Raw genomic sequence first — 102,194 nt, forward strand, 5'->3', positions numbered from 1 at the left:
AAGCAAATGGACACACACAAAGTTGGTTAAGTGGCAAAAAAAGCATAGGAGAATTCAGGAATATGTAGAAGTTACATGGACATGGTTCTAAATATCGGTATCGTATCGCCCTTCTGTTGTGGAAGGAGAGAAATAGACTCTGAGAATACTAATGTACACTACACTCCCAAATAGAGAACTACTTCCCTAGACATAAAAAGGGCTATAAGTATCAATTGTAGTGATTCGTCATTGTGATTTTTGATAAATGGACAATTCTGAAATAGGCAACCTCAATTTTTATTTTATTTTTTTTGGTGTGGTGTGGAGGGATACTAAACTAAACAAGGACCAGGGCTAGGGTCTATTGCACCAGCCTGAGGACAGCTGCTAGCAGCCTCAAAACCTCAAAGTTGGTGGTCCATCTTCCACCATGACTCCCTATGTATAGAGGTGGTCCATCATCCACCATATAACCCAACGTGGTGTGTATGGGCATCACGTCCCTCCCCTATTATTTTGAAGGGAAAAAGAACGCTGCCCAGCAATGTCCTCCTACACCCTCTCACATGATAGAATGAAATAACAATCCTACCCTCCCCCTTGATACCGTGCACAGACTAACATTAGAGTTCTGGTGCAGGACCACACAGCTTGGCAGCAAATCCCTTTCTTATTTATAAAATTATTTTTAAAAAAATTAAAAATCTAAACGATTTCCATTGGATTTGAGCCACAATTGAAAATCTGCCCCATATTAAAATTAAGTTTTGAAGTCTTGAAATAAAAATTTTGAATGACATAACAATGATCTGTGAAGGATGAACGTGCATCATCAACTCTTAGCAATTCGTATTGTTTCATTCTTATTTTAAGTTTTAGGTTTATTTCACTTTCGAGTCCATAATAGAACTTCAGTTTCACGCAAACAGCCATTTGAGACACAAAGCAAAGAAGGTTGTTACAAACTCTTTTTGGCATTTTTTTTTCTCCTCTTTTGTTCATCGACGAATGGTCTAAATTACTCATGGAGAAGCCCTCTTATCAATGGTGAGGTCGAGGTTCATTGGACTTTCATTTTCATTAATGGCGATTTTTATTCTTCATTGGATTGCATCTTTAATTTAGAGAGAGAGAGAGAGATTGAAAACCTATAAAGTTCTCTCCACTAGGGGTGCAGAGAATTTTATAGGTTTTGAAAAAAAACCTATAAAGGTTTTTTTTTTTTTTTTTTTTAGAAAAAAGATACGCCCAGATACATGGGTAGCGAAATGACCCCAAACTCTGCCCGTCTTGTCTCTTGTGTCTGGGCATAACCTATGCCTAGATGCACTCCCGGACAGAGAATGTGCGTCCCTCCTTCTTTATGTATTGTATTATTTTAGTTTCACCAAGTGTTCCTTCAACCATAGTGAAAAACACCATAGGCATTTGAAGCTTGTCAGGTTGCCAAAGGGGAGGATGGTTATGATCTTGTCAATAGAGAGTGGGAGTATGAGTGTTATTATCACCCACGAGTCCAATCACACAGTAAGTTCACCCATGAAGTTTTTTTAATGGTGATGGAAAACTTTGGCCTTTTATTTTTGATAAATCCCAATTAGTAGACAGACATCACATGGACGGTTTGCTCAAACACCCTCTCCATGTGGTTTATGATTCTATTAAAAAACGAAAAAAAGTGATTTAAGATGCTCTTAAATATACTTGATCATTTAACCCTCTTTAAGGTAAGCATTTCATTGCACCTTGTTTTATTCCTGAAAGTTCTTTAAGTTAGGTGGTTAAATAATATTTTAAAAATAAATTTGATAGTGATATATCATTATGTTATTTTCAAAAGTTATATTGTCTTTTTTATTTTTCAAATACATATGTGAAATTTTTATCCCAAAAAAAAAATGCATATGTGAAATAATCGTATTTTACCTTCAATTCAAAGAAATGTGTTATTCTAAAAGAATTTTTTAAATATGTGAATTGTATCTTCACTTATTTGCCCTTCTAGTATAATACATTTTTTTTCTAGTGATGATAATATCTTGTTATTTCACATATGTATAAAAAAAAGTGTGAGACAATGACATCCCTTAAAAATGACATAATGGTTGTCACTCTCAAATCATTTTTAAAAACACTTTTTTACTCCTACACTTAAAAATCTATTAGGAATAAGACAAAAAGGTTACAAGTAGAGATATCATTCAGACCACCCCAATTCTAAAAGTGAATTTTCTTATTGATACTTTTTAAGGTGTCAAATAATTTATTTTTTACCTTTTTTGCCCTTAGTATAGCACATCATTTTATTCAAATAAGGGCAAAACCTATCATTTGCATACTTGAAAATGAGACAATAATAGTTTTTGATAATAACATAATGAAAAGTTACTTTCAAATTAGTGACTTAAAGATCTTTTAAAAAATAAAACAAGGACAATGAAAAGAAGATGTCAAGTTCTAAATACACCTATAGAAATATCATTTAGACCCTCTCATTCTAAAAAGACAAAAAGCATAAAATTATTGGGTACAAATTCTCCGTGGGGGAGTGTGACCCTGCATGTGCATGAGAGCTAATGGAAACACGCGTGAAAACATCAACAGGGCGAGCATAGAAACCTGTCATGGGGCAGTAATTTTCAGTAATTTTGTTCCCTTTCTGTGTCTGGGCGGGTCATGCTCCCAACAAAAACCATTTCCCCATTATTAATTCTTTTTCTCCAACTCTAATCAGAAGAAGATTTCCCCAAACAAAAGAGTGGAAAAATTAGGAGGATGTTTCTATAGTTCTATATATCAATTCCACCGTATGGGGGTCAGGACTCAAGATACCAATGTATACAATATATTGAAAATTATGGCCTACCAACCACTCCTTTTCCTCCACCACCACCACCACAACAGGGACAGGCTTTGAAAATCTTTTTCCAAACCCAAAATTGACATTTGGCCTGCACAACCTGGTTGGGTAATCAGATATTCACTAGGTCTCAACTGATTAAATTTCCACCATTGTTAGACTTGGACACATTGGTCACCAGCAGTGAATGATGATGGTAGGCGGGCAAACATATACTTTCACTTAGGCTAGACTCCAAGCTTTAGGTGTTGAACACTCAAAAACCCTGAGTCCACATCTGAGTTCAACAAATTGGGATTTTGTTTGGATTGGCACAATTAGATTTGGAATTTGTTCATAGTTTTGAAACCTATAAATTTGAAGACAAAAATAAATAAAATTTTGTTACTTGGCTTCATCAAAGAGTAGAAAGGATTTAGAATTCCCACTTTCCCAAGCATGATTATGGTTCTAACTATTTTTATCATTCGGAAGTACAAAATCGATTTAGAATGCATTCTAATAATGTATACCAAACGCTGCCTGAATCCGACACCAACCTTGAGAAGATATGAACTCTAATTATTGATATAATATTTTTTAAAGAAAAATTTTCATTTAATTTTAAAAAAAAAAAAAATACTCACAGGAGTCAGGACTCAAGAGTGGCTCAAGATTCTATTTGCCATGCATGCCATGAAAGGGAATCTCATGGCTCCAACTAGCAAAAGTGAGAGTAGATTATGGATATTTCCATTCCTTCAAAACCAGCCTTTGTCCCTTTTGGTTGTGGCGTGCAGTATGCATTGCTGGGCAAAGCATGGTTATTGCTTCAAGAGGGGAAAGAAAATTTTCTCTACCTCAGGACTGATGAGACCAATTAATTACCCATTCAAGTCAAAAGTCTACACCTAATCATTCCCGCAAATTAATAACTAACAACACCTATAAAGCAAAAATATATTTTCTTTTTCTCTCTCACAGTCAAGAGTCAAGACTCAGACCTGTCTGAACGGCTGTTCTACTGCTACCTCCCAAAATGCCAAGCCTTTGGTCCCCAAAGTTATTTGTGGTTAGTGATTTTATATGCAAGGTTCATTGTATGTGTTCCTAGTTTTTATTAGATTCTCAAGATTTCTGTGGTGTTCACATGCGGCTCTGTAAGCATGCATGAAAGGTGAATTTATTCATTCAAACACCACAAAGATATAACACCATTTCCTACTGGCCCATCCTCAATTCTTCATTTCTCACCATCTAATTCTTATCAACATTGCATTCTCCCATAAAAAATCAGGGCTTAACCAGTGACTGACATTTCATTTTCCCATCAAGAATAAGGCTTAACCACTTAATACCACCATAATGTTAAGAGTTTCGGTAGAACTCATCATCACAAGCTATTCCTTAAAAGACAAGATGCCCAAGTACTCCTTAAAGACAAGATGCCCAAGTACCGATAAATCCTCTATATTTCCCATTCATATTTGATGTGACTAAATTTTTTCGCTTTCTGCATGAAATCCCAACAATCTCTCCTTCCACTTTAGAGTTACTAAAATCTTCCCCATCTCTCCCTCTTGATTTTTTTTCCCAAATTTGGTCTTACCACAACCTACCCTACTACAACCTTGGGTTTGATGCGATCAAAAAATCGGGCTTAACAAGTGAATACCACTTCATTTTCCCATAAAAAATAAAGCTTAACCACCGAATACCACCCATCATGTTAGGGACTTGAGTATAACTCATTTAAAGTGAAGGTGCCCAAGTTCCTATAAAACACCACATTCCCATTCATATAACAGCTGAGACTATTTTTTTCCGCCTAGTGAAACACCAACACATAACTGAAGAGCTAAACTCACACTCACACCACCACCACCACCACAAGCTTTGCAAAGATTACATAACACAAAAACAATTTATGAGGCAGAAAACTAAAAGTAAATACACCCTTACATAGTTCAGAACATACATACAGATTACAAATTAGAGCTAAAAAGTAAAGATTGGACAATTACATAATAGTGACTTCAACCTGATCAAGCAAGAAAAAACCAGCAGATCAGATGGAGCTGAGACATATTAACATGACCTCATTAAGACCCTATACTTAACTGACTCTAACCTTACCAGACTCCCCAAGCTAACTCTGCAAATGTCAAAAACTCATTGCAGTAGCTACCGGAATTACAAATTTCTAAACTTTAAACCCAACCTAACTGAGCTAAGTAACAAGATCCCAAATAAAAAAGAGGGACTCGATGCAAATACAATAAAATTCAAGACAGGATAGCTTCCCAATCGATCTCCCATGATGGGTACTTCTGCAATATGAACTTCTCTGACTCATCCCATGGAGGCTCGTTGAAATCAGGGAACTTGATATCAGATTCAGGCGAAGACCCTGCAGACTCATCGCTCTCTGTCAATGATGGCGACGGTGCGCTCTCCACCTTACAATCCTTCGTTCCCAGAAAATCCACATTGCCTTCTGATGAATTATCCATACCCGTCATCAGCTGAGGTTCAGTTGTCACCGTCGAACTCGCTTGCGAATGCGATTGACCACCGTTCGCCTTCTTATCGGAAGAAAACGCAGGCTTCCCTACTTTCCCCTGTTTCTGCGAAGTAGCTAGGCTTTGACAAATCGCCTGAAGCTTCGCATCCACTGCGGAATGCAAGGGATCATAATCACCGAACTCTCCTCCGACGTTAATTTGATGTCGAAGATTGGGAAAGTTCAGCCTCGCAAACTCTCCTCTGAGCTTGTAAGCGGCCTTATCGTAGGCCAAAGCCGCCTCCTCAGCGGTGTCGAAAGTGCCGAGCCAAAGCCGAGTACGGTTCTTCGGTAGTCGGATCTCTGCAACCCATTTCCCCCAATGCCGTTGTCTCACCCCTCTGTAAAGCTTCGTGGGTTTTGGTGGTGAACCCACTTGCTTCATCGGGATTGCTTTCGGACTGAGGAAACTCAGGGTATGTTGCTGCTGCTGCCATTGTTTGAGCTTCTGGTTATGGATGGAAGCTGCTGCCATGGCAGCCATGTGTTGCTGTTGCTGTTGCTGTTGGAACTGGATCTGGGCTTGAATCAGCTGACCCTGCGTAGGGTTGAGGTGATTAAGTCCTATTGAAGAAACTGACTGCTCGAGACCAAATTGGCCTTGGATCGAGAACCCTGGAGAAAATATTTGGGTCGTCGATGTCGAGCAACAATCAGGGAAAAGCTGGGGTTGAGAAGAGAAAGAGGAGCAGGGGTAATAAGAAGAAGAAGATGATGGTGAAGAAGGAGATGGTGTAGTTGTTGAAGAGGTAGAAGGGGTTACAGAGGAGGTTGATGAATCACTTTTGATATAAGGTTCCAATGCTTTCATGAGCTCCTCTCTAAAAGGATCTGTTAATACAGAACTATTACTGTATACATCAATAGCTGCTGCCATGACTTCTGAATGAAGCAACAAGAAAAAGAAACTGTTACTCAAAAAAACAGAAACCGCAGAAGCTGTAAAAACAAAAACCCACCTGTTTCTTACCAAAACCAAAGAACAGGAGAAACCGAAATTTCAAACAAAAAACAGAAGAAATTTCTTTTCTACAAGTGATTATCTAGACCTAGAATCATCAACCTGAGGGACAGAAAAACAACCCTTCCAGTTGAGCAAATTTAACAGAAAATTAAAAGATGAAAAACCTAACAAAAGCTTTGCAAAAAAAATTCAAAAAACAAATGAAAGAAAACTGAATCTCTATTCTGAACCACCCAGCTTCCAAAAAAAAAACTCTTCCAAGTTTGCTTTTTCTTTCTCTTTCAAAATCCAAGAAAAACAAACCCAAAAAACCAAATCTTTGAAAGACAGAGATGATGACAGAAAGGGATACAGAGAAGCGGGAATCAGAGAGGGGGGGTATCAAGAAGAAGAGAAGATCAACCAGTGAGCCTTTGAAGAAATCACAGAGCAAACTATCACTCGTTTTTTTTTTTTCCCTTTCCTTTAGAATCTCTTTCTACAATTTGGTTTACTTATACAAATCTCTCGTCACTCTCTCTTTATATAATCGTCTTGGCCTTCCTTCTCTTTCTCTAACCTGCACTTCCTCCGTTTAATTTACGTTTTCTCTCTGCTACTGTTAACTTTATTTTAATGACATCAGAGTCCGCAAATCAAAAAGCGTCAGCTAATGATAGACCGACACGTAGAGAGAACAGTGAAGTTGACGGACACCTGTCCATTTTCAAACCGGCAGATGTCCTTAAACTTATACGTGGCACGCTCTTATACGTTGGAATGCTTGTTGACTATATCAGTTCACACTAGGCCCAGAGTTTTTAAAATTAATATTTGAAGCATTTTCCTGACCTACCATAGGTGATAGCACGCTTGGCTCTTTAAACCTCAGAAAAAAGAAGAAAAAAAATTTCAAAAAAGACAAAAAGTGAAGAAAAATGAAGTTTTTTAGTGGCACAATTGGGTTGTTCCAACTATATTATACTTGTGTTGCTCGGGGTGGGTCGGGCAAAAGGACCCGGCTTGATGTTGGATCCGAAAAAGAGTAATTAGACTTGGCCGAACCTTAATCATATGGGTTTTGCATAGCCCGATTGGGTTCACGTACTACCAAATTCATGTTTTGGGCCAAAGAAAACCAAGGTTTGAGGGCTAGGAATTGGGATTGGAATAGATTGACATTAATTTCGATCTAGTTATTTTTTGGATCGGTTGGAATCAAGATCAGGGCTGGCCGATTAAAATCTAATTCCATCGTTTTAACCTTTTATTTCTTGAATTGAATGATCATCAATGAAGGAATTTCTCTTTCACCATGGTTTAAGAAAAACTCGATCCAATGGATTAATGTCAGGCAATACATCAGGTCAGATCCTCATGGTTGATAACCTTGAGAAAGAACCGGGTCAGGCCACACCAAATAGGGAAAAGTGAAAATTGATGACTAGAGATTAAAGTTGGGCCATAATTACATATTGGGTCGGATCTCCAAAACGCCTCCCACCCATGACCCACCATATGAACCGTTTGTTTTTGTGGGGGCCTTGCAATTGGTTCCCCTAAGTTTGTGGCAGCTTTGTGCGTTGCATCAGCATTCAATATCCACATGCAAGTTCCTAGAAGTTTCTTTAAAACCGTTTACAGTTGCAAAGTTTGGGAGTTTGAAATTTATTTCTATATTCTTTTTTTTCCTTTCTCGGGGATCAAAATCAAATGGGATTTGGGGTTTGGACACTTTAAAAAAGGAAATAGTATATGTAGAGATAAAGGCCAGGAGGAGAGTGGGAAGCCTCTAGACATGTAAATATGTAATCCCTTTTTTTTAATTATCTTTTTGGGATGCTAATCTAGACATGTTAATAATACTTAAGTTAGTTGCTGTTAGTGTTGTCATCGTTTAAGTTTTCATTAAGTATTTTATTGTTGCCCATTTTTATTATAGTATTAATTGGGTCTCCTGTTACCAAATAACCCAAAAAAAAAAATTAATCAGGATATACCACACTATCTCACAAGAATAATTAAATTATTTTTTGAGAAAAAATATTATCTATGAAGAGACGTAGAAAAAGTCGGCTTAGACGGAAGAGGCTAAATTTTTTTTTTTTTTTTATTTGGATAGAAAGGAAAAAGTCTAAACACATCTCTGCATATCGTAACCTCTCTCTCTTGTTCCTTTGAAATGATCATTTTTGCTGTTCTTGCATGATACCTCGTTCTGCACCTTTATTGGTGTTGTTTGCTAGTTTAGTGATGACTATTCCTTTCCCTTATTATTATTATTATGTATGATTTTCTTTAAAGACATTCGTATTGAACGTGGCTTAATCCAATGGCTGGTTTTTTAAGGGTTTAAGCCGATTGCAAACAAATCTAAAAATCGATTGAGACCAAATACTATTTATATTTGCATCCGATTAGCTTTGCTAAGGATTAAGATAGTTTTTGAGAACCAAATTCTCGGACACATATTTCTTCAAACGGATGTGAATACAAATCAAATGAGTTTTCAACTATCGATTTACATCTCTGGTGGGGATTGGAGATGGAGTTGTGAGTCTAAAGGGGGTGATGTTGCAGTCTCACTCTCTGTGTTTCATGTGAAAATTGGGGATGACAAAAATTTGAGAAGATCAGAAAGTGAAGGGCTAAAATTCCCACTAAGATTGATGTTGAAGTATCAATCTAAAATTACACAGATGTTGTCATCATGAATCTCTTTTTTCATTTACTTATTTGTAATATATCATAAATTGATAAGGGTATTCTAGTATTATAAAATAATATTTATAATATTATTATTTAATCATATTTTATTAAAATATATACATCCCTCAAATAATATCCAATCTAAAATTGAAATATATGCATCCACATCCAAATCCACATCCACATCCACATCCACATCCAAATGCTTTAGAACAAATTCGAATGTTATCAAAAACTGATTTTTTGAACACAATTTTCTTAAATGAAAATAAATACCAATTTTTGACTATCCATTTACATTCCTATCCACAATGCTCTCTCACCTAACCTTGGCTTTAATCGGATTGTAATTAATTGCAGTTGGAACTTATAATTGAGGATTTTTAAGGCTTCCTTTTATCATATTAATAGAATAAATTAATAACAATAATAATCAAATTATAAATTTGGGTGAATGATGGAGATTGGAGCCGGAGATTTTAATATGGGAGAGTGTCAAATGTGTGCGGGCCTCAACCGGAAACTCTTCAATAATAAGTAATACGAAGAAAAAGAAGGTGAAAGGTTTCATACATGATCATTATAATTACTAAAGACGGCAACGTTTGAATCTTTGGATAAGAATATTTGACTCATGTCTATTATCTAACGGCTGAAATGTTGATCATTCACATTTCACAATCCTTTATTAAATTTGATATCTAATAATAATAGCAGAAAATGACAACTCTTCATTTGTGAGAGCAAAAAGTTTTTTTTTTTTTTTTTTTTTTGAGATAAGATGAAAGCAAGGATTTAAAAACACGGAATCATGATGTGGTTCATGAATTTCAATCATGGTATTGAGATTGATATCAGTTGGTATTGATATGGGTTGGTTGATATGGTAAAAAAATTTTGGACCATTTTACCCTCAATATGGACAAGAACCATATCAACCAAGTATTTGTGGAACCAATGATATGTTGACCATGAGTTGGATTGGTCCCGATCAATCTTGATCAAGATTTGAATCAAAATCGATCTAAATTCAACCCCGGAATCTTTAGGACAAACATCAGAGAAGCCAGCTTGGCCGGAATAGGTATCAACTGAAGCCAATTCCAATCTGAATCGATTGACTGATCCCATCTGATCCTAGTTCTAGAAACCGAGAGAGAGAGAGAGAGAGAACCGTGGTTAGGTTAAGGATTTAAAATGAGTAAGGAAGATGTTTTTAAATATAAAAAAATAAAAGGAGAGAGAGAGTGGGACAAAAGCGTAGAGTTAATTGCGGCGGCATGAGGTGGAATCTTGGAATTTAGGGCTGTAGTGAAACACCTTTTATACATAGTCTGTTGGTGCATGGACCCAAAATTCCAAAATCTGAAATTAAAAAAAAAAAAATCCCAAATCATCGTCTTGTTTTTTTAAAGAAAAGAAGAAAAAAAAAAATTGACGATGATGTGACGTGGCTCATTGTGTATCTGTGTATTATACTTACCAAATCTACGATTTTAGATTTTCAAAGGAACGGTCCCACCAACACGATACACATAAATTAGGAGCTTTGAGGGGATGGTGGGGCCAACCCATGGGAGACTCGTTGAGAGGGACCACTGGAGTAGGCCACTACTACTTCCACGGAGTGAGACGAAGACGTTTGGCAATGTAAAGTCAAAAGTTGCCCAAAGATTTTGAATAGAAAAAGCCCACATCTTTTTTTCTTTGTTTTAATGAGAGACATCTAAAGTCTGACTAACCATTCATATATTATATTCTTTTTTGACTACAGCTACTAGCCGATACGTATAAAAAAAAGCATTTAATTCCATTTCTCTTCCTCTTCACCATTCATTCTACCATCGATTTTCTCATTTTTATCAATTTTATTAAACCATCAAGTCCAAATCAATTAAGTAAACTTTTTTTTTCGATAAATATCAATTAAGTGAACCTGACTTTCTAAAAGAAAAAAATGGAAGAGATCCTTGTCTAGTAATATAGTATTGACATCAGAGGCATCAAACATTAATGTCATTATATATATATATCTTTAGCTTAATCCTACTTTTCCTTGCATGAAATTTTTTATTCATCTCTCAATAAATAAAAAAAAAAAAAAAAAAAAACAGTATTTTTTCATAATTGGACATTTTAAATCGATGCTAATTTTTTCCCACCATTTGAATTACATCATGTTGCAAATGTCTAAAATATCCTTGCTAGCATTTCTAAGATAAAGCGAAGAAATTTAGTCCGATATTAATGACTTTTTGGCTCCCTTCCTTTAAAAAAAAATATTTTTTGTTGTGAACAATGAAAGAAGAAAAAAGAAAAGGAAAATCTTAAAAGTAAACAAACGTAGCTCCACACAAAAGAGTTTGAGTAGTTAAACGGAATGAGCAAGTAACCAATGTAGCTATGCTAATCGGTAATCATGGTTCAAGTAAGCGGAATCGGAAACAAAATCAGTCTCTACCAATTCCAACTCTGATTTTGATGAGATTGAAATTTAAATCAAAATCAATTCCAATGATCCGATTCTGATTCCTCAAATAATGTTGGTAAATTGCTAAGCTAAAGAGTTTAAGTTGCATATGATTTGAATGAGGTTAGGGATACGTCTCTTCTTTCATTTTTTAAGAAGGAAGGAGAGAGGGTTGGTTGCCATAGATTCACGCCTCTTTTCTTCTGTTTTGTGTAATGTCGTCTTTAGTATTCTTTCTTTGATATTGATTGACATCATTAATTATTTCTTTTCCTTTGAGAAAGTCTACCATTTATATGTGCGGGCATATGGAACCAAGCGACCAATTTTGATTGATTTGAATTCTACTCTATGTTTGTATCTGTTTTTTTTTTTTTTTTTTTTTTGGGGGGGGGGTGTTTTCTGCAATCACATTTGATGATCGCCACTACGCCTAATCCGAATGACTTAGGAGTTGAGAGAGACAGCCATCGTGATCCACACAAATTATTTTTAAGCTCTTTTTAAAGTCTTTTCTAGAACACTTTATTTAATGACGATAATTACATGACATCTCTCCACCCTCTTGATTTTATTTTATTTTATTTTTTTTCTCTTATGCAGATAGTCTTTGATTAAACGTGGGAATGTGTTACCTGAGCAAGCGGGATCTGCATTAAATGAAGTTTGATTGGCATTTTTTGAACATAATTTACATATCAATTTTTATCCAAATAAAAATTTTCAAGTAGTAAAATAAAACTTTGAAAATCCAAAATATTAATGATCAAAATTACAATATCATCTTTTTGCATTGTATTCGTGCTCACACAAAGGAAGGGTGAAATGACAATCCACCCAGGTTAGATGCCCCAGTGTGCATTTCCATTGCCCCCTCCCCCCCCCACCACCCTAATTTGGCAAGGATCTTTTTTCCTTTTTCTTAATATCTTCTTTTGGCATTGTGTTCGTGCTCACACAAAGGAAGGGTGAAATGACAATCCACCCATATTAGATGCCCCAGTGTGCATTTCCATTGCCCCCCCCCCCCACCACCCCAATTTGGCAGGGATCTCTTTTCCTTTTTCTTAATATCTTCTTTTTGCATTGTGTTCGTGCTCACACAAAGGAAGGGTGAAATGACAATCCACCCATATTAGATGCCCCAGTGTGCATTTCCATTGCCCCCCCCCCCCTCCCCCACCACCCCAATTTGGTAGGGATCTCTTTTCCTTTTTCTTAATATCTTTATAGCAAAGGTTTTTCATGATACTAGATTAGAAAATTGCACCAATGAGAGGATAAGAGAGGGATCCACACTTTGTTTTAATAGAAAGAGTGACAATGTTAACCCCACAACTCGTTATGTGTGAGATCTTTGATTCAGAGTCATGGGATTTTCACATATCATCATTGTTACTTGGTCACATGGTTCGTACGAGTACATGAAAGTATCATCCTACCCTCTATGAAATCAAAAATCACATTCATGTTGATATCCTGCTGATGTTGTCATTAACCCGATACGGATACAAGCGTTACAAGACCTAACATTGATCTCTTGCCCATTATTATGTATTCAGTAATTTTGAGTACTTCACAAAAAAAATAAACAAATAAAAAGAAAAATTTGTGATGAAGAATTGATTAGTAATCAAATAATTAGTGAGTGGGTGATTATGATGGGCGCCTTTGCAAGTTGCATGATATTATCACGGGACCTTAGCAAGTAGTTTGAGATTTTATCATTGTTAATTTGATATCATATACTTAAGATATCAAAAGAAAAATAAATACTACAAACATCTACATTCTTCCATCCATCATCATCATTAATAGCCGTCATTTTGTGTTCTATAGAGAGAGAAGGAGAGAGATGACGTACGTAGAAGGTTTTAGGGAGGGGGGGGGTGGTTTGCGTGAGAGGTAAGCGAAGTTAGGATTCTCCCTCACGCCTTGGTTTCTCCACTTCTCTTTTTTCATCTAAATTGGCGTTGTTGGATTCCAGTAGATGCCGTAGACTTGGTACTTGTCTACTACTTTGGATTTCTAATGCCAATCCGACTGTTAATACCAACTAGACAAGTAGCTACACCGGCAGAGCGTGCAACGATATCACTACCCCTGGGGCCTGTGGAGTGGTGGTGGAGAGCAGGAGAGGGATAAGGAAGTGGTGATAATGGGCCCGGGCCTGGACCCATTGTTTGCTTCTTCCGGGGAGAATTGCTTTATATTGACGCGCTTTCGCGCTGTATCCGACGTGGATATCACTTCACAACTCCCTACATTAACTGCTGCTTCCTTCATTGCCACGTTGGCATCACTTTTAAAGACCCGTCTTTACTTACCTTCTCTCTCTCTCTCTCTCTCACTTTTGCCCAACTATATTGTCTTTTTCTAATTTAAGGGTTAATTTTGAGATAGTCAGAAAGAGAGAGAGTCTGAGAGTGTAAGCTTTTTCTTTATTTTTAATTTTTATTTTTAATGAAGAGTCACGTGAGCTGAGCTTGATTAGCTTAAACTTGTACGAATTAAACTCATGAGATGCAAAGTTTTGACTTTTTGATTCGCCACATAACGTGCAAATACTCAGCTACGAGGCACCTCGTCATCTCATGCTTTTACTTTATTTTCTTTTTCTTCTTAATTTCAAATAGATTTTGATTAAGGGTGTTTAAAAAAAAAATGAACGTTGGACAAAGAAAGAAAATGAGGGAATCCACCCTTACCTCTCGTCCCTTCCTCTTGAGTAACTGAATCTTTTATTCACTTTTCAATCCTCTTTCTTTTTTAAGAATATGTTCTTTCACCAATTTATTAAAAAAAAGGAATCTAGATCCAATTTAATTTTATCAAAGCAGACACAGATGGTAAGGTAACCTTTAAGTGCTCACCGTTGGTTCTTGAGAGTTGCACCAATTTCAGAGTTTTGAGGGTGAAGGGGTGGTGGTCCAAGTTCCAATTTTGTGCATACATAATTGGGTTCAACATGGACATTGGGGAAACTTAACACCTAGGGATGTAAATGGATCGAATTTAAATCGAATATGATACTACCTATATTTGCATCTGAATAATATTTTATCGGATTTGAAAAATGATTTTTCGAATATGGATTCATCTAAATTGAAATGAATATGAATCGAATATGAATTTCTGACTATCTATTTATAGAAGAACCAGCTTAATCATTCTTTAATTTAACTAAGGAAAAAAATAAAAAATAAAAAAAAGATCGAATTTTCCTTCACCCACGCTATAGAGAAAACTCTTATCATGTGGTGGCTGACATTCTAGTACAAGATTAGTGATGGTCGAATCATAGCATCAATAACCATGATTATGACGAGATGCTCTCTTCACCTTGGGTGGTGAAAACAAAGATAAAATAAAAAACCAAGAGTAAAATTTTTGTTCATCGAGAGTGAAGAGAATCTAGTCATTGAGGTATTATTATTCTCGTTGTTGTCGTGTAATTTTATTCAATCATCACTTATGGATTAAAAAACATTTTTTTCATCTTGGTTGAAAGAAAACCCTGTCTAACAACACAAACATAAATGTGTAAAAAGAAAATCAAGGGGTGATGTTCGATATTCTCTGTCTGGGAGTGCACAAAGACCCAAGCTGCGCCTAGACACATGGAGCGAGACATGACAGTCATTGCGATCATTCAAGGTGGTGGGTCAGTCATTTCGCCCGCTCCCCATATATCTGGTCCTACAACATTTCCCCAAAAATGAATTTTTTGAACTCTCTTCTCTATGGTTCCCTGGAAAAAAAAAAAAAAACAGAAGAATAGAAAATAAGGGAAGGAGTGGAGCCATGAATTGAACGGCGACTCCACGTGAGAGGCCACAACAGACATGGGGACTAACGGACGGAACATTAAAATTAAATTTTGCTTCCATTTTATATTACTTTTGAGTTTTGATGCGCTTTTAAACAAACCTTTTTTTTTTTCCTTGAATCAAAAAGCGCCAAGGCCACACTGCCCGTACTCGAGGGGATTATATTAAGAAGAAAATTAATAGATAGAAAACTGTGGAATTGATTTAGTGGGTTTCGTTCACCATTGGTATTACCTACCTATTGGAAGTGTCATATGCAAGGTTCAAAATCTAGGTATCGGATTCGGGATTGGTCATGGCCGAAATCTTTCTGGATCGGGATTGGATCAGTCTAAATTGGTCAAAAAACCCCTTAAAATCATTTTTTATGGATCGGGTCATGTATCGGCCAGAGTTGGTGGGTGTTTTGATCTATAGATCGGATTGGCCGATATTATCTAGATTGAATCGATCAAAATCAGTTGGTATAGATCAGTATCGATCGGTATCGGTCAAGATAATATAAAAAACTAAAAAAAACTTTAAAACTTTAAAAAAATAAAAAAATATATTCAGTTGGATCGGTCAAGGATCGACCGATCCAACCAACGATCCAGTCAAACCTTGTTGTATTGGTTAAATCTCGGGATCGGCCTTGACTGATACCGATCCGATCTAGCCACTATCAACCGATCCGATCCAATACCTCAAACCATGGTCTTATGTGAGTGTTGTTTTTCCTCCTAATGAGTGAAGACGTGATACTGCTCTGTACGATAACGCCTTACAGGCATACAAATGGAATCCATTCTGTGTGGGTCTCACAGAGTGGATTCCATCTGTATGCCTGTGAGGAGTTCTTGTATGAGAACGGAATCTATGAATGTTTGTTTCTTTTCTCTTTGTGAGTGAATTTTCATGATCATTGAAAGTTGTCCAGACGAATGTAAAGGCAAAGACGAAGGCAAAGGCGAAAATGAGTTCATGATAGGGAATGAATTGGAAGGCAACGTTATAGTAGCCTAGAATAATGCTCTAGTGATTTTGGCATGACAGGTTCAAGAAAAGGTGGAGGCTTCTACGATGGAAGCAAGTGATGATAGTGCTTGGGTTTTCAAATACATCACTATATGGATAAAATTTTATGACATTCCTCATGAGTTACTATCTCTCAATTTAGAGAGTACATGTTGCTACACTATGGTATGAAATCTCGCGAGCGTGGGCCTCCAATGCCGCTACAACTTCACCACCAACCTTAGCTGTCGTTGTCGTGAATATTGGTTGCCAACAGGGTGGCTCAACCGTCGGTGCCGTTACTGTGATTCGTCATGGTTGTTCCATTCAACCAACCATTGCATTAAATGATAGTAACTCCATTCAAACGGTTACACATTTAATTGCTCAACATGCGGTCAACGATTACACCACCACATTCTCTACTATAACGGTTAATGTTAATCAACCTCCACAGTTGACCAGTGGTTACATGTCTTCAATTAAATCAGTTTCAGGATCTTCTATTGGGAATAATTTTTCACAATTTCGTCTGTTTCATGCACTTAAGGATCATTATGGGGCTCATCAATCCCTACAAGGAGTCGTTACACTTTCATCACAGGTGACAAGCAATTTCGTAGCGGCAATAAGCTTCTTCAATTGGTTATGAATCATAATACTCTTCAATTTCTCAACAATCAAGCAGCACAAACCATAATGACACAGCTGGCTAATATGGTATGTCAAATGCTATAGTGTTACAAGAACTCTCTATGAGTAATGCCCCAACAGAAATGTCTGTTGCAATTCATTTGACATCTAGTTTGAAATCATGTATTTTCATTTTTATTTCAAGGGAGGAAAACAGAATGGTTGACTCCCTTGTTAGAAGGGTTTGGTTCTTGACGTGTGGAACTATTTGGCTCATTCCCATTCCATGTTTCATGAAGCTTGGAATTTAGAATCCATGTGTACTACACATTTTTATCAATAAAGCTTTATTTACCAAAAAAAAACAAAAAAAAATTATAGGACAAGGTTTGCTCTTTAGACAAAGGTGCAAGGCCGATCAACTTCAATAGTTGCCTTGCAAATTTTTTTATATGAACATGTTTCTGGATGAGCTGATTGGAGAACAAAGATCAATATGACCAAACCCATTTAGTTATGAGAAGATTATATTGTTGGTGTTGCATTTTGGCATGAGTTTGTTCGGATGATTTTCTGAATAAATACAGATTATTTTATCATGTGAAATTGTGATTAGTAAATTTTTAATCGTAGGATAATGAGGGAATGATCTAGATTGATCACAAGTAAAATTTCAAATCCAAATTTAATCATTTTACCTTTTCATATAAAAGCATATTTTTTTCTTGTATGTCCGTACGTGCCCTTTTCACTTTGGTCTTTCAAAGGAAGCACCAAAAGCATTTTGATACGATTTCCTTGTGCATTATTATGGCATGAAAGGCTTGTTGGATGGAACCTAGAGGTAGAAAAAACTCTATCTGAGGAAGGGGCGTACGCTACACCAACACTCTCTATCTCAATCTCTACTCCCGACACTCTTTCTTCGCCACCCTTATTTGACAAACCGTGTCCAGCGCTTCTTGTTGGTTGCCTCCTCCTCTCTACTGGCTAAGAAAACCCTCTCCCGTAGTGGTATTTTCAGTGGCAATTTCGCAGACTTGAAACCAAGTTAGCCCAATACCAAGTTGACCCATTGACTCCTTTCTCAGCTTCCAAGTTCCAAGCATGCAAAGGATTAGATGATTCCCAGCTTTAGCCTATATTTGAGGACCAAACCAGAGCCCACGATTATTTTTTATTTTTCAAGCCCAAGCCCAAGTAAACTTTGGTAGTACTTGACCAATACGCCAAAAGCTCCAGAAGTGATGGAGCCGCGTTAAATCAAGCCCTTTAACCTATCTCATACTAGGCTGGCCCAATCCTAGTGCCCATACACTATAGTGGGTCCCATTAGGCACATAACAGACCACCACGCTTCTGCAGCCGTCGTCCTCGGCGGCTCTCACTCTAGGTAGCTTTCACTGTGGCAGTAGATAGTCCATTCCAAACGGCTTCACTCTGCTCCAAGGTTTTGTCTGGCGGCAGATAGCCCTTTCTTGACGGTTTTCACTCTACTCCAGGTAGCCCTTCTCCTAGGTAGCCCTTTCCGTGACTCGAACCCTTGACCTGGTGCCCAACTTTGATACCAAATGTCAGGTACTTGACCAATACACCAAAAGCTCCAAAACTGATGGAACGCATTAAATCAAACCCTTTAACCTATCTCATACTAGACTGACCCAATCTAATGCCCATACACTATAATGGGTCCCATTAAGCACATAACATAAACCCTTTGATTACACGAAGGCCAAACCCTCACAACAACTGTTTTGAAATTGTAAACTGCAGTACTTAGAACAAGATTCCAGATCGAGTATGGATTCGACCTGCAAAACTGATGCTCGATGAACGCCATTAATGTTAAATCATTCCACACCAGGCATTGATTAATCAAATCCTCTTGCACTGCTATCTAATTTGTGGGCGTTAATATCAATTCTCTCCAAAGAAAACCCAACTTATAACCAGCTCCTAGATTCTCCCCAACTTTCTACCCAGCCTAGTCGGAATAGGATATCTCCAGTTTCCTTAAAACTGCTTAAAGAGTACATAAAGTTTCACCAGTGACTGACTGAAAATCCTTTTGTAAACTCCATTACTAATGCCAATGAGTTCTTCCTTTTTTTGGTTGCTTAGAGTTCCCGCTAAATTCGTTCACCATATTCTTAACATTGCCAAATAATGCTAACTTCTTAGATGCTTTAACAGAAAAATCCACTCCAAAGCAACTATGGAGTGGGGTTTGAGGAATAAAGGGCTCTAAGGAAAGAATAGTTGCTCTTCCAAGACCATGAGGCCAAATGCTTTCTTTAGAATGGTGAAAGTGCCCAGTTGTTAAAACCATGTAAAGGAACATTAACAGTCTGATCCAATTCTTGAGAGGACCAAGAATTCAAGTCCAACCTCTTCTTGTTCTTCATCTATATAACTCCCTTACTCCTGCATGCTTATATGAGAATTAGAAAATATGGAAAAAAATATAGATTTGGCTTATGCTCAAGCCATGTATGCTTATCTCGACTGTTACTGATTGTACCCATTGAGAACAACAGACTCAAAGCCCGAGAAGAATACTTCCAGATGAAGTGTTGCTCTTTTCAGAAGAATGATCTTGCTAAGCACTATACACGGATGTTGGATCGATTTTACATCCTTGGAGGATTGGATGACCCAAATATGAAGCAAGTGTTCCTCAATTCTTTCCACCGAACCTTTGGGCAAAGAAGCCCTAAAATCATTGCACCATTTTGGTCTCCAAATTGATCAAGCTCCTATCGGTCGTCTCTACCAAGAAATCCTTAGTGCTCTGCAGAAGTTGTGTGATCAACAAGTCTTCTTCAAACAATGGGAAAAGACCACGCATAGACTCACCGATGAGTGTGACACATCTCATCTTAAGATCAAGTGCAAAGACAAAGACTTCTTGTCCATCCAAAAAGAAGTCCCACTTCAAGACCAATTCTCTTGCGAAAGGTTTTCCAAGAGAAATGGAATGCATAGATCTCATCGGTTCAAACGCAAGCATAGGTCTCGGCAAGCCCTATAAGTTCTTCAAAGCGAAAGAAATTTGCGAAGACCTCCACCAAATGTTTTGCGTGTGGAAAAATTGGCCATCCCCCCCCCCCCCCCCCCCCCCCCCCCCCCCCCCCCCCCCCCCCCCCCCCCCCCCCCCCCCCCCCCCCCCCCCCCCCCACACCCCCCCCCCCCCCCCCCCCCCCACCATTGCTTGATTGGTTTAGTTTGTCCTGTTACAGTCATTGCTTGCTTCCCAATTTCAATACTACAAAATACAAATTTAGAAAGAATGGACAGGATCTACAAACGATAGGGATACATACTGTAATTGGCATTTTGAATAAGAAGAACAATGCAGGCAAATGAAAAATAAAAATGGAATAAAAATAATGTAAGGTTAACATATGTTTATATGCATATCCAATTCCGATGAATGAGACATGTTAAATTCAATAAAACATTTCAAAAATAAAGGAAGGAAAAAGCTCTAGTGACATGTTAAATTCAATAAAACATTTCAAAAATAAAAGGGAAAAGCTCTAGTGGTTCTTAACAGAGACCCACCTACTCTAGCAGAGAATATTTTGAATGAAATTAGAACTGCCAGCACCGTCGCAGGAAAAAGGGTAAAATAGAAGGGAAAAAAACTATATAGGAAACAAACCACCAGGAAAAGAACTATGTACTTGTTACAGACACCTCGATGTCAGTCTGATTGATGCCAGCGCAGGAAAGCTTCAACCTAAGTGTCTCAACATCAATGGTCTGTCTTTCCTCATTTGTCAACCAGGAGGACAGGCACAGGTCAATCACATCCTTGCAACAACTCAATGAACCACCCTTGATGTTCCTGATCTTCCCAAACCTCGCAATCCTCTCCAGACTTGCATCAGATGGTTCCTCTGCAAAACTCTGCAGTACATCTTTAATCGCATTGCACCAAATAGGTCGGGCTACCTGAAGGAACTCGTGCTGAGCTAACACAGGGAGATTCACACTTCCCAGATCAGACTCATCATGGCGTCGCCTACCATGATAGTCTGATCCTCCAAGTTTCAAAAGATCATAGGTATCAGCCAACTCACTGAATGCTGTTCACAAAACATCAGCAACATGAGTTATTATATAACAACAGATCATGCAAAGTGATAAAAGCAAAACAATGCAGACTGGAATCTTTCTACATTGTATTGGAAAACCAACACTCCATTAGAGCACTTAATAGAATGTATTAGTACATGAAAGCCAATTTATAACAAAGAAAACTGGTACTACTAAAAAATCATGTGAAAATTTATGTTCGATATGCCACTTTCTCTGAGATCCTTTCCAGTCGTCTCTGTATCAGTTTACAAACACATGACCTTAGGGGGGAAAAATGAAAACTAAATCATTTCCTTCTATAAGACAGTCACGAAACACTACGCAATTAGGAAAAATTGGAATATCTAATCAATCAAACGATGTTATTGATTTTCCCCCATATGGTCCCATAGTCTCATAATATCAGATGTGTAGTAGAAGCAAAACATTCATGTTCCCAACTTTTGAACTTTATGTGCATACTGCATCCAGAGGTTAATGTTCACATTTATATCTTCATTGGTTTTTCCTAGACCCTAAAAATTGATTATTAACATTACATACCAGAGGTCAATGTTTTTTTTATCAACTTGGCCACTTCTGGAATAAAGTTGGAATACCTGCTTCTAGACATACAAATCTTAAAGAGAAAACAGCAAGAAATACAGAGTAGAAATGGGTTTGGTATATCAGACCCTTCAGCTCAGCCCGAATTGAATTGGTCCCTAAAATTTAGATCCTGGATCCTAGACTGTTTTGATCAACTAGTCAGGCCGCATTCAGGTCTAAAATAAGGTAACAATCCACATCAGATTCACCCTCTGGCCAACTTTGTATTCTATAAAGTCGGATCAATTTCAGAACCACTTGGTTCCAACCCAGATCTCAACTATGTTAAGCACTTATTTATTTATTTTTTTGGACCAACAACAACTTCATTAATCTGATGTAGAAGAACTAGATCAATTAGGCACTTCAATGTCCTTACTCTACTCGCTGATGGTAGGTCTCAACTGAAAACAAATAAAGACTTTGAGGACCATGATTTTACCTGCCAGTTTCCCATCACTTCGGTAGACCTCTATCCCATGAAGACCTGCAGCTTTCAATCTCCTGATAACAGCAACAGGGTTCTTCAATGCCCATGGATGAGCTAATGTTGCCACACCCCCTGTTTGACATATCAATTGAACTGCTTCCTCTGCTAGAGCCTCACTACCCCTGAGTCATGCAGCTTACATGTTAACAGAAACAATTTCCAGTACCATACAAGCAAGAAACATTGTTTTTTTTTTTTCAACAAAAGCGTGGTTGGAGGATTAGAAGAAAAGGTTTTAAGGCAGGATTTGGTCCCAAGACCTGGCCACAACAATCCAAGGTCCTTCCTGCTGGGAAAAGCAACACTTGCAAGAAACATACATGGTTAATTTATTTTCTTTTTCCTTTTTGTGTTCTTAATTTTTGGCGGATGGGTGCCAATTGCAACCTCCACCCCTCTTCACATGTTTGTAGGATTGGGGCAGTGTTGGTACGTTTGTGGTTGAATTGAGTTGAGAGATAAACCCAGGAAAGAGCTAGATATCGGATTATTACGTAGAATAGGCAGGTCCACCATCATATAGATATCGGTTGAAAGCTTGCTTCAGATTTTCTACATGGCCAGCTTCGACCAATGCACGAGCCACATGCAACCTCCCAGGAGCCACTCCATTCCCTGCAATTTTGGCAACATGCTCCCACTTAAGGGGCATCTTCAAGTTGTTTAGCTTTGAAACCATGTTCTTTGCACGGAGGAAACGACCATCCCTTATGTTGGCTAAGCATTTCTCCATCTCTTCAACTCTCGAGGGTCCGCCGCTGCTGTAATAAGCAAGGATGTGAACCGGCTCTTCAGTTCCAGATTCTCCTCTGTTGCACATATTCCAAAGCGCAAAATCAGAAAAGTTCTTTTTATTTTCCCCTTCAAGAATAAGTTTGGTGTTTTAAATAGCTTTAAACAATGAGAAATATATAAATAAGTGAAATAACAGCCATTTTTCATAAGAATTTGAGCAGAGTATAAAAGAAGATGACCTTGGAGAGAATATGGTACTAATCTCAACGCCTGGAATTATCTTGATGCCAAATTTCCGAGCGGCTTCCAATGCTTCTGGGATGCCAGCCATGGTATCATGATCAGTCAGTGCAAGCACTTTCACCTGTTCTGAACACATTAAATTAAAATATCGTGCTCCATCTTTGTCCAGTCAAACATCAAGTGTCAAAAGCTAGGATACCAGCAATAACACTTAGAGTCCATCATAATTATGGCAAGACAGATCACTTTATCCTTTCGAAGGTGATGAACTTTTTTATATTATTTACTGGTACAATTGACATCGGATAATAGGAAGCAGAGAAGAATATTTCAAATCGACCACCTCTTATCCGCTGCAAGTTCACGGAGATTCTAGCTTTGAGATCAGCTAGGCCATGACCCAGTTGGTGCCAAGTCTTAAGGTAGGGGATCTGAGCTTTCAGATGTTGAGTCAGTGCTGAGTGGAAAATAGATTAGTAATTTTCAGTTAGCTGAATGCATGGATTACTACCATCCCCCCTGTTACGCTTAATTGAAATACAGTCTCTGAGCATTTAAAAATAAGATACACAACATTGAGGGATAATAACATAAATTCATGGGTTTTGGGAGATCTAGTAATTGTATTCTCCTTCTTACATATTTGTGTGGAAAGCCAGACTCTTTTGACTTCTTTACAGTAACATCATGTTGTTCGCTACCGCTTATCCTAAAAGCTCGAACTTGTAGGTAAGAGCAACATTAATATACATCAACACCCTCGCCAGGCAAGTGTAGGCCTGCCATTGCAGTGTAGTCCTTGCAAGTGACACAACATATGGCACCGAGGGGGAAGAAATGTCAGGATACCCCATTGCACTTCCCAAGAGTCGAACACTCGACCTCGCTGCTCTAATACCATGTTCGCTACCACTTCTCCTAAATGCTCGAACTTTTAGGTAAGAGCACCATAAATGCATATGTCAACACATATGCTATCCAACAATTAAATGCTCAAAATCAACTAAGCATTATCCTAACTGAATGAGCATAGAGCATCAGATATTTTTATTTTTCTTTCTATTTGTGATGTGGGTATTTGTATTTTATGCACATTCAGTATGAAGTTGAGAGGCCATTTGGTTGGATCTGAGGGTTCCAAAGAAAACAAGCATGAAAAGACATCACATTATGCTGTAGGAAGGATCCCGTGAAAAAGACTCCCATGCTGCTCCCTGTTGCTCTTTTATCCCAACCTTTACTATCATGGAACTGTCTAATAAGCTGATATAGGCGATCCACACCAGATTATACTTTCCAACCATCCAAGTTTCAATGTATAAGTGCATTTTTATAAACTAAGATTCTGTGGAGTGATGGAAGGCCTAATATAATTCCATACCAGATACCACAAATCTTTCCCAAATCTAGTGCAAGATCCATCAACAGGTTTGAATGCAATCAGCACAATGGAGCTAGCTGACACCTTTAGGACGCCATTCCAGAGAGACACATTGACTTTATCTCATCTTTCACCGACATTTATCCTCTCCTCGACAATCACACAACATTTCCCTAAAAGGTCCTGATTCGATGCCATCAAGGGTCTCACTTCCACACCCTCATTCTTATTTTGCTTGCAAACAGTCCCCAATCCATTAAATGATATTTTTCGATCCTTTTCTGCCAAAATACGAAATTCTTCAATTCGAGGCTTTGATTGTTGTCCAAAGACCATAGTAAGGTCAACTGAGCATGGAAGGAGTTCATAGGATAATAAAGAAGCATTCAATATGGGATTTACTCAATCTGCTAATCAGATTACTCTAATGAATGATACATCATCAAGTTTTCACTGGGATATTGTGAAATATTAAACCACGAGGCCTGTCAGAAATGAAAGTTGATTCTAACAAACACTTCTACTATTCAGGTTATAGTTTACAGAAACAATAATTTTCGAAACATTTTCGTATGTCAATAAGGGTTTCTAAGATGGAGCTGTCTCAACTCTCAACAATTCCCTAGCAGGTAAAAGAATCTTGTTCCAACGTTGCATCCTATCTTTGTCATAATCTTTGTTGATGTGTATGCCTTCAATTCATTTCTTGACACTCTGAACATCCTTAGACCTCCAATGTAACATCCCAATTTTCATCACCCGCCCAAAAAAAAAGGTAAATCTGATTAACATGTAAGGTGGGAATGGGACTAAGTCAACAATGGGGAAGGCAGCCACAGCCCAAGGCCCTGACCCAGTCAGGCTCAGCTTCTCCAAGACACCAAAACTGACAAATAAACCTCAATGAGCTATTTACCAGTCTAACCATCATGATTAATGATCTAATCAAACAGAAGTGGAAATTAAAATGAACAACCGACAGCAAAACTGGAAGAATAAAACATAACACAAACCATATGAAAAGCGAAACACAGAGCATTACACTATGAAAAATGGAAGGACCTTAGCCAAAACAGAAACATTGGGGCACAGAGCAGATGAAAGCAAGGACCCAGAAGGTTTCAGCTAAGGTCTGCATTAAGCTGTTAATGATCCACTCTTTAATATGATTCCTATGGAAATTTATAGCTCCTGTGGTTATTGCACTCATCCACTGGTCAAGTTTCATACCCATATAAGCAAGGGAAGTGGCTCAAACTTCAATCTGAAGTTTCATCAAATTATAAGTGTCATGCTAACATGAATGAACCCTATGCCAACTAGAGTAAACCAGCCTCAACCAGACAGGCTTTGGTTTCCAACCCTATCAAATAGCTTTTAATGAACCAGTTACTAACCCATCCAACATAATAAATGGTCAAATTTAAACCAGAAAAGAAAACCAAAGCAATTGTTTAGAATAAAACTAAAACAAGAAACACAGAACTAATAACTTGACATCCCAAGAAAAAAAATACCCCATAAATACAGAAACTGAAAATTAAACTTAAAAAGAAAAGAAATACTAATTGAATAAGACGTTTGGAAGCAGAACCCTAGTAGATCATTGCAATTTCTAGTTATGCCTGAAACAGAAGGTATTCAATAACACTCAAAAAGAACTAAATCTTCCTTGAGAACAAAAAGAGATTGTCAAAGGCAAAATAGCCATATATATTCACCCGTGTGAATGCCAGATCAGATGCATGTTTGAAAGAATACATTCATCCAAAGGTCAAATAGCAATCCCAAAATCTAAAATATTGGCTTTTCCAACCAACCTTTATCTTTTCTTGTTACTGACTATAGAAGGAAGATGCATATGGACAAGGACACCACCAAAATAAAAATAAAGAAATTAAAATTAGAATTGCAGCAACAAATTAGGAAGGAAATGCCAGTCCCACGTACAAAGGTGGCCTACAAATCCCACCTTTCATCCTGAAAGCCTACTTTAAGATACTACATATTGTTGCCTCTCTTCAGACATGATAGTTTCCACGAAATCCCCTCAAAATCACTATGCCATCCATTGATTACTAAATTAATCTCCCTTAACTAGCACATGAGAAATGAAATACTAAAAAAGAGAAACCAGAAAGAACTTCCACTGGACTTTGCATTATCATGGAACATACTAGCATTTCTCTCCTTCTAAATGCACCAAACAACTTCCACCAGCCAGAACCTCTGCATAGATGTCCCCCTCTTTCTAGAAGGAGAAGGATGCCACCCCCCAAGAACTTTACCATATCATCCATGTTAAGTTTGTAACCCACAAATACCAAGGATAACTTTTCCAACCACTAGCCCTCCCCCCTCAAAATAATAATTCATTTCCAATTCTAAAGGGAAATTGTAAAGAGAGAAATGTAATTCCCACTTTTATTAACAGATTCCTGTGCACTAACTGATGCAATAGTAAATACAAGAAATTCTTGGAGAAGTAGTAGAGGTGCTCCACAACCACATTATCATATTCCATCCTCTGCATCCCAACAACCTCTACAATTTCAGTTCAGAGGGATTCCAATCTCCACAAATCATGACCCAAACAGACCAAACTAAGCAAACAAGCAGGCAGAAGCAATGAAGTCTAGTTTTTAGAGTGAAAAGTGGGAGTCTAGATTGATTTTTGTCAAATAGGCTGGGGCTAAAAAGAATAGACTTGTAATTGCATAGTATTGGAGTAGCTTTCAAGATCTTCTAGACTAAAGTTTCAACTTTCAACTAGTAGAAAACTAGGGCAATGATCAATCGAGGTCATAGCCAATAAAAAATTTCAATAAAAAAAGTAAGTTAAAACAAACTTTCTTTAAGAGAGCAGAGTTAATTCATCCAAGGTCATAGCCAATAATTTCCCACCAAAAGCTACCTCTGAGGCTGCTAATTAATCCCAAGGCCACGGGTTCCAGAGCACCATTATTTGTCACATGCACGCTCACATTAACAAGCATAAAGTAACTAACCATTGCCTCATTAATCACCAAACTCAATATGAAGATATTGACTGCATTTCATCCATTATAAAAGAACTGCACATGATGTGGAGTCACCAAAGAAGACTAATGAACAAAACAAAAAGCACGAAGCAAAAAGTGAAACTATTCACAACCATCCTAATAGAACAGTAACTGGGTAGAAAAAACAAACAAAAATAGGAAGCTAGAGAGATATGAAAGACGAAAATAAATCTAAGAATAACAAAACACAGGAGAGACGCAACATCTGGGTATATTGAACTATGGAAGTATATAAACCAACCAGTATCATGAATCCAAAGAAGAATCAGAATATGAGAAGCCAAATAGAAGATAAAAGCAGAAACAATGCTGGTGCCACAATAAAACAGTAGAAAGGGAAACGAACCCGTTCTGAGAACAGTAAAAGAAGACAAGAACTACTCACAATACCCATTGACAGGAAAGAAAAAAAAAAAAAAAAGGGTAAAGAAACTCATTTTTGCTATCCATTCAACAAACATCAGCAGGAAACGCAATCAAGAGGACGTTTTACCAAGAAAAAAACAAGACCCAGCCCAGAAATTCATCCAGCCAAAAAGATTTACAGAACAATATAAATTAAAAAAAGAAAGGAATAACTCACTCCTTTTCCATGAGCTCTCTCAACAAGAGCAGAAGGCGATAGGTACCCATCGCTACAAGTGGAATGGGAATGCAACTCGAAGACCACCTTGTCCGCAAATCTCGTATGGCTCTTCGGGACCCCGAAATCGTCAACAGATGGAGCGGAAGGAGAATCAAGAAAAACCCATTCGGACACAGATTTAGCAGCTAAGATCTGTTCCACAGCCATCTTCTTCTTTTTACCACCGCTCTTCTTCTTGGACTTCTTCTTTTTCGTCGTCGTCGTCGTCGTCGTCGTATTTGCTACATAACCGTTAGTACTGTTGTTGTTGTTATTAATGCTATTGCTACCATGACGAAGAGAATAACCGTCTCCCATCACAAACTCACAAAAACCAGGAATTTCTTCTTCTGGGGATGTTTGGAGCTATAGAGATTAATGATCTGCTACAACAAATTGGGTATTCTTTCTGTTTCTAGCTAATAGCTAGGGTATCGAACCATCAACATATTTTAACCCACCAAAGGAAATAAACTTCCCAGTTACCATCGTTTGAATCTCCTCAATAAAGAGAGCAATTTCTCTTCTGTTTCTCGTATTCCGAGTTCAGCTTCAGACCCAGTCAATATATCGTACTCTACAAATCAGTACTACAATATGTAAAAATAATCTTACGCAATGGGATGAAATTGTGAGAGAGAGAAAGTGATAGAGTTCATGAAGCGGACATGTACGAAAAGGGTCGTAAAGCCATTAATCATTATCATGTGTTCTTCTTACAAATATCTCTACAGGGACAGGGACGAACGATAGAGTTTTGGGTTTCAATTCGTCCTTTCATATATACCTCTTCCCCTGAATTAATGACCAGGTGCCCTCCCACCAAAAAAAAATAAAATGACCATATGCCCTTCTTTTACTCTCTTTTCTTCTCAGTGGCTTGGTTCATCTGAGTTTTATCAAAAAAAAAAAAAGCTTGGTTCATCTGATTCTCTCTCTCACTCGGCTTGGGGATTCGTGCTGGGAAACAAACAAGAAAAGGGCGAGTCTCGAAACTCTCGATGCACACTCCCGCTTATCCCTCTCTCTCTCTCTCGCAGTCCTGAGTCCCCCTCGCTCGCTCGTTCGTTCTCTTCCGTCTCAAGTAGGTTTTAAAGAGAGGGGACAGGACAAAAGCCAAAAGGTTGAGACACCTATTAACCTATCACCTACGCCATTTCGGTCCTTTTTGGTATGGAAGGTACTGTACGAGGACAGCAAAAGTGTCTAGTTAAGGGGGAGCCCATGGGCAATGAGCCCATCTATTTTCTTTCTTTGCCATTTGTAAGGAGGACATCTTGGTCTTCAAAGGAGAATGAGTCCCCCACATTTTGTCCATAAATTTTGGGTCTCATTTGACCTATCATGTGCAGAAACTTGGGGCATCCATCTCCCTTTCAAAATGGTGAAGGGAGAGTCTCTCCGTCCATCCCATATCTCTTTTTAATTTGACTAGAAAAAAGTTATTTTGGACTATCAATAGAGGGGATTATTGAAAGTTAATGGTGAACCCAAAATCCAATTTTAATGACCAGTTGATCAAGTGCGTGAAAGTAAACTTAAACCTAGATTTACTATCTGAGTAAAAATGATAATTAAATGATCTTGTAGTGTTATCATCCTGATTTCCTCTCATTTGATCAATCTTTTAAAGGATTTTTTTTATTGATACCCCTTAAGATGTCAAATAATTTATAACTTTACATTTATATCCTTTCAATATAACATAATTATTTGGGCAAGATATTGTTATTTGATGTCTAGGTGTAAGAACTAGCGATTAGTTAACATTCTTTTTCCCTAATTTTTTACTACTACACTAAAACCAATTGATGATACTGAAAATGCAACTTTATATCCTTTTGTAAAATGGATAAATAATCTTAGAATCGCAAGGAGACGCTGATCTTTTAAGCCCAACACCTCTCAATAATGTATTAATGTTGCCGCATCAAAGTCCAAGAGGCCAAGATGCAACATAATTCAGCTCTTTTCCCCGCTTCAAATCATGGTAGGGTCAAAGACTCAAAGCCCATCCTTTTAACCCCCCAAAAAACCCATCCCGCCTCCCAATAAAATATTCAAAAAATTATTAATTGTCAGTTTTGGATTAATGGGATTTTAACTCTTCCTAAATTGAAGGGGTGGGGGTATTAGACCGTATTACTATTAAGAATTAAGATGTCTTCTTTCTCCACTACCCTAAAATTATCAATATTCTAAAGGATGTGGAGTGCAAAACAAAGTATTCTTAAAGGAGAAAGTTTTCATATAAGATTCCCTTCCTTAGTAGTACTTTTTTTTAGTTCAAGTAATTCGATGCCATTGTCCCTATGCCCTGCCCTACACTAGTAGTCTAGTACACTGCACAGTGCAGAGCAGTGCAGTGCATTGCACACCTCACTTACCATATCAAAATTGGTAATTGCCACAGGACCTGGTGTACTACCCCACTTGTATTTTAGAGTCCATAATATTCATTAAACCGCACTAATGTGGATCTTACCCACGGGTCCAAATCCATAGGTAATTGGCATCTCCCAATAGGAATCAGGGTTTAAAAACAAAGAATTGGAATCTGGAATGGGCTTGGGTAGGTCTCGATCCGGCCTTCAAATCGATGTTTTAATGTTTTTTAGGATTTTTCCGTACCAAGGATATATGAGTAAAATAAGTAAAAAAAAAAAAAAAAAGGATTGGATGAGGCTGATTCGATTCCAACTCTTGAACTCTTGCTCTATATCGGGTCCAACCAATTCTGATCCAATTTTCAATACAAAATTGGGTCATCATGGTCGAAATCAGTCATAATCGGTCCAGATTTAGTACGGTAGCTACCAGAATTGGCCAAGATCAAGTAGAACTTGGAAAATGAATCGTGGGGAATTCGATCAATTCGATTCTAATTTTTTAAACCTTGACGATAAGAAAGAGAGACATTACTTATTACTACATTAGGGGGAAAAATTTCCTTACGCCCTCAATCTTGTAGGTCTATATAGATTATACCATTCATTGTACCGCATTACTGTGGTGTGGGAGATTTCTCTCACACTAGTGTTGTGAGAACCCTTTCCCATTACATTAATAAGAGAAAATTTCTTTATGGGGGGGAGTGTATCGTCTATGTTCAAACATAAAGGAGGCAAAATGATCACTCTGACCCATAAAAAGGGGAAATCTGGTCCCATATGTCAATGTGCATACTCTGATTGACCGCCGAACCCCTGCATGTAAGTAAGGCCACGCCCCATCCACCCACCCACCCACCGACTGAAGAGAACGTTGACCCACATTAATACCACGAAGATTGCTAATGTTGTGGGTCCACTCTTTTTCCTTGCATCAATGGGTCCTACACCACTATGACTATCGTAAGGTGGAATCTATATCATCAATTTTTTGATGTCTAAATTGTCTAACATTGAGTTTGGATTTGTAATGCAAAAGATAAAGGAGAAGATCATATGTTTTTGTAACTTGTAAGTTCACATATCTTTTTTTTTTTTTTTTTGGTAAAGTAAGTTGAAATATCGTCTAGGGCTAAATCTCAACACAACCCCCCCAACCTCCCCCAACAAAAAAAAAATCTAGGCTATTGAAAAGTCTCTGTAACTTAGAACACACGCCATCTAAGCCAGATGGTGAACCTTTTCTACTTCTAAAGTTTCCTAGGTACTTTTGTGGATACTTCCAACTCTTCCTTATTTTGAAAGATTGATTTTTTCAACACTCTAGCGTTAGTTGCTATTCTTGTTATTAGCAGCACATTGTTCTGAGCATTAGAACTATAGAATACCAAAACTGAGGGTGTCCAAACCAGGTCCATCGTTAAGATTTGGTCTCAATCTTAAGATGTAGGTTTTTTCAATTAATCAGTTAATCTTGGCCTGGGCCATGGATCGAAAAGAGTACATTTTAGTAGCAGAATTGTCAATTGTGAACGTACCCCTATCCTCTTGCTCTAGCTGATGTAGCCAGAGTTTGTGTGTGAGCGATTTTAGCTGAGCCTAACATGTTAGAAATGTAACATTAGGATAGTAGAACTAGATTAATGTTAAATATAATATAATAATCATCTCACTTCGCAAGTTGTAATAGTAGTAGTAGCAGTAGCAGTAGCACTACAACTTGAAGGTATAAAGATATCCATTCTGACAAAGAAGGATCAGTTACCAATTAATAGTGCTTTCCTCCCAACTTCGTCCATCATGGAAGTATCTCAGCCTCATGATTCTCTCATCCTAAAGTGCATCTCTATGCATTTCTCTGTTTTTCTTCAACAAAATGTTCATTCTGATTTTTAGTGTTCTCGTGTGCATCAATTGTTTCATTTGCATAAAAAATGCCATTACAGTTCTTACATTCTGATTATGTTCTACTACCGCTATCTCCAAAAAAAAAAAAATGAAAGAAAACCAGAACCCTTACTTCTTCTCTTCCACTACCGATTGCCCCAAGCCGACTGGTCTTCCATTTTGGGCTTTGCAGGCCAACTAATTAAAATGGTTGGTGTCAATCTTGGCCTTCGTCTATGACAAAAATACGGCATTGTTCACTTGTTCAAGACGTGGGTCCCATGACCCAATCCATACCAATCCGGCAATCCCTACGTTCAGGTTTTAGGTTTATAATTTCAAACACTAGGTAAACCGCTTTAACTAAACAAATGCAAATCAGGCCAACCTTAGATTCAACTTTTAACCTGAAAATCGCCATGGTGCAAGGCTCGACGTAATCAATTGTGGTTACAATAAACAAAACCATTACACAATAATAATATATACATAACCTTTATAAAAACCCACTCCAGCACACCCTAATGATGACCAGCCCTAAGGAGGAGAGAACTAGCTATTCCCTTATACATAACCTTTACAAAAACCTACTCCAGCACACCCTAATGATGACCAGCCCTAAGGACGAGAGAACTAGCTATTAAAGGGATTCATTCATTTCGCCTAACCAATAACTAGGGAACACTCAGCACCTTTAAGCATGGATGCGGTATCAGGGAAATCAAGAGGTAAACTCTAAATATTCAATGAACAACGCTTAAGGTTAACATGTTTGGGCATTGAACGCAAGAGCATTGAGAGTAAAAAACTTCCTTTCCTGTCATTGTTAATTGCTATAGTGACTAAATCAAATTACAATTACAACGAAAATCTTGCTGGGTCTAGGTTCACAAAACTTCACCCTGAACTATTACCAATGGTTATCAGATGTAATCAGGTGAACCAATCAATGCTTTAAAACTATCAACCTCAGACCATAAGCTCTTCCACAGGGACAGGTAATAGTGGGTTGACCATCCATTCAATCTAACACCATCTTGAGGTCCAACAGTGGTTTATACTCAATCCAAGTCTGGGTCCAAGCCTTTAAACATGTTCGGACGATCCACATATTTTTACCAAGAACCAAAGTTCACATCGTTTGGACAAACATCTAACCAATTAATCCCTCTGACCTCCAACTTATCCCTATGTCCATGAGTCTAGCCAGCTTTCATAAACCATTTATCATTGAAACTTGAAAGCCAATCTCAATCAAATCTCTTCAACCCAGTTCTACATTTCTATCTAGAACCCTATATTCCAGACTTATTCTCCTCTTAGTGACAAACCAACAGTCCTTAAGATTTTATCTGACAAAATTCTCTACGAGCATATTTTCATCAAAGGTCTACTACCCAATCAACCTTATAATTAAGTTTGCCCCAAGTCTAAAAAATTCAATAATTGTCACAAACAAAAATCCAGCATCAGATTATAGTGTTAGTCATGCAATGTAGGACAAATATGATTCTTGTAGATGAACCGTTTACAGATGAAGCAAGACTCCTTACATTTAGCAAATTCAAGCAACTGAAAAAACTACAGTTTTTCAGGTTTAGAATCTCAGGGATCATATAATCTCAAAGCCCTTAGAGCTGCAAACAGAGCACCATTTGAACTGGGGCCTTTATCGCCCCCAGTACTACTGGGGGAGCTGTGTGCATTGTGCGGTGCAGCACCGCCCATGTGTGCACAGTGGGGCCCACTGTGCACACATGGGCGGTGCTGCACCGCACGATGCGCACAGCACCCCCAGTAGTACTGGGGGCGATAATTTTCCTTTGAACTGGGCCTAACCCAAAAGTTCAAAACAAGACATTATATCAAGTGAGAAAACAAAAATAAAAATGATATCAACATACATGATGGATATAGAGAATATATTTCAGCCCCATCAACTAGAGACTTTTCAGAAAAAAAATAAGGGCATTCAAGTCTATAGCTACAATTGTTGCACAGAAATGTCACCAATGTGTTAGGAGACTGTCACCCAAAAAAAAACTGAAAGCACCCAACTAGTTCTTCAAAGGCATTCCATTAGTCATCTCCAGATCCATCTTGCAGCTCCCTCTCAGTCCTTTCAAAGAAAGAAGACTGGATTGCTGTCATGAAGAATAAAAACTTCTCATCATCATTGGCACAGGACAGAGATCAATAAGTGAAATTGAAGAAAACCAACAATGAATTCGACGAGTGATACTGTAGAGAAAAGCAGGAAATGAAACAAACCCAAAATTCTGGAATATTAGCATGTTCAGATCATTTATTAATACAACTGCACAAAACAGTAAGACAGTACACTGGAACTATAAAAGATAGGGAAAGATGGGTAGACTCACAAGCTGAGTGTTTTCACGATTGAGGATATCCTCTGTCTTAAGGAAAAGTGACTTCCACATGCCCATAAGATCCAATTCTAGTTCTTTTGATTTGTTTAAATTGGCCACGCCATTTTTTTCTGTCTCATACTGATTCAAACTTCTATTTACACAAAATTTAACTTCTTCCCGACTCTTCTTTAACGCTGAAAAAAGGGTGGAGTAAATTGAATAAGCATTCAGTGTTTCGAGAGAGGGAATTAACAAATGACCTACCTGTTAGGTCAAGTTAATCTAGTAAACAACATATTTTAGAAGGGCTTACCAGCAATCCGGCCCTTGACATCCTGGTAATGGAGGTCCGACCAAATATATGCAGCTGCTCAAGATAAAAGATGTCAGTACTCTATGAATAAAATGCAAATTAATAGAACCATCATCTTCCCTTGTCCATGCATTCATAGCTTGTACCAAGTATACATTCGATACAAATAACAAGAGCAAGAGATACCTTTCAGACAGAAAGAACAAGAGCAATCATTGAGCATGTCTATCCCTTGATTAGGATCAGAGCCATCTGCATTAGCAGAACCGGCACACATCTCTGATTCAGAAAACTTGGAACTTGATGACCCAGCAAGATTAGACTTGGTTGAGGTCAGATCACCACCATTCATCGACTCAGGATCATCCCCACAGACATGAGCATCTACAAAATTGTTTTCCAGAGTGCTCCCATCAGCTTTAACATGTTCTTTGCCACCTTGGCTCCCTAGTCCTACAATAACTGATGGAGAGCTGCTCCCACTCTTATCACATTGTTCAGAGCCTATGAAACCAGAAGTATAACTATCTCTCGATCCATCACTGTTCTCCAGGATTCTGCGTGCCACTGCATTTTCTCTTACAAAATGCATACAACCATCTGAAACTGTTGTGAGATCCTTAATTTCACCATGAACCCCAAAAATTCCAGACACTTTGTCACCATTTAGAGAGTCACGTCCACTACCAGATTTCAGTGAACTACAGAGACCCATGGGTTTCGCCAAAGGCAAACCCTTAGCATTACCATCTTCAACACAGTCTCGCTTGCATTTCCCTCTGATTAAATTCTCAACTCCCAGACAAACTTTTTGAACAAACTCAGAATCTGGCACCTTGCCTTCCACATTATCCCGAAACCCATTTCCCCTGTCAAGACCAGGGCTGCTGGAAATTGACACAAACCGTCTTTTACCGTGTCTATTCGTAACATCAGTCAGAACAGGACGGTTTCTGCACCGTCCATCGGAAGAACCATCTCCAATCATTATACCTAATTTATTTCAAATACTAAAAATTAGGGCTACTGGTCTCTCACCAAAACAATCAATTTGCAATATATCGTAAAATTGAGAACCCTCGATCTCACGCAGCCAAATGTCACAAACTTCGAACTCTTTGCAGTTTCTGATCCTGATTTGCAAAATTCCGAGCTTATTATTCAACAAAAAGAGGATAAATAAAATAAAACAACTACCAGAGTATGGTTCAGTCTAACCTTTACAGGCACCAGTTGAAAACCTAAGAAACCGATCAATCCGATCTCCTGGGATACCAGTTAACATATTCCGTGATCGGGAACAACCCTTGTCATCGTTATCAAAAACTACAAAAAAAAAATCACCCAAATATATCATTAATCGATGTAAGAAGCCGAAGGGTCATAATAAACCCTAAATAACAATGAAACATTGAAATTCATGAGGAAAAAAGATTGAGAAAGACACAGTATCAAATTACAGAAAAATACAGTAGCTCTCTAATCACCGAAACATTGATCTTTAAGAAAAGAAAAAAAAAGAGATGATCTGACGTTTTGGAACTACATTGGAGTGAAGCTGAAACTTTATTTCTTGGTTTTCTTGCAGCGGCGCCTTCGATCTTTTCGGCGGGAAAAAATTGGAAAACTAAATTACAAAAAAGTCCGACCTGCCGGATTCGAACCAGCGACCTAAGGATATCTATTAGGAATTAATCCCACTACAGTCCTCCGCTCTACCAACTGAGCTAAGGTCGGTTTGTTATAAGTACATATATTTATCTTATTTATCAAATAATCCTCAACGTTTAAATTGGAGAAATTGAAAGAGCAAAGACAGACCCTCTATTTAACATTTTTTTGTTAAAAATGAAAGGGGGTGTTGCGAGAATCGAACTCGCGACCTCTCGCACCCGAAGCGAGAATCATACCACTAGACCAAACACCCGATTTGTTTATAATGTTAACAATAAAAAAATATATAATAAAATAAATAAATAGAGAATCATCTTACCACATTGAGGACAATGAACTCCCCAATGTTACATGTCCTTAATTTATAGAAGGTTCTATCAGCCGTCATGGGAAGGGGATGCTAGCAAGCACTCTTTATCTCCCTCCTCCTCATATGAAACGATTTTATTGCACTCCTATGTATGAAACCATTATGTCACACCTTAGTGGTGTGCTCCTCTATGCCGTTTGCTTAGAAAACCTTTTTTATTGCTATGCACATGAAATTATCTTTCGTTATGAATTTTTTTTTTATTGAACAAAAAATCTATAATGTGCCTATGCTTTCTTAAAGTTTATATTTGCACCATAACCCAGGAAATGATGGTTATGTCTAGTTGCAAGGGAAATAAATGGGAAGAAAAAAGAATTGAAGTTGAATCAAACTAAATATATATAAAAGCTTTATTGTCCTTACCTAACATAATGAAGTAACTAACTCCAAATCATTCCAAACATGCTGTTAAATTTTACTTCATAACTGAAAAATAAAGATTACATCTCAAAAGTATAATTACCAAATGGGAATGTGTTCTTTGTCTGGGAGTGTGGCCCTTACACCAGCACAAGGGTCAATGGGAGTATACATTGAAGCATTAATAGGAGCGGGATTTCTGTCTTTTATGGGGGTTGGGGAGGTTATTTCTTCCCATCTTATGTCTCAACGTAGGCGTCAAACTCCCCGATAAAGTCATTTTTACCTTACCAAATAGAGCAAGAGTTTTAAGTAGTTACACAATCGTGACTACAAGAATTTCATTCGCTCGTTCAAATCTGGTTCTACTGCACATATGTGCATGTTGCACGTATGCTCTGGGACACCACCTTTTAGGGCACATGAGGGGCCTTCCTGGAAGCTAAAAGGACATGTTTTTGTCGTTGAATGTATGTGCATCTTGCACATATATGCAGTGGAACCACGCTTACCCTTTCACCCACCAACTATGATCTCTTAATTACTCTTACGAGCTGTTGAATTGGATTTAAACGAACGGTAAAAAAATACGTTTGGCTTTGTTTTTCTTTCAAAACGTAATAATACGTGAAGATTTTTTTAAATAAAAATAAAATAAAATCTATGTATCATAATAATTGAATACAATGTGTGGGTCTTCTTAAGAGAATACTTATTTATTATAAAGTTAACACATCTGAAGATTTGTGAAGCAGATGATCTTCCTAATAAAATGACTACTAGTAACTACTTGTATGATCAAGAAGGAATCAACAAGAAAGTAGTCAAATCACAATGTTGACTACCTCATTGCCTCATGCCATTTCCTTCCATCCATCCATCCATGCAGAGTTCATCCATTTATTCAGAGTTCATCCATTTATTTAGAATTCATCGATCATGCTTCTATTAGTCCATGCATCACTCATCCATCCATATCTAGCATTCCATGCACCACTCAATATCTCTTCTTTGTCTAAAGCTTTCTCAAAGTCAAAGCTAGAGTTGGGGAGCAACAATGCAAAACACCATAACCAATATTCATCATACAAAATTCAATGTTCACCATGGAAAGTGTATCAAAGCTATCTTCTAAATCAATGTGGGTGTTAATTACCTTAAAGTTTTTTCTTCTTTTTTGTTTATATTGCCTTTTTTGGTCTCGTATTTTTTAAATCCATATGTTTAAAACATGTATCGTTCGTTTTCAATTTTGTACTTTAGTTGTTAGGTGAAGATAACTCTTCAAGTATATAACGGCACAAGGACTTGGAGATTCCAGTGTGGGATTTCAAATCCCACACATTCCCCTAATGTGTTAGCGGAACGAGACTACACCAAACAAGTGAAAATATGCATGAGGGATAAACGATAACTCTAAGCTCTGATACCATGGAGGTGTTCAATCAAATAACCTAAGCCATTAAGTGAAGAGGCACACTAGTATATGAAGTCATTCGAAGAGTTTTCTAATGTGAAATTATTCCCAATAGTGAACAACACTATGCTGCAAGTAGTAATTTAGGTACCTTATAGATTGGACTTTGCTTAGGAGACAATTTTAGGGGTTAAATACTCGATTTAACTCAACTTAGATAAGCCTTATCCCCAGTTAAATGTGATAAACTATATATTAAAGGTTTGGTTAAGGTTTTTATAACATCCCTAGTAATAATTACTTACAATCTAAAATGTTAGATGGATCAAAACACCCTCTTAATGTTTTTTCGTTTCTATTGTGACTCACAAGGCAAGAATGTCAAGCAAGGGATATCAAGTAACCAACCACTCAGGCCTAATTTTTATTGCAGACTTTTTTTTTTTTTTGACTCCAAGAATGATGTGGATTTCATGATGATGGAATTTGGAAAAGGACAAAAGCTTCTATGACAAACTTATGTTGTGTTTGATATGCATTTTCGGGAATTGGCTTCTCTCCTCCCCTTTTGTAAAAGACCCTGGCACTTATGTGTCTAGTCCTGTTAATGGTGCATGTTCGTAGCTTACATAAAGTGAGCGATGTGTCCAACCCAAGATTTGTAATCCAAGTATCAGAGTCGGGATCGATCAAACTCGGCTTGGATTGGTAAAAAATGACCAAAATCCAGGTTTTACTAGATCGGTAAAAAATAGTATAAAATACAAAAAAACCGGTACAAATTGATCAAAAAAGAATAATAAGAGTAAAAATCCCCAAAATATTGATCAAAACACCCAAAAAACAATGGCAAGTATCGGATTGGATTGGCCGATCTAACCGAGTTGACCAATCTAGGAAATGATCAAGGAATACCTTGCCAGATCAGTCTAATATCGAGATTGGCCTCGTCTATTACCGATTTGAGATTACGAACCATGGTCCAACCCTCTCACTAAAATAAAATTCACAAAATCTGGATAATTTATAATCTACCTCATGGCATATTTAAAATCTTATGCGATCCTTATATTAAGGCCGCAAAATCTAGATTCGGCTCGTCTCCTGTGAGGGCATCATCCAAAGACTGTTTGGATCCGACTCCTCTCTAGGGTACCCAAGAGGCATCCAAGGGTTGGATTGTGCCGCACACATCTCGATGCGACCTCAATCAGCCATCAGGATGTGTGCGGCACAACTCCACGACTAGATGCCCCCTTGGGCACACCCTGGGCGGTGGGCCCCCTGGAGAGGAGCTCAATCTGTCCGGTGAACCCTGTGAATGCGACACGTGGAAGAATCTCCATCAGACAGTCGAGATTAGCTACCCAGATTCAAATTATTTTCACCCTCTTCCTGGTAAAGCCCGGCAGATTACCCATACCCGATTCTGCTCCCTTTCCTTTTCATGCCTGCTTTCTTCTTCTCTCGTCTTCCCCGGAGATCGAAGATGTGAGTTCTGAGGATGCACAGCAGTGTACTTATTCTGGATTCCTTTTTTTTTTTTTTTCCAGACTTCTGATTCTTCTAATGAAGCTCTCATGGTCCAAGACTCTGATTAGGAAATGGTTCAATATCAAGAGTAAAGCTGAAGACTTTATTCTCGAAGGTGGGTCTTTGATTCTATTTGTTATTATTTTTCTCAAAAATCTGAATCTCATTCACCTTTAGGATCTTTCATGAGTTGGGTTATGTTGGTTGTTGGAAATTACGGTTTCTCTTTATGGAATAAAGTTAAGGTTTTAGGGCTGGGAATCTTAGCCTTAATTCTAGAATGAAAAATTAGTTTTACCTCTGCAACAGAATTCCCAGCTTGATTCCTTTCTAATTTCTTCAGTATTCTTTTAACACTTGTCCTTCTTCTCTCTCACTAGATTTATCCTTGAATCTTCCCCGATGGATTCTCTACTTCTGTTCATGGCTTCTTTCTCTTCTTCAGAAATTCAAAATTTTCTTTTTATCTTCTTTGTTCAGTTTGCAAATTGAGAGGTTTGAAGATGACCATGAGTGTTTTTCTCATTTGTTCTGTTTGCAAATTGAGAGGTTTGAGGATGAGCAAGAGTGCAGTGATTTGAGTCGAGGAAGAAGGGAAAAATGAGTCGCAGAAAAATAGCAAATAGGTTAGGACTCTTGCGACAAAATCTTCTCGCAGGTTTGAGTCGAAGAAGACGAAGAGGGAAAAGGAGGAAGACGAAGAGGGAATAGTAAACTAGAATCGGGTTTGGGTAATCTGCCTAAATGGGCTATCAAAGATTGAATATGGGTAGTTTAATCTCGGCCGTCGGATGGATAGGCTTCCCACGTGTCGCATTCACAGGTTCACCAGACGGTCTCTGGGCGATGCCCTCACAGGACTACAGGAGACGAGCCGAATCCGTAAAATCTCCCTTCCTATGTACCACCCCATGAAGGGTTTTCGAAGGGTTTTAGGTTTCTCGAGGATTTACGCTCCGGTCACCATATCCGGCCATTAAGGTACGCTCATCCCCCCCCCCCCTCTCTCTCTCCCTTTCTACATTTTTATACTTTTGTGTTCTTTTAAACAGAACCTATGTTCATCGTCTGTTGCTTTTCCTCTTCAAAAAACTGATTCTCCTTTTCTTTTATTCCCTTCTTTCGGGATGCTCTCTATTTGTTTGCATCTGGGCTAACCAGTAAAGTTGTCTGAAGTACAATTGAAGTTTTTGTTTCTGGGTTCTATTTTTCTCTGTAAAGGGTACTATTTTCCTGTTTTCTTTGGTTAGCTTCTTCGCTTTTCCAGTTTTTTTTTTTTTCATTTGTGGTTACCGGTTGAATCCTTCAATTGAACACCTCCCTCTTTGGCTTCAAGTTTTTTTCCATTTTTTTTAATATTACTGTCATTCATTTTCTGTGTTTCTGTTCTTTGAATTTTTTTATGTAGGGCGAGCTCTGTAACTGAAGCAGAAGAAAAGAATTGGTTCTATGTATCTGCAGAATGAGTGATAGCCAGACACAAATCTGCAATTCTGAAAGTTAAAATTAATAAGCAAAATTTGTGCATTCAAACGTGAGTCTGGAATTCTAGAATTGAGCTAGAATATGGCTAGAATCCAGGATTTTCAAAATTATAGAATCTGAAGTACAGGACCCATATAGTCCCTTGATTCTGAAATTGCATTGAGCCAAGTGAGGTTGTCCATCTTGTTTTTCACCATGAGAAGATTTTCATCTTCTCTTCTCCAGCACCTTAACCGACACAGAACCAATTGCAGAGTTCTCTCCAGAGACTTTGTATCAGACATCACTCCGTCAACCATCAAAGGAGAACAGCCCTCACCACTCTCACCTACCCATCTCAAATCCTGTAAGACAGCCCATGGATTACTGCTCCTCAAGAACAAAACCCACGAATTTAGGCACAACCCATCTCGAAATCTTGATACCCTTGTGGACAAATCGCCTCATTTGTCCTCCAGACAGAGAAAAATGAAACAAAAATCTGAAATCGAAGAAACTTTTGAGTCTGCAAAGACAACTGACGAGATCCTCAAAGCTTTTCAAGAGATGGAATATGCTTTTGATGAGAAGGAGCTTGGTCTGGCTTGCTTGAAAGTAGGCCTTAAACTGGACCAAGATGGTGAGGACCATGAGAAAGCTCTGGCTTTTGGAAATAGAGCTTTGAAGATCTTGGAAAGTGGTAGTAAAGCATCTCTACCAGTTGCCATGACTTTACACTTGATGGGTTCTGCTAGCTATAACCTGAAGAGGTTTAATGATAGCTTAGGGTATCTAAATAAAGCTAATAGGCTACTGGCAAAGTTGGAAGAAGATGGCGTCAACGCTGATGATATCAGGCCTATTCTTCATGCGGTTCAGCTTGAATTGGCTAATACGAAGACTGCAATGGGGAGAAGAGAGGAAGCTCTTGTCAATCTTCAGAGGTCTTTGGAATTGAAAGAGAAATCTCTAGGGCCAGATAGCAGGGAGCTAGGCACGGCGAATCGGGATGTAGCAGAAGCATATGTGGCAGTTTTGAATTTTAAAGAAGCTTTGCCTTTTTGTTTGAAGGCAATAGAGATACATAAAGCTCAACTAGGGAACAATTCAGTTGAGGTTGCACATGATAGGCGTATCCTTGGGGTTATCTACAGTGGGTTGGAAGAACATGAGAAGGCACTAGAGCAAAATGAACTCTCAAAAAAGGTTCTAAAGAATTGGGGTCTTCATTCTGATCTACTTCGCGCAGAAATTGATGCTGCCAATATGCAGATTGCCTTGGGGAGGTATGATGAGGCAGTTAATACTCTAAAAGATATTGTGCAGCAGACAGACAAAGAGAGTGAAACTCGTGCTCTTGTGTTCATTTCAATGGCAAAAGCCTTGTGTAATCAGGAGAAGTTTGCTGATTCAAAGAGGTGCCTTGAAATAGCATGTGGAGTTCTTGACAAGAAAGAAACTGGTTCCCCTACATTAGTTTCCGAAGGTTACATGGAGATTTCAATGCTTTATGAGACAATGAATGAGTTTGAAACTGCAATTTCACTATTAAAAAGATGTCTGGCCATACTTGAGAAGCTTCCACAAGAACAACACTCTGAAGGGAGTGTTTCTGCAAGAATAGGTTGGTTACTTCTGTTGACAGGGAAGGTGCCGCAGGCGATACCATACTTGGAAAGTGCATCAGAAATTTTGCAGGAGAGCTTTGGGCCAAAGCACTTTGGAGTGGGGTATATCTACAACAATTTGGGTGCAGCATATTTGGAGTTGGACAGGCCTCAGTCTGCTGCACAGATGTTTGCAGTTGCCAAGGACATCATGGATGTGTCACTTGGCCCTCATCATGCTGATTCGATTGAAGCATGTCAGAACCTTTCAAAAGCTTATGGTGCCATGGGGAGGTATCCCAGTTTATGACTTTACACATTTTTACTATCATATAGAAAACTATTGAAACATTAATCAACTGTTATTAGCTTATGCTATGAATATTTTCGATCCTGAATTATTATCTGCCTCATTTGGTTATTTTCTTCTGATTCCATATGCTGACTATTTGTTGGACTTGATGGTTGATATTAAATACTTTCTTAAAAAAGTTTGGCAATTTTTGTTTATGCTTCTCTTGTTGTTTCTTTCATTGTTTGGTGTACTTGGAGATGTTATCAACTGTTAGTTACAAGTTTGTGGAGTAAACATCTGATTAAATAGCTTTGAAGAAGAAGACAACCCAAAAATGGGTAAAAGGGAAGATTAGAGCTGAAACTGATTTATTTTAGTGGATGCTTCTGTTTTTTGGATGTACGGTTATGCTCTACTAAGTTTTAGTTGCTTGAGTATCATGTATGATATATTATATGGGCAAGAGAACACCACCTGGTCGGGTGGCTTCTTGATGCGGATCCGGGGTCCTGAAACCCGACTCGAATCGCTTACGGGCCCGCCCAAGTGTTAGATAACCCAAATCACAATCACTAGTGGCCAAATAGTAAATAGTTTGAAGATTTATAAGAACAGTGGCAGAATTGTAAATAACCAGAAATTTAAAGGGTCACTTAGGAAGGTGGACATGGATTAGGACACAAAAGTCTTTATAATTTTTTTGTATGGGGACAGAATGGAAAGTAAAGACAAAATAAGGATATATGTGAATAAACGAAGTAGAGAGGGACAAAGCTGGAAAGTCAGAAAATTGGAATTAGAAACACAACTCACGATTGAGGTTTCTTCAACCGTTGGAACCAAAGGAGTCATTGCAGCGTACAAGAGAAGAACTCGAGCTGCAGCCTTGGAACTTGTCTCAAACAGCTTTAAAACTCCAGATTTACCGTCGCCTAGGCCTGGTGGTTCAATTCAAACCACTGCAGTTGTGGAAATCAAGTGTTACTGGGACGAAAGATGTCTGAAACTTGAAATCAGCGATAGTTGAAGGTCCAGTCAGGAGTCAAAGCTTGTGTTCTTAGTAGGATCGATTTCAGCAACTAAAATCCTAGGGTATCTTTGTCCAGGTGAGTATACTCTTCACCCATTTTCTCACAAAATATAGTAAAAAAATAATAATAATGGAGAGAAGGTCACATGCTGGATTCCATTTTCTCACAAAATATAGTAAAAATATAATAATAATGGAGAGATAACAACAACTACTACTACTCAGCCTTATCCAAACTAAATTGGGTCGGCTACATGGATCCGGCTACATGGATCCTTGCCCTCCAATCAGCTCTAATCGAGGTCATACTTGACTCAAGGCCTAAGCTATGCATGTCTTTCCTCATCACTTCTCCTAAGGTCATTTTAGGTCTGCCCTGGCTCTTCTAGTTCGTTCAATTTGAATCAAATACTCCTCCATTGAACATGGCCATGCTCCCTCAAACGACCTTCTCTTACCTTATCATGTATTGGAGCTATGTTTGAGTTAAAATAAAACTGCAAGCGTACGGGTCAATCGTAGCTACGGGTCGAACACGAGGAGATATACGCCACTCTATTTAACTAACTTAAAAGTAATGCAAAGTGAACCAAATTAAAGTGTTAAATTAAACTAATTAAACTAACAAAAATCAATGCATCCTAACTCATAAGCATCTAACAAAATTAAGGGATTAAATCGGCGTCCTAACACATGAGCATCTAACCTATCAAACTAAAGCGAATTGAAAGGAATAAAAATGCAGCCACACATACTAACCACATAAAAAGAAATAAGGGAATAAAAATGCATCCATAAACCACAACCATATAAAATTAAAATAAAAGAAATAGAGGGGGAAAAAGAAGACGATAGAGAGAGATAGAGGAGATGGAAAATGAGATTGAGAGTTTAGATAGTAAAACCTGGATGTGCTTGCATGAATGTAATTGAAAAGCTTGAATACTTGCATAAACTTACCATGGCCTCCTCTTCTAAATCTTCAAGTCTTGTCATCAACTTAAGAACTTAGACTAGAAGACTTAAAACCTAAACTAGAATTAAGAAATTACAAACCAATTGAAGACTTAAATTGAAATTAAAACATAAACTAAACCTATTATAACCATTAACTAAAAATCATAAAAGCAAACTAGAACTTAGAAAAGCCAAAAATCCCAAATTAGAAGGAGAAGCAGAGAAGAAATTTCACTAAGTGAATGGGCAATTTTTACAAGAGAGGTAGGGGGTATTTATAGGTGGAAGAGGGGAGAAGAGAGAAGATGGAAGTGTAGGAGAAATATTCCCTAAGAAAAGAGAATATTCTCTTCTCTTTCCTCTTTTACAATGCCTTGAATCCTAAGAAAAAAGAAAAAAAAAATAGAAAGAAGAAGAAGAGAAGATTGTTTACATAAACCTTCTATTTTTGGAAAAGTAAACTTCCAATTCTAACAAGTGCTTCCTTTTCTTTGTAGATATCTTCTCCAAGCAATAAAATCAAAGCATCTTTGATTTTTCAACCTTCCATAGATGAGAAAATATAAATCTATCCCAAGTAGAATTCCAGAAGTGCCTTTGAGAAGTTGGAGGAGAGAGAGAGTAAGGGTGATGATTAGGATTCCTTCAAGAATAAATAAAATATTCATTCTGTCCTTCAGAAAACGTGGAGCATGGGGTGCTTAAATAGGCCTCACCATTGTGTTCCTTGCGAAAAATCACCCAAAATAGACCCAAATTTCGTCCAATTCGGAGTTGGGGAGCCCAAGATATCTCAAGTTGAAGTTGAATTGTCTAGAGCCTTCCAAATGGAATCTTTCGGGTACAGTAAAGTAACTTCTGATAATTGTGTTAAGGCCCTTAGAATCCGAACTTCCGCTTCACTTTGTCCCCGTTCGATTGTCAATAATTATAAATAAACCCCTACAGACCATTTTCGCGCGTCGTTACGGAAATGGCCATACCTTCTTCGTTTCAACTCGGAATCAAGTGCCGTTTGAACCGTTGCGAAGCTGACTCGATGGGTTATGCATCCAAACTATTAACACCTCTAAAAAGCTTAAAAACATCTCCTGAGCATCATCTCCTCCATTTTCACAATAATTCACCTAAACCCTGAAAAGCACAAGAAAGCACCGAGTAACTCTGTCCAGGTTTTTGTATTCCAGGTGGACATTTTCAGTGGTCTGTTCTCCCTTTTGGTCTCAAAGTTGCACCCTCCTTATTTCAACAGGCTATGCTGCAAGTATATGCGTCCATACAGGAGCATGCTCTCATTTATATTGATGATATCCTTCTCTTCTCTGACACGGAAGAAGCCCATGCTCTCGTTCTCCAGAAGTTCCTCGATGTCACTCTGGCTCATGGTGTTATGCTCTCTCCCTAAAAAATGGAAGTTACCGTTCCAACGATTGACTTCCTTGGTGTCACTATCTCCAAAGGAAGTTTCTAGCTCCAACCTCATATTGGCCGCTCACTTCTCGATTTCTTCGATGGCCCTCTCACTCGGCAGCAACTACAGCAGTTTTTCGGCATTATCAATTATATGACCGAGTTTCTTCCTCATCAGATCCGGTTCACAAGTCATCTTCACCGCCTACTCAAAAAGGATGCTCCCCCATGGTCTCATGCCCAGACCAAAGCAGTCCAGGCCCTGAAGACTCTTGCTCAGTCTCTGCCTACCTTGCAGATTCCATCCACCGGTTTACGCGTCTTACAGTCTGATGCCAGCGACACCCAATGGGGTGCTGTTCTTCTTGAAGAAACCCCGGATAAGAAGAAGCGTCGCGTCTGTGGTTACCGTAGTGGTATGTTCAAACATTTTGAACAACATTACCATTCTACCTTCAAGGAGATTCTTGCAGTCCGCTGTGGCATAGAAAAATTCCAGTTTTTTCTGGTCGGACACACTTTCCAGGTCGAGATGGACATGACAGCTTTTCCGAGAATGCTACACTTCAAGCAGAAGCATCTTCCCGAGTCTCAACTGTTACGATGGGCACAATGGTTCTCTCAATGGTCTTTCAAAGTCAAGCACATCAAAGGCAAGGACAACGTCCTCGCTGATTTCCTTTCTAGGACTAAGCCTCCTGTTTCTTCGACCATACCTATTCTCTGTATGCCTCTAACCCCCGGAGCATCTTCCTCCTCTGCTCCACCACCACTAGCAGACCCATTACTTACCCTTCTCCCCACTCTCCCCATTTCACTATTCAGTGAAATATCCCTTCGAACCTTACAAGCCAATAGTATCTCCACTTACCAGTCTGTCCTTTTTTCCATCGTCCACAAGAATGGTCTCCAATATGACTGGGTAGTCTGTCATCCCGATTATCCATTTCTCACTCCTTTTACCATTAACCCAACACTTTTTGACAAAGAATGTGTTGTGTTCTTTTGGCATCTTCTTGCAGTCCATTGGATTGCGATGACCTTCAACCGTCACACCCTCTACCATTACCTTAGTACTGTCTCCACTGTTTTCTCCAACCCTACTGGCAATTACTATTTCCGTCTTCAAAGGCCCCAATGTTTAGCCCGTTTCCTCTGCCTTTTCGCTCCAATACCTCAATGGCTATCCATGCTTTCTGCCCTCGATGATCTCCCCTTCGTCACCTACATATTTCATCCTCCCCCTGACTTCATCCATCATGACCTTGTCTCTCCTCCTGTTCTAGCACACCATTTCGTTGCCTATGACCCTATCTTCTTCCTCCATGGAACCAGTCAAGAGGATCTCTTCATCCATCGAGATGAGTCGGATTCCCACAAGGAAAAATGGTTTGCCTTCATGTCTACTATGTGTGCTCACAATCATGTCGACCCGACCACTTTGCCCGCTTGCATTCTCCAGAGTACCCGTACAGCTTGGGAAGTCAACAACGAACTCCAGCATCCGGTCATCCACCGCATCATGAGCGAACATCTGGAATTTGAAGTTGATCATGCCCTCGACCTGTTCATCCCCTATTCCAGTGACAGCGGCCTCGACACTGATTAGTCCTAAAGTAACTATAGTTTGCGATCGGTTGTCTGTAAAGTAACTATGGTTTATATTTTGGCTTAAAGTAACTAAAGTTTGTCGGTTGGTTGTAATAATCATGGTTAGTCTGTTACCATGGTTAAGTTAGTTTGTTGGTTGTAATAATCATGGTTAGTCTGTGACCATGGTTTAGTTTGTATTTTTGCCTATTTATTGAGCTACTCTGCTCTTGTAAAATTCGGATTTCCGCAAGTAATAGAATATTCTGAATATGGTATCAGAGCCGTAATCAACGATGAACTGATAGCGACCTTTGTCTTCGCCAAGCGGTCCAACGTTAGGGCAACCAGCCTGATAACGGAGCCATAAAGGATCGGGGCCCTTCTTCTTCTGCCTCGGCTTGGGAGTCGGAGCAGGGGGAGCAGGAGCAGGGTCATCAAGATCATCAACCTGCTCCATCCAATCTTCTGGAAGAGAGACTGGAATAGCAGTACACATGTCAGCCGGTCTAGGATAGGTGACAAGAGTTCGACCATCCTCAAGAGGCTTGTAGACGGGATTTGTCGCCGTCAAGGGTGGAGTTGCAGCCGGGATATTATGTGTGGATTCATATGCCGTGATCCATGATTCAGGAATTAGCTTGAGGAGCTCTGCGCGGCCGATCTGTCTAGGAACATGAGTGATCGTAGGGATCCGATCTTCGCCGATCTGGACGAAGAGAGCTGCATTGTTGCTAGAGAATCCTGTGTTGAGATTCATGGCATGATTCTGGAGTCTGTAACAGATCTGGTAATGAAGAGTGGCTGCAATCGTCGTTTCTCTCTGTGGTGCACCAGTAAGCTGGATCAGGAACTGCCAGGCATCATGATCTTGATGACCCTGGTATGAGCTTTCTTTCTTCAGAGCTTACTGGTGCCCCATTGCTCTTTAATCATAAATCTTTCTTCAGGGCTGGGGAGGTGAGCTTAATGGCCAAAGAGCTTACTGGAGGTAATCCGAGCGTGTGGTATGAGCTTTGAAGCAAATCATAACTGTGCTCATCAGATTCCCCCACACTTGAACGTTACTTGTCCTCAAGTAAAGCAAAAGATTAACTAACCTAGAATGCAAAAAAAATCCTAACTCACTTTCGTAGGAATCACGGTTGTACTTAGCATGTGCAACAAGCCTTTCAACTCCTAGATTACCCCTAGTGGACGAGTTGTGTCTCGTGGGTGTTTGCAGTGAATATACACCCAAAATTCAATAAATAAAAGAGAATGATGTAAATTTTTCTCATGGCATAAGTAAGATAGGGCACACAATCTCAAAGAAATACTCAACTAAAGATTATGGAGCCAAAGGTTCCCCCACACTTGAATTTTATCACCCCACATCAATTCAAGTAACAAGCATGCATCAAGGTCAAGGGATCTCCTCATATTTTCTGAACACTACTCACCTTCAAGTAAACCACTCATAGCACTGATGGAACCAAAGACTTAGGCATTGAGTATTTTTGACCAAACTTTCTTTTCCAGGCATTATGGCAAAAGTGTTTTTTTTTTTTTTTTTCTCAACAACAAACTCTTTTTCTACTCTACTACTGTTCTCTGAATGACATGGTGGAGCATACACCAGACACTTAAATACTTGGTAGCTTTGCTTTTTGCATGTATCCATAAGACATTGAGACATTGATGCAAGAGTTTTTTTTTTGAGTTTCCTTCCAAGGAATTTCGATCAAGTCACCCTGCTTCATGAGGTACAGTGCCTTGTCTAGTCCCAAGGAATTCCACTTTTCTTTCTGTTTCTCTCTTTTTTTTTTTTTTTTTTCATTTACTTTCACTTTCATGCCTTGCCACAAACAAATTGGTCTCAACTACTAGCCAAAAGATCAAAGGGGTCCATAAACACATAGAGGAATCTAACCATCACATGAAGTAGCACTCATATTTTCAAACTCAATCCCCATCACCGGATACAAACCAACTACCATCCTTGAAAAGGGATTTTTTTATTATTTCGCATGCTAGGGCACCTAATTCCCTCTCACTCTCGCTTTGCAAATCGAAGAGACTTATGCACATAACCAAAAACTATCGCCACAATCAAAATTCACAAAATTCACAATTAAAGTCCAACACACCCCCCCACACTTAATTCATGCAGTGTCCTCAATGCATGCAAAAAAGAAAGAATAAGGACAAGGGAGGGGATACATACCAGGATATCAGGGGTCAAGGTAAAGAGGCCCATGGAGATCCATGGACTCTTCTTCAACTGGAGTAGGCATCTCTATGTACGGCTTCAATCTTTGGCCATTAACCTTGAAAGTAGCTCCTGTACTTGGATTGAGGACTTCAACAGCCCCATGAGGATAAGCTTTTTGAACAATATAGGGGTCATCCCATCTAGAACGCAGCTTACCTGGAAAGATATGTAAACGAGAATTGTACAACAAAACTTTCTGGCCTACCTCAAAAGATTTTCTCAAAATGTGCCTATCATGGAAAGCCTTGGTTTTTTCCTTGTAAATTCGGGCATTCTCATATGTCTCATTCCTAAGCTCTTCCAACTCAGATAGTTGGAGTTTCCTATGGGCACCTGCAGTGGGTAGGTCAAAGTTAAGCTTCTTGATAGCCCAAAAGGCCTTGTGCTCAATCTCTACAGGTAAGTGACATGCCTTTCCATACACCAGACGGTACGGAGATTGACCAAGATCGGTCTTGAAAGCTGTCGTATGGGCCCACAACGCATCTACCAACCGGTTAGACCAATCCTTGCGGTTCAGGTTGATGGTTTTCTCAAGAATTTGCTTGATCTGCCTATTTGAAACCTCAACCTGGCCACTGGTCTAGGGATGGTAGGGTGTGGCCAACTTATGGACGACACCATACTTTCTCATGAGGGCCTCAAAAGGCCGATTACAAAAATGCTTGCCCCGATCACTAATGATAGCCGGGGGAGTACCAAAATGGGAGAAGATGTTCTCCTTCAGAAATTTCACGACCACCTTGTGGTCATTGGTCTTACAAGCAACTGCCTCAATCCATTTGGACACATAGTCCACAACAAGTAATATGTACAGGTTACCAAAAGAGTTGGGGAAAGGCCCCATGAAATCAATACCCCATACATCAAACACCTCAACCACCAGAATTGGGTTGAGGGGCATCATATTTCTCTTAGTAAGACGCCCTAAGGATTGGCATGAAGAACATGCCTTGCAATAAGTAAAAGCGTCTTTAAACAGACTAGGTCAATAAAATCCACATCTGTAAAACCTTGGCATAGTCTTATTAGGCCCAAAATGGCCTCCACAAGCCTCGATCATGGCAAAAAGATAAGACAGATTGTTGCTCATGATCGGGACACATCTCCGGATTACTTGATCCGGGCAGGTCTTAAAAAGATAAGGATCATCCCAAAAGAAATACTTAACTTGTGAAAAGAAATGATTCTTATCTTGGGTGGACCAATGTACAGGTGTCACGCCCGTAACCAGATAATTAACAATGTCAGCAAACCAAGGTTCACTAGACACTACCATCAGATACTCATCAGGAAAATTCTCGTTGACTGGAGAATCAATAGTCAAGGAATTAGGCAGCCGGGATAGATGGTCTGCAACCAAATTTTCACACCCTTTCTTATCCCTAATTTCAAGATCAAATTCTTGTAACAAAAGGACCCACCTAATGAGGCGAGCCTTGGCATCTTTCTTCTGCACAAGATATTTGATAGCTACATGGTCAGTATAAACAATCATATGTGATCCAACCAAGTAGAGCCTAAACTTCTCTAAAGCAAACACAACAGCTAAAAATTCTTTCTCAGTGGTGGTATAATTAAGTTGTGCATCATTGAGAGTCCGACTTGCATAATAAATCACATGGGGCAATTTGTTGATTCTTTGCCCAAGAACAGCCCCTATAGCAAAATCAGAGGCATCACACACAAGCTCAAATGAAATTATCCAATTTGGAGCTTGAATAATGGGGGCTGAGGTCAAAGCTCTTTTCAATTGCTCAAAACTATCATGACACTCAAAAGAGAAATCAAATGGGCAGTCCTTTGCCAAAAGAGAAGTGAGAGGTCTAGCTATCTGGCTAAAGTCCTTGATGAATCTCCTGTAAAAACCTGCATGGCCAAGAAAAGATCTATTGTCCTTCACACTCTTAGGTGGTTGTAAATTGGCAATAAGGTCCACCTTAGATCTATCAACCTTGATCCCTTCTTTGGACACAATGTGACCAAGAACTATGCCTTGCTTTACTATGAAGTGGCACTTCTCCCAATTCAGGACCAAGTTCTTTTCTATGCATCTTTTAAGAACCAAAGAGAGATGATGCAAGCAATTAGAAAAAGTAGAGCCGTGAATAGAAAAATCATCCATAACACCTCTAGGAAGTGCTCTACCATATTAGAAAAGATACTCATCATGCACCTTTGGAATGTAGCAGGGGCATTGCAAAGCCCAAAAGGCATACGCCGGTAGGCAAAGGTTCCATAAGGGCATGTGAAAATGGTCTTGTGTTGGTCCTCTAGAGCAATAGGAATTTGGTTATAGCCTACATAACCATCAAGAAAACAATAATATTCATGGCTAGCTAGTCTCTCTAACATCTGATCAATAAAAGGCAAGGGGAAGTGGTCCTTCCAAGTTGCCGCATTCAATTTCCTATAGTCAATGTACACTCTCCATCCCGTTTGGATACGGGTTGGAATCAACTAATTATTGGCATTCTCAACTACAGTGACTCCTCCTTTCTTAGGTACAACCTGCATAGGACTCACCCATTGGCTATCAGAAATAGGATAAATGATGCCATGATCCAAGCATTTTAGGATCTCTTTCTTGATTGCCTCTTTCATCACAGGATTAGCCCTCCTTTGGGGTTCCCTAGAAGGTTTGGAACTCTCCATCAGATGTATATGATGTTGAACAATGGAGGGGCTAATACCTTTGATGTCAGACATGGTCCAACCTATGGCTTCCTTATGGTCCTTTAAAAGCGTAATCAACTCTTCTTCCTGAATAGAAGTCAAATCAGAAGCAATAATAACAGGAAGAGTATGATCATGTCCTAAGAAGGTATACTTGAGGTTGGAGGGCAATGCCTTCAACTCTAATGTGGGGGGCTCAATAATAGAGGGTTTGGGAATGGAAGTGGATAGGGGTCCAAGGGGCTCCAAAGGTGGTTGGATGCTCTAGACCTCAGATAAGGGGGTATCATCAACACCCTCCAATTCCTGCATGCATTCTTGAAATCCCGAATCAAAATCAATCTCAAAGAACGTATCAATATCATCGGGAAATCCTTGAAGCATATGCACCTCGTCATCCATATTAGGCTGCTTGCCCAACCTAAACACATTAAGTCAACAGAAGTATTGCCAAAAGATAATTTCATGAGACCATTCCTACAATTGATTAAAGCATTACTGGTAGCTAGGAATGGTTTACCCAATATGATTGGGATTTGGTCCTTGAAGTTGACAGTGGGTTGGGTATCTAAAACAATAAAATCCACAGGAAAAATAAATTCTCCAACCTTCAATAGGACATCCTCAATCATTTTCTTAGGAACTTTAACCGACCGATCTGTAAGTTGAACAGTAATTTTGGTCGGTTTCAGTTCTCCCAATCCCAGTTGTTGGTAGACATGATAGGGTAAGAGGTTCACACTTGCACCAAGGTCCAATAAGGCATGATCAATAGTGGTATGGCCTATAGTGCAAGAGATGGTGGGGTTTCCAGGATCTTTATGCTTGGTTGCTACTGGCTGTGAGATTAGAGAACTAATGTTAGCAGCCAAGAATGCCTTTTTGGGCACATTAGTGGTTCGCTTTTGGGTGCATAAGTCTTTGAGGACTTTAGCATAAGCGGGGATCTGGGCAATAGCATCCAACAAGGGGATATTCACCTGAACCTGTTTGAACACATTCAATATCTTCTCCATAGAAGGAGACTTCTTGTTAACCAACCTATTTGGGAAAGGGGCAGGTGGGGTATAAATTCTTTTAGGGTTGGTCTTTTTAACTTCCTCAACAGAATCTTCTTTGGTTTCCTCAACCAAATCATCTGGTATATCTTTAGGTTCATCAGACGAACCTGGAACAGTAGGCACTTCAATGGCCTCTTCAGAAGGGGGAGAGTCAACAGGAGTATGAGATGGTAAAGACTCGAGGTGCACTAGCCTTGTTGATACTCACGGCTACTCCTTAAAGTATAAACAACATTTACCTGTCTGGAGGGCCCTTGTCTGTTGGCCTTGTGCAACATTGGTTGGAGGAGCTTGGGTACCTTGCTGAATATGAACCTGATGCCTAGGATTTGGCTCAGGTTGGCTAGGTAACTTCCCTGTTTCCCTCTCATGCAAGATTGTGACAAGTTGGGTGAGTTGTTTTTCCATGTTATTGTGGCTTGTCATGAGAAGAGCTATCTTGTTGTCCATCTCATTCAGTCTTGTTGCCTCTCCTGTATTGGTAAACCCTGGGGGTTGCTGATAAGGTGCAAGGAGAGGAGGCCTAGCAGAATTAATAGAAGGTCCTGGATGAGGACGAGGGGGAAAGGGGTTAGGAGACATTCCTTAGCTTTGTGGTGCATAGTTGGGCCTTTGGGCACCAAGCTGGCCTTGATGGTTAAAGTTGGATTGGCCTGCTTGGTTCCCTTGATTCCATGAGAAATTGGGGTGATTTCTCCATCCTGGATTGTAAGTATTGCTATATGGGTTATTTTGGTAAAGAGCATTTACATTCTCAGTGCTGGAATTGCCCACCAAGGTGTTGGGGCATTCCTCAGAAAGGTGTCTAGGGGTTTGGCACCAACTGCATACCGACACATGGTTGACCTTGCTGACCGGATTAACTGGTATAGACTCTTTAAGAACTATGGACTCCAACAGTTTTATGAGGCTGTCAAGTTTGGCCTCCTTGGCTGGCATACCGATACCCCTTAGTGGTCCTTTCAGCCTCTTGGGAAGATTCCCATTCCCTAGTCTTATCAGCCAAGTTGGTTAAGAATGTCTATGCATCATTCTCCTCAGAAAAAGAAGTAAAGCCTGCTGGACACATAGACTCTACAAGTTGCTTGGTCTGATAATCAATACTCTCATAAATAATTTGGCATAGCTGCCACAATTCAAAATCATGGTGAGGGCATTCTAAGAGGAGGTCCTTGAATCTTTCCATGAATTTAGAAAAGGACTCATGTGGTTTCTGCCTGAACTGGAGCATGTTACTTTTAAGCTTATTGATCTTGTGAAGAGGGAAGAATTTTCTCAAAAAGACATGGTGAACTCATCCCATGTATTAATGGAGTTTGTTGGCAGTCCATAGAGTACTTCTTGGCCTGGTCTTTCAGGGCAAAGGGTATAAGCCTAAGCCTAACTGCATCATTAGTCAAATTCTGGACCTTAATTAGAACACAGACCTCCTCAAATTCCCTAAGGAAGAGATATGCATCCTCATTAGCCATCCCATGGAAATGGGGTAGCATGCTGATGAAGTTGGTCTTGAGTTCATAGTTATTCCCTGTAACAACAGGCAGACTAATGCATGAGGGCTGTGCAGCCCTGGTGGGGTAAAACCTATCCTTAAGAGTCTTGGGTTGTTGGTCACCCATGGTCAAAGGTGGTAGAAAAGGTGGTCTTCTAATAAGACGATTACTTGAATCACGAGTCCACACCTTAGCCACCTAAACAGATATGAGGTCTCCTTTAGAAAAATTAAAGAAAAATAAAACACTTAAAAAAATAAAATAAAAAATGTAGCGTCATAGGTAACTTAATCCTATGAGGGACACCAAAAGATGGGGGGTTGAAGCATATGAAGGACTTTAGATTGGGCGCACACTATTTCAAACATAAGAGAAACAAGAAGAGGTTTTCAAAAACTGATTTTTTTTTTTTCAAAAAAAGAAGAGAAAATAATAAACTAAAACACTTCGAACTACTTAAAAATCAGATAAATAAAATGGACAATAATCTCCCTGGCAACGGCGCCAAAAACTTGTTTGAGTTAAAATAAAACCGCAAGCGTACGGGTCAATAGTAGCTACGGGTCGAACACGAGGAGATATACGCCACTCTATTTAACTAACTTAAAAGTAATGCAAAGTGAACCAAATTAAAGTGTTAAATTAAACTAATTAAACTAACGAAAATCAATGCATCCTAACTCATAAACATCTAACAAAATTAAGGGATTAAATCGGCGTCTTAACACATGAGCATCTAACCTATCAAACTAAAGCGAATTGAAAGGAATAAAAATGCAGCCACACATACTAACCACATAAAAAGAAATAAGGGAAAAATGCATCCATAAACCACAGCCATATAAAATTAAAATAAAAGAAATAGAGGGGGAAGAAGAAGAAGATAGAGAGAGATAGAGGAGATGGAGAATGAGATTGAGAGTTTAGATAGTAAAACCTGGATGTGCTTGTATGAATGTAATTGAAAAGCTTGAATACTTGCATAAACTTACCATGGCCTCCTCTTCTAAATCTTCAAGTCTTGTCATCAACTTAAGAACTTAGACTAGAAGGCTTAAAACCTAAACTAGAATTAAGAAATTACAACCCAATTGAAGACTTAAATTGAAATTAAAACATAAACTAAACCTATTATAACCATTAACTAAAAATCATAAAAGCAAACTAGAACTTAGAAAAGCCAAAAATCACAAATTAGAAGGAGAAGAAGAGAAGAAATTTCACTAAGTGAATGAGCAATTTTTACAAGAGAGGTAGGGGGTATTTATAGGTGGAAGAGGGGAGAAGAGAGAAGATGGACGTGTAGGAGAAATATTCCCTAAGAAAAGAAAATATTCTCTTCTCTTTCCTCTTTTACAATGCCTTGAATCCTAAGAAAAAAGAAAAAAAAAATAGAAAGAAGAAGAAGAGAAGATTGTTTACATAGACCTTCTATTTTTAGAAAAGTAAACTTCCAATTCTAACAAGTGCTTCCTTTTCTTTGTAGATATCTTCTCCAAGCAATAAAATTAAAGCATCTTTGATTTTTCAACCTTACATAGATGAGAAAATATAAATCTATCCCAAGTAGAATTCCAGAAGTGCCCTTAAGAAGTTGGAGGAGAGAGAGAGTAAGCGTGATGATTAGGATTCCTTCAAGAATAAATAAAATATCCATTCTGTCCTTCAGAAAACGTGGAGCATGGGGTGCTTATGTAGGCCTCACCATTGTGTTCCTTGCGAAAAATCACCCAAAATAGACCCAAATTTTGTCCAATTCGGAGTTGGGGAGCCCAAGATATCTCAAGTTGAAGTTGAACTGCCCAGAGCCTTCCAAATGGAATCTTTCGGGTACAGTAAAGTAACTTTTGATAATTACGTTAAGGCCCCTAGAATCTGAACTTCCGCTTCACTTTGTCCCCGTTCGACTGTCAATAATTATAAATAAACCCCTGCAGACCATTTTCGCGCTTCGTTACGGAAATGGCCATAACTTCTTCGTTTCAACTCGGAATCAAGTACCGTTTGAACCGTTGCGAAGCTGACTCAATGGGCTATGCATCCATACTATTTACACCTCTAAAAAGCTTAAAAACATCTCCTCCATTTTCACAATAATTCACCTAAACCCTGAAAAGCACAAGAAAGCACCGAGTAACTCTGTCCAATGTGGTAAAATGTATGCTTTATGCCCTAAGATTTCACACATAAATGCGCTCATCAAGCTACTCCCAAATCAGTTCTAATATGATTATTCCTTACTTTATCCTTCCTAGTTTTGCCACTCATCCATCTCAACATCCTCATCTCCGCTACGCTGAGTTTATCTATATTATGCTTTTTAACTGCCCAACATTCCGCACCATACATTATAGCCGGTCGTATGACTGTCATATAAAATTTTCCTTTAAGATTAAAAAGAATACGCCGATCACACAACACTCCGGATGCACCTCTCCACTTCAGCCATCCTATTTTATGGATGAAAAAAAATTAATGAGTCTCCCTTCCCCGTTTGATAAACAACACAGGAAAGAGGTTTTTGCACTTCAAAAAGCTGGTCAGAACATAGATCTCATAATTTTTTTGGCCATTTTACAGATTGAATTTTGTTTATGGGTTAAATCTGTCTCGTCAAACTCTTGGATAGAGTCCTCCTTTTGGGAGAATGGGAGTGTGGGTATAGCAATGACTCTTCATAATCAATTCCAGTTGCTTTTTTAAGAAATTGCACATGTTCATCTGTAGTTGTACTCCTCTTTTTCTTAGGTCTTGCTGCAATGAAATTTTGGTTTGGTTCAAGTTTGTATTGAAGTAGTGCAGGAATACGAAAGAATCTTTCCAGATTCTGGTCTTAAACCCTAACTTCAGTGTTTCGACTCCTGAAGATCTAACCCTAATCTGCCTTCTCTTGGATTTGAGCTTGAGAGCCTAATTATGGCTAGGGTTCTATTATTGCCATTAAACTATCAACCCAGAACGTGAAAACAGGAACCACAAGTGAAATATTAACCAGATTTGAATAAAGTAAAGCAGGAAAGAAACAAATCTGTTGAGCAAACAGAGGGTCCATGTAGATACTTGGTGAAGATTGACAGGAGTTTGAAAGACCTGTAACTTTGTAAAAATAGAAAAGAAATGCAAAATATACTGAACAAACTTTTTGGTTTGGTACAATGTACTTTGAGTTTGTTTTTGGTCGATGTAGATAAATCACCTAAAGGGTTTATTTTATTGAAAATAAGCTTTGGGTTGGGTCATATATGTATTGGGATTTTGATCCCATGGGTTTACTTTGTAATTGACCAATTTAATGAGCCTAAAGTATGGGTAGAAAGAAAACAGGATTTGCTTCATTAGTTTAACTAGAGTTCTATTTTGAGTCTGTTTTCTTTATCATTTGACTTTCCTAGTCAATTTAGGATACCTTATTAGTTAAGGATTGGGTTAGGCCTTTCCTTTTTAGTGTCTAAGTCTATTTTTGAGTCTTCTATATAAATTTGTAAGGGAGGCCAGCATTGTACACGAATTTGATTAATGAAATTGTGGCTTGAGCCTTGTGAAAATCCTGAGATAAGCTGGGTGAGATGCCCAGGCTGAGATAGCCAACCCTTCCTTTTCCCGTTCTTCTTCCCTACTCGATCCCCATCCTTCTTCTATTTTCTTTTTTGTTTTAAAGCCTGCAACCAAGTCATCGGATGTGTATTCTGGAGTTTGCATCAAGGTTTTGAGATCCAAGAGTCATTCAACACCACTGGTTCGATTGTTGTGGCTTCTCTTTATTCTTAATTGTTGCTTCAACAGGTTACAAATTTGTGGGTTTTTTTTTTCATTTGTTACTACACCCAAGCAAAATGTTCCCTGATTTGAGTTCCCATTGTTCTCTTGGTTTCCTCATATGATTTCTTGTTTATTGGAGGGTTTTCTATTTGATCCTGCCTGGGATTAGACCTATTCTGGTTCTAGTCTTACATTATTGGTAGAAGTGTAGAACATATTGAAGAAGCATTTGAGGGGAGACTTGAACAACCATGATTTGTAGGGCAGTTTGGTTTGGCATTTTCAGCTTGAAAGCAGACCCAAAACTCTGTCCATCGCAGTATTCTATTTACCATGTGATTGAACATAGTTTGAACTAGATTTGACTGGTAATGCAAAATGCTCAGCAAGGGAAGTATCTGAAGCTGATGGATGAGCACGAGCTCAAGTTAACTATCAGAAAATCTTTCACCATCTAGGGTCTATGACTCTACGTTTGATCAGAAATGGTTTCCTCTGTTTTCTCTTGGTGCCCAGGCCGGTAATCAAGGAGGCTCTGGTTTTGAAACTAGAACCTTTAAAAGCTGCAAACCAAGTATGCGAATAAACAGAACAAGTAAATTAAAAGGGGAGGGGGGCTACAGTGATAATGTTTTGAAACTATGGGAATGTGGAGATGCAGAGGAGAAGGAGATGAAAAGAATGACAATGAAAAATGCTAGAGGATTTTGCTCAACAGAACAGCACATAACACTTTGCAAACCAAAAACAAAAAATAGATATCAGCCAGAATCATTCAAAAAATCACAAATGACTATGAATCAGTCACCCCCAAAAAAAAGTCTAAGTGATGTGGAATGGATACATCGGGTGCTCTATATGTTTACGAGAACACCTCAAAATGCTTTTTTCTTTATCAATGTGCTTATCTATTTATTGTTTGTTTTTCCTTCTTCACTGGTAAATGCTGTCACTTATAAAATTGTCTGCAACTCCAATGGAGCACGGAGCACTGGTCTTCGTTTATACATGATGTGGAATGGATACATCGGGTGCTCTATATGTTCACGAGAGCACCTCAAAATGCTTTTTTCTTTATCAATGTTCTTATCTATTTATTGTTTTTTTTTTCCCTTTGTCACTGGTAAATGCTGTCACCTATAAAATTGTCTGCAACTCCAATGGACCACTTTTCTTCTTTTATACATACATAATTGTACATAAATGTTTATCTTGTTATGCACGGCTGTCGACTCCATCTTGTTGACGTGAAATGTAGCATTCAGCAAGACTTCACTCCACTATTTATTATACTGTTGGAGTTTATTACTGAATCAATTTCTTGCGACTTCTGCAGCTATGCACTTGCAATGGAGTTCCAGCAGCGAGTAATTGATGCATGGGAGAGTCATGGACCAAGTGCAAGAGATGAATTTAGAGAAGCACACCGACTTCTTGAACAGCTTAAGAACAAGGCTCGTGGTTCTTCATCAAACGAGGTTCCTACAAAGGCTTTGCCTCTTCCTCAAAGTAGTGAACTTTCTAGTATCAGGAGATCAAGACCTGATGTTCAGGTTAGTGAGAAGTGATCAAATAGACATGGATTTTGGTTAGAACTTAGAACCTTCTTTTCTGTTCACAAGCATTCATTGGTTTTACATGGTCTTTTAAAGGGACAAGTGATCAAGCACTCGGAAACAATGAGGCTTTGTTTCTTGATTACTTTAGTTTTTGAGATGAAGGGAACTTCTGGTTTACTTATTCTTGGCAGTTTTAGGAGGCAGCCAATTGTCTCATGCCAAACATATTTAGCTAAGTTGCAGCTACGCAATTTGGTAAACCTGCTTATTCTGTCTTATTCATATCTTGGGTACCAAGAAATAATGGCCTGATCTGAGTTTTAAAACTCGGGATCAGATTGGCCGGATCCGCTGGTTTGGATCGGAATCAGCTCTTTAAAATCCTCTTCCTGATGAGACCCCGTCATTAAAACATTCAGAACATACAGTTCACCCACATATATTGGCTGCAACAGAAGTGACCTTAATAAGCTCTTCAGGTTCTCTGGTATGCAATCCGTCAGTCTCTCAGTATTCCCATCGTATATTCTTTCCCACCCTAAAACCCATCTAGGTCCAATTTCTGTCCTACCCTCATTGTAGCTCTTCTTTTGTGAAACTTCCACATTTTACTCGTCAGGGAGTCCGACCAAAAACTGCTACATTTGGCTCTTCCATCTCAAAATGCCAAGCTCTGCTGTATCCTCTATTCACGTACTGCTTAAAAAAGAGGAGGTGAACTCATTGCAAAATGAGACCACTAGTACAACATGCAAATTTTATCCAGCAGAACAAAGTGAAAATTTAAATGGGTTATCTATTTACGAAGTCAAATTTTTAACCAATTTTTATGTGAAAATTTTACAACAATAATGAGAATAGGCATAATCAAGAAGTTGCTACACTGTAAGCTATTATCAATATACACTTTTAGAAGGAAAAACATTAAAAGACTCCGGCCAGCACACTTGAGACTGAGCTATCCTATCTGCACTTTATGGGCGGAAGAGAAATGCTTAGCTGCGGCAGCCATGGTTGTTTCTGGCCCTGTCGGCGAAGCAGATTTCAGAGTCTTCGCTTTGTCACCTCTTCCAGACAGACATGAGCACGAAGACACCTTTCTTAATAGTGGCGTTAACCACTGTGATTTGAGTTGTTTCTCCCTTCAAGTAATTGCAGTTGACAGAAAGCAGAGCAAAATATTTTTATGAATTTCCAGTGTCCCTGGCGGATGGTAAGTTCCCTTGCTTTTTGAGCTCTTTTATAGCTGAGATATCTCGGTGCTCAAGCAAGCATTCACAAGATGAGAAAGATTTCTCGGTGCTCAAGCAAGCATTCCCAATTCTTGAAACCATGCTTGGTTTTTGCCAGAATTAATTGAAAACAGAGTAAAATCAACGAGGATCGGTTCTGGTCTTCATGCCAAAGAACCCTCGAATTGGTGAGTTTTTTGTAACCGGTCAGTTCTGATCCGATTCCAATTGGAACCGGCAGGGACCGATTTGATCTCATTTCACTTTTTTTTTCAAAAAAAAAAGAAAAAATTTTGATTCCCACCAATTTTACTCTGTTTCCAATCAATTCTTGTCGTTTTCAACTGATTTCATCAGATTCAGATCGATGACACCAATTTGATACCGATTCCATTTTTTGAAACCTTGTTGTCACCACATTGGTAATCACATGGTTTCACCCAACAGCCGTTTTATTCCCGACTCAAAAGTCGGTTTACTGAACAAACTTCTCTACCATCAAACTGGTACTTGAGTTCCCCCACTGTTTTTTAAAATAAAATATGGGAAAAGGAATGCTAATTGGTCGTTAGGTACGGTGTGTATCTGCATTCAGACACAGCCCAATGTGAAAAGATCGATGCACCCCCTGAAAAAGCGGAAAAGACTAAGGCTGTGCCTCTTGAAAAGGTGGAAAAGATCAAGGGTGTGCTAGTCTTTTTACGCTGAGCTGTGTTTGGGTGCAGGTACATGCCGAGGCACAACACTGGTTTACGTTCACACTTCCATAAAATATATATTATGTCAAAATCTTTATCATATTTAACCAATAGTTTACTTTTGTATGCAAATTAGTACTTAATATGGCGGTTTAAACTATATTCAATATGATTGAAATTGAATAATCCAACTGTAGCCAGAGGTTCCTGATATATATGAGTAAACTATACACATTTCCAAGCAAAACACAATCTCAGATGGATACAAATTTGTCCACAGAAATGTCAGCCAAGTGGCAAGAGGGGAAGGGTGGTTTACATAGGGACCCGCAACTCGGCCACTAATTAAATTATTATTATGCTTAACTAAGCAGTCATGTAGGACTGACAATGGTCTGTTTATGTGGAGCGGTGTATTTAAACAGTACATATCTGTTAGGAAGGTCTATGATTTTATTAGTATTCAAATTTCTTAGACATGTTATACACGCCATCATTTATCAATTTGGAGAGACTATTCAATTCCCCAATGTACAAATATAAAGGTTTCAGACTTCAATTTTGGTAGGTTTGAAATAAAAAACTTAAATCTATTTGCAGAAAATACAGATGTAACATCCGACAATAGAAGTGAGAAATTTTAACATGGCAGGCTATGGCCATGCCGATTGAGTTGGAGATGGAAGAAGACCGTAAGTTTAACTTGAGAATGATCATTCCCACACAAAATTTTGGCGTTGGGAACACTGTAAGTTTAACTTGCAATCGGCTAGTTTTATGTAAATGGGCCTTTAAGACATCAGTAGTGGGCTTGGTCAAGAGGTTAAGAGATAATGTTAGTGCCTTCAAATTTTATTTCTAAAATAGAATTATGTTAGTCAAGGAAAGTTTCATGTCAGGATTGCTTTCCTTTTACTTTGGGAGTTCATTTCTTTCTTATTTTTATTATGGGAGGGGGTTGTCTAAGCAAGCATAATAGAGGAGTGCACCAATGAGATGCGGTGGAATGATTTCATACATAGGAGGCCAGCAATGAGATGCGGCAAAATAGTTTTGTACATAGGAGGCCAACAAGGTCATGTGTTAAGCAGAGAGAGAGAGAAGAGAGAAGAGAGAAGAGAGAGAGAGAGAGAGAGAATTGTTATGATTGAAGCCAAACAGCGAATTGTTGAGACTTCGAGTTCCTAGTAGTATCTTTCAATTGAAGCCAAACAGCGAATTGTTGAGATCTCATAAATCTTGGCAGTATCTGTTGTCTATGATTTGCACTAATTGACCAAACTATTATGTTAGTTTCTTTAAAACTAGTATTCATTCATTATACTCTGTATATTGAAGTAATTCTGGTTTTGGTTGTCTCAGATTACCATACTGTAAAGGTAAACTGAGAGTCCATTAATTTCTAATGTGACCATGATTACTGACTAGTTTTGTTTGATTTAATTGGGTTTTAAATGGCAAATCATTGGGAGAACAATAAATATGTGCCTTGGATTTAATTAGCTTTTCACTTAAATCCTTGAATGATCCAATCCTGTGACTGTGGGGTTCGTACGGATCAGGGGGAATGGTCAGACCGAAGGCCTAGATACCATCGTTAACAAAAAATAATAATAAAATAATAATAATAATAAAAAGATCTTATGGTTAGATGATATTTGATATATAAACTTATAAAGACACATCATGGAAATAATATAAGAAAAACGATACATACTTCAAGATAAAAAATACCTACAAATTAGTTTTAAAATCTCCATAAGTATTTGATAACAAATATACAAATAGACAAAATCACATTCATAATTAGATCAATATGTTTCCATGGAACTAAAGTCTTACTAAAAAAAGGGAAAAAACACTTACAGACACATAATTTAAATAAATTGATTGTTTATCAAAAAAAAAAATTTTAAATAAATTGATAAATAGATAAAGAAAAAGTTACATATATGAATACAAAAATTTGCAATACGTTAGTCTCTCACCTTTGTTTAATTGGGTCAACATTTTCCATGCATGATCAGAACGATCAGAATAATGGTTCGCTAAATTCTTAGTAAAAAGTATTGCAAGTTGTTCCTAGCTAGTCATCATAGGCATGCACTCTTCCTCCAAGGCTCTTCTCACCCTAATTCAGTCTCTCTCTCTCTCTCTCTCTCTCTCATGTTATTGATGTTCGAAATATGGATCACAAAGCAATTAGGATTTGAAATTAAATGTTATGTAATCTATATACTAAATATAGTAACTCATGTGAAGAATATTTATCAAACTACATCATTACTCAGACACTTCAAGACTGGAGTGTGCCCTAATTTTTCATATAAACAAAGGAGTTGAGAGGGAGAGCCTATTAACCACTGGAAAACTTACCTTCGTCAGAGAGTTGCACCATTATTTTCGTCGGAGATTGAAAAGAATTGCAGGAGATTCCTTTAAGTTTGTTGGGTTTGCACAACTCTCTCTCACAATGGTTCAATTTTGGGGATGTTTAGGTTGAAGATGAACAAAATGGTAAAATGATCATTCGATTAGAGACGTTATAGTTTAAGGGTAAATTAATGGTATTTTATATACTACAACGAACACCTGACTAACACCGTCAGCCTTAGGAGGTACAAGTGTAATTTTAAAAAACATAGGGAGGGGTTTTGACGAAATTTATCCTCTCAAATGCGGTGCACTGCCTGCCCAGTGCACCATATTTAAGAATCCAACTGTCTACCCAACACTTAAAGAGGATAAAAAGATATCACTGCCCATATTTTTACGGTTGGATTCTAAAATATGTTGCACCGCACTTAAGAGGATAAAAATCCAGGTCTTGAAAACAAGAGGGGTTTAATTTTCCAAAAAAAAAAAGGGATGTTATTTTTGGATTTTTATCCTCTCGGTTGGATGCTGGATAAAAATCCGTAAGGCTATCCGGGACTCCCATGACGTTATCCTTCATCTCCTTACATGAAAAGACACCTCTACCCCCTTATTTTGAAGAAGAGAGATATAAACACATGGGAGTCACACTCCTGGACAGAAAACTGCGGCTCCAAAAACAATATCTCCCCTTTTTTTGTTTTTTCCCAGGTGAAATCTCCCTTTCTATTTAAAGGATAAAGACTACAGGAACAAATCACCGGCATGAAAGGTTTTCCAAGGGTTTTAGGTTTCTCGATGCTTTATGCTCAGGTCACCATATCCGGCCACTACTAAGGTATGCTCACCTCTCTCTGTCTCTGTCTCTCCCCCCACATTTTTATACTATTGTTTGTGTTCTTATATACAGAACTTCTGTTCTCTGTCTGTTACATTTCGTATTCAAAAAACTGATTCTGCTTATCTTTTCTTCCGTTGTTTCTGGATACTTTCCATTTTTGCATCTGAAAATGCATTGAGCCAAGTGAGACCCTCCCATCTTGCTCACCGTGAAAAGATTCTCATCTTCTCTTCTCTAGAGACCCAAATCTCGATACCCTCTTGGACATATCGCCTCACTTGTCCAATGTCCACCAGACACAGAAAAATCAAACAGACTCTCAAGTCTGCACAGACAGTCGAAGAGATCTTCGAAGCTTTACAAAAAATGGCATCTGCTTTTAATGAGGACTTCTTATTTATGGATTTCGCGAAACTAGCCCTTCAACTGGACCGAGAAGGTGAGGACCATGAGAAAGGTCTGTATGAGAGAGTTCTGGCTTTTGGAAATAGAGCTTTGAAGTTCTTGGAAAGTTGCAATGAAGCTCCTCTACCAGTTGCCATGACTTTATATGTGATGGGTTATGCTAGCAACAGCCTGAAGCGGTTTAATGACAGCTTAGGGTATCTAAACAGAGGTAATAGGATACTGATAAAGTTGGAAGAAGATGGCGTCAATGCTGATACTGTTAGGCGTATTTTTTTTACGCTTCTGATTGAATTGGCTAAAGCGAACACTGCAATGGGGAGAAGCGAGGAGGCTATTGTCAATCTTCGAAGGGCTTTGGAATTTGAAGAGCAAAATTATGGGCCAGAAAGCAGGGAGGTTGGCATGAGGAATCGGGTTATAGCACAAAAATATGTGGCAGTTATGAATTTTAAAGATGCTTTGCCTTTTTGTTTGAAGGCAATAGAGATACATAAGGCTCAACTAGGGAACAATTCAATGGAGGTTGCACATGATAGGCTTACCCTTGGGCTTATCTACAGTGAGTTGGAAGAACATGAGAAGGCAACAGAGCAACATGAACTCTTAAAGAAGGTTCTAAAGAATCAGGGTCTTCATTCTGATCAACTTGGTGCTGCCGGTATGCAGATTGCCTTGGGGAGGTATGATGAGGCACTTTATACTCTAAAAAATATTGTTCAACGCACAGACGAAGAGAATGAAACTCCAGCTACTGTGTTCCTTTTAATGGCAAAAGTCTTGTGCAATCAGGAGAAGTTTGATGATTCAAAGAGGTACCTCGAAATAGCATGTGGAATTCTAGACAAGAAAGTTATTGCTTCCTCTATATTAGTTGAAGATATTGTTTTCTACATATTAGTTGTTGTAGCTTACATGGAGATTTCAATGCTTTATGAGACAATGAATGGGTTTGAAACTGCAATTGCACCATTAGAAAGATGTCTGGCCATACTTGGGAAGCTTCCAGAACAACAACACTCAAAAGGGAGTGTTTCTGCAAGAATAGGTCGGTTACTTCTGTTGACAGGGAAGGCGACGCAGGCGATACCATATTTGAAAAGTGCATCAGAAATTTTGCAGAAGTGCTTTGGGCCAAAGTACATTGAAGTGGGGTATAACTACAACAATTTGGGTGCAGCATACTTGGAGTTAGGCAAGCCTCCATCTGCTGCAAAGATGTTTTCTGTTGCCAAGGACATCATGGATGCATCACTTGGCCCTCATCATGCTGATTCGATTGAAGCATATCAGAACCTTTCAAAAGCTTATGGTGCAATGGGGAGGTATGAATGCTTTCCCAGTTTATGACTTTACTGTCATTATATAGGCTATTGTAACATTAATCAACTGCTCTTAGTTTATGCTAAGTGCATTTTCGATTCTGAATTATTATCTACTTGACTTGGTTATTTTATTCTGATGCCATATGGTGGCTCTTTGTTGGACTTGATGGTTGATATTAAATACTTTTTAAAAAAAGTTTGGCAAATTTTGTCTATGCTTCTCTCATTGTTTCTTTCCTTGTTTTTTTTTTTTTTTCTGATGAAATAAAGAAAATTGCATTAAGAGCAAATCAAAGTACAGCAGTCCGAAAAGGATCCACAAAACCTATTAACAGACTTAGATAGTCTGTTTCTTTCCTTGTTTGATGTGCTCAGAGATGTTATCAACTTTTGGTTACAAATTTGTGGAGTAAACATCTAATTAAATACCTTTATAAATAAGAAGACAACCCAAATATGGGTAAAAGGGAAGATTAGAGCTGGAAGTGAATTATTTTAGTGAAAGCTTCTGTTTTTGGATGTACGATTATGCTTTACTAAGTTTTAGTGGCCTGATTATAATGTATGACATATTATATTATATATTTATAAAAACATATTCTATAGGAAGTTCAACCGAATTAAACACACAAGAGAAGTTATTCTTCCTACTATAGTAACAAGTGATCTCTTTGATACCTTTCTTGTGGAGGAGCCAAGGTGCATTTTGTTGCGGAGTGATGATTCACTTGACTAACTTCCGAAGAATAGACCTAAATATGGGAGATAAACAATTGAAAATGTCAGGGCTTTGATCCAGTGAAATCCAATTATTTTGAGTGATTAAAAGTTTTTACCAGTTCGGTTATGGCTCAGCTGATTGGGTATTGCTTGGATGATTATTGACATGAGCAAGCTTGCAATTTAAACTAGTCAGATGTAAAGTTTGCTGTGTTTGCAGAAGGTATGTTATATTTATGCCTTGATGCTCATGTCAAGGTAAGGCACCTTAAAAGTGCAATGGAACAGATTAGAAAATTATGCATGCACTTGGGCAGTGATGACCTATGATTAATGCATAAGGCATCTATGAGATTATGTTTAATGCATGTTTTGATTTCCTTCTACCCTCTGGTTTTAGGTTTGTGCTTTATTTGGTGATGCATGCAATCCGAAAATACACCTGTAACATGTAAAATTATTTTGAAAAAGGAAAGTTATTTCCTTTTTCTCCCCTTCCTTTTAGTTGTAGTTCTCTTCTGTTATCAAACCTTGGGTGAATAAGACTTGACTGGTGTACCATCCCCCACCCCTTGGGTGGTTAGGTTTGATTTGATTGTGAGGGTGATGCAGCCTCAATCATGAGTGGTTGAGTCCTTTCGTTGGTGAACCACCTGGCTGAACTTATAGCTATAGTATTTGGGTTCTTTTCTTATTAACTAATCATTGTTTGGTCTTTTATGCTGTTAGTTCTGTTTCCAGCTGTTCCTTGTGGTTGGTAGTGGTGTATTTTATCTTGATGTAATTTTGTTTCGCTTTTGATAAAATCATTATTATCAAAAAAATATAAAATGGAAATATATAAATACAAGGGTTTGAGTTCTAACCATTGGCAGTTGGTTTACCTATTGCATCACAGCCATAAGGTCACATGCTGGATTCCATTTTCTCACAAAATATAGTAATAATGGAGGTGGAAAAAAAAATAAATGAGCCTCCCTTCCCCGTTTGATAAACAACACAGAAAAGAGGTTTTTGCACACTTCAAAAAGCTGGACAGAACATAGATGCCATAATTTTTTGGCCATTTTACAGAATTTGATTTTGCTTATGGGGTTGAATGTCTCTTGTCAAACCCTGTGATAGAGTCTCCTTTTGGGAGAATGGGACTTTGGGTATAGCAATGACTCTTCCCGATCAATTCCAGTTGTTTTTTTAAGAAATTGCACATGTTCATCTGTATTTGGGCTCCTTTTTCTTTGGTCTTGCTGCAATCAAAGTTTTGGTTTGGTTCAAGTTTGTATTGAAGTAGTACAGTAATGCAAAAGAATCTTTCCTGATTCTTAATTCATATTCTGATTTTAAACCTAATCTGCCTCTTGGATTCGAGAATGAAAGCCTAATTATGGCTAGGGTTCTCTTATGCCATCAAATTATCATCCCAGAACGTGAAAACATCAGCCACAGATGGAATATTAACCAGGATTGAAAAAAGTAAATCAGGAAAGCAACAATCTGTCAAGCAAACAGAAGGTCCATATAGATTACTTGATCAACATTGGCATGAATTTGCAAGACCTATAACTTTGTAAGAATAAAGAAAAGACAGAAAAAAAAATTGATCTTTTATGATTTCTGTACAGAAATATATTCAACAAGTTTTTTGTTGTTTTTTTTTTTTTTTTGGGTGAAGAAACAAACAAGTTTTTTGTTTCGTACATCCTACTTTGAGTTAGTTTTCGGTAGAACATATTAAAGAAGCATTTGAGGGGGAGACTTGAACAATCATGATTGTAGGGCAGTTTTGTTTGGCTTCCTTTGTTTTGTCATGGTGCCTAGACCGGTAATTAAGGAGGCTCTGGCTTTGAAATCTGAACCTCTAAAAGCTGCAAACCAAGAGTGAGAATAAGCAGAACAAGTAAATTAAAAAAAAAAAGGGGGGAGGGGGTCCAGTGATAATGTTTTGAATCTATGGGAATGTGGAGATGGACAGGATGAGATAAGAAGAATGACAATGATAAATGCTAGAGGATTTTGCTCAACAGAACAACACTTAAAACTTGGAAACCAAAAAGAAAAAATAGAAATAAGCCAGAATCATTCAAAGAATCACAAATGACTAAGAATCAATCCCCATAAAAAGAATTATGTGTAAATGATGTGGAATGGATACATCGGGTGCTCTGTATGTTCACGAGAACACCGCAAGATGGTTTTTCTTTATCAATGTGCGTATCTATTTATTTTTAGTTTTTTCCTTCTTAATTGGTAAATGCTGTCAGTTATAAAATTTTCTGTTACTTCAATGGAGCAGTGGTCTTTCTTGATACATCCATAATCATACATAAATGTGCATCTTAGTGTGCACGTCTGTCAACTTCATCTTGTTGACGTGAAATGTACCATTCAACAAGACTTCACTCCACCATTTATTTTATTGCTGGAGTTTATTACTGGATCAATTTCTTGTGGTTTCTGCAGCTATACACTTGCAATGGAGTTCCAGCAGCGAGTGATTGATGAATTGGAGAGTCTTGGACCAAGTGCAGGAGATGAATTCAAAGAAGCACATCGACTTCTTGAACAGCTTAAGAAGAAGGCTCGTGGTTCATCATCAGACGAGGTTCCTACAAAGGCTTTGCTTCTGCCTCGAATTAGTGAAGTTTCCAGTATGCGGAACTCTAAACCTAATGCTCAAGTTAGTGAGAAGTGATCAAATAGACATGGGTTTTGGTTAGACATGGTCTTCTAGAGGTATAAGTGATCAAACACACTGGAGCAGTGAGGCTTTGTTTCTAGATTGCTGATATATTGTGTTACTTGATACTTAATAGTTTTTGGGATGAAGGGAACTTCTGACTTAATTTTTCTTGGAAGTTTTAGGAGACTTGAACTTTTAGGAGGCTTTGTTTGTTGATTACTGATATATTGTGTTACTTGATACCTATAGTTTTTGGTATGGATGGAACTTCTGGTTTACTTTTTCTTGGAAGTTTTAGGAGGCTGTCAATTGTCTCATGTCAAACATATCTAGCTAAGTTGTAGCTACACAATTTGGTGAACCTGCTGATTCTGTCTTATCACATCTACCAAGAAATAGTGGTCTGATACGAGTTTCAAAACTTGAGATCAGATTGGTCGGATCCACTGATTTGGATCGGAATTGGCATTGGAATCATGGATTCCGTTCTTTAAAAGCTTCTGCCCGATGAGACCATCACTGAAACATTCAGATTTCAGAAAGAAGGGTAAAGCTTCAAATTATTGTGGCTAGTGAAACCTTTAACATAATAATGTCATCAATCCATGTTCTCACCTCATGAAGCAGGTTCCAGGTCAGCCTTATGTTGGAAGAGAACTGGTCCATCAGTGACTAGGGTCTTTGGTCAGTATTAACCATTTTATATCATATTTTCCATAAGCTTCTTTGCACCATTCTTTCAGATCAGTAGTAGGGCTTTGAAACGACTCTGGTATTGAAGGTGTGCTACCCCCCCCCCCTCCCCCAAAACACAAGTTCATGCAGCAGAACATACTGTTCATCCACTTATATTCGCTATAACAGAAGTGACCTCAATAAGCTGGTCATTTTCTTTGGTATGCAATCTGTCAGTTTCTCAGAATGCCCACCATATATTCTCTCACCCTAAAATCCATCTTGGTCCAAATTCTGTCCCACCCTCACTTTAGCTCTTTTCTTGGGAAACTTCAACATTTTTCTCCTCAGGGAGTCTTTCCAAAAACTACTACATTTGGCTCTTCGATCTCAAAATTCCAAGCTCAGCTGTATCCTCTATCTACGTACTGCTTAAGAAAGAGGAGGTGAACTCATTGCAAGATGAGATCATAAGTACAAACATGCAAATTTTATCCAACAGAACGAAGTGAACTGAATAAAGCTTGGAAGCCCTTGACCAGATCAATGTAGATCAGAATGCACCGAGTCTTTGGAGGCTTTTTATAAAAGGGTAAATGACACCTAAGGTACCTGATGTTTCACATGTTATGTTTGCGTTATCGAAACCAAGATAACATTAAGCAGATTAAGCAAATATTTTAAATTTTTTTTTTCAATTGTACCCATGTATATCTGTCCCATTCGTTCCCCTAAACCAGTAAATCTACGACAAACATATTTTAGACTTTTAGAATTAAGCTGCGTTTGGTATGTATTTTAGATCCATTTTGCATTCTCTGAATATAAACTATTTGTTTTTATAGTCCAAGAATACGAAATTGGCTTAGAATACATACCAAACACAGCCTTAAAAAGAAGATTGTTAAGGATATTTGCCTTTGCTTTTGAAGAGAATGTAGTTTGAAGATTGAAACTTAGTTCTATGTATCTGTATTTTAGTCGGAAAATTAAAGTGAAAATTTCTAATTTTTCTCATCAAGCTTGGCAATTTGAGAAAAATGATCTCGGATTCAGAGAGTAAAGTTGCAATTTTCTGGGAGAGAGCATCACAACATCATTGTGTACTACTTACCTGCTTCATCGTAGTTAACCTTACGATATGGTGATGAATCTACTTCCACCATCCACCTTATCTCCTGATGCTTCATTGGCGTTTTGCAAGTGTCTTCTTATTCCTCTTTGTGGGGAAAAAAAATACCCAAGCTCCTCAATCGTCTTCCTTTCCTTTGTCCTTCCTCTCTCATCTTCCATTTTTTTCGCCGCGACCTCGACCTTCTTAAGTTCCAAGGAGGCAATGTGGACTATTATAGAGTAGAGTAGAGTAGAGTAGTATTTCTGCATCTGAAGGATCGGGATCCAAATCAACCGTATCTTACTGTGAATCGCAGCAAACACCGATTTCGTACTCTGCTCCTTGGCCATCGAATCCATCCAGCTGAGTCAAGTGGTTGCAGAGTGCTTCGATGATGGTGATAGCGTTGGCCGCAGCGAATTCTCCCCTAAACCACGCAATACTGGTGTCCCTCCCTTGCTAACGTCTCCGAAGGTATCTGTGGTGCTTGGAGGTGGAGGGGCAGAAGTCAAGGGCGGGACAGGGGTAAGTGAGTAGCAGGAAGGGGCGCCGAACAGCGGAACAGGAAAGTGGTTGGGGGCGAGGAAGAAGAACAATAAGGAAGGATATATACCTACCTTGAATAAGGTAGTAGGTTTCCTGATTTACGTGGGGGGAGAAGAGGGGGGATTTTGTCATTTTGATACGTAAGGTTAAAATTGAAAATTAACGTTGGATACCTTATTTAGCCGCAATCTCTCCTCAAGGGTCGTTTATCCTTTAAAAAATAAAAGGGTTTTTTCACATGCCCCCCTCAAATTGCCCAAACCTCGTACAAATGCATCCTTGTAACTTTACTAATTTCAAATGCATCATTGTTTTCCACATTTTGTAATAATCTAGTACTGTTCGTTAGTCTGGAACATTAGATGTTAGTTTCAAAAAATCTAATGATAAAAATCCACCAAAATTAATGAGTAAATGACCAAGTCCCCTCATCTTCCCCAAATCGTTTTGGATTTGAAACTGAGAATTGTTTCTCCATTGACGCTGCCACTGTCCCTACTCCAAGATCAAGAAACTCAAGAAGAGAACTTTCTCTCACTCTGTTCTAAAAACTAGAGATCAAAAGCTGCGAGGAAATAAAGGGAGAGACAGAGACAGAGAGAGAATGGGAGAGTGTCGACCTCAGGGTTTCTTGCTTGGATTGCCCTTTGCCCTCATTGCATTGGTTTTATACCTTGTGGGCATTGTCGTTTGGATTATTGGGTCAGTGTTTTCTTTCTTTCATTCATTCTTCTCTCTTATTCTGTTCTTCTTTCATCTATTGATTCTTGAAATTTTTTTTTTTTTCTTGTTTAGTTTCTTTCTGGTTTATGTTATAATAAATCTCTCCTTTCGATTGTGTTTCCTTAAGAATTTCAAATCTACAAGATTTCATTTTCCATGAAAATCTTTTTCTTTTCTTTTACGAATTTATAAATTTCGGAGTTGTGTGTCATGGCTTTCTGATTGAATTTTTTTTTTCCTTTCTCCCCCAAATTTATAAATTGCAGGTTCGTGTTGGGTTGCTTATATGCCCATGTTGTATATGTTATGCGGGCATTGCGAATTTGGCAACGGATCCTCAATGTTCAAGAATAGGGTTTTATTACAAAAATCATTGATTTTCAAAAAAAAAAAGAGATACCAGAGGCCATGGCCATGCCGATTGAGTTGGAGATGGAAGAAGAACGTAAGTTTAACTTGAGAATGATCATTTCCAGAGAATATTTTGGCATTGGGGGACATTGTAGGTTTAACTTGCAATCGGCTAGTTTTATTTAAGTCGAGTTTTTATTTCTAAATGGGCCTTTAGTTAAGCCCATGGGACATCAGTAGTGGGCTTGGTGAGTTGGAGATGGAAGAAGAACGTAAGTTTAACTTGAGAATGATCATTTCCAGAGAATATTTTGGCATTGGGGGACATTGTAGGTTTAACTTGCAATCGGCTAGTTTTATTTAAGTCGAGTTTTTATTTCTAAATGGGCCTTTAGTTAAGCCCATGAGAAATCAGTAGTGGGCTTGGTCAAGAGGTTAAGAGTGATAATGTTAGTGCCTTCGAACTTTTTAAAAAAAATAGAATTATGTTAGTCAAGGAAAGTTGCATGGCAGGAATGCTTTCCTTTTACTTTGGGAGTTCATTTCTGTCTTAATTTTATTGTGGGAGAGGGTTCTCTAAGCAAGCAGAATAGAGGAGTGCACCAATGAGATGCGGTGCGCCAGAAAGGTTTTGTACATAGGAGACTTACAAGGTCATTTCATGTGAAAAGCAGAGAGAGAGAGAGTTTGGACTCTTCTTAGACTCTGATATCCTTATATCTGCTCGCTCTAAACACACATTTACACTTCATGTTAACATAATTCGAACCTGAGATCTGCAAAAAGATTAACCATGAGTTGACATATTGAATATCTGATATAAAGAGAAGGAAAACAAACAAAGATATGAATAACAAAAATATTTTGAATCAGAGACGCTAAATTAAACTCTACCCTTCATTCACAAATAAATAATTAGTTATTTTCAAGAAGCTATGAGATTCTATTTGGCAAGAAAATTGAAAGTATAATTTTAATAACTTTTTTAAGAATACCCATGCACTGGGAGCTGAAATGTTTTGTTTGACTCTTGAGCTGTTTGAGACTTTGAGTACCTAGTAGTATCTTTCAATTGAAGCCAAACAGAGAATTGTTGAGATCTCATAGATCTTGGCAGTAAGCTTTAACAGATGCAGTATCTGGTGTCTATGATTTGCACTAATTGACCAAACTGTTATGTTGGTTTCTTTGAAACTAGTATTCATTATATTGTCTATATTGAAGTAATTCTGCCAGATTACCATACTGTAAAGGTAAATTGAGCGTCCATTAATTTCTAAAGTGACCATGATTACTGACTAGTTTTGTTTGATTTAATTGGGTTTTAAATGGCAAATCATTGGGAGAACAATAGAAATGTGCCAATTGAACAACATTAATTTAGTGGATTAACTAGTCTAAAATCCAATTCTACCAAAAAAAAAACAAAAACACTAGTCTAAAATTCACCTATAGCCATCATAACAATGGTTATGAGTCTATGAATGAACTGACTCATTTCAAAGGAAACCTCTTTACTAGTGCTTTATTTTCACTTGATCCCATATCATGCTGGAAAATTATTCTCTCCAATTCCCTATAGCTCGGCAGTGCTAGCGTGGATGTCCGACACGTGGCAACTCGGGCATCCAACGGTCCAAGTTCATTGACTATGTTGAGCTTAGACTGTTGGATGTCCGAGCTACCACGTGTCAGACATCCACACTAGCACTATTGCACTACTGAGCTATAGGGAATTGGAGAGGATAATAATCCATATCATGCATACTTCAAATGAATACTATGCTTTTTATCATAGACAGCTTACCCACCTCTATTTTCTCAACTTCCAAAGGTATGAATATGATGCGTGCACCGATGGGAGAGGGATTCAGCTCTGCTACTGCTAAGTTGCCCGGCAGGACCGTGTTGCACGGGCACGGTGCTGCGTGCAATGACTGCCTTACCCCCATTCGGACAAGGCATTTGGGTAGGGGTAAGACGGACATTGCGCACAACATCGTGTCTGGGCAGCACAGTCCTACCAGGCAGCTCGGCAGTAGAGTATCAAAATTGATGGGAGAGTTATAAGAAAGAGAGATGATATGGAGAATAGAGAGAAAATAGGGAGTGATTGACCGGCTAAATTAGGAGGAAGCCAACCTCAATTCTCAAGAGAGAAAATACGGAGATAAAATGAGAGATTTTAGGGGCTGATTAGGAGGTAGCCGAGCCTCATTACTCTTTAAGAGAATGATTTGGATTCCAATCTAAATCTCTTTTCTATTACTTCCTAATAAGTAGTTACATTTTCAAGTAGTTATCTCACTACTAAAATAACTATCCTTCCTACTTCCCACGTTTGATTTATGATAACTTTCATTAACTTTGCATTACATTAACCACTATTAAGTATTAATTACATATTCTCTCCACCACATATGAAAAGACACCTCTACCCTCTTCTTTTTTTTTTGTGGTAAAGTCTACCCCTTGTTTTGAGGAGGAAAGATATAAACATATGGGAGTGCTGGCTTGGGCCACACTCCCAGCCAAACTGCCCAAAATAAAATATCTCCCTTTCTATTTAAAGGGTAAAGACTACAGTCAAAAATCACCGGCATGAAAAGTTTTCCAAGGGTTTTAGGTTTCTCAATGGTTTATGCTCCAGTCACCATATCCGGCCACTAAGGTATGCTCACCTCTCTCTCTCTCTTCCCCCACATTTTTATACTATTGTTTGTGTTCTTATATACAGAAATTCTGTTCTTCGTCTGTTACATTTTCTATTAAAAAAACTGATGCTGCTTATCTTTTCTTTCGTTATTTCTGGATACTCTCCATTTTTGCATCTGAAATTGCATTGAGCCAAGTGAGACCCTCCATCTTGCTATTCACCGTGAGAAGATTCTCATCTTCTCTTTCTCTAGAGACCAAATCTCGATATCCTTGTGGACATATCGCCGAACATGTATTCTCATCTTCACTTCTCTAGAGACCGAAATCCCGATACTCATGAAGACATATCGCCGAACATGTCCACAAGACACAGAATAATCAAACAGAAATCCAAAATGAAAGAAGCTTTGGAGTCTGCACAGACAGTCGAAGAGATCTTGGAAGCTTTACAAAAAATGGCATCTGCTTTTGATGAGGACTTCTTATATCTGGATTTCTTGAAAGTAGCCCTTAAACTGGACCAAGAAGGTGAGGACCATGAGAAAGGTCTGTATGAGAGAGTTCTGGCTTTTGGAAATAGAGCTTTGAAGTTCTTGGAAAGTTTCAATAAAGCTCCTCTACCAGTTGCCATGACTTTATATGTGATGGGTGCTGCTAGCAACAGCCTGAAGAGGTTTAATGACAGCATATGGTATCTAAATAAAGGTAATAGGATACTGATAAAGTTGGAAGAAGATGGCGTCAATGCTGATACTGTCGGGCGTGTTTTTTATACGCTTCTGCATGAATTGGCTAAAACGAACATTGCAATTGGGAGAAGAGAGGAAGCTACTGTCAATCTTCGAAGGGCTTTGGAATTTGAAGAGAAAGTTCTGGGGCCAGAAAACAAGCAGGTTGGCATGTCGAATCTGAATTTAGCAGAACAATATGTGGCAGTTATGAATTTTAAAGATGCATTGCCTTTTTGTTTGAAGGCAATAGAGATACATAAGGCTCAACTAGGGAACAATCCAATGGAGGTTGCACATTATAGGCTTACCCTTGGGTTTATCTACAGTAGGTTTATCTACAGTAGGTTGGAAGAACATGAGAAGGGAACAGAGCAATATGAAATCTTAAAGAAGGTTCTAAAGAATCAGGGTCTTCATTCTGATCAACTTAGTGGTGAAATTGGTGCTGCCGGTATGAAGATTGCCTTGGGGAGGTATGATGAGGCACTTAATACTCTAAAAAATATTGTTCAACGGACAGATAAAGAGAATGAAACTCCAGCTACTGTGTTCCTTTTAATGGCAAAAGTCTTGTGTAATCAGGAGAAGTTTGCTGATTCAAAGAGGTACCTCGAAATGGCATGTGGAATTCTTGACAAGAAAGTTATTGCTTCCTTTATGTTAGTTGAAAATATTGTTTTCTATATATTAGTTGTTGTAGCTTACATGGAGATTTCAATGCTTTATGAGACAATGAATGAATTTGAAACTGCAATTGCACCATTACAAAGATGTTTGGCCATACTTGAGAAGCTTCCAGAACAACAACACTCAAAATGGAGTGTTTCAGCAAGAATAGGGTCGGTTACTTCTGTTGACAGAGAAGGCGACGCAGGCCATACCATACTTGAAAAGTGCATCAAAAAATTTGCAGAAGTGCTTTGGGCCAAAGTGCATTGAAGTGGGGTACAACTACAACAATTTGGGTGCAGCATATTTGGAGTTGGACAGGGCTCAGTCTGCTGCACAGATGTTTTCTGTTGCCAAGGACATCATGAATACTCTCCCAGTTTGTGACTTTACTGTCATTATATAACTTATTTTTACTATCATATAGGATATTGAAACATTAATCAACTGCTATTAGTTTATGCTAAGTACATGTTCGATTCTGAATTATTATCTACTTGACTTGGTTATTTTATTCTGATGTCATATGGTGGCTCTTTGTTGGACTTGATGGTTGATATTAAATACTTTTTAATAAAGTTTGGCAATTTTTGTCTATGCTTCTCTCATTGTTTCTTTCCTTGTTTGATGTGCTCAGAGATGTTATCAACTTTTGGCTACAAGTTTGTGGAGTAAACATATAATTAAATACCTTTGAATAAGAAGACAATCAAAAAATGGGTAAAAGGGAAGATTAGAGCTGGAAGTGAATTATTTTAGTGTAAGCTTCTGTTTTTGGATGGATGGTTATGCTCTACTAAGTTTTAGAGGCTTGATTATTATATATGATCTATTATATTATATATTGATAAAAACAAATTCTATAGGAAGTTCAACCGAATTAAATACACACAAGAGAAGTTATTCTTCCTACTATAGTAACACATGTTCTCTTTGATACCTTGCTTGTGGAGGAGCCAACAAGCATTTTGTTGGGGACTGATGACCAAGTAACTTCTGAAGAATAGACCAAAATATGGGAATTAAACAAGTGAAATTTCAGGGCTATGATCCAGTGAAAACCAATTATTTTGAGTGATTAAAAGTTTTACCAGTTCGGTTATGGCTTGGCTGATTATTATATGAGCAAGTTTGCAATTTACACTAGTCAGCTGTAAATTTTGCTGTGTTTGCAGAAGGTATGTTATATTTATGCCTTGATGCTCACTTCAAGGTAAGGCACCTTAAAAGTGCCATGGAACAGATTAGAAAATTATGCATGCACTTGTGCAGTGATGACCTATGATTCATTCATAAGGCATCTATGACATTATGTTTAATGCATGTTTTGCTTTCCTTCTACCCTCTGGTTTTAGGTTTGTGCTTTATGTGGTGATGCTTGCCGGAAAATACCTGTAACAAGGAAAATTATTTTGAAAAAGGAAATAACTCTCCCCTTCCTTTTAATAGTAGTTCAAATCTGTTATTTGGGTGAATAAGACTTGACTTGTAAATAAAATTATAATAAAAGAAATTTGAGCTAGGCCTCTTACTTTCCCTTGGGTGGTTAGATTTGATTGTGAGGGTGATGCAGCCTCAATCAGAAGTGGTCAAGTCCTTTCGTTGGTGAACCGCCTGGCTGATGAGCTTCCCAAACCTGGGATGAACATATAGCTATAGTATTTGGGTTCTTTTCCTATTAACTAATCGTTTTTTGGTCTTTTTTGCTGTTGGTTCTGTTTCCAGCTGTTCCTTGTGGTTAGTAGTGGTGTATTTTATCTTTATGTAATTTTGTTTCGCTTTTGATAAAATCATTATTTATGAAAAAAATATAAAAGGGAAATATGTAAATACAAGGGTTTGAGTTCTAACCATTGGCAGGTGGTTTACCTATTGCATCATAGCCATAAGGTCACATGCTGGATTCCTTTTTCTCACAAAATATAGTAATAATGGAGAGATAAGGTGGGGAAAAAAATAAATAAATGAGCCTCCCTTTCCTGTTTGATGAACAACACAGAAAAGAGGCTTTTGCACAAAAAGCTGGACAGAACATAGATGTCATAATTTTTTTGGCCATTTTACAGAATTTGATTTTGCTTATGGGGTTGAATGTCTCTTGTCAAACCCTGTGATAGAGTCTCTTTTTGGGAGAATGGAAGTTTGGGTATAGCAATGACTCTTCCCGATCAAATTCAGTTGTTTTTTTAAGAAATTGCTCATGTTCATCTGTATTTGATTTCCTCTGTTTTATCTTGGTGCCTAGACCGGTAATCAAGGAGGCTTTGGCTTTGAAACCTGAACCTCTAAAAGCTGCAAACCAAGTGTGAGAATAAACAGAACAAGTAAATTAAAAAAGGGGGGGGGGGGGCCTCCAGTGATAATGTTTTGAATCTATGGGAACATGGAGATGGAGAGGATGAGATAAGAAGAATGACAATGATAAATGGTAGAGGATTTTGCTCAACAGAACATAGAGGATTTTTCTCAACAGAACAGAAACTTGCAAATCAAAAAGAAAAAAAATAGAGATAAGCAATAATCTGGTCTTTCTTGATATATCCATAATCATACATAAGTGTGTATCTATTTATTTTATGTTTTTCCTTCTTCACTGGTAAATGCTGTCACTTATAGAATTGGATAATACTTCAATGGGGCACTGGTCTTTCTTGATACATCCATAATCATAAATAAATGTGTATCTTAGTTTGCACGCTGACGTGAAATGTAGCATTCAACAAGACTTCAATATTTATTATACTACTGGAGTTTATTACTGGACAATTTCGTGCGGCTTCTGCAGCTATACACTTGCAATGGAGTTCCAGCAGCGAGTGATAGATGCATGGGAGAGTCATGGACCAAGTGCAAGAGATGAATTCAGAGAAGCACACCGACTTCTTGAACAGCTTAAGAAGAAGGCTCGTGGTTCATCATCAGACGAGGTTCCTACAAAGGCTTTGCTTCTGCCTCGAATTAGTGAAGTTTCCAGTATCTGGAACTCTAGACCTAATGCTCAAGTTAGTGAGAAGTGATCAAATAGACATGGGTTTTGGTTAGACATGGTCTTCTAGAGGTACAAGTGATCAAACACACTGGAGCAGTGAGGCTTTGTTTCTAGATTACTGATATATTGTGTCACTTGGTACTTATAGTTTTTGGGATGAAGGGAACTTCTGGTTTACTTTTTCTTGGAAGTTTTAGGAGACTAAATTTTAGGAGGCTTTGTTTCTTGATTACTGATATATTGTGGTACTTAATAGTTTTTGGGATGGAGGGAACTTCTGCTTTACTTTTTCTTGGAAGTTTGAGGAGGCTGCCAATTGTCTCATGTCAAACATATCTAGCTAAGTTGCAGCTACACTATTTGGTGAACCTGCTGAATCTGTCTTATTCACATCTTTTGGGTACCAAGAAATAGTGGTATGATATGAGTTTCAAACTCAGGATCAGATTGGCCAGATCCGCTGATTTGGATTGGAATCGGCGTTGGAATCATGGATTCCGCCCTTCAAAATCCTCTGGCTGATGAGACCGTCACTGAAACATTCAGATTTCAGAAAGAAGGGTACAGCTTCAAATTATTGACTAGTGAAACCCTTGGCATAATAATGTCATCAATCCCTGTTCTCACCTCACGAAGCAGGTTACAGCTCAGCCTTATATTGGAAGAGAACTGGTCCATTCGTGACTTGGGTCTTTGGTTAGTATTAAGCATTTTATATCGTATTTTCCTTGAGCTTCTTTGCACCAAACTTTCGGATCCGTAGTAGGATTTTGAAACTACTCTGGTATTGAAGGTGTACCACCCCCCACAACACAAGTTCATGCAGCAGAACATACAGTTCACCCACTTATATTCGCTGTAACCGAAGTGACCTCAATAAGCTGCTCATGTTCTGTATATTCTTTCCCACCCTATATTACCCATCTAGGTCCAATAAGCTGTTCATGTCCTGAATATTCTTTCCCACCCCAAACACCCATCTTGGTATCCAATCTGTCAGTTTCTCAGTATTCCCATCATATATTCTTTCCCACCCTAAAACCCATCTAGGTCCAATTTCTGTTCCAACCTCACTTTAGCTCTTTTCTTGGGAAACATCAACATTTTTCTCCTCAGGGAGTCTGACCAAAAACAACTACATGTGGCTCTTCCATCTCAAATTCCAAGCTCAGCTGTATCCTCTATTCACTTACTGCTTAAGAAAGAGGAGTTGAACTCATTGCAAAATGAGACCGCAAGTACGAAAATGCAAATTTTATCCAACCGAGCAAAGTGAACTGAATAAAGCTTAGAGGCCCTTGACCAGATCAATGTAGATCAGAATATACTGAGACTTTGGAGGCTTTTTATAAAAGGGTAAATGACACGTAAGGTACCCAATGTTTCACATATTATGTTTGGAATACCTAATCCAAGATAATATTAAGCAGATTAAGCAATGTTTTTTTTCAATTGTACCCATGTATATCTGTACCATTCTTTTACCTAAACCAATTTTAGGTTTTTAGACTTAGGCTGCTTTTGGTATGCATTTTAAATCGATTTTGTATTCTTCAATGATAAACTAATTATTTTTTAGCCTAGAATGCATACCAAACACGGCCTTAGATTTGGTTTTTGAGCATAAAAAGAAGATTGGTAAGGATATTTGCCTTTGCTTTTGAAGAGAATGTAGTTGGAAATTGAAACTTAGTTCTATGTATCCGTCAGCAAAGGTGCAATTATCTGGCATATATATCTACTCGAGAGAGCATCACAACATCAAAAAGTGTTACTACGTACCTGCTTCATCGTAGTTAGACTTACGATATGATTGGGCCGAGCATCAACGGATGAATCTACTTCCACCAACCACCTTAATTATCAACACCTTCACCTCCTCTCCGGATGCTCCTTTTGCATCTTTGCAAGTGTCTTCTTCTTCCTCTTTATGGGGAACAAAAAAAAAAAAAAAACACAAGCTCCTCCTCAATCTTCTTCCTTTGTCCTTCCTCTGTCATCTTCCATTTTCTTGCCTCGACCGCGACCTTCTTAAGTTCCAGGGAGGCTCAGAGTAGAGTAGTATTTCTGCATCTGAAGGATCCGGAGCCAATTCAACCGCACCCAATTATGAATCGCTGTAAACACCGATTTGTAATCCTCGAATCTATCCAGCTGAGTCAAGTGGTTGCAGAGTGCTTCGTTGATGATGATGACGGCGTTGGTCGCAGCGAATTCTCCTCTAAACCACGCAATACTGACGCCCCTTGCGAGCGTCTCCGAAAGTAAGTGTTGTGCTTAGAGGTGGGGGCAGAAGTCAAGGGCGGGACAGGGGAAAGTAGTGGGGGTGCGGAGTTGCAGGAATGAGGCGCTGAACAGGTAAGTGGTGGAAGCGGGGAAGAAGAACAATAAGGATATATAGGTTGAATAAGGTCGTAGGTTTCCTGGTTTACTTTGGGGAGAAAAGGGGGATTTTGTCATTTTGATACGTAAGGGTAAAATTGTAAATTAACGTTGAATACCTTATTACCTTAGCCGCAATCTCTCCTCAAGACTCAAGTGTCATTTATCCTTCAAAAGTAAAAAATTACACTTAAAAATCGATTGAAATACAAAATGCTATTTTGGCCATTATCATATTGAACTAATGGTTTACTTGTTACCAGAGAAAAAAAAAAACTAATAGTTTACTTTTGCTGATCAGTTTTCGTATCAGGTCAATTCTGATCCGATTCCAATTGGAACCGGCAGGGACTGATTCGATCTCGATTCCATTCCTTAAAGGGAAATTTATGTTTATCACTCCTATGGTTTCAAACAATTACGTTTATCATTCTTGAAATTTCATCCGTTGTAGAAACCTTTGCTGTATTTTGAAAGATTCTTACAAACATACCCCTACCAGAAAAGTTAAATGATGATATCATCACTCAAATATTAACTAAAGGTTCATAATACCCTTAATGAAGGTGCTTTTACATAAGGGAAATTTATGTCTACCAATCCTATGTTTTCAAACAATTACGTCTACCAGTATTGGAGTTTCAAAAATTATGTAGGCACCCCTAAGTGTTAACTTTGTTAGTTTTATTTTGAAAAGATAATTTTGCCCTTTGTTATTTGTTATTAATAAAATCACCTCATCCACCCTTATACCTTATTATCTAGAGCGACAAGGGTTTGGGAGTCGACAACCTTCCATTTTGTGATCACTTGCTGCTCCCGTGATCCCCTGCTATTTCGACAGAAGTGCTACGTTTAATTTTGCAGAGGATGTGTGAGCGACGACTTTCCCTTTTTGAGACAATGGTATTTCAAACAAATGACGGTAAATATGTAAAAATACCTTTTTTGGGGTAAATTTAGAGAAAAAATTCAGGGGTGGTAAACATAAATTTCCTCAATAACAAATAAGAAAGGACAAAATTGTTTTTTTTAAATAAAACTAACAGAATTGGCACTCAGGTATACAGACGTAATCTTTTAAAATTCCAAGGGTGATGGACATAAATTTTCCTTTTTTAAAACATTGATTCCCACCAATTTTATTTTGTTTCTGATCAATTCTAGTCGATTTCATTCGATTCAGGTCAAATAACCGGAATCAATCCTGATTGAATTTAATATGGTTAAGTCATGGATTTGAAAATGTCTTTATTATTCTGTTTGGATCGAATCCGGATCTACCCACCTATTTGGTGGATCCAACCAAATACCCGCCTTAAAAATCAACATAAACCCTTAATAGTTTATTAGGTTTAAAATCCTCTACTCATTTGAAATAGTTGCTTGATTGAGGATTTAATAAAAATAAATTCAGGTTTCTTCATGAATTGATACTTGTAATAGAACTTGAAAATTGTCTCACTTTTGAGCCATTCTGTTCCAATTAGATTAATATTTTTTTTCAATTAAAATATTCTATCAATATTTTTTTTACTTAAACAAATCATATATTTTGATCGCAAATTGTTGCTTTGCTTTGTTTCATGAATATCAGAACCAAACGAAAACCAAATGGCATAACCGAATTTAAAATTGGACCCTAATTTTTCCCATAAACGAAGGAGATGACAGGGAGATCATATCAACCATTGGACAACTTACACCATTATTTCCGCCAAAGATTGATGAGAGTTGCAGGGGATTCCTTTAAGCTCGTGGGTTTGCACAACTCTGTCTCTCTCTCTCACAACGGTTCAATCTTAGGGTTGTATGGGTTGAAGATGAACAAAAGGGTAACATGGTCATTCGATCTGAGAGAGTTTTAGTTTAAGGATAAAATGGTCTTTTACATACTACAACTAACACTGGACTACCACTCTCAGCCTGAGAAGGTACGAGTGTAATTTTGAAAAACAGAGGGGGGCAATTTTGAAAACAAAAGGGAGGGGGAGGAGGTGTAATCTCGCCCCCCCCCCCAAAAAAAAAAAAGAAAAATCACCCTTTCTATTTAAAGAGTTTTTTTTGGTAGAATTCTATTCAAAGAGTAAAGACTACAGGAACAAATCACCGGCATGGAGGGTTTTCCAAGGGTTTTTTATGCTCGCCTCTCTCTCCCTACATTTTTATACTATTGTTTGTGTTCTTGTATACAGAACTAGTGTTCTTCGTCTGTTACATTTCCTATTCAAAAAAACTGATTGTGCTTATCTTTTCTTCCGTTGTTTCTGGATATTCTCCATTTGTTTGCATCTGAAATTGCATTGAGGTAAGTGAGACCCTCCCATCTTGCTATTCACCGTGAAAAGATTCTCGTCTTGCTATTCTCCAGAGACCGAAATCTTCATACCCTTGTGGACATATCGCCTCATTTTGTCCACCAGACAGAAAAATCAAACAGAAATCCGAAATGGAAGAAGCTTTCGCGTCTGCACAGACACTCGAAGAGATCTTCCAAGCTTTTGAAGACATGGCATCTGCTTTTGATGAGGAGGACTTATGTCTAGCTTTCTTGAAAGCAAGCCTTAATCTGAACCAAGAAGGTGAGGACCATGAGAAAGGTCTGTATGAGAGAGTTCTGGATTTTGGAAATAGAGCTTTGAAGATCTTGGAAAGTAGCAATAAAGCTCCTCTACCAGTTGCCGTGAATTTACATGTGATGGGTGCTGCTAGCTACCTCCTGAAGAGGTATAATGACAGCTTAGGGTATCTAAATAGAGCTAATAGGATACTGATAAAGTTGGAAGAAGATGGTGTCAATGTTGATAATGTCAGGCATGTTCTTTATGCGCTTCTGCATGAATTGTACAAAACGAACACTGCAATGGGAAGAAGCGAGGAAGCTATTGTCAATCTTGAAAGGGCTTTGGAATTGCAAGAGAAAGCTCTAGGGCCAGAATGCAAGGAGGTTGGCATGTTGAATCGGAATTTAGCACAAGACTATGTGGCAATTATGAATTTTAAAGATGCTTTGCCTTTTTGTTTGAAGGCACTTGAGATACATGAGGCTCAACTAGGGAACAATTCAGTGGAGGTTGCACATGATAGGCGTATCCTGGGGCTTATCTACAGTGGGTTGGAGGAGCATGAGAAGGCAACAGAGCAAAATGAACTCTCAAAGGAGGTTCTAAAGAATCAGGGTCTTCATAAAGATCAACTTAGTGCAGAAATTGGTGCTGCCGGTATGCAGATTGCATTGGGGAGGTATAATGAGGCACTTAATAGTCTGAAAGATATTATTCAACGGACAGACGAAGAGAATGAAACTCCAGCTACTGTGTTCCTTTTAATGGCAAAAGTCTTGTGTAATCAGGAGAAGTTTGCTGATTCAAAGAGGTACCTTGAAAAAGCATGTGGAATTCTTGACAAGAAAAATATTTTTTCCTCTGAATTAGTTGAAGATGTGGCTTTCTCTAAATTAGTTGTTGTGTCTTACATGGAGATTTCAATGCTCTATGAGACAATGAATGAGTTTGAAACTGCAATTTCACCACTAGAAAAATGTCTGGCCATAGTTGAGAAGATTCCAAAACTACAACCCTCAAAATGGTGTGTTTCTGCAAGAATAGGTCGGTTACTTCTGTTGACAGGGAAGACAATGCAGGCGATACCATACTTAGAAAGTGCATCAGAAATTTCGCAGAAGTGCTTTGGAACAAAGTACATTGAAGTGGGGTATAACTACAACAATTTGGGTGCAGCATATTTGGAGTTGGACAAGCCTCAGTCTGCTGCACAGATGTTTTCTGTTGCCAAGGACATCATGGATGCGTCACTTGGCCCTCATCACGCTGATTCGATTGAAGCATGTCAGAACCTTTCAAAAGCTTATGGTGCCATGGGGAGGTATGAATACTTTCCCAGTTTATGACTTTACTGTCATTATATAACTCATTTTTACTATCATAAAGGCTATTGAAACATTAATCAACTGCTATTAGTTTAGGCTAAGTACATTTTTTATTTTGAATTATTATCTACCTGACTTGGTTATTTTCTTCTGATGCTATATGGTGGCTCTTTGTTGGACTTGATGGTTAATATTAAATATTTTTTAAAAAAAAGTTTGGCAAATTTTGTCTATGCTTCTCTCATTGTTTCTTTCCTTGTTTGATGTGGTCAGAGATGTTATCAACTTTTGGTTATAAGTTTGTGGAGTAAACATCTAATTAAATACCTTTGAATAAGAAGATAATCCAAAAATGGGTAAAAGGGAAGATTAGAGCTGGAAGTGAATTATTTTAGTGAAAGCTTATGTTTTTGGATGTACGGTTATGCTCTACTAAGTTTTAGTGGCTTGATTATTATGTATGATATATAATATATTTATAAAACGAATTCTATAGGAAGTTCAACCAAATTAAACACACACAAGAGAAGTTATTCTTCCTACTATAGTAACACGTGTTCTCTTCGATAGCTTGCTTGTGGAGGTGCCAAGGTGCATTTTGTTGCGGAGTGATGGTTCTCTTGACTAAGGAACTTCTAAAGAATACATCTAAATATGGGAAATAAAAAATTGAAAATGTCAGGGCTTTGATCCCGTGAAAACCGATTATATTGAGTGATTAAAAGTTTTTACCAGTTCGGTTATGGCTCAGCTGATTGGGTATTGCTTGGCTGATTATTGGCATGTGCAAGTTTGTAATTTACACTAGTCAGTTGTAAATTTTGCTGTGTTTGCAGAAGGTATGTTATATTTATCCCTTGATGCTCACTTCAAGGTAAGGCATCTTAAAAGTGCCACGGAACAGATTAGAAAATTATGCATGCACTTGGGCACTGATGACCTATGATTCATGCATAAAGCATCTATGACATCATGTTTAATGCATGTTTTGCTTTCCTTCTACCCTCTGGTTTTAGGTTTGTGCTTTATGTGGTGATGCATGCAATCAGAAAATACACCTGTAACATGAAAAATTATTTTGAAAAAGGAAAGTTATTTCCTTTTTCTCCCCTTCCTTTTAGTAATAGTTCTCTTCAGTTATCAAATCTTGAGTGAATAAGACTTGACTGATAAATAAAATTATAATAAAAGAAATGTGGGGCTAGGCCTCTTACTTTCCCTTGGGTGGTTAAATTTGATTGTGGAGTGTGATGTAGACTCAATCATAAGGTGGTTGAGTCCTTTCGTTGGTAAACTGCCTGGCTGATGAGCTTCCCAAACCTGGGCTGAACATAGAGCTATAGTATTTGGGTTCTTTTCCTATTAACTGATAATTGTTTGGTCTTTTTTGCTGTTGGTTCTGTTTCCAGCTGTTCCTTGTGGTTGGTAGTGGTGTATTTTAGCTTGATGCAATTTTCTTTCGCTTTTGATAAAATCATTATTTATCAAAAAAATAGGTTTGAGTTATAACCATTGGCAGTTGGTTTACCTATTGCATCACAGCCATAAGGTCACATGCTGGATTCCATTTTCTCACAAAATATAGTAAAAATATAGTAATAATGGAGGGATAAGGTGGAAAAAAAATAAATGAGCCTCCCTTTCCTGTTTGATGAACAACACGGAAAGGAGGTTTTTGCACACTTCAAAAAGCTTGACAGAACATAGATGTCATAATATTTTGGCCATTTTACAGAATTTGATTTTCCTTATGAGGTTGAATGTTTCTCGTCAAACCCTGTGATAGAGTCATCCTTCTGGGAGAATTGGAGTTTGGGTATAGCAATGACTCTTCACAATCAATTTTAGTTGCTTTTTTAAGAAATTGCACATGTTCATCTGTATTTGTGCTCCTTTATTCCCCCCCCCCCTTTTTTCTTTGGTCTTGCTGCAATCAAAGTTTTGGTTTGGTTCAAGTTTGTATCGAAGTAGTACCGCAATTCGAAAGAATCTTTCCTGATTCTTAATTCATATTCTGATCTTAAACCTTACCTTCTGTGTTTCGACTCCTGAACATCTCACCTAATCTGCCTCTTGGATTTGAGCTTGAAAGCCAAATTATGGTTAGGGTTCTCTTATTTCCATCAAAATCCCAAATTGTGAAAACAGCAGCCACAGATGGAATATTAACCAGGATTGAAAAAAGTAAATCAGGAAAGCAACAAATCTGCAAGCAATCAAAAGGTCCATATAGATACTTGATCAAGATTGACAGGAATTTGCAAGACCTGTAACTTTGTAAAAATAAAGAAAAGACAGAAAGGAAAAAAAAATCTGATCTTTTTTGTTTTCTCTACAGAAATATATTGAACAAGTATTTTGTTTGGTACGTCCTACTTTGAGTTAGTTTTTCGTAGAACATATTGAAGAAGCATTTGAGGGGAGACTTGAAAAATCATGATTGTAGGGCAGTTTGGTTTGGTTTGGTTTCCTCTGTTTTGTCATGGTGCCCAGACCGGTAATCAAGGAGGCTCTGGCTTTGAAACCTTAACCTCTAAAAGCTGCAAACCAAGTGTGAGAGAATAAACAGAGCAAGTAAATTAAGAAGAGAGGGGGGATGGGGATGGAGAGGATGAGAGAAGAAGAATGACACTGATAAATGGTAGAGGATTTTGCTCGACAGAACAGCACAGAAAACTTACAAACCAAAAAGAAAAAATAGAGATAAGTCAGAATCGTTCAAAGAATCACAAATGACTAAGCATCAGACTCCATAAAAAAATTCTGTGTAAATGATGTGGAAAGGATTCATCGGGTGCTCTGTATGTTCACGAGAACACCGCAAGATGCTTTTTCTTTATCAATGTGCGTATCTATCTATTTTTCATTTTTCCTTTTTAACTGGTAAATGCTATCAGTTATAAAAATTTTCTGTTACTTCAATGGGGGCAGTGGTCTTTCTTGATACATCCATAATCTTACACAAATGTGTATCTTAGTATGCACGTCTGTCAACTTCATCTTGTTGACGTGAAATGTACCATTCAACAAGACTTCACTCCACCATTTATTTTACTGCTGGAGTTTGTTACTGGATCAATTTCTTGCGGTTTTTGCAGCTATACACTTGCAATGGAGTTCCAGCAGCGAATGATTGATGAATGGGAGAGTCATGGACCAAGTGCAGGAGATGAATTTAAAGAAGCACAACGACTTCTTGAACAGCTTAAGAAGAAGGTTTATGGTTCATCATCAGATGAAATTCCTACAAAGGCTTTGCTTCTGCCTCGAATCAGTGAAGTTTCCGGTATTCGGAACTCTAGACCTAATGCTCAAGTTTGTGAGAAGTGATCAAATAGACATGGGTTTTGGTTAGATGTGGTATTCTAGAGGTACAAGTGATCAAACACACTGGAGCAGTGAGGCTTTGTTTCTTGATTACTGATACATTGTGTTACTAGATACCTATAGTTTTTGGGATGGAGGGAACTTCTGGTTTACTTTTTCTTGGAAGTTTTAGGAGTCTTTGTTTCATGATTACTGATATATTGTGTAACTTGATACCTATAGTTTTTGGGATGGAGGGAACTTCTGGATTACTTTTTCTTGGAAGTTTTAGGAGGCTGTCAATTGTCTCATGTCAAACATATCTAGCTAAGTTGCAGCTACACAATTTGGCGAACCTGCTGATTCAGTCTTATTCACATCTTTTGGGTACCAAGAAATAGTGGCCTAATCTGAGTTTAAAACTTGAGATCAGAATGGCCGGATCCACTGATTTGGATCGGAATCGGCAATTCTCTAATGCCGATTCCGCTCTTTTAAATCCTCTGCCTGATGAGACTGTCACTGAAACATTCAGATTTCAGAAAGAAGGGTACAACTTCAAATTATTGTGACTAGGGAAACCCTTTGCATAATAATGTCATCAATCCATGTTTTCACCTCTCGAAGCAGGTTCCAGCTCAGCCTTATGTTGGAAGAGAACTGGTCCATTAGTGACTTGGGTCTTTGGTTAGTATTAAGCATTTTATATCGTATTTTCCATAAGCTTCTTTGCACCATACTTTCATATCAGTAGTAGGGCTTTGAAACGACTCTGGTATTGTAGGTGTAACCCCCCCCCCCCCCCCCACAAACACAAGTTCATGCAGCAGAACATACAGTTCACCCACTTGTATTGGCTGTAACATAAGTGACCTCAATAAGCTGTTCGTGTTTTCTGGTATGCAATCTGTCAGTATCTCAGTATTCCCACCATATATGCTTTTCCACCCTAAAACCCAACTAGGTCCAATTTCTGTCCCACCCTCACTTATAGTTCTTTTCTTGGGAAACATCAACATTTTTCTCCTCAGGGAGTCTGACCAAAAACTACTACATTTGGCTCTTCCATCTCAAATTCCAAGCTCAGCTGTGTCTTCTATTCACTTACTGCTTTAAGGAAGAGGAGGAGAACCCATTGCAAAATGAGAGCACAATTACAAACATGCAAATTTTATCCAACAGAACAAAGTGAACTGAATAAAGCTTGGAAGCCCTTGACCAAATCAATGTAGATCAGAATGCACTGAGTCTTTGGAGGCTTTTTATAAAAGGGAAAATGACACCTAAGGTACCCGATGTTGTTATGTTTGTGATACCTAAACCAAGATAACATTAAGCAGAATAAGCAAATATTTAAATTTTTTTTTTTTTTTTCAATTGTACCCATGTATATCTGTCCCATTCTTTCCCCTAAACCAGTACATCTACAACAAGCACATTTTAGAATTTTAGTCTTAGGTTGTATGTGGTATGTATTCTTGGATTGCATTTTAGGTTGATTTTGCATTCTCTGATGGCAAACTAATTGTTTTTATCGTCCAAACATACAAAATTGGCCTAGAATGCATATCAAACACAGCCTCAAATTTGGTTTTGAGCATAAAAAGAAGATTTGGTAAAGATATTTCCCTTTGCTTTTGAAGAGAATGTAGTTGGAAAATTGAAATTTAGTTCTATGTATCTGTTTTGGTTGGAAAATTAAAATGAAAATTCCTCATTTTTTCTCATAAAGTTTGGTACATTGAGAAAAATGATCTCGGATACAAAAAGCAGCAAAGTTCAAATTTTTCTGGCATGTATATCTACTTAGAGAGCATCGCAACATCAAAAAGTGTAACTACTTACCTGCTGCTTCATCGTAGTTAGCCTTACGATATGATTGGGCTGAGCGTCAACGGAAGAATCTACTTCCACCACCCACCTTATCAACAACTTCACCTGATCTCCGGGTGCTCCATTCACGAAGGACGTGAACACCATTTACGTCTTTGCAAGTGTCTTCTTCTTATTCCTCTTTATTGAAAAAAAAAAAAAAACACCCAAGCTCCTCTTCAATATTCTTCCTTTGTCCTTGGTCTACTCATCTTCAATTTTTTTCGCCGCGACCTTGACCTTCCTAAATTCCAAGGAGGCAACGTCGAGTATTGTAGAGTAGATCGACTAGTATTTCTGCATCTGAAGGATCGGGATCCAATTCAACCGCATCCAATTATGAATCGCAGCAAACACCGATTCGTACTTGTCGAATCCATCCAGCTGAGTCAAGTGGTTGCAGACAGAGTGCTTCGATGATGATGATGGCGTTGGCCGCAGCGAATTCTCCCCTAAACCACGCAATACTGGCGTCCCTTGCGAACGTCTCCGAAGGTATCTGTGGTGCTTGGGGGTGGGAGCAGAAGTCAAAGGCGGGACAGGGATAAGTGGTGGGGGTGCAAGAGTTGCAGGAATGGGGCGCCGAACAGGTAAGTTTGTGGGGTGGTGAAGAAGCACAATAAGGATATATATTGTTGAATTATATCGTAGGTTTTCTTGGTTTACGGGGGAGAAGAAGGGTAAGGATGCATGAGGGTAACTTTGGAAATTAAAAAAATTTGATTAATATTATCTTGATTTAGGTAAATTTGGGTACTCTAATTATAATTTTTGAAACGTTAGGTATCTTAAGTGTAATATTTTTTTAAAAAAAATGTATTGCTTTTGTTAAAAACAAAAAAGTAAGGGTTTTTGTCAAATGCCCCCTTACAACTTTTCTAATCCTAAACTCTCCCTTATTTTCAACAAATTATAACATTTTGATCTAGTTTGTTAATTTGGGACGTTAGACGTAGTTTTAGGGAGTGTAATGATCAAAATACCCCTCTAATAAAAACCCATCAAAATTAAAAAATAAATAGATCAAATTGCCCTCATCTTCCCCAAATGGGTTTGAAACTGAAACTTTTTCTCCCAAATTAGATAGGATTTGAACCCATTGGAAAGCAAAGGATCAGAAGAAGAAATTGGATACGATACTGGGCGCTCAACGAAAATGAAGACAAAGTTTCAAAGTTTGATAAATGCAAACATCACAAGAGAGTTGGGATTTATAACATCAACACATGAAATTGGATACTATACTGGGCGCACAAAATTGGGAACTTTTAAATCCATGGAGGCAACCAAGTAACCAACAGATGTCATCTAACAAAATTTGTAAGCTTTGTAGGTTCTGGCTCTCCTCCCAAATGCATAAAGATAAACCGTGAAAAATGAATAAATTTCACTGTAAATGGAGAAAGCACTTTCGTTTATAAAGCATATTTCACTCGACATTTCCCATTCAACTATCGCATGCTCAGAACAGAGTCTATTTTCAGATTTAAACTTGGAATTAAATACCACAGTATCAGTCAATGGATTAGGGAGGAAGTTACCATCAAATGGAAAGAATGATATGGTGAATCAGCTCTTCAAAAATCAGGTTCAATTGATGGCTGGAACTGCAGTTGCAAAACTTCCCTAATTTAGATCACTGAAGGAGAAATTTGGCATCAGCCCTTGCAGTGATCCAAACACAACCTACTTCAGGTAGAGTGTTGGTTTCTATGTGAAGGTCCCAGGCTCCAAATATCACCCAATTCCAATTGGTGATTGCTAAGATATAGCTCTTCAAAGTTGCAGCAGAGGAAAACTTGGGGACAAGTCAGCCGCAGGCAGTGATGGGAGATTTTAATATCTCCCAGATCTGAGGTCAGATCTCCTTCAAATGCTGGTCGAGTGTGACTCCTTAGGGGGATATTTCAATCCCAAAATATCAGCAGCAAAGGCCTTCAGTTTGCAGAGATCATTACACTCGGACTAGCAGCAGGAACAGAGAAAATAACCAGCTTCAAGGTCTGGTTTGATCTTCAAATCAACAATAACTTACAAGCAGTGGTGTGGTCTCGAAATCTACCATTTTGTTCTTCTAATCCCTTGCTTTCCAGATGGGTTCAAACCCTAACCGTTTTGGGATTCATCTTCCCCAAATGGTTTAGGGTTTGAAATTTGGGGTTTGATTTTCAGTTTCAAACCCTAAACCATTTGGGGAAGATGAGGGCAATTTGGTCACTTTATTTTTTAATTTTTTTATTGGTTTTGGTCACAAGGGCATTTTGGTCATTACACTCCCTAAAACTAACGTCTAACGTCCCAAATTAACGGACTGGACCAAAATGCTATAATTTGTTGAACATAGGAGGGAGTTTAGGATTAGAAAAATTGTAAGGGGGCATTTGGATAAATGGGCATTTTTAAGGGGGCATTTGACAAAAACCCAAAAAGTAAAGTAGTGGTTTAAGATAGACTAACCTAATTAATATTTTACTCTAAACCTTAAACCACATTTAACTGCCCTACTCATGGTTTATTTTTTTGTTGTTTAAGGCTGCAAATTATTTTTATTATTTGTATTAAAAAATAATCTTTCATGATAATTGTCACACGATCCAAGTAGGGGTGCAAGTTTGGCCCTGTCGGCCCGAACTCGCCTTGGTTCGCCCTGAGCCCGAACTGGGTTTGGGTTGAGATATTTGGCCCTGAAGGTGGATCAGGGTTGAAAATTTTTGGTCCTGAGTCATGGTCGGGTCGGGTCGGGTCAGGGTTGAGGCCTCGGGCTAAGCCTAGCCCGGTCCGACCCGGTCTTGTTTTAAGTTATACTATAAAATATATATTATACAAACTTTAAACGTCACCCATATTTTGTTATATAATATATTATATATGAAGATAATAAGTGATATAATATATTTATTATAGTGTTTTTGACGTAAAATTGATAATTTTCTCCCCGATCCATCTCTGCCCATGCATTTCCTTCCCACTCCCCATGATCAGGGCCAATCAGGGTCAGCTCGGCCCGACCCTGAGGGCTGGTCAAGGTTGGATTTTTCAGGCCCCGAATCAAGGTCAGGTCGGGCTTGGGCCCAACTAAGGGGACTCAAAATTGGGCTAGGATTCTATAAAGCCTGGCCCAACCCGACCCTCTTGCAACCCTAATCTAAAACGTTGAGAGAGGTCTAGACGCAAGACAACACCAACAAAACGACTAAGGTGTTTGTCTAGACATGGCCTAGGGGATGGCTTGACAACTATCAACAAAATCTATGTGCATAGTTGTGTGCTCACATAAATCTTTTTTTTTTTGTTTTTCGTTAAAAAGTCATATTGTATTTGATACGAACAAGAATAAAGAAATACAGAGATTTTTTTTGGTAGAAAATACAGAGATTAACAATTAAGCATACCTAGACGAATACAAACACAAAACCGATTAGAGAGGCCCCCACCATCGACGTTGCCATCAACAAGAGCCTCCAACCGTTACCTGGTGTTATTACCACATTCCTAATCACATGGTTTCACCCCACAGCTGGCTTATTTGTGACTCAAAAGTCTAAAGTCAGTTACTGAACTTCTATACCATCAAAGTTGGGACTTGTTCTGCGGAGCAAATCCTTACCGTATTGAACTAATGGTAATACAGTTTTGTTTTATCTGACAATTATGATACAAAGCAATTACAGATTTGTTTTATCTCACAATTATGCAAGATAGTAGATCTGGAAATTTTTTAAATTTCTTGCTTCTTCTGAAAAACCTCAATATAATCAGATGCATATTTGAGTTCTGAAATTAATGATCTATCTTGCATCTTCATTTATCACAAACCCTATTTGATTACCAAAATCCTTCTCTTCCTCCCCGCTCCTGGAGAACAAATCTCTGCAATCATTCCTAGATCTCCTCTTCTCAAAACCTCAAGATCTATGTCCCGACTTTCTTGGAAATAGTCTGCTGTAATTTCCTTCTTCAATAAATTCTCGTCGTCTTTCCTTTTAAGTGTTTGAGGTTTGATCTCCGCTCCACTTCCTCATCAGATTCCCACCGACAATGGCATTGTCGCTTCTATCCTATCAGCGATATTGGGCCAGAATGTGATCACACACTCCCTCCGGAAACGAGATCAGTCGGTCTTGTTGTAGCAGAAGCCATTGATGGATCTTCTCCCTCCTGAGAATGTTAACTCTTCTGAAAACTCCTCCACTACCTATGGCACTTTTCTCATCCATCCCCATTAGCAAATCCTATCGACTCTTAGAGGGTAGTAATCTAGTAAAACACCGAGCACCAAGTTCCAGGGTGAGATTTATACTTGTAGGATGCGGTACATCACAAAAAATCCAGCAACAACAACCATGAGACCAGCATCAAAAGAAATCGATATCAGCATACAGCAGTTTGGTTGGGCCAATGGATTTTGGTCTTACTTCCAAGCAAGAATTGGGTAATCCTGGTCCACAAAGGTCCGGATTTTCACGCAATAATGAAACCGAAAATGTTGAGATTAGAGCGGATGGAACCCTACCGAATAGAAGAAGTAAGAGAAATTGAACGCTCCAAGTTCTATAGCTCTTGTGGGATTGGGTGAATGTGATTATTATATAAAAGATCAAGATAGGTCAATACCAGTAATTTGAGAAAGAGAAGTAGGGGAAGTCTCTAGTGAGAGGCGGAGAACATAAAAAACATTTCATAACTTCAATGCGCGGATGATCTGGGCTTTCAATGTATTTTTCTGAGAAGGGGGAGGGGGGGGGGGGAGATAGTGGGGGAGAGTTGCAGAAGATCTCCCCACCCTCTCCGTTATCGCCATTTTCACTGGGCAAGAGAAGGAGGGGAAGCTAGAGCCAGAGTCAGTAAAGGAGAGGGAGAGGGAGAGGGAGAGGGGGAGATGCAGGCAGCTGGAGAGACGCGGAAGAAGAGAAGGAGAGGTAGGGAGAGCAAGAGAAGGAGGGGAAGCTAGAGCCAGGCCAGAGTCGGTAAAGGAGAGGGAGAGGAAGAGGGGGAGGTGCAGGGAGCTGGAGCCTGGAGAGACCGGAAGAAGAGAAGGAGAGGTAGGGAGAAATTATAAAAAATACCCTAACTTAAAACGTTGGCAAATGATGTGGCATGGACAATAAATCCGGTTATAATAGCTTACGGCCGTCATACCCAACTTTTTTCCATTCAATAACATACTAGTAAGCAAGGAAAGCTGCTCGAGGTCTAATTCAAAGTTTTAGTAGAATTATCAAAATGCCATCAAATAGAGATAAATGATGTAAGAGTAAACATCTAGTAGACCCCGAGGTTTGTTCACCTATCTAGTAGCTCTCCCATTAATTAAACTTTACTTATAGATCCTTGGGACTAACAGAATACCTATTCCGTTAGAGTGAACAAGTTAAGTGATGATGTCAGCTGGACATAACTTTGAAAATGGCCAAAATACCCTTATGGATTGGTTGTCTTAAAAAATACTCTTCTTTTCTCTGTTCATTCTGGCACTTGGGCGAGTCGAAGCTCGTTCCTAATCTGGGTAACTCCACAATCTCGCTCAATTCATCCGAGGTCGACCCTAAAGATGATGACAAAGGCGATGATGACGAAGAAGAAGTTGATGGAGCATCAAATTTGTCCATGGCAGCTGCAGCTTGAATAAAATAAAATAATCTATCCGAAATTTCTCTGTTTCACATCCTTCATGCAATTCTGTGTTTTCTTTTCTCTAAAAGGAGAAAAGTTTTTTCTTCCAACAATCTTGTAGCCATCATATACCCTACTCTTCAACAACTTGAAGGTGAATTAACTGAACTGGCAGACAAGAATGAGAAAGGTGAATGTCCTGAAATTTCAGGAAGGAAGAGGGCGGAAGAGAGGTGGAAGCTTTCCAACAAGGATCCAGAACGAGAGGATGAATGTGGGATTTGTATGGAAGCTTGCACCAAGATGGTCTTGCCCAACTGTGGTCACTCCATGTGCATCAGCTGCTTTCGTGACTGGTAACTGCTGATCCATATTCAAATTTACTCTCTTACAACCAAACACCAACTACCTTTTATGCTCAATGCCGCCATGTTGTGGGCTCTGGCAGCCATTTCTGGGGTTGGAAATGTGCCCAACCAGATTGTTGATTTCTTGCGAGGCTCCCTAATTTCAGAAACCCATTTGCCCCAATTGCGCAATCGAACTCCTCTGTAAACTGGGTGTTTGCTGCAATCTCTCATCCTCTTGGTTTTCTTCACTTCTGTGTCTTGTAATTTGATCTGTTGCGTTGATGGGTCTCAAACGAGCTTAAGAAGGGACTGAGATGAACCATGTGAAGCAGGAGACGATGGAGATGATGAGAAATAGTGGCCACTGCTCTCTGTTTCTGAGTTCTGCATTTCTGCCATTGCAATACCCCAATGGAAGGTTCCTTCGAAGGTCTGTGATATTCCAGCGCCGGCCATTGCACGATCTGTCAATAGAAGAAATTCCTCTTCTCTTCAAATTGATCCCTAAATTGTTATTTCAAGGTTGGAGATGAAATAAGGGTGCAAATGTAGTTTTCATTTTGGTTTTTTTCATTAAAGATGTACAAGGGTATTTTTGATATTTAATATAGGTGAACAAACCTTAAGAGGTCTACTAGATGTTTACTCATGATATAAAATACAGAAAGACATCTTTTCTAATTTTAATTACTTCTTTTATTCATTTTAAGCTGAAATTTTGCTAATGAGTTAGTAGCCTGATCCTCTATCACATGGACTAACTCATATACTATCATGTGACGAGTAGTGAAGTCTGGCTGACTCCTAGCCTAGAAAGCCACCTCCTTAACGTGCAAGATGTCTTGGCGTTTTTCCACTCTTTGATTGTCTGGTCTTTGTAACTCAACTACCTTGTGTTGATCTCGCTTAAATCAATAAACTATTTTTTCACAAAACAAAAAAAGACAAATAGTGAAGATTATACTTTACTAGGCTGTGTTTGGATGTCTAGAAAAGAAAAAAAAAATTTTAAATCATGTTGTTTGGTTGCAATAGAAAAGAAAAAAAAAGTAATAAAAAAAAGATAAAAATGTGAGAAGAGAAGGAGAGAGGACAAAGGAGGAGAGGGAATTTTTATCTGCTGCTGTAACTGGAGCACTGCTGTGTGCATCGTGCGGCGCAGCCGCGGCCATATGTGCACAACGGGCCATAGTTGAGAAGCTTCCAAAACTACAACCCTCAAAATGGTGTGTTTCTGCAAGAATAGGTCGGTTACTTCTGTTGACAGGGAAGACAATGCAGGCGATACCATACTTGGAAAGTGCATCAGAAATTTCGCAGAAGTGCTTTGGAACAAAGTACATTGAAGTGGGGTATAACTACAACAATTTGGGTGCAGCATATTTGGAGTTGGACAAGCCTCAGTCTGCTGCACAGATGTTTTCTGTTGCCAAGGACATCATCGATGCGTCACTTGGCCCTCATCACGCTAATTCGATTGAAGCATGTCAGAACCTTTCAAAAGCTTATGGTGCCATGGGGAGGTATGAATACTTTCCCAGTTTATGACTTTACTGTCATTATATAATTCATTTTTACTTTCATATAGGCTAGGGATGTAAATGGATAACCGAAATCCGAATCCGAATTCGCATCCGTATTCGTTTAGAGATATTCGGAAAATAATCCGAATACTCCGATTAAAATCCGTCGAAAAAAATCCGAATACTTAATAATAAAAATTAAGTAAATAATGATTTTTAGGGTTTTTGAAGATTAAACAAGTTCTAGAATATGATGAAAAGAGAATCATGATCTAAGAGATATGGATTGAGAGAGAATTGTATCCGCTAGGGAGAGGAAGGTCCGGGTTACACAAGGCAGATATGTAAGCGGATGGTCGAAAATCGAATTCGATCCGCATCGAATCCGTTTAGAGGTATCCGTATTCGGCCAGGGAATATCCTCGATCACATCCGATCGGTATCCGATCGAATCCGATCCGTTTACATCCCTAATATAGGCTATTGAAACATTAATCAACTGCTATTACTTTATGCTAAGTACATTTTTCGATTCTGAATTATTAACTACCTGACTTGGTTATTTTCTTCTGATGCCGTATGGTGGCTCTTTGTTGGACTTGATGGTTGATATTAAATACTTTTTAAAAAAAGTTTGGCTAATTTTGTCCATGCTTCTCTCATTGTTTCTTTCCTTGTTTGATGTGGTCAGTGATGTTATCAACTTTTGGTTACAAGTTTGTGGAGTAAACATCTAATTAAATACCTTTGAATAAGAAGACACCCCAAAAATGGGTAAAAGGGAAGGTTAGAGCTGGAAATGAATTATTTAGTGAAAGCTTCTGTTTTTGGATGTACGGTTATGCTGTACTAAGTTTTA

General features: G+C 38.4%; 7 protein-coding genes, 1 long non-coding RNA gene, 2 other non-coding genes and 1 pseudogene across 11 annotated transcripts; 5 read left to right on the forward strand and 6 right to left on the reverse strand.

Annotated features, from left to right (window-relative positions):
* Positions 1 to 4,828: 4,828 nt before the first annotated feature.
* LOC122667362 (ethylene-responsive transcription factor RAP2-4-like) lies at positions 4,829 to 6,839 on the reverse strand. The gene has a single exon (XM_043863624.1). It carries the CDS (start codon positions 6,259 to 6,261, stop codon positions 5,107 to 5,109), a length of 1,155 nt encoding a protein of 384 aa, XP_043719559.1. The 5' UTR covers positions 6,262 to 6,839; the 3' UTR covers positions 4,829 to 5,106.
* A 13,655-nt stretch (positions 6,840 to 20,494) lies between these two features.
* Positions 20,495 to 28,743, reverse strand: LOC122669509 (5'-3' exoribonuclease). Its single transcript, XM_043866283.1, has 5 exons — positions 28,152 to 28,743; positions 23,122 to 23,246; positions 22,642 to 22,956; positions 22,100 to 22,269; positions 20,495 to 21,056 (listed from the first exon to the last, which is right to left on the reverse strand). Exons 1-5 carry the CDS (start codon positions 28,509 to 28,511, stop codon positions 20,644 to 20,646), a joined length of 1,383 nt encoding a protein of 460 aa, XP_043722218.1. The 5' UTR covers positions 28,512 to 28,743; the 3' UTR covers positions 20,495 to 20,643.
* A 5,695-nt stretch (positions 28,744 to 34,438) lies between these two features.
* Positions 34,439 to 36,268, reverse strand: LOC122669180. 2 transcript variants are annotated; one of them, XM_043865872.1, is made up of 5 exons: positions 35,733 to 36,268; positions 35,342 to 35,699; positions 35,156 to 35,209; positions 34,852 to 35,036; positions 34,439 to 34,614 (listed from the first exon to the last, which is right to left on the reverse strand). In XM_043865872.1, the coding sequence occupies exons 1-5, from the start codon at positions 36,141 to 36,143 to the stop codon at positions 34,528 to 34,530; spliced, it is 1,095 nt and encodes a 364-aa protein (XP_043721807.1). In that variant the 5' UTR covers positions 36,144 to 36,268; the 3' UTR covers positions 34,439 to 34,527. The 2 variants fall into 2 exon arrangements, with proteins under 2 accessions (XP_043721807.1, XP_043721808.1); XM_043865873.1 differs by lacking the exon at positions 34,852 to 35,036.
* Positions 36,269 to 36,798: 530 nt separating this feature from the next.
* TRNAY-GUA lies at positions 36,799 to 36,892 on the reverse strand. Its single transcript has 2 exons — positions 36,856 to 36,892; positions 36,799 to 36,834 (listed from the first exon to the last, which is right to left on the reverse strand). It is a non-coding gene; the product is annotated as a tRNA-Tyr (tRNA).
* A 118-nt stretch (positions 36,893 to 37,010) lies between these two features.
* Positions 37,011 to 37,082, reverse strand: TRNAP-CGG. Its single transcript has one exon. It is a non-coding gene; the product is annotated as a tRNA-Pro (tRNA).
* A 4,333-nt stretch (positions 37,083 to 41,415) lies between these two features.
* On the forward strand, positions 41,416 to 41,950 carry LOC122669181. The gene is made up of 2 exons (XR_006333976.1): positions 41,416 to 41,493; positions 41,921 to 41,950. It is a non-coding gene; the product is annotated as an uncharacterized LOC122669181 (long non-coding RNA).
* A 157-nt stretch (positions 41,951 to 42,107) lies between these two features.
* On the forward strand, positions 42,108 to 61,797 carry LOC122669178 (protein KINESIN LIGHT CHAIN-RELATED 2-like). Its single transcript, XM_043865870.1, has 2 exons — positions 42,108 to 43,877; positions 61,445 to 61,797. The coding sequence occupies exons 1-2, from the start codon at positions 42,193 to 42,195 to the stop codon at positions 61,674 to 61,676; spliced, it is 1,917 nt and encodes a 638-aa protein (XP_043721805.1). The 5' UTR covers positions 42,108 to 42,192; the 3' UTR covers positions 61,677 to 61,797.
* An 880-nt stretch (positions 61,798 to 62,677) lies between these two features.
* On the forward strand, positions 62,678 to 71,957 carry LOC122667352 (protein KINESIN LIGHT CHAIN-RELATED 3-like). Its single transcript, XM_043863613.1, has 3 exons — positions 62,678 to 62,815; positions 66,884 to 68,544; positions 71,725 to 71,957. Exons 1-3 carry the CDS (start codon positions 62,678 to 62,680, stop codon positions 71,954 to 71,956), a joined length of 2,031 nt encoding a protein of 676 aa, XP_043719548.1. The 3' UTR covers position 71,957.
* A 6,344-nt stretch (positions 71,958 to 78,301) lies between these two features.
* LOC122667353 lies at positions 78,302 to 79,817 on the forward strand (annotated as a pseudogene).
* A 2,392-nt stretch (positions 79,818 to 82,209) lies between these two features.
* Positions 82,210 to 95,479, forward strand: LOC122667359 (protein KINESIN LIGHT CHAIN-RELATED 1-like). Its single transcript, XM_043863619.1, has 5 exons — positions 82,210 to 82,413; positions 87,154 to 88,667; positions 91,770 to 91,986; positions 94,253 to 94,439; positions 95,361 to 95,479. Exons 1-5 carry the CDS (start codon positions 82,210 to 82,212, stop codon positions 95,477 to 95,479), a joined length of 2,241 nt encoding a protein of 746 aa, XP_043719554.1.
* Positions 95,480 to 99,233: 3,754 nt separating this feature from the next.
* On the reverse strand, positions 99,234 to 100,100 carry LOC122667360 (dehydration-responsive element-binding protein 3-like; the record flags this gene model as incomplete). Its single annotated transcript, XM_043863620.1, has 2 exons — positions 99,234 to 99,463; positions 99,872 to 100,100. Coding segments are annotated over 2 exons (459 nt in total), but the record flags the coding sequence as incomplete, so codon positions are not given.
* Between the last annotated feature and the right edge of the window lie 2,094 nt (positions 100,101 to 102,194).

The sequence above is a fragment of the Telopea speciosissima genome, chromosome 7, assembly GCF_018873765.1.
Source record: "Telopea speciosissima isolate NSW1024214 ecotype Mountain lineage chromosome 7, Tspe_v1, whole genome shotgun sequence".
NCBI classification, from domain to species: Eukaryota; Viridiplantae; Streptophyta; class Magnoliopsida; order Proteales; family Proteaceae; genus Telopea; species Telopea speciosissima.

What these genes read in the sequence shown, in the direction of transcription:
- LOC122667362 (XM_043863624.1), bottom strand. Translation starts at nt 6,261, where the DNA reads ATGGCAGCAGCTATTGATGTATACAGTAATAGTTCTGTATTAACAGAT.
- LOC122669509 (XM_043866283.1), bottom strand. Translation starts at nt 28,511, where the DNA reads ATGGGAGACGGTTATTCTCTTCGTCATGGTAGCAATAGCATTAATAAC. An exon ending in AGTACCATATTCTCTCCAAG is followed by an intron (nt 22,957 to 23,121) that starts GTCATCTTCTTT and finishes TATGTGCAACAG; the next exon opens with AGGAGAATCTGGAACTGAAG. An exon ending in AAGTGATGGGAAACTGGCAG is followed by an intron (nt 21,057 to 22,099) that starts GTAAAATCATGG and finishes TTTTGTGAACAG; the next exon opens with CATTCAGTGAGTTGGCTGAT.
- LOC122669180 (XM_043865872.1), bottom strand. Translation starts at nt 36,143, where the DNA reads ATGATTGGAGATGGTTCTTCCGATGGACGGTGCAGAAACCGTCCTGTT. An exon ending in GTTGTATGCATTTTGTAAGA is followed by an intron (nt 35,700 to 35,732) that starts GAAAATGCAGTG and finishes ATCCTGGAGAAC; the next exon opens with AGTGATGGATCGAGAGATAG. An exon ending in TTGTTCTTTCTGTCTGAAAG is followed by an intron (nt 35,210 to 35,341) that starts GTATCTCTTGCT and finishes TATCTTGAGCAG; the next exon opens with CTGCATATATTTGGTCGGAC.
- LOC122669178 (XM_043865870.1), top strand. Translation starts at nt 42,193, where the DNA reads ATGAGAAGATTTTCATCTTCTCTTCTCCAGCACCTTAACCGACACAGA. An exon ending in GCTTATGGTGCCATGGGGAG is followed by an intron (nt 43,878 to 61,444) that starts GTATCCCAGTTT and finishes CGACTTCTGCAG; the next exon opens with CTATGCACTTGCAATGGAGT.
- LOC122667352 (XM_043863613.1), top strand. Translation starts at nt 62,678, where the DNA reads ATGGTTGTTTCTGGCCCTGTCGGCGAAGCAGATTTCAGAGTCTTCGCT. An exon ending in TGAGTTGTTTCTCCCTTCAA is followed by an intron (nt 62,816 to 66,883) that starts GTAATTGCAGTT and finishes TCTTATATACAG; the next exon opens with AACTTCTGTTCTCTGTCTGT. An exon ending in GCTTATGGTGCAATGGGGAG is followed by an intron (nt 68,545 to 71,724) that starts GTATGAATGCTT and finishes TGGTTTCTGCAG; the next exon opens with CTATACACTTGCAATGGAGT.
- LOC122667359 (XM_043863619.1), top strand. Translation starts at nt 82,210, where the DNA reads ATGGAGTTCCAGCAGCGAGTGATAGATGCATGGGAGAGTCATGGACCA. An exon ending in ACTCTAGACCTAATGCTCAA is followed by an intron (nt 82,414 to 87,153) that starts GTTAGTGAGAAG and finishes GCTATTCTCCAG; the next exon opens with AGACCGAAATCTTCATACCC. An exon ending in AGGAATGGGGCGCCGAACAG is followed by an intron (nt 94,440 to 95,360) that starts GTAAGTTTGTGG and finishes TAAATACCACAG; the next exon opens with TATCAGTCAATGGATTAGGG.